Raw genomic sequence first — 139141 nt, 5'->3', positions numbered from 1 at the left:
TCCGTTACTGACGATGAGTTTAATTGCAGATTCTCTGCTGGATCGTTCACAGATTGCAGCTGGCTGTAAGGATTCACTTGATTGTGCGAAGCATTAATAGGCAATGGCTCTGGCCAGTGGATGCCAATGGATGATAATGGATGCCCAAATTACCATCCCAGCACGTGTTATCAATATTCCGCTCTATGGCCGCCGGTTGTTTGCTCAATTTGCTGGCATTATACTTAGCTTGTTTTATTGAACTCCTCTTCAAGTGCTACATGCTTGTACGTGTTCCTGCCCGGATGTATGGTCGTTTAGCTCCCTCTGATTCGATGCGTTTAATAATGATTCGACATCATCTACGCATCAGGGATTTTGGTTGAACTACGATTGCGGCGGCCATGAACGACGTCATTCCAGGTAGCGATGGAATGAGATGATGGTTCTAAGAATTCAAACAAAGTCTATCTGCTCCTCCATGGACTTGCCCTGCTGACACGCACACGTGGTCGCCCAACTAAACGTTGTCGTCATCCTTGGGTCGTTTATTTTGTCGTCTTCGGTCCGCAATACTGCCAGTTGACTAACGCCACCACTGATTCCAGCCAGCAGCATTCCATGTTTGTTTAATGGTATTCATAGAGCGCGAACGGAAATTAATGCCGGCATATCAGCCGAAGTTAAACGGCTGGTTCCTGTTAGTTGCTTTGTAGGTTTTCTTGGCCGTGGGGGCACCAAGATGCCAGCTATTCGGGATGCTCGATAGTTACGCAGAGCAAGCATCCGATCCTACGATCATGGGCTGCTGCTTGCCACTGGGTGAAAATGAGATAAAACAACAATCTTCCGTCAATTTGCTGCGACTTGGTCCGTGGCAACGTAATTGTCTTACGGCCACAACCATGTACAGCGAGCCGTTTTGGGGAAAGCAAGAGAAGAACCTAGCGACACTTGTCTCACTTTCTAGAGTTTGCGTAATTTGCATAAGCTATATCAGACAGGAGGCTGTCCTCGTATAGCCACTTGACAATGACACGTCATTGCTGCTGCTTGAGTCTCAACGGTTTCTAAAGGGTTGGTGGCGGCCTGTGGTGAGTAAGCGTGTCTCGCACTGGGAGCGAAGTCGAGCGCATGTCGAAAATTACCGTGATAATACAATTTCCGACCAACTGATTGTTGCATCCTACGCTCCTACTTGCCACACAGCTTTTACCTTTTCTCTTTATCTTTACGTGGACCCCATTCCTTACATGGATGTCTATATTTAGAAATACTCACCACTTTACCACAAACATTTTTCACTCATTTCATAAACTGTGAAATCAGAAAAGTTTCTGCGAAGGTGCCCTGTAGGTACCAGACAACAACGTTCCTCTTCAGTGGAAATACACATACACCCCAAAGGGAGACAACCGACACGTGCGAGTAATTGTTTCCGTGTAACGAGGATTAAATCTCTTTCATAACCGGGTATGACTGAAGTCTGGTTTATTTTTTACAACAACAAAAACCTTTTCCAGCAACTATCGCATTTCATGCTGAATCGGCCTCATTTTGAAACCATCCTACCTCAGCGGCCTGAAATTGTAGCTTGTAATATCGTTGTGGTTGAAAATTCGCCTTTGAAAACCCGTAAAACACGAATGCCACCATCAATCGAGCGAAAGCGGATTATTTTTGCGGTGTGTGCGTTAAATTTCGTCATCACAAGCTATTGGATGATGTTTCGTGAAATTGCTGCCCATCTGTTTCAGCCGATGTTCCCTCATTATCGGTTCCTTTTTTATTTACCGCTACGTTAATCACACAAGCTACTTCAATGTACAATCCAGTTTCGTTTTACGTCTACTTTTATTTAAATTAATTATGAAAATGTTGAGTAGTTGATCATATGTGTTGTGAAAAGAAATACCGAAGTTTATGGAACTATCCCACACAAGATTAGCACATTCGACTAATTCTCGTAGACCATTCACTAAATTTTTCACTTACTCCATCGGTCAAAGTTACGAATCAACATGAGACCGTGGAGAAATGACTATTGATTTCAAATGAAAGTGCAACGATGTGTCATTTTTTTTTTCTTTCAAGCCGGTGGTTAATTTCAGAATATCACAGATACCGTCTACTTCTGTACCACTTGTCATCTCCCCTCTTCTCTTTTCCTGGTGTGGCCAATCGAGGAAGGGTTGATGGTATGTCATTATTGTTACTGTTAAACCAGTAACGTTGTTCACTAACAGTTATTCCTTGAAAGGGAAAGGTCACGAGTTTGACGATGTCCTCCTCTGTGAAAGGAATATCAAATCACAATTGGTTTCTTCTTCTTTAGATGAGCTAACATCCGTTGTAGCATTGTGATTGAAACGTTGGTTCTGGAGTACTGGAGTGAAGTGTACCAACATCTTTACGATTTGTTGGTTCAGTTATCACTGAAGTTGATACTTCATCTATTTGTCAGCGCAACGAGAACGCCATCAAACGCAAGCAGTCCAAGATGTTGAACCCCTCAAAGTGACCAACATTAAAAGGGGCGAATAGGTCGCTGAAGCACTTGCAACAAATACCAATCCCTTCGATGCGAAGTGGATCGTTGGGTTTAAGTGGGAGGAAAACGTCCGAGCGATGCTGACGATGAATTTATCATCTTGCTATCATCATCGGACGAGGTCTTGCTATCATCATCTTGCTTATCGCAAGTTTCGTCTTTTCTATCATGTATCTATGTTGCGTCAGCTCGTTTCCGGAAGTCATAAAAGGAAGTATGTGAACAGTGCAACATAACTTCGGGTTTACGATCGAGTGACAACAAACTCATCTGAAGGAGTTCTCAACAGTAGTGCAATGTATCAGATGTTCGATGAAAGTTCACAAATGATCACAAATATGATGTAGAAATCTATAAACTTCGCAAAGAAAGCGTTTACATTGCGGGCTTTACGAAAGCAATTACAAACATGTTACGTGTTTTCTTTTATAACGACACCAGGATCTTTCGTTGATTTTATTCATGCTTACATATCGTTAGAAAATATGATAAACTCGCGAAGCGTTGAAAATAAATAATTATAAAACAAATGAAAAATTCACATTATGTTCCTTCCTTTCTTCCATTGATCGGTCACAGATGGTCACCTGAATCAAATATTTGCAATAGTTGCCATTAGTGTTACAGCATAGGTACGGAATACCTTGAAAAAATAAAGTTTTCTCCAAAAGCCTAAGGAACTCGCTACTAGTTAACCTTCAAAGAGCATCAAGAATGGCGGAGTCTCGACTGGATCTACCGTAATAAGGGTTTTGCTTTCGAGAGCTCTGTTTCGTTTCGTGGACCCTACTGATTCCATTGACCGCAAAGGCGAAAAGGAGAAGACCGATTGTGTTTCTTAAGGTCTTCTTCGGCCACCTACAAAGCCACCTTGGCTGCTAAACTTTTCGCATAAATCTCATTCGCAATGAAACGCACTGGACCCAACAATTATTGGAAGAAGTATGCGTTCGTTTATAATTCTTTCGCTTCGTTTTCATGATCCATTCATGAGATTGTCTTTTTATGTGTTTTGTTATTGGCGAGCGAAGACCACCCACAGTGACAACAGCAACAGCGTGTCCTGCTTGAGTTGCATAGTTTCGGGCAGTTTTTGGAATGTTTAAGGCAGGGTGTGGTGAAGGAGTAAGGCAAGGTTGATGGTGGCCCGGTCATGACAGTGAGAGGGTAAACGCTTTGCTATAAAACTGCTTCTAACTGGTTGTTCTGTCCAGTTGGAGGTCTCTGGGGTAACTAAGGCCAATGGTACGCCCATTCTCGCCCTCGGATATCATGAGGAAACGAGGAACGAGGTCCTGGAATGCATGTTTTGCCATCTCACTCTGTTTCTATGTGGCATTTTCCTCTAACTGCTCGTAACATGCTGACCGTCGGCGTCGTCATAGAAGTTGCGTTCAAAGCAGTGGTCTGGGAGCGAATGGGTGCCATGATTACGCTCGAACAGCGTGACACTATGCTGGGTTCAACAATCTAGATCATTTATCCGGGTGGACTGTTCCCTTAGAAGGACCTCCATGTTGTGCAATGATGGCGCAACATTATTCGCGTGACCTAATGATATTGTTGGTTTTCGCGACACCATCGGTAATGTTACGACGTTATTCGCGATGCATGTGGAAGCATGAACCGTGCTGGCCATTACATCTACATCCACGAAGCGAGGATAACGAAAACGCTATCCAAAGGTATAAACATGTTGTTATAAAAAGATAACCGAAGCAGCCGTTGTGCGTCAAATTCATGGACTAATTTTAGATGCTGGATACATAATCTACGCCGACATGATAAGGTAGCGATAATTTTATGCAAAGGCGCTTTTCATACCTTATTGGTTTCCGCTGATAAACATAAACACCAGCATGGTTGCTACGACGATCGACTTGTCAGTGATGAAAATCTGATAAGAGCTATTGTTCAGGGGAAGCCCCAGGTCTGTCTCAGAGCCCGGAAAATAAAGGAAAGTTATGCCACGTGCAAAATGAAAGGATGTTGTCTATGTATGCGTCCTACGTTACAAAACGCTTTCCCGGATCACATTGTTTGCTTGAGGCGGTCATTCCACTAGTTTTGAGTACGCTTTAGTTTAAAGCGTCAGGCGTGAGAATGAAAAACAAATAACTAGAAGGCCTTGGCATGAATCTGGCCCTCATTTCTGTTGTTGTTATTGGTTTGACATAGGACAGTTCTCTGCATTCAGGATGAATGCCTTCCTTTTGGATGATGATAGAGCGGGAATAAGATTCACCCAAGACGAAACCATCCTCAAACGTAAACAAACACTTCGTTCAAACGATTCGGGATCTCGCAGGAAGATCGTGAGATGAAGCTTCGTACTGAGTGTAACTCGCTGCCGCTCACTGACGAGACTTATCACATTTCTATCCAAAGGAAGAGCGATGAAAATGAGTACTCTGGAGGTTCTCTCTTCGCGTCCTCTCTCAATCAGCTGTAGTGTCACGAGAGCATGCCCCAATGTGGTCTGTGTGTCGACAGGATCATGGAGCAGCTCAGTTGACCAGTGTCAACCATTTGCAGAGGTTCCGTTTAAAGTGATTTCCCGAAAGAGTGCTTCTTGTGACGTGACAACTCAATCCAAAAGAAATTAGTGTACTCTAGGTGGTGAGCTTTTGTCGACTCAACATCTGTGTTAGGGAAAGCCTCACAGTCTGGCAAACAAATTTTCGCTAATTACCCTATCGTTAGTTTTGTTATTAAGTATGAAAGAATGAAAAGAAGATGAGTGGTACAGTAGTGTGTGTCAGCCTCCGAATGGTAAATGAAAAGTAAACCATATCGTGCAGAAACGTCTTGCCACCTTCTTCACTTTAACATATTCGTCGTTGTGATTCTTAAGCTTGGCTCAAAATAATTTTAAAGGCGTTTATGAGTGAACCAACGAGCAAATCTGAAACTAATTGGTGCCTTTCGTAACACAAGCAACCGTTTTAATCGACGGGAAAGTGATCAGAATCATTTAGCATTCTGTTCGGGAGGCGATTAATCGAAGGGAAGACGGTAATAGTCTGTCGCGGTTTGAGATGATTATTTTGTTTTGGAAATGGAAACCGTTTGTGGTGTTGATGCAGGTGTGTTCGTATTTGGTTTTAATCCGTTCCGAACCAAGTGGGTATATGGTATGACCTACAGAGATGCCGATCAGAAATTCATAGCACCGCAGTGTGACCAACTGTCACGGAATAAGGATACCAACGACCGCATTGTCGCCATGTGAATGTCATTAAGGCGGCACCCAAGCAACGATGTCATCGCATCCGACCATTAGAATATCTCTTCCAATGCCTAAATGTTCAGCAGAAGTCTGGTGATGCTGCGAATTGAAGATACAGAGGAAGGGAAAGTGAGTTATGTTGAAGCGGAAATGCAGAGCATCGTTGCTCACTTCTCATGCTTGTATGGTTGAAGTGTTTGTATTTGCAGCATACATGTTGGTGCATCCGGTTTGGTCTCAGCTGTTGTGTAGGATTTGTGAAATCCTCGTTTCACTTATTTTCATTCGTTTCTTTTCTTTTTTGTATATTCTTGCAGTTGGTGGAGTGACTCGTGTGTGCGACGCTGTAGGAATGTGTGCAAATGTGTCTGTGTTTCGTGTACTCCATTCCAGATGAGGCTCTTCAGTGCTTTTGAAGAGGGATATGATATTCCCTGGTGAAGTGACGCCCTGGTGAGTTGGTGTGGTAGTAGTGCCCACGTTAATCCAATTGGATCCAATTTAAGCCACCGTTACTGTCAGATGCAGGAGGAAAGGTGACGAAAAGAAGGAAAAATAGTTTGATGTGAATTCAAAAGTGAAATTTAAGTACAAAAAAATGGTTATTTGCAAAGGAATATCCACCCTAGCGTAAACCGTGTACGAGTGATGGTGTAGGTGTCATGCCGAGAGAAGTACCTGGCACTTCCACAAAGCATTGGATTGCCGACGCCGATGCTGTCAACGTTAATCTGCGACACGAGTGAGTGGTTCTCGGTGGGCGATTGTTCGTGGTTCGTTGGTCTACCACCATATCTGCTCCGGTAATTGACAATCGGCGTTGTGGTCAATGGACCGGAGCCCCGGGCGACCAAGGTAAGGCAGTACGATACGCACATTGAAAGCCTTGACTTCCGGTTGGCGTGGAATGGATATTGAAAGCTACAAAGAGCTGACAGAAAAGATTATCATAACCTCTACGAGAAGAAAGCATTAGGTAGGTAAAAGCAATCTAGAAAATGATTGTAGCAATCTATAATATTTAATATGTAAGTATGAATTCGAGAATAAATAAAGCAATGTTGTCTTTCTCAAGACAGGTGGCTTGCATACAGCGCATTCCAGCAGGGGTCAAAGGTGGATAGCTCATATTTGAAAATTTGTTGTTTATTTTTTCTTCTTAAAATTATTTGAACTTGTCATCTTGTCTACAAGTTTTCTTTTTTCGAGGAAATAGGTCCTGCCTTCTCACAGACAGGAAATCTGTTACTACCGGCTAGAGGCTTTCGCTCTCCCTAGGGTACATATGAAGGTTTCCCGCCCCACATATAAAAAATCTTCTTTTTAAGCTTTTTTATTATTTTCAAAAGTAAATTGAAGAAAAAAGAAAAAGTAACAACACTAAAGAACAAATGGCAGAAACCTTAACATGTAACTTCCTATCTTATTTTATTAATCCAAAATTAAAATCACAAAATTAAAACTGGACACAAACTCTATGCAAATTACCTCAGTAATTGAATTGCACGGCCAAGATTAATAAATGCACAAAAGGGTTCATGTAATAACGATAAGACATTCTAGATTTAACAGAAAATTATCCTGAAATTTGAATTGCCAGCAGTTATACCAATAACCATTTTAATTGCCTTAATTACCCTCGCACTAACGGAAATTGTACTCGTTCTATGAAACGCTGCCGGGAATTGAAATACACAGTGGTACTACTCAAAACGCGCGGTGTATGGGGAGTGGTGGAACGTAGTTTCATTGTTTTAATTGGTCGTATGAATAATTTACGAAACCGTAGTGAAGGCAGCGGAATGAAGGGCTGGAACCAGCTTAATGACTGCTTCAGGTTTCGTACATGACCCACGCTGCTGAACTGATGCTGGTGATTCCGATTTTGGTTTTATACTCTGCATGACTATTTTCTTCATTCTCTGCTGCTCCCTTTTTTAAATAATCCGGATGGAAATTACTCAAGCTATTGGCTTTCCGCAATGGATTTTACGGATCACATACTTATCGGACCACAGCGAAGATGATGAGAAGCGTACTGGAGAGAGTGTGAACAACGAAACAGCTACCCTCGAACGAAAGGATCATAAATATTTATTGGCAATTTAGATCCAACGCTTAGAACGGCGCAAGGGCGTGTGCATGAAATAGACTTACCGATCGGTACGGGATGGAGTCATAAAATCAGGATTAATGTTTCGCAGAGTCGCGAACTGGAATATGCCGTCGTTACGATACTGGACTGTTAAAAATTTGTCTTCCATGGGTTAGGAATTCCGTTTCAAATGCAATAATGATGGACTAACTATCTTCTCTAAAGTACCCTAATGCTTCAGTGGATGATACCGGCATTATAAATTTGATGATTTTATTTCTTTTATGAAGCACAAGTAATAGTCTCATAATAATAAAGACTGGTGCTTTTTGATAGGGTATTTAGGAATTCCGGGTAATTCCGATTTGATGAACACTCGATGGTGATACATTGGATGAACAGTTGAGAAGATAGAATGGTTTTTGAACTTATAATGCTCGCTGGATACCTTACCATCGTGTAGGTTATGTGGGTCAGTTTTACGATATGAACGAACACATAGTGGCTGGTTTGAAAATAAATGTGCTGGTAATCTGGAGCTGGATAATTCAATTGGCTATAGAACCGTAAAAGCCGTTCGTAAAAGCAATAAACGAAGCCGATCTGATTTGAGTATCGTGAACGTTTAAAAGACACACCAGGGGCATTCATCATTGAAAGCGACCAAGCGCCTCCATTTTTTAAAGGTTCCAGACGCCTCCATGGTTCAAGGCAACCAGGTGCACTCGTCCATTATCATCACATCGACATTGCCTTTGACTCCGAAGAGTTCATGATAACAAAGCCATAATCATTCCCTCCCCCACACCCTTACCCCGCCCGGGGGAGCATTGATCATCAATTTCATTCAACGTGTACGTTGCACGCGAGCTTTCTTATTGGCCACAGTGCAATCGAATGCCGGCAGTTTCTGCGAGCCACGTTTATCGTTCACTTTTATGATTACGAGTTGTGAAGGTGATAGCGGAAGTATTCTCTGTGGCGAAGGTGTGCTTGAAATTGACGAAGCGATCAGCAGACGATGTCTTCCTTCTTTTCCACCCTGCGTGAAGCGATGTAATGGAACGAGCTCCACGATTCACTTCACGGTTCACTTCGAGTGTTGTTTGTTGAAGGAAAGGAAACGAATGGTGCGTCCATGAAGCATGAGCCCACTTTTGATGTGTATGATGCTCGGTTCGGTTTGTGTTCGAGCATCAATTGAGACGCGTTGCGTTTATTCTTTTTCATTTGTTCTGGAGTGCTAGATGGAGAAATATTATTGTTTCGTTTGATGATGGTTCTTGCCAAGTTGTGTTGGTTCGACATAAAAATGCCGACCTGTGTTGGGCTCGGATGCGAGTGGAACTGCTCTTGTATGTTCGAGTTTCGCAGCCATTGTGTAACATGAACGCGCATTTGACGTCACATTTGGCAGCAGCTGAAACATTTCATCAACATAAGCCCCTGTAATAAAACAGCAAAAGGAATGGCAGGTAATCATGCTGAAGGATAAGGAAAAAGACGAAGAACGAGAAGGTGCGTGACAGTAAATGGTTTTTCTGCTCGGCGTTTCTGTACTTGCATGGCGTTTCTGTCCTTGGTGACACTTGACAGCATTGGTGTTGTCGTGGTCGTTAATATTAAAAGCATGTTTATGAATTGCGTTAGCAGTAAAGCATAACATTCCGTGTCCGGTTGCACGACGACCTGAAACTCGATTTATTCGGTCGCCCGGATCTACTTTTCATCCGATTACACTTGAGTCCTAGGAGCTTCTGGTTCTTGTTTTGAAGGACATTCCGAATGGGGTCTCTTGGGACGTCACACAAGGCAGAAACGAAAAAAGCGGTGCGATTTTGGGACTCATCTGCTCGGTAGTGTGGAAACTAGACAAGAATTTCCACCTGATCACCTGAAACCTTGAGGTTGGAACAGTAACGAAGCTTGACTTGTTACTCTTACGCTTAATGCCAATCGATAATAGTACACCGGGGCATCATGACCTTCAAGTGTAAATAGGTCCTTGTGATGATTCGAAGGGACAACAACCTGCTTCGCGCTTCACATTTCGACTCAAATCGAAGAATGTGGTTCACTCCTTCCTCTTATCACCTTGTCTCTCGCTGCTCCGTACCTCATGCAAGGGGGGTCCCTATGAGGTTTCGTAGAACGCCGTTTCAAGCATGTTGGCACGACGTTGCGGTTTACCCAGAACATTAGCACCGCATCGGCGAACACAACTCGCGGTGCGCACCAAAATGTTCGTCAAATGGTGCAGAAGATGTAAAGATACCGGATCGGTACCAGTTCACATTCTGGTTCCGGCCTGGAACCTCATCATCTTCTACTCTCTTCACATCACTCCGGTGTAAAGGTGCAGTGGCAGATGCTAGAAGGTATTGGTATGGACCAGCACTTCAAGGGATGCCAAGCATTCCACAAGGACAAATACCTACCAGTTCATGGTACAGTTCCTCTTTTACGAGCTGCTCGGTATGTCGTAAAACCATGACATTGAATTTTTTGGATTTCCTGTGACCATTCTCGCGGTAGAGATGCCCGTTTATGCGTTAGGGCAGAAGCTATGGTCGTGCATAGTCACATTCAAGGGGAAGCCCTAGAACAGGCTTCCTCTGGAATGTTTTTAATCATTGGTAAACGTTTGTTAGGTTGATTAAACGCAATCAACGTTCCATTAAACCTTAATTTAATCGCATCGAGTGTGGACTGGAATGCGGATCCCACAATGTTTACTAAAGTTATTCCAAGATGGTTTACCAAATTTTCAATCTAATTTATTGTTGGTTTGATTAGAAGAATCTTTAATCCACACTCCTCATTCGAGGAGCCACAAAAAATAGAAGGTTTTACTATTGCTTTCGTGCCAAGATATGACGGTTGCTTATTTCTGAAACTCATTAATAGGCTTTGGTCAACGACGTTTGACTTGCTGCCGTTCATTAAACAGATTGTTCGGCTGATTATCGCGTTGATTAAAGCCACCAAAATCGTTTGAGAATGAAGCCAGCTGTCGATCCAAGACGGTAAGGTGATAAGACGATTAGGCAGGGAAGGTGGCAATGACTTAACCCAATCAGAGCCCTTCTCCACTACGAGAGAGGTGGATGTAATTATTTTCTGATTTAGAAACCACCTCACAAAGATGATGATGATGATGACGATGATGGTGATGATGCTGGATGATTGGATAGCTTCGAGCTCATCGACCGAGGATCGACCGAAGGCAATAAAACTTTTGAAATTGTAATGAAATGAGCAACCGAAAGCTTCCGATGTTCAAGATCTCAAGGACTGGTATTCCGTCTTACCATCTTTCCAGCTCAGCAGGAGTACCAGGTGTGAAACTTGGCGCATTGTGGTGTGGTCTCGTAATTGAATTCGTTGGAACGGACCGTAGTCCAGTACAAGAAATGCTCTTAATCCACAATACCTAAGAAGCAGAACACTTCTTTACGTCTTTCCTGGAGCCTAGAGGGCCGTTTGAAGCATCCATAAGAGGAAAAGTCTCGCTTTCGTTCGACGGGAATTCTGATTCATAGTAAAATTTTAACAATGAGGAGAGCCATTGTGCTTGGCGAAATGTTGCAGGAACTACAACTCAATTTGTTGCTTTCTTTTAATAAAACGTGTTTTTGGTTCAAGACCAGGCACAAAAATTGGAAGCACAATAGTTCCAGCTGCAATTCATCTGGTTACGCTTGCATTCCCTCACTATATTGCCATCTGTTACGTGACTATGATGAAAATGAAGTCATCGTACGCAGCAGAATGCTACGTGGAATAAGCAGCACGGATTTGCTTCGCGCAGGTGGAAAACATTTTCCATCAAAGCTCCTTCTTGAGAACTACTGTTATGCGCCATTCACTTCAAGTGCCAACCTCACTTTACTCTTCAGCGTGAAGGTATAATTAAAAAGCACGAATAGGTTGGATAAGGTTAATCCACCGAAAGAGAGACTCACACAACAGACTTATTCCTCTTCAGGCACAGAAAGCAAGTGCCCTCAGAATGGACAAATTATACATAAACATTATGCTTCACCGTCAACGGGCCTTCAAACCGAGCCAATGCCGTGGCCAATGCTAGCCAAACCAAGCATGATTAGGATACTACAGGATGCGGTAAAGAAATTATGCTTGAGCAGCAGCTGGGGAAGGCATCTTCCGAGGACTGTTGCTCATTGAGCCACGCAACAGTAGGGTGGTTGAGATCGCTTCGCATAATCGGATTTGCGGTGAGTGAGAAGAAATAGTTGGAATGGAAGGGATGAGTTTTTTCTTCTTTATTCCTTTACCATCGTACTTGATACATGAAGCCAGCACTGTGGTGGTACTTGGTGGTCCACAGAAGGGGATGAAGGTTGGTTGTTGAGAAAAGTGATTAAGGGAAATTAAATTTTGACTCAGCAAATATACCAACTCGTGCAGTTGCTACTGTTGTTGCTGTATTATCAAATGGCCCCTTCCTAGCAACAATATCGCAGTCTATATAGAGATGCTTGAGTAAAGCATTTCCGGGACTTGAGAAGCTTTGATATTATGAAAAGATGTTCGCTACGCAATCACTGGCTCTTTGAAGAACGCTCAGAATGATTTTTTGTTGCAAAATCTCATCACTTCTAGATACAAACGGTCAACATTGGTCTGCTTGCTCAAACAGATTTTTACGAAGGATAGGCGCTCTTTGGCCAATATTTATGATTTCATAAAACCTTGTGGAGTTTGTCGATGGTTTGCAAAGAAAACAGAAACTGAACAACTTTGAAAGGATCCCTTTTTCATGTTGAACTTTAGATAATGATTGTACCTTTTTAGTAAAACAAAACGTGGAACGCGGAAGAAACTTTTCCACGATTCGTCCAAACATTCAGGCACCTAGTGCATAAAAACTCTTTCGACGCAGCTGCGAAAGGAAACGGCGAGAAACGGAAAGAGGGAAAACCAAGAATGGTTAAACGGTCATAATTGCGAGAACAAATTCATAACCAAGGACAAGCAACCCCTGGGTCTCAGTTTTCACAACTAGGAAAAGCAAATGAAATGGCCCGTAATGCCAATTTACCTTCCAACCAAAAAGAAATAAAGAAGTTGCTGCCTTTTCGTCTTCTTTTTTTATCTGAGCAAACAGGTCACTTTGATAAAGGTGGTTGGTACGATCAGGAAATATTGAAGTTTGTGAAACTGTTTGAGTTGATTGCAGCAAAACTGCGTGGCTGTTCCATCGGTTTTAAAGTGGTAGCATCTAAACTAATTCTTTTGCTAATGCGAAGACTTTATACTTCATATACTATACATCTTCAAGATCACAATTTTCTTGATAACAATGTGTTTTTGTTTCTGTATCCACTTAAGATAGTTCATAGGCCATGGACATTCATGAGGAAATGAGTCTACCATCATTGAAGAGATACTTAAATTTGATTGCACTAGTAAGTAAACTGCTGTCCAGAAACTCACTTCCACAACCCCGGTATCGCTAACATTTTCCGATTTTCTTCTTTCGGAACAGGCATCACCAATGCGATGATCACGTTATCGGTGGCCAAGCCATAAAATGCATCATAAATTCCTTTAATATCTTCTCCAAAATGAATCATAACGCTCAAACGTCCGCCGGAAGTCTTGATTCGCGCTCGTGTGTCACGTTCAATGTATGTAAGAACCAGTGATCATCAGTCGGCATAATATGTTTCGAGTAGAGCTGCCCATTGAGTTCGTTATGGTTCTGGAGTCTAGTCGAAGCAAAAACAATGCGAAATTGATAAAAACATGCAAAGGCATTGCTGTGTGGAGTGCAAAATGTAATGCTAGCAAATTAAACTGCAGAGTTCGCGTATAAAGAGGAAACATTCCCCGTGTAGACCGAGAAATTGTGACAGAGTGAGAAGCTTCTGGGCGTTTGTTTTCCATTTGGCTGAACATGAGCTATGGGCATTTGCTTCCATGCATTTAGCGATTACCGTTTCGACATCCTCCCGTTTGCCAATGCTGTAATACCACAGACAGCAACGGGCACAAGTGCACGGCTGAGCAACGAAACAGAATCTCGCGAAACTTAAAATGGTAATCCATTTATCCTTGGCTCGTTTGCGAACGAAAATGGTGTGTTCATTGGGGATTTGGGATTTTAAGAAATTTTGTAAATTCTTCAAAGTGCGCTCCAAGCCTCAGACTATCGCAGAGCTTCTTAAGCGAACGGGAATTCGAGAAAAAGCGCTACTGAATATTTAATGGCATTCATGTATTAGGAATATTGCGCGAATGTTCCCACCATTTGTCTCATTTGGATGCGTTTGCGTTCACTTTGAGGCAAAGGCGAATGGAGGAAACAAGACAAAAAGTCCGGCGATTCCCGAAGGACTGTAAATTGCTCTGCAGCATCTTTGCTTGCGGTTGCCTTTGCTCTGCCGTTATTGTTCCAGCGCAATGACTTTTCCTTCTGGAGTTCAAAACTCTGTTGTTGGCTGGTGACTGTTGGTTGACTACGAGATGGTGAGACGTCTGTGGAAAGGAAAACTTTTCCTCCAAACACTGAAGCAGTAGTTAATGGCAAATGGCTTGCTGCTGCTGCTTGTAAATATGACCAGGCACAAGTCTGTTCTTGTTTAAGACCGGCACCAGTTGGCGTCTGCCATGGTTCTAGACCCATGGACTGCAACGCGTCTGCTGCTCTAGTGGTGAACCGCTAAGCCCAATACTCCTATCATTCCATTACAGCAGCGTAATGCATTTAATGAAAATTGTTTTGCGTGAGGCTCTTGATGGCTTGGAGAGAAGGTTCGATGCACTGTATTGCTGATGGTTTGAGTTCGAAATCTTTCAAAAGGTCCAGAAACGCGCCGTAAGCTTTCGGACTTAAAACAACTGAAAACATCGTGTAATGGATGACATTATTCGCTGTAACACATTGTCTCTTTTGTGACAACGATCCTTTACGTTTAACAATGGTCATTCTAGAACATCTGTTGTTTTGATAAAATGCGCTTTAATGCTCTCAACCAGGCCGCTCTCAGCATCACGCGTGACGGGCAACGTTAAATTGAATTATTCACCCGCATCTGTCGCATCCGTCATACGGGACCAGCGTGTTCTATAAATCTTATTCTTTCTTTAGGATATGCTCGAGCATACCTCCTTGGCAGAAGGTGTATTTATCATTTGTGTCACATTGTACCACCGCCTTGAACCACGCTTCCCAAGTAGAAAAATGCGTTTGTAGAATGGTTGTACCCAAACTTACTCCTGGATAGCGCTCAAGTTGCTCGCATCTTAGACATCAAGAACAACTCACGACGCAACGGTACAAACACAGCCCTAGGAAGGAAACTATAATACGAGCAGGAAATTGAAATGACACATTAACATTCTGTTTAATGAAGCTAAGCGGAAGCATCCAGCACAACCCTGCTACCACTGCTCTGAACGACCTTCTATAAGCTCGTACGCTTAACGTTGATTATGAAGTTTTTTAAAGAAATATTTTCAAAAGAGATACGGAAGATGTTGGAAGATAATGCGCTAGCGTATGGGTAGCTTACGTTCATTTCTTTTGTATCTCATGTGAAGTTGCTTTTGATGAAGAAAAGAAGGAACCGGACCATCTTCTCTGCTTAGCAAATGTCCTCTCGAGTTTTTCGAAGAGAGTGAAGCAAACGTATGCAGAGTTGGCAAGTAAAAGAAACCTACCCCTACGGATTAGAGTACTTTGCCTGGGACTAATTAAATCCGTTCCATGAGCATCGCATTTCATGTGACCTGGATTCCCTAGCGCACATGTAGATTTCTGGAGTTGGTACCGCATGCAATTTGGTACATTTTTCACCATTTTTATGTCCTGTTGTGACAACAGTGAGATGCTGAAAAGCCACTTGCGAACGCCGATAGCGTGACTACACCAGAATCGACACAATCCGTCCTCTTCTGGTCACGGTTCAGCTTGAAACGAGAGACGATTTGAATTCACCGGCTTGTGTTTCACTCATAGACTATATTTTAAGCCAAAGAGTGTTTTTTTCGGCGAATTCCGTTGCTGCTCTGCCATTGTGTGTCGCCCTTATGCTCGGGCTGTGTCTTTCTTCCTCCAAAAACGGTGGTAAACGGTTATGCCAGATTGTACCGCTGTCTCCTGGGTCATCTTTTGGGGCTCCGGTGACTTTCGTTTTGGGACCGCATTCGGGATTTCTTGGCGTACCAATACGCCAATCTATTTTTCATCCACAACGAACAGACCACTCTTGCTACTCCAGCAACAAAAGAGGGAAGGATGAGGAAATGCGTGAAGTAAAGTTTATGGTCTCCAGCGGATCCTGACCTGCCTCAATTCTTTTTCCAACAAAATTCAACCGATTGCAATCGTTTCACAGAGATAACCCCAACACGCAAATCCCATTGGACCTTGCTGAAGAGAATATGGTGACTACCCAAGCGGTGCTTTGGTGTATGACCGAATGCCCTATCCGGCATCAAATTCGTGTGATGTGTGTTGGTGTGAGAATCTTCTTTTATGGCACCTAGCGAAGCGGCGTCGGAAGCTCTTCTCCATTGCGGTATTGACGTCTATATGATTTCACGAGAGGCATGACGATATGAAGAAGAGAATGTGAAAGAGCATACTAGTAAAAATGGAGGCTAACGACGCACTGCATGCAACATGCCATTGGTGCGACAGTGAAGTCCTTCGTTTTTCATTGAAGAAATGAACTTTTCAACCATCTTGCGCCCACACATAGAAAGCAAACATACATGATAGAATAGGAAGAATGAAGCTTGGGAAGGGGACTAATTAAGGACAGATTTATGTCGTACGTCGACAAACTTTTCTTTATTAAGCTTTTCTTTTGATGGACTGCGCGTAATCGTTGGAGGATGATAAAATGGAGCGAGGACATTCAAAGTTTTTCGTACGCAAGAGGATGTTCAGTTATGAGGAATTGAAAAGCTTTTGCAGCAGTGCTTCTGCTAATTCCTAGAGCTAATTAGGTTTCTTTCTCGGTTTTAATCCATTTTATATGACGGTGTGTTCGTAAAAGCATCGACGCCAACACAGGCTCGCATCGCTAGCCGATTTTCGATTCGTTGTAACATATCGGATCAGCACGTGACTTGTGATGGTGGAAAGAAGCTGCGTTTAATTTTCATCCCAGAGCTAGAATTCAAATGAAATTATGCCTTTCTTTCAAAAGATTAGAGAGGAACGCTTTGTTATTTGAATAAAGGCACACTCGATATTAGATGAGTGATGCCAAATGAGCAAGAGTGTGTATTAGATTACAGAGAGGATGTACAAGTCGTGGTAGATACACATCTTGACCTTCACTCGGAGAAAAGGTGCATCCGAATCGAGAATTATCAGAAAACATCTCAACGAGTAACGAAGGAAAACGAATTACCCGTTACACTATCGGCTCTTGGTGTCGCAGTCTTGCAGTCATACCACAGAAAGCACTCAGCACAACATAATCAGTGACAATGCTTTATTGGAAACAGGACCACCCGCAGGCCAGACAGTGCCATTAAATCATGTCTTCCAGCGAGCAGGCCCTCGGATTGCTTTTCGTTCGAAATGAAATGTCTCGTCGGTAAACACTCAACGCAGGCCGCACTAAGACTCCGATATCCAACAAGGTGCTCGCTGATTTACTACAACAGCAGCTCCGTTCATCGTGTCCGTTTTATTTATGCTGCTGCCATGTTGTGAGCGGAGGTTTCGGATTTTTCCTTCATTCAGTAGACGCACAGGACGTCTGGAGTACGCAAGGTGGCAATGGGGGTGGTTTGACCCCGGCAGCTATAATTCCCACTGGCTATCATCGGTGGCTACGTCCGCTTGGAGCGTTCCGATAAATAGCCGGACATAATTTATTCGGAAATTCACCTGAAACCAGTGTGGCCATCAGAGCAGGCCAGACCAGATCTGACCAGGCCGTGGGGGTTTTCCGGTTTTTATGGCTTTCCCTCTCCAACGAGGTGGTGAAGCAAGCTCCAACATTCAACGAGCGACGCTCAATCAGAAACGCTAGAAGCAAGATCATTGGGTGAAATGCATCGTCACAGTACCGGCGCTATCGGATGCCTCGGAATGCCGCTATGGTGTGGTTACGGTGCAACTGACCCACGACTGCTATCGTTGTATAGTTCTGTGTTGAGTAGGTTTCCAATATCACTTTGGTGCTGAACGGGATCGCTTTATCTATTGTTTGGGTAGAGTACCTTCGTTGATTAATGGAAAAAGTATGATTGTTGCATTATCATAACGAGGAACATGGAGTGGAAATAGAAGAACCATTTCTTATCAAGTGTTTTAGTTCATGACAGACAAGAATCGAGGTTGATTTCTTGATCTTGGCCATGTCCTAGAGTTATTTTTTCTTCATTTAAAATACTACATGATGCGACAGGACTAGACAGAACCTGTTTAAATGTTGAATAACTGCACCATTTTTCAGTCAACTTTGGAAAATGAACCAAATTTATTTAGTTTATACAATCCCATTTATTGAATATTCATTCAGAAAATAATGTTGATCAAATGACCACATCGACAAACGACCGCATTCAACAAACGGACCTTTTTTTAGCGTTGCGCATGGCAGTTGACAACATTTGGGAAGTAACACCAGCAATTTCTGATAGTTGCCTTCAGTTCCTAAAAAGTGTTTGGTTTGTTAGCGTACACCTTGCTTTTCAAATAGCCCCACAACAAAAATCGAGCGTCGTCAAATCCTGTTTCAAGGCACACGGTCGGGAAAACAAAGAAAACAATCAAGAATAGAAATGTTTCATATCCAACAGTCTAAGCCGTTCGAGTGTCTTCCGGAAGGTTGGAAAGAAACAGACATCCCTTTTGACGTAGTCACTGCTGACGACATTTAACGAAATGCGGTGTTGGGAATGCATAGTATGGTACCCACGGATATGTGATTTGTGAATACGAGCTATTACGCGGAGGGAGCTTTGAACATGAAAATCCTCAATTCTGTATTTCCACTGGTCAATGTAAAATATTCAAAACGTGAAATAAAAGAACAAGGATACAATCATGTGAAGGTGCTACACTGAAGAACTCTGAAGAATGCTAAAACTACCTCTTACATCTCGGTTGATTTTATTTTAGAATCCTCACATACTTCGCTAAGGGCTTACCGCGTTTTCCGTTTCGAATGCAAGGAACGCACAAAACGCGCTGTGGCGCGATAATGTTATTATTCATTGTCTGAATCTGTTCCGAGAGCTTGTTTCCCGAGCAAAGTTTCCAACAATCGTTGCAAATTTATATTTTGCAAATTTATTTGACCAGTCTATCGTGTGCGGAATGCAACATCCTGCAATGTCAAAATATTTGCCGTTCATCGTTGTGTTCAGCATCCGCCAACCGTTACAACGAATAACGCACTCCTTTTCCTTTTCTTCAGGGTTACCAACGAGTCCGTTCACGGCACCGATCATGTAATGCAAATGCTGCTGATTGCTAGCAGCATTTCCGTGCGTTATACTACCACCAACCTGTAACTGGAAGATTTGAAATTGTAATTTATTCCGTAGTCCATGCTCCATGAGCGTCGGAAGATTTTCGCTTTTCCTCGCAAGCGGATCGATATCCTTGCGACTATATGAAAAGGTGCTGGAAAGGAAAGCAACGTAGTGCAACTGAAATTTCATATAAAACGGAAGATGATTGTTATTCAACGGAGGATGATTGTAAGAAATGAAGGAAAAGTAGCTGCAAAACGCATGCTGTGTTGTTCAGAATTTGCAATTGCAGCCCGAGTAAGAGAAGAGAAGTGATAGTCCTCGGAGTAAGAGCACACTTTCTTAAATTCATCAACCGTTCAAGATGCTGCAGATCATCGTAGCATGCAGATTACTTTCATGCCGAATACGGTGACGACAACGATTATGATGATATTCAAACCATCCACCGGAAAGCCTCACAAAAGGGATTATGAATGACCGTTGGGAGCAGCAGATGCAATCCAGCATCTCCGATTGCTTCGAATCCGTATCCGCACGGAGTATTAACCATCCAGGTCGGAGTACGAAACCGGTTACAGGGATGAGTACAGAGTTCCGCTTCAGTCCTGCAACTTCGTCATTTGCATTAACATATTTCGTTCATGTCGGTCTTATGGCTGCGCCTGTAAGAAGAAGGAGAAGTGAAAGCCTAGATTGCAGGATGCAAACAGCCTTCCTGACAGTTTGCTGCCTTCCGATGACGCTATCACGACCATTACGATTTCCATTTTCCTCTGCATTAAACCTCAGGTCAGTCACCATCTGGCTAACCAAACGGGTTTCTGCTGTTGCTAGTGGATGGATACCGCTACACCTCCGATCGAGAATCCAGTTGATTCACTCGGATATGCATAGCACCATCTGCTCAGGCGAGGAGTTGGAAGACAGACAGACGTTGTTGCTCTGTTGCATATGCTGCATCCATGCATCGAAGCAATGGCTATTCTGTTTGAAGTCCAAGTCTGGGTTGAGTGAGCTCAGTCCTACATGTTTTCACTGACAAGGATAATAAATGCGGATGTATTACATGCGGTCGTCATCCAATCACAAACATTATCTAGACAACCTCTGGTCGATTCAACGAGCAAGTTCATTCAAAGATATTTCATTTAACTCCACTCCGTTACTGATTTGTGTTGTAACCAGCTACAGGTTACAAATCGATGAATTTCACCTTCACAATTGTCTAGCACCGCAGTGTTCATAATTCAAAGAAGGAAGCAATGAGTTTTCCAGCGGGAATACAATCTCGACGTATTGATTTACAGTTCTCCGTGTCACATCTATCCAAATGGAATTAAAGTGAAAGCAATTCCTAGTATTCCTGTTCTCTTCACTCTTTCTCCCAAAAAGGCACTCACTCTGCGGGATCTCATTCGTTTTTCTAATGTTGAAGTAGTCGGACCATCCCAAGATCCCGGCAGATGCTCGTAGAGGATCGGACGGACCATTACTGAAGTGAAAAGCTGGTCCGTTGGTTACTGGAGTTCATGGCTGATGGCGGACTTCCATTTCAACGCACAGCGTACCGTAAAGCGAAGCGTAAATCTTGACTTTCTCCACGCGGCGTCTCGAAGCTCACTTGATATACGTTTGTCCCAGGAGTACCGGGGAGCAGCGATGTGGTTCAAGAGGCATTTAACAGGGAGAAGAAGGAAATCGATTCGAAATCCGAGTCGTGGTATGTGGCCTCATTCTTACTCGGAATGGTGCCCTGGTAGGTGTTATAGGCCAACGACCGTTCACTCGTGTCAGATGAGCCTTCCGCGGTGATTGTTGCAGCTAGGCTAAACCACAAGCACTTCGTCACGAGTCGTTGGATCGCGCGCCGAGTAATGGATGGTAGGTTCGACGGAGGAATCCATCATCTGTGGCGGTATCAGCTGGAACACTCTCCACGGAACGGTGTAATTGATATCGTCCTATTTGACTTACTGGAACTATTGCCATGATCGAATTCCAAGTCACATAGGGCCGCGCTCCTTAGGGCACTGCAACAGCGAGAGGAACTAGCAATGTCTATACTCCTTGCCGTCTTGAGCGTTGGCATTTTAGAAATGCTGAAGAGGTCTGTCGTCATCACCGCGAGTGACAGAAAGTGATGCGCGGTCTACCACCAGTCGAAACTTTTTTCTCTGTTGGTTCAGTTTTCCTTAATCTTTGTTTTCGTTTTGCAGGGCAAGCAGACTTTCTGTCATGCCGTGGTCGAATTGACAAAATGGACATTACGGTCTAGTATTATAGGCCTGTCGCTCTCAAGCCATCAGCCTGTCGGTCTGAAGCTCTGTTGAATGACGCTAATCGTGACAGCAAACGGTAGCGAACAGTAGCAGGATCGGCACTCTGCCATCCCAGCATTTCTTCAAACATTTCTTTGAGCGTCGACAACAATCTGACTCGGAAGATAAATGACCACCGCCCACTAGTACGGTCAGCAGCATGACTGTAGCCGTCATCCATTGAGACAACAAACCATAAGACAGAGGAGTGTGCGTGGCACATCATCGGCCTCACGCCCCCAGCCATCGGAGTGCTCACGGAGTAAATTCATATTCGTTCAGAGAGGTTTTTGATTTGACCATTCCCCAAGAGGAGTTGAGATTTTGTGGCGATGGTGAGCGGTAACGTTGTTTCCATTGTCTTCCAATTCTCAGAATGATTTCGAGAGTGCTTATTGCGTCTTAAGTGCATACCGTCGTGATATGTTGTACCATTATTGTGTAGCTGAAATCTATTTTTCCAAAATGTCAAGCCGAAACCATTTTTTTGTTGAGGAGTTTCAAAATCATCTGGAATCATTAATTGTTCACGAGAGATGAACGAGCTATTCGTAATCGTAGTCTGATCGGACATTTACACAATTAGCAAATAATGAAATGAATACTTGAATTGAAACTTCACATCGAAACCAATTCGCAATTAACATTCGCTCCATGGAGCATTCTACTTCCGTGTTTATTCGAAGCACTGCCATGTTGAGGCCAATAGTGAATTCATTCCGAGCACCGTGGCGCAGACGTAAATTACAAATTTAATTACAACCCCGTTGAGTTTGATAGCAAATCACTTGCTGCGATCCGCTGGAAAAGACCCGAACGAACATTTTCGGTCTTTTCACTACTAAATTGAAATCATGGTACTCGTATTAAATGAGCTGCGATTCTTGTGTGCCGAATGGGAGGGACAATCCTTGGTGCAATCCGGGTATTTCGAAATGAATTCCTCTACCCAGGGGTTCGTTTTGGACTTTTGGCGTAAGAATTGGAATGGCTTTCCTACGAATTCATCAGAGTTGAATTAATGTTGGTTACATGGGCAGACGATGCAATTAACAATTTTGCTTCAAAACGCCATCATTAAAAGCAGCGACGCTCTAGATATGCTGTTGCTGCCGTCGAAATATGACTCCAGCGTGACCGGTGTTCTTCACGAATCGTTTTGAATTTGGGAGGCAGCTGGCTTATGCCTGTATTGATGCTGATGCTACACAGTATGTTGCTGCCTTAGTGACCAAGAAACACAGGGGAGATTATGAAGGATATCCCTGGAATCGGTAAAAGCGTCAACCTTCTACACTATAGTACCATCCATACCATCGTTGCTGTAAACGACAATTTTTCGGGCGCCATAATTGCCATAAACGGTTACTAGCGAACCAACCACTTATTGTAATTAATTCCTTTAGTACTTCGTTTCGCTATTTACGCCTTTTCCTTCTCCTCATTCACCTCTGATTCCTCGGAAGTCTTGTTGGTCGAGGATTAGCACCGAGGAGGGAATGTCCGAGTTTTATGAAAGATAATATTGTGACGGAATTTCATTACCGGAGACAGTTTAACGGCAAACGCGTGTTGGTCCATTAATGGTCCTTCTTGGGGCCGGTTCCGGTTACGTGAAACCGGACGATGGACTGTGACTGGCACCTGCAAACTCACACGGACAGACATTTTAGAAATCTGTATTCTTACACCATCAGTGACTAGCTAGCGTCAGTGGAAAAAAGGTTTCGTTCGGTTGGTTTCAACAAGCCAATCTACCACAACCACTATAAGTACCGAAGAGCTAGGCCGTGATATCAACTCTATTCCGTCCAGTCATAATAGAGTTGATTCGAAATGTTGGTCGCTTCGGAAGAACGGCAGTTGATTTCTTTAGCAAAAGTCGAATGGACAAGCCACTATGTAACTCTCACTTCTTCGATTTTTCTCAGCCAGTTGATTATTCCAACGAATGAGCAGTTGTACGTGTCATGAATATTGACTTCTCTTTGAATAGCGTGTCGGTTGTTGCTCAGCATCCGTTGAATCTTGCTTGATTGGTAGCATTCCTGTAGAGCTGGATATATTTAGTTGATCTGTTAAGATAGTTTTGTAAAATACTTCTTCTACAAGAAAAGTGTCAATTCGTTTGCATCACAACAATATTCGACCCTAAATTACCCTAAGGCAACGCGCTGTATGGAGATAAGAGATGGAAGGTAAGAGCATTAGATGACAGCTTCTCTCCATTGCTGAAGACGACAAAGTTCAGTTTACCAGACTCAGCAGTGCTTAACTGAACTCGAGAGGTATTCGCATCATGTTTCTCACTCTGGTATTTACGCGATTCCTGTTTAGTGAAAGCAGTCGAAGAAACCCAAAGGCATTCAATGTTCAATACCCCAACATTTAAACCGAAGCCCCAACAAATAAGCGAAGTGATGGTACGTTATCTGAAGATTTGAGGTTTGATTTATGTTGATTTTTCATTAGGCTTTTGAAAAGTTTTATTTAAGTTCATCTTGTTGCACAATCACTGAGCGTAAAATCAAAATCGCAAATTATGCCCTATGCTGCTCATAGGGTGGAGTCCCATCCTACTATTAAACTATTGGTCTCAGTCTTTAAAAAGCGAGGCAATGGTTAAAGCTGTTCTCGAAGGAGATTCGTTGCTCGTTTGACTGGTCTATCTGGTTGAAAACTTGGACAACAACAAGGCATCTTCTATGGAACGCCGAGAAGAAAGCACCGAAAACATGATGGACATGTTTGGGAGTGCCGGAGGCGGTGGCAATATCGTCCCAAGAATCTAACAAACTCGGGGACGGATGAACGATCCGGTACATCTCTCTTGTCGGTTTTTCGGCTACCAACACAAGTCCTCGAGCGACAGGCTGGCGGTTCGTAGCGATAATGAAACCAGAGAATCAACTAAAACGCGGAAGAAGGAAAAGGTAGCGAGAGTTGGTGGGAGATAAAATTTAAAACTGTACTAATTGACTATCGCACGAGTGTCATTTACGCGACAGCAAATTGATTATAGAAATAAATCGCTTCTGGTGGTTGGAATGCGGTGGCTGTTCAAACACATTTAAAACACTTTTGGTGCTCTAGCCAGAGGGTTCTGATTTCTGAAATGCTGAGCGCATGGAAAATGGTACTTTGCGACATTGTAGACAATTTGAAGAAAAAAGGCTCTACTTTGGTTTTTGGCTTAAGCCGTGTTTCGGATGAATGTAAAAACCACTACGCTCATATTACATGATTTCTCATTTTCTATAGATAATCAAGCATGAATACAATCTAACGGCAACATCTCTCATCGAGTATGATATGCAAAATAAATAAATCTGAATTAGAATATAACCCACCATTTGGATGGGTTGTAGTAGCAAATGATTTTATAGTAATATCAAAAGCTTTTAAAGGTTATAACATTGACGTTTATTTGAGATAATGAAGATCTGAGAAGCCTGAATTGATTGTTTAGTGCTAATAATTCGTGTCTACTAAAATATAATACTTATGTTATGTGGATTTATGACTTCTCATTCAAGTGGGGATTTCTTTTAAAATAGTTTTAAACATACTATTTCAATTAAAGTTAAAGTAAAGTTAGAGTGAATGCTACTGAACCCTTTAATACTAACAAGTACAAGCCACAGTGTGATGGTAAACTAAAAGAAAATACAATGTTTCTGCAAGGTTCAGTTAGAATGTACTCATGTATGACTAGAAAGCCAGTTCAAACATGGCCAATACACATTCAGTTCATGCAATTCATGTGATTATCTACAGGTGGCGTCACACATCTGCCTTATTTCAGATGCAGATGTAGTTTGTCTGTTCGGATTGACAAATGTCCACGAGCAAAGATGGTAACTTGTCGCACTATTCGTTCTACGCCGGGATTCTACCATTACCGATAAGACTCGAATGACACCTTGGATTGAATCAATACGTCTTTTTATTGCCGGTCGAAGACCTCACGGAAATCTCAGCGCGACGGTCTAGGCAAAAATAATTCATTAAGATTGGCACTTTCGTAGTACTTGTGAGTGATGTCGGGTTTCTCTGCCACAAAAATAATTGAACAACATCGCTCGAGCGGAAGAGAGTATTCCGGGAAGTTACAGGACTTGTGCATGTGTCTGGCGAAATATTGATGGTTTCCCGTTTTTCTATCCCTTCAACCGCACACCATCGGCAAGTTTCGGAAACCTTCATTACTCACGTCGCTGGAATAACTCATGTGAATATAGGAGAAACAACCCATCCGTACGCCGTACGCCATCGTTTCTTATGCTATTAGAACTAATGAGGAAGTGGGTGTTATAGCACTTGGAGTAAATTATGCAACGCATGTTGGGAATGAGCCATTTGTGATCTCTAGTTGGAATAGTTCATGCTGCGATTCTACATCACACCATTGAGCGCTCGTGTGTTCCATCTTTTGCGGCATTCCAGAATGGTTCAAAGGTCGGTAAATAATATGCAGGGGCAATGTTGCTGAAAGCGGACAGCGGATGTCGTGGTTTACATCTCATACACGAGGATGGACCATTTATGAATGTGGCTTCTTGTTAATCGACTGTCGTACATGCATCCAGACAAATGCTTATTCATGATCTATTTCACAATGGTGTTGAAGTTGATATCAATAACAAGTGTTCAAGATGGGATGTATGTGGCGGTTCTAGTAGGTGTAACTTGTGCGTGAATGTTGGAACAGTAAAACCAGCCATTGCACGTACACTGAATGAGAGAAGCGATTTCAAAATTGCTCATCGGCGCATGTGTTTAGCTCTAGTTCTAAATTCATCGATCAGCAAATGCAGCATTCGAAGAAACCAATGTTAGTCGAATTAGTCATGAAGTGCACAGGACAATGAAGAATAGTTCGCACTTCTCTCTGTTGTAGTATTAAATCATCTTAGTCTCGTATAATAAATATGCTTAGATTGAAGCTGCTGTAATATCGTAAAGTTATTGATATTGTATTAAAATTATATGCTGAGCATTGCTTTGTCTCTAGATGATATGCCGATGAAATTTCTCGTTCCTAAGGTATTGACCCAAACATCACTGCTGGGCTATATTTTCTACGGTCTTATCGTAGCCTATATCGGGCCATTAATGGTTAACCTGGATGCAGTTTAAAGGACCATGAATGTTATTAATGGTTAGATTGTATCGTGCATTCAAAGCCCATGCTTCATAGTTTGTGACGATGGTCGCTGAAAGACCGGGAGCTGCCCAGAATTCGTGTTATTGTTGTGTTTATGAACAGTGGTTGCGGCGTTCGCCCAAACAAATCATGCTAGAAGCTCTTTTAATGCCGAAATTTATGAGGCACATCTTATGCCAGCCGATACACCGAGAAGCACTTTCTTTATGCATTTTTTGTTTTTATCTATGCCAAAAGATGAGAACAGATAGAAGAAGTTTGGAAGTGTCCGGTCGATCGATGATGGGCGTGTTATCGATTGTTTTGCCGCGTTTACGAGCCTGCTATTGAGTACAACCGTTGCGCATCTCGAGGTTCATCGGATCATTGACTAGACTAACACTCTTGCTAAAGCTTACTTGTCGAATAGATCTTTATATTGTCCAAATAATTTAAACTAAAAAAACAGATCAGCTGTAAACTAAAAAACAGATTTTGATTTACTAACTAATGGGTATGTTTTTGTTTTACTGTGATTAAATTTAAATGAATAACTTTGAGCGCACTCATCTCCCTACGTCGTTGTTACTCTGGCCGTTTGGCACCTGGGGCGGAGTTCAATGGGATCAAAATATTTACTCATGCGATGGATTAAGGAGACTGTTTTTCAAGGCGATCGATTCAATTGAAAGGAGGGTATAACCTACAAACAGAGAGCGAAAACACATCTGCCATTTCAGAAACGTATCGCAAGGGTGGTTGCTGGAACCATTTGGGCTAAAACAAAGTAAGGCCATCTAAGCCTTTTCCACGGTTCCGAAATCAACAAACAGATTCTATTGCTGCTGGCTTTGTTTGCGTTGGCAGTGAAGCCGGAAAAGAGACTTTTTCGCTTCAGGTTGTAGCCTCGAAAGTGACTAACCATTAACCAGCAAGAAGGCTTCCGTTGGTTGCGTTTCTTCGTGTCCTCGTTTCCGTCGTTTCCGATTTCAGTGATTTTATTGTTGGGTCCATTTGAGCCAGGAGGCGTTTCGTCGAGAGTTAATCGGCATAGTTGTTGGCGAACAGTCGCCCCTATAGCAGAAGGCACATACCAGTATGTAAGGACATAAATCATGTTTCCAAACCATCAAAGCGCTGATGTGCACTGACACAGGCCACACAACCAAACCAAAGTTGTCTTATCATCTTTCTATCATCGTGGGCCAAGGTTGATAGTCAAGGATTGTTTCCTGATGGTCTTTTGTCTAATTGCCACACCACGGTAATCGAGATTTCGTATCTTACCGTCACTTCTCCGAGCTCCTGCGTTGGCATGATTTTCCGGATACCCGATTATCACATTCCACGCCCATAACATACACAGATATGTATGAATGGATCAGAAAACTCACTTATGGGAGTTCTACTCTCGGTTTATTGATCGACGATATCATGGGCACATGGTGTCTGAGATGAATCGAATGTCCTTACGGTCGTTGACAAATCGAGAATAATGGGAATTGTTGAGAGGTGGAGGTGTTCACGGAATGTAATGGTGGTTGGATGTAACGGATTGAAATTTATTCGTGGGTTAAATTGAAAACATAAATAGATTTATCTAAGCTTGTATGTGTGTTGCGCGCGTTCCCCTTCCGCTATCAGCGATTGATTTAACAATCGTGTGTAGGCGATGTGGCGGGTCTTTTCGAACATGGTAACATAATCAAATCCAGCTACGGATGAGTTTCAATAGTTAAATGGGAACGGAATAACAGCTCTCCGATTCTATATTCGATTTGGCAGCTGAGTTTTGCCGACTTTCGGGGAAAATATGAGATTAACTTCGTTTTGATTTTTCTTACGAACTGTGGCAAGGTTGTTCAAAGCGCATATCATCCTGATACATGGGAGTTGGAGCGGTCTCAGGGAATATCGAGTCATCTTTATTATGGGTCATAGTTTCATCTTCAAGATTGTACAACTACAGAATAAGCAGTCTCCTCTTTAATTCGAATCCTCATTTAATTATGAATAGGAATAGCTTAAAATCTTTTTTCGATGGGATGATTCTTACTCGTGCGACCGAACCATGCGGTTCGATGCTATGATATGATGTCGCTTTTTATTGGATACCACCTTCCTACTGGAGCAATCATTTGTTTATACATTAGGTTGTGTGTTATATTTCTGTCAAATTAATTAGCCTCGCTACCCGTGCTCTGACTAATGCTGTAGCTAGTCGAAGCACCAGCCCCGAATGATCTTGCAGACTGCTTTAGCTTGCAACATTGCTTGGAAGTTTGGCGAGATACATAATTTTTCAACGAAATTTTCATAAAACCCCGTGCACCTTCTTAGTTGTACTTTCGGGGAAACCTGTGTTGAAGGCATTAGGAGCTTCTTGCTTCTACTTTGGACAAATACTACTAATGCTACTCTGTGATGGTGCTGCTGGTGCTTTTTGTGCAAAGAAGTGTTGCGAATGAACACTTTTAACCTTCTTAACCTTCACTTCTTCACCTTTTCTTCTTGACCCTTTAAAGCAGCGCTCAATAAGCAAAAAGTTTTACTTAGCTCAAGCATGTTATCCATTGGTGAAAGGTATGTGCAGTTGTTCGGCAATATCGAAGTCTCACGATGAGACGAGCGTGTTCTGTTCCTATCGCGAAAGAGGATCGAAGAAAAGTTTTTACTCAGCAGCTTCGGAAGTTGGCTTCGATCTTCGTTTCTTTCATTCACTGACAGCACCATCACACGTTTTGAATAAATCACACGAACTGAGGTTAAGACTTGAAAGTTGTAGAAGTATGAAGAGTAATGATTTTCAGGCTTGCAACAATCCTTCTACTGAATCAGTGGATCAGTTCACGTTTCGCTAGATTAAACTTTGGTTTGTAATTTAACTCTGAAAAATGTATTTTATATCATTTTAACTTTTCTTCTCATACACGAGGGTGAGTCAAATATAAACGGGCTCTATGCTAGCAAATTTATCTTATTTTTAAATGCATGAAAGGTATTTTTTTTTTATTTTTCTGCATAATCTCCTGATCCCGAAACACATTTTTCCCAGCGGATATGCAGTTTTTAGATTCTTTGCAGTTTGAAAGATGTTGGTCGTGTTTGCAGCCAATTGCGCAAATTAGGTTTCATACTCAGCATTATCCTTGAATCTTTTGCCTCCCACAGTTTCCTTGAGAGAGTTAAACACATGAAAGACACAGAGTGACTTGTTAGGACTGTAGGGATCATGTTGCAATGTTTGTCACCTCAGTTACTTCTATTTTTCCCTCGCTATGCCTACAAGTGTGAGTAGGTGAGTCATGGAGAAAGAACCACCTCCCTTATCAGTAAGACCCATATTTGGCGGCGATATGCCCGTCGGACTTCACTTAAAACATTACAAGAATCAGTCGCAATAATTGTCCTGTAGTGATAAAACATCTGTCACTTTCAATTAGCCGTCTAAATGATCGCTTTAGATCGCGATGTTGTGCGCTTTAGGCTGGTGCGAGGTCTGCGGTTACGGCTCTCTTTTTCAACATAATTAGAAACCTCCACTTTTTTTAAGCTATGCAAACATTCTGGCTAGCGAGAGCATCACTTCCCGGAACTAGGCAGTCGATTTCCTCAGAATTTCTCTCATGCTACGGCGAGAAACTTGTTTACAATACGTTGCACAAATAACTCATGTTTCGAAAGAGGCGTACTTTTCCCACTCTTGAAAAATTTATGAGATAACATAAAATACGGAAACGTTCTATATTCAACGCGGGAACGGAGGACAAAAACTCTTGTTTATATTTGATTCGCTTTCGGGGGTTTTGATCATATTCATGTACATCTTTCCACCAGTTTTTGAATAATTCATAACTTACCTCATGAAATCAATTTTATTTAAAATACTAAAAACCAAAAAATTACGTAAAAATATGTTGATAACTCTCCGAAACTGTATAACAAATGGTAAACCTGGTCGTATCATGTGCCAACCCAATAGTTTTAAGCGGATGATCGTGTTAATGAGTTTCTAGTGTTAATGTGAAAATAACAAACATCATAGCAACCGTCGTGGGAATGGCATGTGACCAAGTCATGAGAACACGTACGTACCATGTTCTGGATAAGCACGGCAGCGGCGTACAATCATTCTGAGGGCATCACTAATCATCGAATCGAGAATATTTGAAAAATGCTCTAACGACGAACTGGGAATGTGGTTAACAACTATCACCGTTACCCACACCCACTAGGCTTACTCTTTCAGTTGCGCATGTGACATTGGTCGATACTCATTGCTATGTTATGGGACACACGGTTGCATCCACATTATAAACTGTTGGTGGGAGTTGGTCGGTAATAAATCATTCAACAGTCATTTCAACGAGAAATCAAGGAAAAGGTACAGATGCAGATGCTACAGACGAGTGACGAGTGAAAGGGATTCATTTCAGCCTGCTATATACCAGATAGCGTTTCACTAAGGAAAATCCTCCCGGAAGTATTTGCTCTACCTTAGAAAGTAAAGCTATCCGGAAGGTGAAGGTTAATGCCAGGGGGAAATTGCTATCTATGCGTCACTGAAGCAAACTAATATGTCGTTGGGGAGTTTCACTTGTTTTGCTTAATTTTTATTTTTTCTAATCGCGCACAGACTTTGTATTGTTTGCCCCTGGTTAAAGCTTCGTGATAATACTTTGGATGTTGAGATTATTGAGCAACAGTCAAATACTACAGCATCAAATAAAAAATACTGCATAACTGATAAAAGGATATCAGTAAAACAACAGAGCTAAACGCGTTTTCTTTTACTTACTCTCTTTTTAGAAATGGCTCAACAGTTCAACCAACATGTAATCAATGTTTTACTTATTTTCATCGTGTATCTGAATCAAGGTAAGCAGCAAATACGAAACACGTGTGACGCACAACCTAATCTCAAATTTACTTCGCAAATACCAAGTACGACAATTTTCATGTACCAAAAACTTATCAATTTCATTATACAGTCGTCATAGAGTCCATTGTGGGTCCGTTTGGGGAGTAAATCAAATGTCAAAGGCCATGTATATTTTTCTGAACCGAAAGGCATTTCACTACTTCGAACGGTCAACATGTAGGTAATTACGATTTGGAAGGGATTTCAATAGAAAAGCTCGATTCTACCGCTTCTGCTTCTGTCTCAGAATTCGATGACCTACCTACCAACGGATACAGAAAAAAGGGAAAGGTTGGGGTCACCATGATCAACATTAGCGTATCATGAAAGATTCATGTTGCTGATGCCATGCGTGAACCCAGACCGGCCGAAGGTCGAAGAGCAAGTCAGCCTGCAGGCGAATGTTTGCGTTTGAAATGGTTTTTCAATCAGTGTTTTCCAGCAGTGGATAAGCCCTTATCGCCTTCTGCTTCCCGCGATTCGCTTTTGTTTTTATGTTGGAATATGATCCTTTTGGCTGTGAGATTCTCTTCCAATGTTCGCTCGTCGAAAGCATTAGGTTCGCACCAACTTTTGGCTTTTCAACCAACCGCAACGATGGAAATTGATAAAATGTTGCTTTTTTGGGACGGTAATCTATTTATGCTCCATCCCTCAAGCTTTCACTATGTCGTTATCTTTTGAAGCGATTAGAAAAAAAGAGGAAAAAAGTGAATTGAGTACGTAACTGAACAAGAATCTCCAAAACCAACGCTCCAACCACTGCCTGCGGACTTGTAACTGAGTGTCATGTGAATGGAGAACACAATCCACTCACAAGACAATCTCGGGCGTAGTCATGTTTTGCTGGAACCATGGCCCCTTGGGGTCCGTGTGTCTAGGGATCCTTGGTTGAAAATTCTAAAATGTCCCACATTTTGATTTATTAGCTCTCTTATTCGTTATGTCTTTTTCTCTTTGCATTTCTCTCTTTTTCCTACATTGAAAAGGGAAAAGAATGTTCAGACAACTGAGTCATAGCATCGAAGGCCGGCAGCAAGTCTGAACGATGGTCCCAACGGATGGTTTCGGGTTGGTTACGAGTAATCTGACAAACAAGGCCTCCATTGTATAGTAAAAGAAGAGAGGGATTGGGGTTTGAAATTGGTCTGCAAAAATTGAATAAATGTTATTGGTTAGCATACCATCGCGAAGCATACCAGATACTTCTTATTTCTTCTTCCCTTTTTGTTGCAATACTAAATTAATGACGCACTAAAATATATGTTTGCATAACCGCTGGGTATTGAATTGGCTGCGTGATGCGTAATTGTATTAAATACGAGTTCCCATGGGTTTATGCTCGCAGGTTAAAGGTTGTTGGTACAGAAATTACTCGTCCCATTCGTCAATGTCAATCAACGTCTCCACAACAGCGCTGGATGCCCACGCGGAAGCGTTCCGCGATACTGTACGCGTGGCATAGGGATACGCCTCTGCACTGGGCTCAGAATCGAATTAACTAGAACACCTACCTTGATGGGATGGGGTTGTTGCTCATTAACAGATTCGACCTTTCCATTCCTTTTCTCGAATCATACCATTGAAGCCTCATTTACTTGAGGGAATATGTTCGTTGGTCCTACTTCTGGAATATTTTAGTCTTCAAAAGAAGATATATTGTAAAGTATGCTCTACTAACATCTTTTATCTTGGAAATGTGTGCCTCTGTTGTTATAATTTCCAACATGAGTTGAACCGAACGGCTCTAGTAAATATGAAGAACGAGCTCAAAAGAAACGAATCGAACGCTGGACCAGCAAGCGAATGATATATCCGTCTATTTTAGGCTTCCAAGCGGACACATTCGTTATGTAGCTAACCATAGGCATTGAAGCAGTATACCAAGCGGCTACGACTATCTATTGGGCTCTTGAACCAACAGATAACATATGCTATCCATTTGTTACCATGACCAAATTCACATTCGAATGAGTTCGATGATTGTTTTTCATTTCTCATAACTTGGCATGAAACAACGCATACACTTAAGGGGATTTTCATCATTCCAATTACACCAAATCAGTCGTCTGGGAGATCTGCCTCCGTTCTGGCAGCCTTTCCACTGTAAAACCTACATCACAAAACAAAACCATTCGTGGAAAGAACCGGCCGCACTTGACTTTAACCATAACGTCGATGTGTTCGGCTCGACTTTATCCAGTCGTCAATGTTTTTTTATAAAACCAGCTTCAAGCCGAAAAGTAACATGCTGAATCACTGCGATGAAGTCAAAAGTATACAAAGGGATACATGAGGGTTGTCGTCTGCATGAGACAAGTTATTCGATTCCGTGAACGGATACCGAATGCAGACGAACGGACAATGAATGGAAATGGCAGAAACCACGATAAGCGGCCAGATAGAGATTATTTTCTGTGCAAGGAGTAGCTTTCGCAGTTGTTCCCGATTTGTTGAGCTTAGGACCAGATCGGCAGCGTACAGATTGTGAAAGGAGATTCCGGAATGAATTTTATTTTCGGGAAAAATCAAAACAAATACAGAGGATAATGTTGCGACCACTAGACTTTGTTCTTCCGCTTCCCTTTTTCAGCGATTGCTATTCGACATCCGGTTGATTACAATAATTGTGATCGTTCAAATTCAATTTTCAAATAATGATTCGCTCAAATCAAGTTGCGACCTTAAAGTTACTTAAAATAGTATCCATTAGTCTATTTAGCTAGCCTCTTTTTGCATTTCTACACACATGCAAGTAACCGAGCATTCGTTTTTGTGATAGAAGAGGATGCTTCTCACTAAAATGTCGACGTTCACTTCGCGGGCGTTGCGAGATTTCTGATCATTCATTTAAAATGTAAAAGAGATAAAAGCAATAAGATAGCCAAGAACTGCAAGCTCGCATTTCGAAATTGAAATCCACCATCCTCGCGATGTTGCCTCATTGTATTAGATGACCGTTTGATGATTCCAGTGGCATGAGCATATGCGCCGCTTACAACATGGTGTCGGAATGGTGCTCCTGTCAATTCAACAGTCCAAGTTGACTCATGTTAAAGCATAGATTCAACTGGTATTTTGTCTACCCTCGCTTGACAATGCATTTCAAATGATACAGCGCAATGGCAGCAGCTTGGCACACACGAGGAAAGGGAAATTACTGGAATATTTGCCATCAATTGAGCTGTAGCCGTGAGCGCCAATAATTGTGAAAATGAAAAATCCCCGGGCCACACGACGTGCACGCGAAATCGCAAATAAATAACGTGTAATGCTGTAATTGAAATGAAAATACTCAATTTACTCCACAGTGGAAGAGTGTATCGCTAGGAACTAGTAAAAAAGGCAACAGTACTCACAGTGGTAGGATTATTTAATCATAACATTCCCAGCGGGCTTGGCAGCTTTTTGATCCAGAAGAAATCAAAGTAAAACAAAAAACATTTGATGCATACATATTGCCCACATTATATTGTGTGAAGCATTGTTAGAATACAAAATGGTATATGAGGAGATGTTTGATATCGACTAGTCCATATCGATCGAGTATTTGATATCGGTATATCGTAGAATAAGCTTTTTTATGGGGGATGAGAATGCGACATTTCAAATTATAATTATTTTTTAAATAATTGTGTGTGCAGGAATGTGGCCTGATGGAATTGTGGCCATTCCGTACGATAAACATGTTGTAGGTATTCGAAATGATTGACTCATCGAATCTAGAGTCAATTTCAAGGAAGAAAACAATGCAGTTAACGCTTGTGTTGCGAAAGTAGGGTGGCCGCTGAAGTCAGAGGCTACCTGACACAGAAAAACTGAGCAGCGAATGGAATATTACCGGTCAGATCAAAAGGAATGAAAAGAGAGAGGTTTCAAACATTAGCAATTGTTGTTATGTTTTTAATTGCACAAAAGTCGTAGCCAAAAGATCCTTTGCTAAACACGGCCCATTTTCTCTATGTTCAGTTAGGGGCAACAGTTTGAATGGACAAAGTGGTTGGAACTAACACTTATCTCATAAACGCTCGGTAGCTAATTTAACGATGATCTTCGCCCGAGCACAAAATATTCATGAGCATCGCTGAAATATGCGAGAAACATATTCTAAAGGCGCCACGGATCGGTGAGTTTTGTTGCGATTCGCTTGAATATAGCCTAAAGGCAACAAAGAATAGCTTCATACAAACGAATCTATCTCAAGACCCTTAGATACTTTGATGGGTCTTCAGTAATCTGATTCAAATTTGACCCTACACTGGACTGGATGCGGATAGCTACTAACAAGCGATCCGGTAGAAAAACCGGAGATGAAATGCCGGTTGCTTTGCGGACCGAACTACTTTCTACGGCAAGGTAAAGGTTATTTAATGCTGCATCTACGAAGGTTTTGGTGCAGACCGAGTTTATTCCGAAATTTGTTATCTCTTTTGAGTGTTTCGGATCGTACGAATAGAATGAATGAAAAGGGACCTAAATGTTCCAGTTAAACCCTTCCAAACGAGTGGAGCTCTCCAGTATCAGTACGGTACTCTATCATTCGATTGCTGCAAGGGTTTCATTGCTCTAATGCTAGCAATGATCCGGCTATTTCGCATCATTTCGGTTCTCATTCAAATTTCATGTTAGTTGAATGTTGCCAAAGTGTTGAGCTTTTTCAAAAACAGAAAAATCTCCTTTCTTCACCACCAATTCCGCATCAAATAGAAAGAAATCAGCAGTCATCATCAGAAGTCAATCGTTCTGAATCGAAAGCTCTGAGAAGCTCAACGGTTTTTTGCTATCCATTAAAGGAACGATTTTATTTTGCGTTTTGCGTCAGAAAGCGAATTAACCATCATTTGATTGGTAGGTAAATCTCTTCCTTTACAACTGATTCATCACATCGTAGGCCTCATCGTCGGCGGTGAGCCGTTCAATTGTTAACTGAGTACGAAGCTAACTGAACAGGACTACCAAGAAACCACTGCCTACAGTGGTGGAAAGATATCATTAATTAGATGCTTATATTATAGCAAATACAAATACAAATCCTACCCATTATAATTCACGCCCAAATTGATCTGAAAGGAGCGCGTGCATGAATCGAAGCAAGGAATTAATTTTGGAATTGTATGCCTCCTAAATGCCTCCTAGACCCTGAGGCAGATAAATGGCATTTTTATCTGTTCACGGATTTTGCCTTTTTCTACCCGATGCTCATGGTGCCTCATTCGGATCGTTTAGCATCGGTCGTTCCATTGGAGCATGTTATGCGAACACAAGACAAACCCTTCGGCCAAGAATGCTGGTAGATTCTCGCAGCGTTTGACATTGATAGCGGGATTATGTTGTTCTGTTCTAATTTGATGGAAACATGAATTCAGTTGGGCTATTTCGAATATCAATTGATTTTTGAATAATTTTGTTAGCATTTAGACGCAACATATTAAGACTGTAATAAGGAATCTGTGAGCTCAAGGGTTAGGAAAACATAATAACCTTCAGCGAACTCACTGAATGTATCAGCATAGCTTATGCAAGTGAGTGAGGGAGGGCATAAATAATAGAAATCATGAACTCAGCCTCAAATCAAATAGCGGCGAGATTCAAGCAAACAATAATTCTCTGATACATAATTCATCTTTAGCCGTTACCCACAGAACCGGTGTCGCAGGTGTTCCAATCAAAACGCCGTGATAGCCTTCAACAATTGAAATCCAGCTCCTCACATAAAATATTATTCCCGTCTATCACATAAAATTTAGATGCTTTCGTCAGTGTGCGAGCACGAGACGGATATTTTTTTGGGGTTTGGCCGAACGCATCCCAGCTACTAATCGACAACAATCAATATTTTAATTAAAATCCCAATTTGGTAGTCCGACAGCATTATGGCTATGCTCTGGAGAAGAGTATTTCCAATTCTATTTTGCTAATTAACCGCATATCGATTCCATCTGTTGTCTGGTTCGATCGGGGATTTTCGATACGGTTTGCATTTTTGAAAGACTATCGTGAGGCCAATCAATGAAATTCAACATTGGTTTTTAAATTCAAATATTTCTTTGGGAAAGCGATCATTTGCAGCTATCCTATTTTGTCCGAAAAATCCGATTTGTCGTTTTGAGCTTTTTTACTTTGCGTCATCATTCTACTTAATCGAAATGAATACAGGATTGTCTGTTGTCACATAATGAATTCGTGAATCATTTTTAATAAATTTTTGTTCCGCAGAACTACTTTAACTTCATACTATTTTTGAGCACACCAAGCGCTTTGTTCTTCAATTTGTCATGTATAGTTGGATTCAATAAATAAAAAGTGCCCTCCTCAATAAATAAATAAAAAAGAAGTCCTTGCCACATTTGTTTCATGCATTAAGGACGATTCCTATTCATTATTCTCCTTTCGATGTACCACAGCATTTATTTCTTTAGCAATGGTTTATCTCCATTACATGCTACAAACGGCTCAATCAATGCTTTATTGAATCACTGCTCTCGTCGACCACATAAAAAAAAGTGGACCCAGATACTATGAGAGATTCATGAGCCAGCATTCAACGTTAGCGAAGGGTTTAATTTGATTCAGTTGTGGTTTTCCCGTACCCGGAGATAGCTTATTATTGGTCTTCCGTATGTTTCCTTTCCTTTTTCATCCACCACTACCACCAGAAGCGTGCATTAAGGATCTGTGGAAGGGATGCTAGATGAATTCCAGGCGATAAATTAATTCTCGCCTTCAACGTGTGACAACACTCACGCATAAACATGGCATGCGGTACTGAGGAATACCATAGACCGGCCACGGAGACTCGATAGCAGAGAGGTGTAAGCGTAAATGAAATGTCTTTCATATCCGTACGAATCGGGCATTCACTGTTGCCTGAAGATACTGCCATAATACAACATCTGGAAGTAAGCATGATTTATCAACCTTCGAGTGCTACCAAGAGAGAGAGATTGTCGCTTCCGATTCAGGGAAGTAATTAATGAGGAGAAATGGCTTACGGGTCTCTCCGATGCCTTCATGTTATGAAAGGATGAGTGTCCTGTAGGAATGGGAAAAAGGATGAGCAAAGTGGTTGTTTACGCTTCTGATTAGAAGATTAGCCTCCAAGCTGCTCGTTGGTCTGTCGATCGGATTGAAGCTCGATGGTGTACTAGAACTCTTTTGTTGGAGGTGTCTAAGGACTGGAGTGTCTGCAAATTCAATTAAATGTCCTCGGTTCACGAAGAAGAATCGAAACATTGCCATGCTTTGCTACAGACTTCTTTCTGCTCGTCTTGGATCTTAATACATGTTTTATTTGCGAACGAACGAAGGAAACGATTCATCTACCATCAGCATTCACTCCGATCCATCGGTACCTCTATGTGACGGTCCGTACTGAACATTTGTTATTCTAATATTATTCTTCATCTCTCTCTCTCTCTCTCTCTCTCTCTCTCTCTCTCTCTGTCTCTCTCTCTCTGTCTCTCTCTCACTCTCTCTGTCTCTCTACCTCTCTCTTTCTCTCTCTCTCTCTCTTTCTTTCTCTCTCTCTCTCTCTCTCTCTCTCTCTCTCTCTCTCTCATTCTCCCTTCTCAGGATTAAGTAAATCATTTCAGAGCTTCTCGGAAGAACAGTTCTTGTCGGAGCTGAGTGATGATCGAGCACCGATGGATGATCGAAAGCCAACACGACGACCATCGTCACAACACCGCAGTCGTCCACCGTACCTCGGCATCTACGGTAGTTCCGGTAAAATTGGCCAACAGTTTCATCCCAGTGCAGCGGAGATGAGCGAGAACGAGAGTTTCGACTCGGACGAGAGCAATCGGCTTAGGACACCACTTGACCGAGGTCCATACTTCGATCTGTCCTCTTCGAAGAACATTACGGCGCTCGTCGGCAAGACGGCGTACCTCAATTGTCGCGTCAAAAATCTGGGCAACAAAACGGTAAGTTACCACCGCGGATATCCGGCCATCCTGTGGTCACGGGACCTTCGTTCGGTACTTATGACGACGAGGAAATTGGGTTAATCAAGGGAGGAATAAGATAACAAATGATGGTACACTGCAACCGGGACTAATGACTTCCGGTGAAGGGAACAGAGGGATTCGCGAGGGATGAAATTGCAGTTCAGTTGGTTCGGGAGGATCCCTCATCCGGTTAATCTCAATTTAGCAGAGAAAAGATGTGTTGGTCCCGTCTAACGGTTTCGCTTTATCTTAAAGGTTTCCTGGGTACGGCACCGAGACATCCATTTATTGACCGTCGGTAGATTCACCTACACATCCGACCAACGGTTCCAGGCTGTACATAATCCCGTGCACGATGACTGGTCGCTTCAGGTAAGTCCTTTCGCCGTCCAGGGCTCTCCATTTTCCAGCATTTTGCCAGCGTTCTACACTCCATACATTACCACATACTACCACATTGCAAGTCATCGATCATTTTTCGGAAGTGGAAATGTTCTCAGCTTCAGCAACAGCTTCACATTGCCACTGGAGTTTTTTGTGTTGTTTTAGTTTCTTCTTAGCCGCTTCTCCATCATCCGTGCTATCTAACGTCCGCTTTGTGTACGTTGTACTTTCAGATTCGATATCCTCAGAAGCGAGATACAGGAATGTACGAGTGCCAGATCTCGACGACGCCCCCGGTCGGCCATTCGATGTATCTCTCCGTTGTCGGTAAGTGAGGGATGGACAGTGAACCACAAAAAATTAGTCTGATGTCCATTCATTACTTCCGTCACCAACTCTTCTAGTGACACTTTTTCTCTCTTTCTTTTTCTCTTTCTCTCTATGCAAATACTATAGAGCCCATCACTACGATTATAGGCATACCGGACCTGTACATCAACACTGGTTCAACTGTAAATCTTACCTGCATAGTACGGAACTCACCCGAACCCCCCTCAACCATCATGTGGACACACAACAACCAGGTGAGTGTGAGGTCCTTCCTTTACTTCCGCTTTGTGTTTTGGCATATTTCTGGTTTGTGGGTGTTTTGCGATGTCCTTGTACGTCCAGGCGCAAGTGTTGCTGCTTTTGCAAGGTTTATGTGGTTGATTAGTTTTTTGCAAAACATATGCTCGCACATAGTTCTCCAGATTGAGGTGGTGCTCATGATATGCTGTTCATGTCCTGGATTGATATTGCATCACAGAGGAACATGGAAGAAGATGCATTCCACTACGCAGCAGAGGATTTGAAAAATGTTTGGACGTTTTTTAAAAGGAATTACATGGATTGAACCATTGCTTTTATGATTTCAGAATCAGGAGTTATTTCTCTTTTAAAAACATCGTTTCATGCTGAAAGGGACTTACATGTCTTCATTTTGTTCAACGATCTTTTGGTGTATGTTTTTATTACGTTTTTATGAAGCATTCTAAACTAAACTGTGTTTCCACACTTTATATACCCAGAGTCATTTCTTTGCCAGATTATTTGTTGCTTAATTTTGTTTGAACGGCACAATTATTTGTAATGGGAATACTCTGTCCAGAGGAGGCTGATTGTTTGAATTTATAGCTACCGATACTTTGAAGGTTCTGGCTAATAGATAGTTATCATAATTCTTCTGTGCTTTTTCACATGAAAGAGCACTTTGCAATGTCAAAATCATTATTTCGTCATCTGCTTACTTTTCTATTTAAAGCATCAATGCAGTGACGCATTTTTCTCATAAGTTTTTTCCATATTCCCCCCGGTTTTTGGCAAAGGAACAGACCGGGTGGATAGTGCAATTGACATCTCTCGCAAATTCCGGCAGTTGCAGAGAGTACGATAGAAAATGGGAAAAGGTGCGCGATGAAAATGCAAACCGTGCCCAGCATGCGGCTACTCGCTATGCATCAGAGAACAGCTGACAATATTGGAGTTACCAGTTTGAAAAATGGACCGTGGGATGCACGATCTGACGAAGGATGCACGGCCCATCGAACTGGTGCACGATGTGTACGATGCGATGGGGCAGCGACTCTTTCTCATAATCTTCGCTCTGTGCAACAACGCCCGTTGGTCTGCTTTTCAGCGCACAACTCACAACTGATAGGAGGTTGCATAACGTCAACCATTTTTTTTTTGGTCTGGTGCTTCCTTGCGTTCGGTGTATGCGATGCAGATGTGCTTAAAGTTATCTGAGCAGCTGGGAAAACATTCTGCAGCATCAGGACCGACCACCGTGTGCATGGTGAAGGGTTGAATTGGAAGAATCCATAGCAACGTGATATCAATATCAATTTTTTCGTTTTCGATCTCGACACTAACCGAATGCCAATCCATCGGTGAATTTGCGTATGTGCTTGCATAACTCATGCCATAACTGTACGATGCATAATGTTTCACTAAAAATAGAACGAGCAAGATTTAATTAGTGAAGACGCTGATTACCACTCCACGCTATATCGTTGCTATCGATGTTGACAACAACGATATAGGTGAAACTAAGGGTAGGAAAGGTTTTCGTTTCTTCCTTAAATTATAAGAGTGTAAAAATCTATTAAAATTTCTTCGCACTCTCATGAGCTCATCTCTTCTTTTCATAAGGACAACCATAGCACGGGAGAATAAATCGTTTTGCCAAATGCCGACCTCCTATAAATTTTGCTCGACAAATCTTTGCTGACAATGACGGTCGGCAAACTGGTGTACTTCCACTCAGCAACAAATAGCTTAATCGTGGCGAAAGCCACGATTGATTGATGGATGGACTGAAAAGAGCAGTGGCATATGTAACGTTGCGGTCACCGTCGAACGGCATTGATGTGGCCTGACTTTAAACCATTTCAATCGCAAAACATCTACCTGAAAGAGCAATGTTGATCGCTACCATATTTAATTTGCATTAAATTGAAATATTTTCTACCCGATTGACTAAATTCTGATTGGTGGTACGACATTATCTGATAATGATAATAGTTGATGGGCTTTGCAAATACTATCTCTAATCAAAACTGCTTCCGTTGAATACTTTATTTTCTGATTCTTATGTATGTCGCTATCGGATGTAGTCGCTGTGCGGCGCAGAAAAAGGCTTCTTTTATTTAAACATATATAAGGATGGACGAGCCGTATGTTTGAAGGTCACTTATTAGTCGTTGTGTATCTCGGTTCCCTCAAATGTTACTTATACACTCAGAAGAGTTGAGTTGATAAAATATTGTACCGATAAAACGTTAAAAGAAACATTGAATGTTTTTGTTTTGCCATTAACCGCATTTATTAATCTATTTTTAAGTTGTGGCAGGTTTCAGTTCTTCCAGCCATGTCTGATATAATGTTACAAGATCGGTTGTTGCATTATACATATTTAAGATTCATCAACTTATTCAATCGTCAACTCATTTCAGGAGATCAACTACGACTCGCCGCGGGGTGGTGTTTCCGTCATCACGGAAAAGGGAGAGACAACGACCTCCTATCTGCTCATTCAGCGTGCTTGGACGACAGACACCGGCAAGTACGTCTGTTCACCATCGAACGCTGATCCCGCGACGATCAATGTACACATTTTGAATGGTGAGAATTTCTTTTTCTTCACTTTCCTGTAATGCGTTCAACGCTCTACTCTTCCTTTTTATACACAAATGCCACCAGGTGAACATCCTGCTGCCATGCAGCACGACGGCCAGTTGGCGATAGGCGGTTCCATCAACGTGTTCGTCCTCTGCTTAATCATCATTTTTCTTGGATGCCGATGAAAATGCAAGCAGCTGATCATTACATGACATCACGGAACCGCAGAGCATCGACGAGAACATCGAACAGATCAAAGAGAGACAGTGACATTTAATCTAATCAAACCGAATGTCAAATGATGATGACCAATAATGAGTGAGTGAGTGAATGCATGTGTGTGTGAATGTGTACGTGTGATAGAATAAATTAATAAGCACTCCCAACAATGAATTCGAAAAGCCAACGTTTTACTGTTGGGGAAATGGGTTGTTTGATCGAATAAAGGTGAGTGAGAAATGGTTCGTTAGCGGTTCAAATTTTTTAACAAACTTTCAAATCAGTCTGGATTGTGAATTTGGTTTATTGGTTTTTCAACCTTTCTCTGGCCAATGTGAATGAAAAGCTATATGCAGTGGGTAAATAGAAAGTAAATTATTTAATTATGCGGTTTCAATTGATTCAATTAGATATGCTCCGAGAGAATTTTAAATAGTTTTGGCATGAGGTGTGGAGTTTGGTTCCACCCATAATTGCTTTTGGGTGGGAATCAATGGAATTCATTTAAATTTGATGTACCAGAGGTCGACAGAGCTTATAACAGTTTTTATTGTGTACGATCCCTGGCCAATCGAACATTATTTTTTAAATGAATGCAAATAAATAAAATCATTTTAATGATGTGCACGGCAATCCGAGTTTTACTTTAATTATCGTTCCGAAGGTATGCTGTATCATCGCTTCAAACAATACAGTTGTCATAGCACGAGGGGGTAAGCTTAGACCAATATTGTTTATTCACAATCAAATTGAGGCAAACGATTTCATTGTGGTTGCCATTTTTATTCTAAAATAAATATTTTCACAGCTAAATATAATATGGCAATGTGCCATGACACTGCTATGAAACCACATTCTGCGGTAAAAATATAAATAATTTATAATGGAGCGTTCTAAAAATGAGTAGGATTTGGACCTCTATGCAATATGTCATTGTTAGCAAAGTTAAATTTATCAAAAGTGAAAATGAAAACTGGTCAACACGTAGACCTGACCTGAATCCTTCTTACTTCAAATGAATTCAAAATTTCATTTTTTTTGTAATAGTGGTAACAACCACAGACTGCCATGCTCGTTGGAAAAAATCTTATTAAAATATGGTTAAAATGTTCATTTCGCGGGATTCAAGCGTTTCAGGATATTATTTCATATCAACTTTTCAAACGGCCCTCAATAATACATTTTGTGGATTCATTTGGATTAACAGCTCTATGAATAATTACATTGCTCCGATAGCTTGCAAATGGTATTATAACGGTGGCAAACGATAACATCGATAATACACGGGATTGAGGAGAACAACGAAGAAAAGCGCAAACCACAAACTCCAATTCGCACCCAATTGTGCCATCCTAATCCTTTTATATCCTTTAGCTGCCATATGGTACAGATGGCTCCAACTTCAACGAAACTCCTATCGCTAGTTATGCAATATGTCAATATGCATGTTTGTGCCAAGCAGAACTGCCAAGCGCATCTATCCAATATTCTGGTCGATAAGACGGATCCTTTCGAGTTTTCGCAATTCAACGTTTTAATGCCATAGGGGAAGCTGATCGCAGAAGAGCAGCGACGGTTTTTCCGTTTAACAGGCTATAATCCATTTAATTACAACCAGTTACAATCGCCAGAGTATAGCCCTTGTAGCGTACACTACCCCGATCCGCTTTTGTTGTTATTATAGACCAACTGTTGATTGTTTGTGTGTTTGTTGTATTTCCGATTAACCAAACAAATTATGACAACAGTTTGAAGGCTACATTTTAATTGGAAAAGTTAAATAAAAAATGAATATAAATGAATGAATTACGTTCCAACCATTTTCAATAGATTGTCTTCATGTGCATCGCTTCTGGATCAAGATGCTTTGGTGAGCGCTTGTGGCTCGAATATAACTGGACCTGAACGAATTTGGCTGCTTTTCGCGGCTGTTATAATTGAGAAGCCGGAGTTGCTTTTCAGCAAACACAGAAGTGGCGAAATTGATAACATTAATGTCCGAAAAGTTCCTCACCAGGTTTGGACCTTATTTGACATTAAATGGCTAAGAAGTTTTAGAAATGCATCTCTAATTTCCTTGAAAAGCCGCCGTTTTCCACTTTCATGCGCAATGAATGGGCTTTTTCCACTTTCATTTGGCTGTATCTTCCATTCCACTCATAACGACTTGGTGTTTCACTCGCTTTAATTGCAAAAACACGAAATGATTGATTACTTACTCAGTTAACATAAGTGCAACACACTTGGTAAGAAGATAGTATACATACTAGATACTACAAATACTAGAATTTTACTTTACTTACAAGCTGCCAATTACATGGTATCGTGCAGCTTTGTAATGCTAAAATGTGTCAACGGTATTGGAGTAAAAGTGCTGACATTCGGTACATTGCATACTTGGTGTTTGAAGTCGACCATTAACAAGCTCCCCAAAACAACCCTTTGACACGGCACATGTTGATAGGATGCACTGGCTTCTGAGCAGAGAAAGGTTTATGCTGCCAAAGTAGCAATATTGCTGTCCCTTGACTTCGGTAGTTCATCTTGAACGATGCTGATCGATGAAATCTGGTGAGATAAACAAATCGACCCCGTTACTTTCCCTCATCTCCTGGGGTTAGCTGATGGGGCCAAAGAGGTTTAGACATAGGCTCTGTCGCCATAGCATAAACCAAATCCCTAAGTGTAGATACCTTTCTTGTGAAACATCAGTTCTTGCGAAAGGACGATGGAACATGAGCTCCGGTTCATGGTTCTATCAAAGGACAATATTGGAAAGCGTTGATTACCGTTTGATGAAGGTTCGTATCGTCCAGGCGTGTGTGTGTTCGTGTTGTTTTGAAGATAGACAGCATGGGATTGTCAAAATTACACCTTCGCTCGCTCTAAACGCTCTTTCAACTCTCTTTCCCTTCCTTCATTATTCTTTGTCCATCATCAGCGCCTCTACGGTACGGATTCTAAAGACTGAAGAAGATTCACACCCCATCGAGGTATGTCTAAATAGATTAACAATCCTCTAAGCACACTACCCATCGACCGTTGAATAGAGACTACGAGAGCGGTTGGCGTGAACCCGAATATTCCTTGTTATGTATAGATATCTCTCTGATGTCACCTTTCATGGTAGAACGATCGTTGAGCGGTACTTAGATTGTGGACAAGGGTGAGGACATGGAACAAATTGTATATTCTCTTTGATTTGCTCATCTTACGCTACACCGACGGAAACGGTCCCGTGGGGCATACTTGGGTTCAGGTTAACCTGCCTATTCTGGAATCTTTCCCTGATCCCACGTGAGGTACATCCCCTTCTAATACGGTCACAGTAACTCGTAGAGCCAACACCAACACCAGAAAACACCATAAGTGTTTCGACGTAGATCCTCTGCATTGGACTCCCATACCCTGGTCTGCTTTCTTCGATCCACTTGGGTCATGGAATGACAAAAACGAGCAGCCATCTTACGACTATGTCTATCTCTCCTCTGCATGTTGTTTAAACTTTTTTTTAGCTCGCACTAACACTGTTGGGTATATGACGCTTCGGTTAGCCGGGCGCCTCAAAGGACGATTTGCTTTTCATCAATTTTCCACCTTCAACCGCATTACTTCCCTTCAATATTTACCGTTCGTCGCTTTGGTTTCAGCTCGTATGGGGTGTAAAACACTGCTTGAACAAGACAGTGAATAATTCTAGATAATACCATACGGGTGTGAGAATTTTGATGACGAATTTGTTTTGTAACAAATTGAACACTGAACTGGAAAATTCATGAAAAGATTTATTGATGATGGTAAAACTAAGGCTTGGCTACGCTAGAGATTGAAACCTGACCATTGCTGGCTTGAGTTGCGGAGGATTCCCCGCGCCCTGGAGCTCTAACCAGCAGGGTACTCATAGTAAGTTTGATCGATTAGAGAGGAAATTAATAAAGCCTTTAAGCTGCTGATAGCTCGATCCTCGATTTTCAAACCGACATGCTGCATTGTTATGCGATTAGAAGGGTGCTACCATCCGGTCTGCTTAATGGAAATCCCTGTGCATTCCTGGTACGATAGTCCGCAGCTGTTTTGCCTGATGTACCGTTTGTAAGCTTTCCGGCGCGTCAACAAATATCTAGCTAGATTATGGTTCTTCGCCGGGGTCGATGGTGGTTATGCTGCTGAGGGATGTGAATGTAAACACTGCACTGCTCCGGTCTTCTGCATACACTTTTGGCAGACTATAGGGATTTAGACAGATGGGTAGGGATTTTGCTTTTCACAATTTCCATTCCAGGGGTTTGGATTGTGCTTGCTGGTTCACGATCCGTTTGCCGATTTTACTCTTGTAGCGAACCAAGGTTATCAGTCAAGCTGCATTGTGGGATGGTACACAGGGAGGTAGCATTAGCTTTGCAAAGCATAAGTCCATCCGGAACTACTTCCGCAAACAGGGTCTTACCAAGCTGGAGTAGCCCCTAATCCAACCGTACCTATTTTTGGTGTAGGTTGTGTCATTAGAGGATTTGTGGAAGCCAATGAGGAGATGGGAAATTTGTGTAAAAACTGTTGTGTGGATGGGCCTATGGGAGAAGTTAAAATAACGATTTGGGGGTCTTTTTACAATACCCTGATAGCGCCTTCATTCTCCAGCTAGTCAACTGAGCTGTACTGTACACACTGCACTTGGATGGCTTGGTGCAGCGTTACTGCAGACGAAAATTGAAACTTATTGAACGAATTCGCCGCAAAACCACAATTGCCTTCTGTCTACAGATACCATGCCATGGCAGCAAAACTCCATGCTGGAAAGTTCAACTCTGCTTCAGGAACGAGTGCAGGCACCTTTTCTTAGTTGGTTAGACACTAACAACCGCAAAACGTTCCGGAGTAACGCCATGTAGCATGGTCCACAATATCCCTGGTCATGGCTTTGCGGGATCTCGGAGGCCGATCAATTTAACCTTTCGTACAGACATCATTCGGTCAAAATACCATCAGGGTAATATTGCTTTCTTGGGTCCGGCGATGGTGCTGTGGTTATAAATTGAAATGTAATGAAAATAGAAGATGATGTGCCTGACCGTTCCAACATGTATCTTTGCAGCACCTTTGGAGCGATTTCGATTCCATAAGCATATTTATTTTGATTTCCTCAAGGATCGGAAGCATTGTAAAAATGTAAACAAGTGAATGAGAACCACAAAGAAGTATCTGATGACCGTCCATGTTCAGTCGTGAAACAAGCAAACAAGCTGAATCAAGTTCATGTTTGATTCCATTCCCTAATCAAACACAATTCACAGTAGCACAGACAATAGTACCATAGATAAGAGATATCGTACTGGAACTCCCTGATATTAAATGTTATTAGAATGAAAGTTCATTACAATTTCCTATTTGGCGCACAAGACGCTCTTGAAGCGCATTAAAAGTTTAAATGTTGCAAATTTTAAATCGTCCCTAGCGGACTACACCTTCGTCGTGCTCGGTTGTGGCATCGGAAGCCAGTTCCTGCCTTTGCGAGTCACCGATGCTCACGCCTCATGCTCTTAGGACTTTCTGCGAGCTCGAACTTCAGTTTTAAAGCGTGCTTATCAAAATGGTGACGGTAGTTTATTATTTTACTCGTTGGAACTGTAAGCCTATTATCGTAATAACAGGAAATAAAATTAGCAACTATTCCCAGAAAGCACAAAATCCTTGTGAGACAACGGACCGTGAATGTATCCGAATGAGGGCAAGGAGACGAATGGCGAATGCAAACGCTTTGGCAAACAGTACAATGTCGTTATTCTATTTACATTTGCGTTGTCCTTCTTTTGCTCTCAGTCTGCTCTCGGAACACTGCGACTCATTCGTTGGCCATGCAAAAACGATAACTAGAACATCCGGCACTGGACGTGTTTTGAAAATTGTGGATCCTTTTTTGAGTAAGGTTTCGTTTCAGAGCCGTCACCATTGTGATGTTGAGTAGAGCCCACTTTTCGAACACAGCGTAAAATAAACTACTGACAACGAAATGGATGACAGTCATGATCCAGCTTCCGGTTTGGAAATTTGAAAAGAGCTTCCGACAGGCTATCTACATTCGCTTAGCTACAGGATTCCTGGTTTTGAGATGAAATGGAATTATGATTTCTCGCAATGCCAGTACAGGACGTTTTAGTGATGCAGCACCTCTAAGCGATGATGTCAACGTAAATGGATTTCATTGCTTGGTGAACATTATCCAGCGTTTCTATATTTGTTTTGGCACACGAAGCTCCGGAACACGACATGTACAGAGTAATAGGGGCCAGCGAGATGATTGCTGATGTTAATTATTTTATTTTATATTCCGAAATGATCTGTCCATTTCATGTCACATGCAATGGGTAGCCAGTGCCCGGAATACCATGGTGGCCCGAAGCTTCTCCCTCCATATTTAGCGAGATCCTGAATTAGAGCTTTTCGTTGTGACTCATGTGTTGACAATACCCTTGTCGTCGACTCATAGCACCCCTTTCAACCATTCTGGCTGTCGAGGTCTTTATGAAATTATTTAATTTCCACCCAACGATAATAATGCGCATTGTTCAGCGACGCACTGACCGCATAGCGATGCTGGAGGTTGGGATGATGTTCGTGTTAGGGTTGGTTTTCTAATTAGTATTTCAATTTTGCCCATCTTGTATGCTTCTACGTATTTTGCCGCTTGTACAGGGACATTGTGTTTGAACCACAAGTGTCTGGTTGGAGCGAGTGTTCGAGGCGGTGTTATGTGAAATGGTTGTCATATGCAAATTAGTTTCTGGCTGGCGTTGGCATGATGTTAATGTTTTTGCTGAATTAGCCATACGTGTCTGTCGGTGAACAATTTTAGGACCCTACTCTTTGCAGCCTTGGGTTTCTGCGAACAGAGTGAAATTGACATGTAGGATGTTAAGCAGATAATTATTTTCCTTATTAGCAAATTTAAGGATTACAGTGTTACATGCTGCATTGGTAAAGGGATTAATAGAAAAGATTGTAATGTCTTAACTATACGCCGTCTGTTTAAGAAGATAAATTGTGAAATATCTGCTCCTAAGCGAACGGATCTTACTTCTACGAGAAGAGACTATTGGGTGTTGCCGCACAACCAATGTACACTAGCTGAAACCAACTAAAAGAGTCTAGATAGCCACAAGAAAAGGACTGGCATAGCTACAAGGCGGATATGGTAATGACAGTATTTGAATTCATGTTGATTAAATCGTTAGAGTCTTGTTGCTGCGATTGAAAGAGTTTTTCTCATGAAATTGTGGTTCGTTTGCAATCCTGCGCAAGAGAGTTGGAGAAAGTAAAGTAAATCATCATCATAATTTTGCAGCACTTCCTTTATTAATCAATTTACTAGATATTACTATTTATTATCTTGTTATTCTGCTACACTTGAGAGGCTATTTATTTAACAAAACAAACAGCTTGACCACCGATGGACCTCCCATTCGCTTCGAGGTGAATGATTTGTATGAAAAGTTCAATTATCAGCGCGGATGTTATAGAAGCAATCGTTTCATCTTAATTAAATCAAAACCCCTGCGGAACTTCGAATGTGTCTAAGGATTGGAGCCGTAAGAATCCTTAGGGAAGCGTTTGGCGCGATGGCACTGGTCTCCACATTCGTGTCATACAAAAATCCAATTTATTTCAACTTTCCAAATTTTCTATCTCAGGAAGGAAGTCACACATACATTTCCCACACATACATACACAGTGTCATATTAGGAGGACAATGCAGGAAACAGAACGAGCAACCAAGCAACAGTGAGTTCCGTTCGATCCGGTTTGGGAAAAGGTGAATACGAATGCATCGCAGCAAAATGGATTGTGAAATACTTCATCCTCACGGAACACTAATTCGACACAAAACCATCATCCTCACCTATCGTCCTTCCGCATTTCTTGTTGTCGATCGATTGTCAGGCGTCCTTTCGAAACACATCGCTGGTTCTTCGCTTCCAAAAGGTTTGGCGAACTTCTCGAGACAGGCTCGTTATCAGACAAAAGGAAAAGCTGTGTAGCTGGCGCAAGTGCATCTTGTTTTCATGGCGTTTTGTGGAATTAAATACGTTGTTTATTGTTTCTGTCACACGTTCCGGATGCTTTGCCAGAGGCGTGAATTGTTATTTGATTGCGAGCGGATGTTGCACTAACACACACTTTGGGCTCATTGCGCCTGCCAGCTGTTCGGTGAGCCGTAATCGTGTCAAGGAATCGAATGGAATGTGCTTTCTTTTGCCGATCATTGAGAGCCAAGAGACCGGTAGAGGGACGGTTACTCTGAAAACGACATTTAATCGCCGAGCGAGTGAGATTCGGATCGATACTACTGCTGTTGTGCTTGGGAATGTGAAGAAACGCAATAAACGATTATGGCGATCGAAGGAGCGAATGGAGAAGAGGCATGAGTCGATGAGGTCTGAAAACTTTTGAACTCTTGCGAATTCGAACGAGAGCCGGTAGTTGTAGTGTGCTTTCGTAAGGATTCTCAACAATGTTGATGGAACAATACAATATTAAACCGTTCGACGTGCCAAGGTGTGACAATTCAATCGGTTTATTCTCGGATAAACCTGTCGAAGCCATTACTAAGCATTTTCATTTATGTTGCATCGGTAGTCGGTCTAAGTAAGGATTGTTTCAAACACTCAACGCTTGGTTCACTTGGAAATGACAGGATTTCTAGGAAACCGTTTACCATGACCTACCCACGGTATGGCTTAACTAATGCTTCGGGATTGAGTTTTAATTATTTCTTTTCCTTCGTTAATTCCAGCAACTACTAGTCGACGTTGCGACCCAGTTTCATATTGTACTACTGCTGCTACCGAGTTCCGATTGTATCCAACATCTGATGCCCGCAGGGGAAGATAAAGTAATCAGCAAAACTAACCTTGTCGCAAGGAAGAGCAAACAAGGGAGGTTGCATTTTTGGCAAATCTTGCAACTTGTGTGGAACTACTCCTTGGTGTGTTGGCAGTTTCTACATGAAGAAGGAGTGAAAATCCTACATGAAGACTGGTTTTCGTAACTTTTGCGAGTGAAATGCAACGTGAGTTTGTTTATGTTCTTCCCTACTCGGAATGCCTACGGGAAATGAATCACATGGCGCAGTTGTATATTTGATTCACGTTCGCTAACGATAGTAATGGTTTTAACATGGTCTAGCGCAACATGACGCTAGGGTTTTTGTTTGTAACATGAAGTTTTAATTAGAAATTTCTGGAAAAGAGCGTGCTGAATGGTACATTGGAGGACGTGATTTCAAGTTAGTTTCTCGTTCCGCCTGTAGTATGATGGAAAATAGGAAAATCATGTGGAACCGGCCGTACTATTTGTGCCGTAGTGAAATCGTTGATTGTAATAAATGATAATCAGAGGTCGGTGCTTTTGCAACATCATTCAATATGTGTTATCCGATAACATTGCTAAAGTTGTTTGATGATGCGTAAATTGAGTCACGAGAAAAGTATTGTAGTTGTTAAATAATTGCTCGTTTTCGTGATATTCATCATTACATCAAACTGAACATACAAACAGTTTGGTTCGTGGAATGGATATTGGGGAGCATTGTTATGATTTTCTCGATGCAAAAATACAGGAGCATTTAATCGCTGGGAAAATGATACTCATGCAAATGAACGATCGATAATTAAATGTATGTTGGAAAAGGATGGCAATGGTGCTGTGTTATTTTCAAAACATGAGCCAGCAAACGGTATTTACTTGGGATTATGGACTTGGTCTTCAGGTCTCGTAACAGTCTGATCTTTTCGGAAAGCATAAAAGCATAACAAAAATGCATGAATTCTTGGTGTGCACAAGTGGTAGTCAGAGCAGTAAGATGTGAGCGTTTAATGCGAGCGTTTATGTCCAGCAGATTGGTCCAGCAAAACGACTCTTCGATTTAAGAAAGAATGGTTCGTATCCCCTCACGACACTTATTTGTTTGTTAAATCCGTTAAACTTAGATAAATTTTACGCTTGTGACAGAGATGATGAAGCTCATCCCAGGCGTTGTTGCGTTGGATTCAACGAATCATTGTAACTCGAAGGCATATTTAAGCCATCGCAATCAAACGTCCATTGAGGTCGTTAATAATGCAAAAGGAAAACTATTCCTCGAGTTGGTAATTCGGTATGCAGCACTTTGATACGAAATTGCTCTGTGAAGAGTCCAATTCTATTAGGGTACTTTCGTTAGTCATTATGTTATTGCAAGCTAATTGCTAATCTCTAGTGGTGTTTTCCAGCTGTGGCTGACACAGAACATCTGGTAGCGAAGGCTTTCAAAAGGACAACGTCCCACACTAAACTTTGTTTTTCTATGCAACACCGCAACCAATGTTTTACTATGCAAATCCCTAAGCACCCTTGCTCAGTCTCGGATAGTCTAATCTCCCCAACATCAACGATGGTATTGGTAGAGCAGCGATATGCGGATCCCGTCCTCCGCTTTGAACAAACTGTGTAAAAACAAACTTTTTGCCTCTCGAACGGCCATTCTCTGCGTAGAGACTTCGATGTTATTTCCGACATGACCTTGCTTTCAAACAGTAAATTGCTGGCGTCTGTGTATCCGTCGTTGCAAAAGAGTATGGGAAAATTCACGGAAGAAACATCAGCAACATCACTCACGATTATTTCTGATTTAAGTTTTTCGTGAGAATTGTTCAATCTTTTTTTGGCACAAAACTCGAAGTTTGATTAGTGCGAGCTGTTTCAGACAGAGATGGTGCCCTCAATGCCAGCGGTCACGTACGTGCTCGAGCCGTTAATCAATTAAAGTTAATCAATTACCCCTAAAAAGTACTTGGATTGATGCTCTACAGCACATCCACGATCCTCGTGGGCTAGATTAAAGAGCACATGGGCTGCATCATCCATGCACGATTCGAATCATTCTCGGAAATAAAGTGGGTTCGAAAATGTGTTTGATCGTGTGTGAGTGCTTGGGGAATTTTACCTGGGCCCAAATCCCTTGGTTTTCCACGAATTTAGCAGATAACACTTTTTCTAACCAGGATATGTTCAGTTCATACAGTAACACCCAAGGTTGCTTACTCCGGCGAGAGCTAAAGGGAAGCTAGTTAGTGTCGTGCCTGGAATCTGGAAAGGTTCAAAATTCTTTTCTTGGCTGCTTACGTTTGATTACGGTCCACGGATAAAGAAAATCAGGAGAGTAGAAATGGCGATGTGATTAAGGGACAAATTGTATTGATGGACCTAGACTTCTTGAAAGATGTTAACGAGCCCGAGTATCATTGAACCACAACTCCGCGAATTCCGAGGCGGTGAGTCAAGGATTGGTGATTTAATTCTGATGAACTAATTCATTGTCCACACGTCTTGAACCGCACTTTCACCCAACGTCTTCCAAGTTCCAACGGCTTAGATAGTTTTGCTTTTGTCTTTTTAATTTATCGCGACATAGATTGGACTAGCTGCCTGTAATAAATTGAAAGTCTGTTATGCTGTTTTGTGATATTTTAACATAAGATTAGAGGCTTTCCAAAGGAATATTTAAGCAATGATCAGGCCTATTCATTGGTAGACCCAGGAATGAGCGAAGCATCTGCAAAGGCAACCCTTGTCAACAGTTCTAATGTCTGGTAGCAGAATGCACAGGAATTGAGGGAATGCGAATAAATTCAGAATCAGGCTTTTTTGCCGCATTTCCTTAGTTTAGGTTTAGAGAAAGCATTAGGTTAAGTTCGAGCAATGGTTCTTTGCAAACGGATGGTGAAATTGGTTTGGCTTGCATCTTTACTGGATGATATGTTCAGTGTTCGATATACTAAAAATACACTAATTTAAACGTTTTCACATTGCGGTGAAATGGTTATGTTTCCACAAGTAATATTTTTGTTTATTCATATCAGAATAAAGCCTTCAGTTTTTTTAGTATGTAATTCTGTAAAATTTTTCTGTAAAAAAAATTAAAATATTCTCTTGAGCGTGGATTTCGTCAATGGCTTGGTTTGAAAACGTAACTGCTGTTCTTACCGATAGATTCAGAAGTACAATATTCGTAAAGTTGCTGGAGAATCAATTATTTGATTCTTCGAATTTCCTGGCCAAACAAACACAGAAAACAACAGCATCCCATTCAACCGTTTCTTGGCACAATACTCTACCGGAAAGTCCAAAGTATGCGCCGGGCAAACTTCATCAGAATTCTCCATTGCTTTGAATTGATGATGAATTGATTGGTTTAGCAATGCTAACATAGATGAACATCCTCGAATACCGCATCAGAGGAACTCTTCATTTGGGGTCTTGCAGGTCGTTCCATGAGTTTAGTATTTTTCTATCTTGGGTGACAATAATCCTTTAACGGTTGTACCAGCTGCCAGGTATCTACTTCGTTTGTCAGGTAGGAAAGATGGTGTCTCAAACAGCTTTTCTTCAATGCAATAACTAATTACTCGGCACCGGTAACGACAGTACGGTTGAAGTTGTTAAAACCTACCTCAGTATGAAGAATGTCTCCGATGAGCTATCGAAACGAAATCCCTACGGTCCAGCTTCGGTCTCTTAGTTAGCATAGAAGAAAGAGGTTATGAAGGTAAATGAATGCTATAAATTATCTTTCAAATGACTCGGCATCACACAGAACCTGCATCGTTCCATTCATTAAACTTGGTTGGTCTCGGTCTGAAGGGGACTATTCTAACCGCACAACAACCGAATGGTATATAAAAAGACACCAACATAGCACCTAGTGGAGGTTATGAGTTGAAGAGGAAAATGACTCTTTACTATTTGGTGTAGAAAGGAATAGATTGTGTATACCAACGCTCCATGTGATTAATTACGTTGTGGAAATTAGTGAAATAGATTTTCATATTTTACCCACCCGTTCAGCATTAATCATAACGGATTCATCCTCATTGCATGGACCTTCCCTGTGAAACGGTTTGTTTTATGGTGTCTCTTAAAGCTGTCACGTTTCAGTATTTTACGTTTTCGGATTGTTCCATACTTTAGGACATACGGATCGCATACGGTCGTAGAATCGGTTTTGGTTTCTTATGAAATTTTTGAACGAATTCAAGATATTTCTGTCGCTGACATTGTTCCAAGGCAATGATTTTGCTTTTTCTTTCATTTTTGTTTTAATCAAATGTTTACCAGAAACCTATCAATGCATACAATATTATTTTTCCTCATTCGAATGAACCATGAATAAAGAAATGGAACGGACTTTATTGCTCCGCCATTAGAAAATCGTTTGTGGAATCAATAGCAGAACTCACGATCGTATTTATCATTCCCACCCTGCCACAAACTTTGCCATTCCATCAAGGTATTGAATTGTTTTAACAAACTCATTTCCATTGCTCTTTGCGGTTATGCTTCCTCGATGGATTGTTGGTGCTTGCGGTGGCCAACAACCATCTTAGCAAGCTGAATGCCGGGACGGTATTGTTGATGGAGAACTTTCATTTCCTCTTTAGTGTCTCGGGCGTTGCCAAGGTAACACCGCATCGCCGTGATTCAATCTTAGCAACGCAATCCGAATGTACAAATGACGCAATCACCCGAAAGCTCTCGCTGTCCAACTAGGAGTACCGCGTATGCAAATGGCGCAAAGTGGTGTGTTTGAACCTTCATAAACTCGGGGATCACTTCGAGGCTTCGGGGCCTTTCTGGTTATCGATGGAAATTTAATGCAGAAATCAATCACCAATATTGTTTTTATTGGTTTGGGAAATCCAAACTAGGTTGGCGAACTTTGTGCCCGAACCTTTAACCAGAGCGAGAACAAACGACGAGGATGAAGTTCGCAATTGGAGGCTGGTTGAAAACAAAGCTAATGGTTCATTTCCTGGTGCCTGCTGGTTTGCAAAGAGCAGAAAATAAAAAATCGCGAAATAAGGGAAAAGCAACGCTAGCGACAGCATACAGCTAGCAGCTGGTGCTCGGAAGACCGGTAGCCAGGACAATTTATTTTTCGTTCCATCTTATGCTTCCGACATCAGTGTGCCTACCTTTTGCTCACTGACTCGATGCTGAATGTCACGTTCAAGGATGAGATCAATTTGTTTTCGCTTTTGTAGCTCTGTTGGTCCCGAATGTCGCACAATCTGCGCCTTTGACCAGTGCATTAGATGGCGCATCTGCAGAAAGACGGTGACTGGGAAATTGGACCAATTTGTTTCCAGAGAAGAAAGAAACTTTGATTCGCAAGGAAATAGTACGATCTTCTCAATTTGTTTGCTGATGTCTCAATAATAGCTATCTTAAGCAGTGACACCGCTATGAACGAGTATACGAACGAGGACATCCGCGAAATACTAATGCGTGTAAAGTCGATGCTATAATGAACATCTTTCATTGTTTGATTGGTTTTGCTGGTCGAATGTAAGTATTTTTGAAGCATTGTTAACTGATTGGAAAAAAAATGCTGATCGTTGTAGACGTATGATTTTTCTGGACTATCGTTGTACTGGAAGGACATTCAGATTGCAATTGATTTACATACTGTCTTGATATTTTCTATAGTACTGGTCAAAAGTCCTTTATAATTTAACTTTCTAATGTGTATTATTATACTCTTCCGCTATTGTACCTCCTAACGATATATCATTCTTGGAAGAAAATCGTTGCTGCAAACCTAATTAGCTACTAGCTTCTGGCGTTTGGAGTCAAAAACCGAGCCTCAAAATTATGCTCAATAGGAAACACTCCATGACATCATTTGATTCTTCCTTTCCGGAATTAGTTTCGCGGAAAAATGTTACTTTTGCTTCGACTAGCTGCTGCCAATTTATAGCAAAACGCAAGTTGAGTCAGCCATCTGGAGGAATGGCCCTGCTTTTAATTGGTGCGCTTGGCGTACTGCAAGGAACTTGTTTAAAGGGCTTGTGACAGCGGGCAAAGGCGGAAATGCTTAACTTCAACGCGTCTCATTGACTTTTGTTACTGGAGTCCATGACAAAACACGCTCAAGGCATGGAGCTTTCACAAGATGCTCATTAGACGTAATGGTTACGCAATGGTCGGCATGGCAGGGAAATGACATCTCATCTTCCGGTCTGTTCTTCCACCGTCATTTGGTTTCCTGACAAAGGTTTTCGTGAGTTCTTAGCGCTGGTTGGTTGTCGATCTTCGTTAGATGTCCAACCAATGCTTCCGTCACCAGACCACAGCCGGAATAACCGTCTGTCCGGTTGATTCATCTGCAGATTGTATGTCAACCGTGACCGTTTTACATTTCATCGACTGTTCCAGTGGTAGTCGCAGCATTTCTGCTCTCTATGCTGTACGCATTGCGACAACTGCTAATGGTCGCACAAATGCTGGTTGTAGAACACTTCCGGTTGGTTTGAAGCGAGGGCGTCCGAATCGGAAGGTCTTACACAGTATTTGTTGGTCCGTACCGATTTTGCTTAGCTTGCCAGTGGCAATGATATTGTCTGCAAAATGGTGCTTTGTACAAGTGCACCAAATGTTAAATAACTTTTCTGCACACTTAATTTTAAAGCATAGAGTAGCGGCCCTTCTCATGGTTGGTTTTAGTGGTGGTTATTCAAGTATAGTAAGTTAAGTCACTTTTGCTTCGCATGGCAATAATATGAATAATTTTATTCATACTCTAGGGGTATTCTTTATTTCCAAATGTGGTTGTATAACATCTATTGTTACATCGAAGCTGATGACATACGGTGCACAAACATTTCCTGTTATATTTCGAAGTGGGAAAAGAAAACGTGTTAATCTGAACAATTAGTAGTTATCTCGTACATACGATTAAGGTAATGAATTGAGCATCCCAATCCGTAGCGAATAAAATAGGATTCTGCAAAAAGAGGAAAAAATGCTGTATCACCGCCGATGCGGTGAACAGCAAGAATTATTCCTGTGTTACTCGAGAGTTATCAACTCCCGTTGCTGTGTCTTATCGCCTTATTGTCTAAGGCTGCACATCAATACATAACAGTCAGCCATGACACATTCTTCAAAGTTATCAAGGTCACTATAGGCAACAATGTTAAGTTCCAACCAGTTTACAAACCAGTTATGCTAGCTTTGATTCATTATTTGATTAATGACGCTAACGCATTGTTTTGCTACTTGAACTTGATAGCGATTGCAAAAAACGACGACAAGGTCTAGTCACATGTGTTAGTTCGCTGCTTCAATGCGTGCTCGAACCGGTTGATGTTGATAACGGCGGCACCGTTAACACTTCAACCAAAATGTATTGATTGTTTTTAACCAACTGTAAATGATAGTCTATCACCGTGACAAGGAATTCCACAACGTCACGCTACACAGTGTAAAAGCAAAATGTAATGTCGATTACGCGTATGTTCAAAGGGTTATGGGTCCGTAGTCCGTATAATAGCTGGCAAAAACTAGAGTGTAAACGCTGTTTGCAAATGAAAGTGCTTGTTATGTGTTCTTTTTGTGGTTTGTATCGATGGTGTGTATTCATTGTGAGTGTTTTTATTCCCTTTTCCGGTGCAAATGTATCCTAATACTGTGTGAAAGATGGAAAAAAGAAGAACGGATTTCGTGAAAAACTGTTTATAAATAATGCTATTAATATATAGGCCCGCCATATGAAACGTAAGTGATTTGTAATTACACTTTGTTTTTACACTAGGTTGAATACTTTATGTGGCCCACGCTAATCAGTTGCTCTTGAAAGGCCCAAATGAGTGAAATTTTTCGTAAGGCTGGTTGGTGCATCAGCTACATTTGTGGGAATATTATGATTATAAAATGCTTTTTCTCGGGGTTTTTCGTATTCGTCTACTTCTTTACTTCCGTTCGTTTCGGTACTTCCAGATCTAGTTGCTAGTAATGTTTCATGTACCACCCGATCCGTTTCAAAACATTGGAAGCATTTGGAACGGGATCTACTGGACCAGGTAATGCAAGGAAATGTAATAGTGGTCCCTCTGTAAGTTTAACTTCGTTTATGATTTACAGGCTTGTCGCGAACGCCAATGCTATTAAAGGTGACTTTAAGCCTTGTCGAAAAAAAAAAATGCGACAATATTCACAAACACAATCTTACGTTACCTTATGGATTGGATAGCATCCAAACTTTGATAATAATGCAAGGGAACACAATTTGGTAGTGATAAGAACAAAGAACACAACAATAGGGAAGGATTTGATAAATCTCTCTTTTGTTTGTGGCGAAACTCCATTGATGATGGACCAGCTCTTTTAGGTGAGTATCAGCATGATAAGCAGTTATGATTGCATAAACAAACTGTCGTATATTAACTGGCTCAAAACGGAAATGTAAGCAGCTGTTCATTGAAAAAGCTGATTGTTGAGTACAACATGTTTGCTTCATCACATAATAATACAAACTAGTTCCAGCACTTCATTAAAATTGATTGTAGTACATAAAATAATTTGAAGCAAATTCCTGGATTTTGTTCCCCCACCAAACACATTCACAGACATGAATGTTTGAGGCCAGCGTAACCAGGCGAAGAACCGTTTGGAAGGAGCCTCCGTGATTATGCAGCAGTCAGTGGTTGCGACGCAGAACAAAATTATGGTTGTTCGTTCGCGTTTAACATAATTACAACGCCAGAGCAGCAAACCTGAGCAGTTGTCGGAGCACAGAAACCAGATAGAATGCGCCAACAAATCAATTTATTCTATTAATATGACAGTCCGTGCGTTTTATAGAAGAAAATACGAAGTCACGTGCTCACGTCACGGATCGTTTGTAGATTGCAACTAGCTAAAGGTATTCACACGTTGTTTGCGAAAAGCACCAATCGACGACGGTTTTGGCACGTGATGCTAATGGATGCCCAAATTACCATACTAGCACGTGTTATTAATATTCCGCTCCTTGGGCTCTGGTTGTTTGCTTAATTTCCTGGCTTAATGCTCATCGTGCCCTATTAAACTCCTCTTCAAGGGCCACGTGTTTTGTCCGTGTACATGCCCGAATGTATGGTATTTTAGCTCGCCTTAATTCGATACGATTATTAATGATTCTACATCATCAGCGCATCAGAGATGTTCGACTGCTATGGCCGTAAACAATGCCATTCCGGGGAAGGAAGCGTCGCGAACGAATGAGACGATGAATCCATGAAATCAAACAGAATTTCTCGGCCTCTGTTTGGTCTTGCCATGCACGCATCTCGCATCCCCAGGGGCCGTCGTCATTCACCGCCTACTTTAGCGCCTTGGGCTCGCAGTACTGCAAGTGGACCAACGTCTCCACTGATTCCGGGTACCTAGTATCCAGCGGTAGCATGCCATGTTTGTGGAATGGTAATGTGGGCGCGAACGGAAATTAATGTCGGCATGTTGGCTCAAGCGACGTGGGTGGTTCCGGTTAGTTGCTTTGTTGGTTGCCATAGCCGTGGGAGTGGCAGGTTTCCGGCTACTCGGGAGCCTCGATAGTTACAGACACGAAACATCTGAACAGACGACCATGAGCTGCTGTTTGCCACCGAGTGAAAATGAGATAAAACAACAATCTCCCGTCAATTTGCTGCGGTTGTCTGCGAGACAACATAATTGCTTTACGGCCACAACCATGTACAGCGTGTCGTTTTGGGGAAGGGCAGCAGAGGGAAGAGAATCTAGCGACACTTGTCTCACAGTCTAGAGCTTGCGTCATTTGCATAAGCTAGATCAAACAAGAGGCTGTCTTCGCATAACAAGAGATTCCTTGGGCTCCACTTGACAATGACTCGTCAATGCTGCGACCGATGTCTCGGCGGTGTCTAGAAGGTTGCTGGAGCAAGCGAATATTGCACTGAGAGTGAAGACGGGCGCATGTCGAGAATTACCATTTGTTGCAAATGTGCAACTTTATTCAACTTTTCAAAATTCAATCTTAAATCGCACAAATCTCCGAAGTAACGATTAGTGTGTACTTCGCGCGTTTCTTCTGTACTGGTCCCTGCAATCCTTCTGCCGGCGGATGATCGTGCGGCCGTTGCCCGTCCGCGGACTTTGACCCCCTGGGTGAACACTCGATCCAGGTGTGCTTAGTTCACCCGAACACAGCCCGGACCGAGTGTCACTTCATCCGCCGGCAGCGCCCTCTATTTGTGATCGCTGGCGTCACTTATTTGTGACATTGTCCCCCTTGTGAAGTGCCTGGTTCGGCACTTTACTCTAGTCACCAGCGATCACGCTATCTCCTACCTGTCACTCCGTTATCTTATCTGTATCTAGCGTTATCTTATCTGTAACGCTGTTCTGTCACTTAAGTTTGATGTTTTCCTTCCGCACGTGCGGTTCGCTGCTCCGGTAGGTAATATATTTTCTTCTAACCTAACTATCTGTGCCTTCTATCCTAGGCTTCACGTCCAACACGGCAATCTTGGTTGCTGGACGTTCGTAAATCTGCCCATTTGGTGCCCGTATGGTTACGCGCCGGACTTGGCCGTCTCGCGCTAGTACCACGGCCGCCACCGTCCCTCTCGGCCAGTGGTTGCGCGGTAAGTTTTCGTCCGCAATGACGACCACGTCTCCCACCGCTATCGGTCGCGCGGAAGATATTCCCGGACCCACTTTCCCCAGAATACGTCGGCCAACCTCTGCGACGTCAGCCACGATGTCTTCAGTGTTGCTGCCTTGTTGTCGAACGGGAGATGCGGCTTGTCCCCGTTGAAGCTGCCAAGTAGGAAGTGGTTGGGCGTCAGCGGGGGTTCCGAGTCGAAGTCGATCGGGACGTCAGTCAATGGTCGCGAATTAACCGTGTACTCCATCTCTGCCAGGGCCGTTTGCAGGACTTCGTCGGTCGGCAGTCGAGGAAGTCGCATCTCCAGCAGCGCCTTCTTCACCGACCCGATCAGGCGCTCCCAGGATCCGCCAAAGTGTGGTGCGCCAGGTGGGTTGAACACCCAGCGGAGGTTCGGCGCCGTATCTTCCATCAATCGGCTGCTATCAACCTCCTTTAGTGCATCTTTCAACTCGCGGGATGCACCAATGAAGTTTGTGCCACAGTCGCTGATCAGCTCGATCGGTTTGCCTCGTCGAGCGATAAACCGCCGTATCGCTAGGATGCAGGATGTCGTGTTCAGTGTGTGTTTCTCTGTTCGTCTCCCAACTGCAACGGTCAACGGACCGAAATAGTCGATCCCGGTGTAGGAGAAGGGGGGTCGGAAGGCAGCAAGACGTTGTTCGGGGATGTTTCCCATCAATGGGGGTTCGGGTCGCACGTCGCGGTTCTTGCATCTCTGACATTGTTTGCGTACGCGGTTGAACTCAACCCGCAGTCGGGGAATATGATAGTGCGACCGCAACGCATTGATCGCCGTCTGGTGTCCCTGGTGGTAGTAGCGTCTGTGGGTGTCGTCGATGATGAGGTCGGTCACGAGGTGTTCCCTGGGCAGGATGATTGGCCTTTTCGTCGCCTCGTCGACCCATGGGCAGTTTGCGAGCCTACCACAGGTACCCTGTAGTTCAAGCCGTGGTATTGATATGAACGGCAATGGTGCGACGCGCGTCTTTGACCCTATGAGCGCGCACTTGATGAAGTCACCGGCTACGAATCGGAAGTAGGCCACCGCTGCCATACCATTCTCGCTTGCGTGGCAGAATACGTGGAGCTGTGCTGTCGCGTTTTCTCTGTAGAGTGTACTATGGTAACATCTGGGTACGCTGACGTGGTGTAGTTCGGGCAATAGCTGGATCCAGGCGCTCCACTTCTTGGTTAAGTCGTCATTGAGCTCTTGGTCCCATTCAAGCTTGGTGCGCCAGATCTCCTGCAACAATACTGATAGCAAATCTTCTTCGTGCTTAGGCGACCTTCGGTAGGTGAACACATCCGCACTCGTGTCCCACCACATTCCTAGGACCTTCGACGTGTTACGGCCTGCGCTCGGATTGTGAACTGGAGTCGCTTCATTAGGCGAGGTTGGGTGCTCTTCCCCTCTCAGAAGATGGCTCAGCACACGTTCCGAGTTCGAGAGCCAGTTGGTGATCTCAAATCCACCTTGCGTGTGGATGTATTTTACTTCATCGCATAGTTCGATGGCTTCCTCTTCGGTGTCAACGCTCACTAGCATGTCGTCGACATAATGTAATGTCTTAATGCAGTCCACCGCCTTTGGGTACTGCTCTGAAAATCGGTCGGCGTTTGTGTTTTTTACATACTGCGCAGCACTAGGCGAGTGGGGCCCGTGTGGGATCCAACCGAGCCTTGTCTTGAATGCAGCTGGTTCCCCAGCTCTTCCTTCGACGCAGTCGAGAGGGTGTCCTAGGTGGCAGTTGTCCATCCCGATCAATAGCTTCGGTCGAACATTATCGTAGGAGGCGATTGAACGGCCTTGTAGGTGTTTATAGCGTTTGGCCAACTCGACCGATGACACCGACTGCGGGGGCAGGTCCAGCTGCGACAGGGTGTACACCTTCTGGAGCACGTACTGCTGAGCCGTTGGTTCGACGCCTGATATGCCAAGCAATAACTCCACAGAGTCCGGTTCCTCGCGGCTTCGGTCGTCTGTCCACTTTAGGCACATTGGGCGGGGCTGGCCCTCAGCACCGAGTTCCGCAGCCAGCGTTTTGTCAATGAACGTAGCTGACGAACCGTCGTCCAGGAACGCGTATGTCTCGACGCTTTTGCCCTTTGCTGTGATGATCACTGGCACATAGCGGAGTAGCACTTGCTGGCCGTCGATCTGATGAGCGTTGCAGACGGCTCTGGTCGGTTCTAGCTTCCCGTCTTCGCATGGTTGGTCGTCTAGCTGGCGCATGTTGCGTGTGCTGGTGGTTGGCTCCTGCCCTTTGGCGTTGTGAAGATAGCGGTGGTGTGCGAACGTGCACCCATCTATTCCGCACCGTACTGGGGAGCATTTTCGCCCTGTATGCCGCATTAGACACATCTTGCAGAGCTGGTGGTTTCTGACTGCCGTCCACCGCTCGTTGATGCTCATCTCTCGAAATCGCTTGCATACGGGTGGCACGCAATCTCTGTCTGTGCATATCACGCACTTGCTGCCTGTCGCTACCTGCTCTAGTGGTGTGTGAGTGTTTACGAAGTGCTTGGGTCGGTGGTTGGATTCCTTCTGTCGGCCGTCGTGGTTTGGTTCCTCGTTAGTCGGTAGCGTTACCGAACTCGCCGCAGAAACAAGGCTCTCCAGCCAAACGCCAAAGTCGGCTAATGTCGTTCGTTGCTGGGCTTGTTTGTGGAAAGCCCAATCTAACTTTATGGTGGGCGGGAGCTTGTCCACCAGTTCTTGTAAGAGAGCGACGTTGCACATGTAGTCGTCGAGACCGGCCGCATCGATCGTGGCACACATGTTTTGGACTGCCACCCCGAAGTCGATGAGTGTCTGGAAGTTCAGCATGGTGGGGCGTGGCAGTCGACGAATTTTAGAAATCATGTTGTGCACGATCACCTCGGGCCGACCAAACAGCGTTCGCAGCGTTGATATTGCTCCTTCTAGGTTAGAGGGATGAAGTAAGCGATTCCTCACCGCCTCTAGAGCCTTCCCTTTCAGCGCCTTCTGTAGCCGGAGTAAGTTCTCCTCTGCGCTGTACCCGCATATCGCGGTGGAATTTTCATAACTCGTGATGAAGATCGGCCACTCCTCAGCCAGTCCTGAAAATGGTGGCAGATCTTTGGAGACCCCTTGCCTTGCTGATATTTGGCTTTGGTTCAGCAAGGTTTGGGGCCACGCATGTTGATAAGTCTGGTGTGCCGCGGGGTTTTCTTCGTACGACCGCTGGTACATTAGGGATGGACCCGGGATGGACGTCGTCGGGTACGTCTGCGATACCGGCGGCGGCTGCATGTACGATGGACCCGGGATGGACGTCGTCGGGTACGTCTGCGATACCGGCGGCGGCTGCATGTACGCTGCCGCTGGTGTCTGCGACAGCATGATTGGTGTCGCATGATGTGTCGACGTGGTGACATGGCGATTGCCACCATTTCCCGTGAACAGACTGGAGCCATTTTGGAGGTTCGGGGCGCCATGCTGTTCTGGTCCGCGGTGTTCGCCATGCTGCTCTGGTCCGCGGTGTTCGCCATGCTGCTCTGGTCCGCGGTGTTCGCCATGCGTCCGGTCGTTGGCTCGTTCCATCGCCAGGAGCCGGTCGTTCACTTGGGCGAGCCTCAAGGACATGTCCGCGAGCAGGCTCTCGATGGCGCTCCGCTCGTGGTGCGTCCCTCTGTTCGCCGCAGCCCCTCCGTGTTCCGGTGATGCGAAGAGGGCAGCCGTGGAATTTGCCAGGGGGGTCGGCGAAGTTCGCGATGCAGCCTCGGCGGGTGCGGCATTTTCTCCTGGCTGGCTCATCTCGTTTGCACACTTCACGCGCTCACTAATCCGCGACGGCGTTACTGGTCGCAGCTTCCCAAGCTTCTCACTAAAGTTGGTTTAACCTTTCAACCTTCTTCACGGCACTTTGCGAGGCGCAGTTCCTCGCAACACGATTCGCGCGCACGCGACGAAGATAACCACAAAGTTCGATAAAGTTTCGGTTCGCGGTGAGGCGCAGTTCCTCACGACACGATTCACAAGTTCACTAACGTTGGTTTAACCTTTCGACCCTCTTCGCGGCACTTTGCGAGGCGCAGTTCCTCGCAACACGATTCGCGTGCACGGGATGAAAGTCACCACCAGGTCAAACTCAAACGACACTTTGCGAGGCGCAGTTCCTCGCAATATCGCTTTTCAAAGCAAACTTTTTTCTAAATCCACTCGTGTGGTGATCAAAATTACGCGGAAACGTCGACGTAGCTAATAATCGTTACAATGTTGCAAATGTGCAACTTTATTCAACTTTTCAAAATTCAATCTTAAATCGCACAAATCTCCGAAGTAACGATTAGTGTGTACTTCGCGCGTTTCTTCTGTACTGGTCCCTGCAATCCTTCTGCCGGCGGATGATCGTGCGGCCGTTGCCCGTCCGCGGACTTTGACCCCCTGGGTGAACACTCGATCCAGGTGTGCTTAGTTCACCCGAACACAGCCCGGACCGAGTGTCACTTCATCCGCCGGCAGCGCCCTCTATTTGTGATCGCTGGCGTCACTTATTTGTGACACCATTATAATTCAATTTCCGACCAATTGATTGTTGCAACGTACACTTCCGTTTCCTACACAACTCAAAGTCCTCCTTTGGCGAAGTCCTCCGATCCTTATCATCGTTCCGACTCCATTCCTCGGCAGTACGTTTGTATTTGAACATACTTAGTACTTTGTCGCTGAAAGCCTCTATCTGCCTCTTGCTGCCCACTGCATCTTGCAAACAAAAAATTATTATTAAAGGTAAATAAGAAACATTATATAAAATCCACATATTGAAGGTGCATATAATGTTTTGTTCTATTCAATTGCCTAACAAATAACGACGATCGTTATACGTTATCTACATCTTTTCAAGGAATTAGAATTAATCATGCCATCCATGTCACCTACTATTGTGCTGATAACATGAATGCATGGCCACTATCATCATTACCAATTGGTAGTATTTACAATGGAACGTCTGGCAGCGAATTGGCGGATGTGGATTGCGCTCTTTCCGTTGTTCCTTTAAATTCCACTCATTATCGCTGCTATGGTTGACCGACATTAACCCCTTCCCTCTTCTCTGCTTTCGGTATGTAACCACTTGAAAGTTACGCGAATTTTATAATCATTATAATCATCACATTGGGGTTAACCTCTGGTGGAGGTTGAAAATTTAAAGCACGAACATGGTTTCTTGTCAGAGTCAAACACTAGCTGTTCTGTTGAGAAGATGAATTATACATTTATAGCCGTGGCCACACGGGGCGAAAATTTGCGCGCAAATTTGCACATTAATGCCAAAATGTTTTCGCTTCGTGTGGCAGGGGTAAAAACCCGAAAATTTATGCCGAAATGTCAAACGTATTGTTTTCATCTGTGTTTTGGCCGCTGAAGTAGATTTCCGAATAAATTTTGCAGTTTTTAACGATTTTGTTGCTGTTGCTGTTATATTTATATTAAAAATGCAAAAACAATACGAAAAGAACCTACATTTTCGTAAATAAAGCGTTCGATAGCGTCAAGGGTTCAGCGAAAAAGTCCGCGGACGTATAAAAGTTTGACAGCGTGTAAGGGTTAAGCGAAACCGTTTTGGCATTAATTTTTTCGTTTGCGCTAGGGTTTTCGCCCCGTGTGGCCACGGCTTATGAGTCATCATGAGGACCGTTACGAAAAAAAAAAAAGCTTTAACTTTTATGAACTATATGCAACATACATGGACGCTTACCTTGTTATGCGATGAAAGAGTTTCAATGGAATTGCTGGTTAAACGGCGTACTTCATTAAACAAAATTTACCTTGATGATGGTTTGTCATGAACATTATTGATCTCTTTTATTTTAAATCAGTTTTTATCGGACAAACACTCTTGGTGCTGTTCATGATTTAATGCTCGCAGTCTCACTCATCGCGTCATTGATCTTTCGTTGGCCAGAGATAGTAAAAACATGGCTTGAGCTTCTTCCGTGTTTTCCAATCAGGCAACCTCTAACAGCATTACGCTCTCTTGTCGCATAAATCTCTTCATAAATCAATCATCAAGTTTTTTTACACTTCTTTGAGCCCCACCGTACAGTGATGACATGTGATGATCGGCTGCTTGCATTTTCATCGGTATCTGAGGAAAAAGCTTATCAAGCAGAGGACGAACACGTTGATGGGATCCCCTATCCGCAACTGGCCGTCGTGCTGCATGGCAGCAGGATGTTCACCTGGTGGCATTGGTGTATAAAAAGGAAGAGTAGAGCGTTGAAGCGCATTGCAGGAAATGAATGAAAGGAACTTCTCACCATTCAAGATGTGTACATTGATCGTCGCGGGATCAGCGTTCGATGGTGAACAGACGTACTTGCCGGTGTCTGTTGTCCAAGCACGCTGAATGAGCAGATAGGAGGTCGTTGTCTCTCCCTTTTCCGTGATGACAGAGACACCACCCCGCGGCGAGTCGTAGTTGATCTCCTGCAACGCATTGAGATACTTATTTAGTGGAAAGATTGAACTAAAAGAATGACTAGAATTGAGAAGAAAACCAATTTCAACAAAAGAAAACCATTATTAGTGAGTATCACAAAGTGTTAACTATTTGAGTAAAAGAAGTTGAATCGTAAAGACCTTGAAAAGTTCAATCGTAAAAAGTAGCGAGACCAAGGGCAATGTATGTTAATATTTCATTAACCAACATTAAAGTTCTGTTTGTGATTTGTACATCGATAGGGAATCTCCCAATAACAAAACCAAAATCCTCGAAATCGCGGCCTACCTATACAAATAAACGCTGTATTCTTCTGAAAGTGGTTTTTACACGGTACAGTACGAGCAGTGATGTATTTATTTTATTTTCGTTCAAATGCACATCGCATCAACATTCTGGCAATTGCTCACACTATCGTCCTATCTTTTTATCTAAAATGTATCTTTCCGGTGTGCTCTTCATGCTCCAGCCTGCAGCATTGCCATTTTTTCTGGATCGTTGCTTTGTAGTGGTTTCATGCCAGGTTTTCTGCTCCAAATGTATTCCAACATCCGGCAAACCAGTTTCTATATTCCCTACGCCTCCATTAATTCAAGCCAACCAAACAGTATGTATCAAGCTCTGTGTTGCTGACACTAATACTAATACACAACTTGTCGGCTGTCAGCAAAATAAAAAAAAGTGAAAAACATATCGAGCAACATTCATTGAAGCAATTTTATGTTTGGATTTTTTTATCGCAAAGATGAGATAAAAACCATTCACCAAGAGAGAAAGAGAGAGAAGATATACGTTGATGTTACGTTGCTTCTATTACGTTGATATGCATTGGTATGACTATATTAAAGAGATTGTCCTGCTCTTTGCTCAAGTACATGAATACTCTTATTAGCATCATTCGCCGAGGAATTTTGATTTGCTTCGGATAATCTAAAAAATATGGTATCGTTGTATCAATTGAGTCCACCAAGAGGATAATAAAAGAATAATGGTATAGACCTCATTACATATCCTCCTCTAAAGAACCCGACAAAAACATTGTGCGAATGAGACGAGACGAGCGAAGGAAGTTATTTCCTTTGTGCACTCCCATGGTGCAACGAAGAGATGGATTCTAAAAATTTGATATTGATCATAATGCATAACTCTTTGTCGTGGAAACACATTCAAACTCACAAAAGGCCAATCCTTGTGATTGGAGGTGAGAGCGAAAATGAAAAATTTATATTGAAATCACGGTAACATGAATTCCTCCGGTTTCCTTTCATCCATTTCATCTGATCTCGTGCACTGCTCTGATTTGTTGGTCACTTCCGGTGATGCAGAATGTTTTTATCGTTGCCAAATTCACTATCAGTTCACCATCTGCATCAGATATACAATATGTAGAGACGAAACAAAACAAAAAAAAATCGATATTATACTACCCTCTAACAGCTGCAAGCAATGGTTTCGTGAAAAGCAGACCAACCAACTATGCTGCACGGATTGTGAAAAGTGCTACTCTGTCATGTGTGCATTCTGCAACGATATCGTCCGGGCATCCTTCGCCAGAACGTGCATTAAAGGGCCGATTTTTCAAACGACCAATCCTATTACCGTCAGCTGGTTTCTGATTCATACAACTGGTAGTTTTTATGGAGCATGTTGCCCACGCCTTGCGTCATGATCACACACTTTTCATCATGTTTTTTCACGCTCTCGGTACCAATCGGCATTGGTTAGGCGTGTTAATTAAATTCTCGAGCCAGCATTTTCCTCTTCCAAAAACCGTAGAAAAAATTGCAAAAAGTGATGCGGAAAAAAGATTGGCATGACGTGCTACGCAGCATTAATCGTTTATACAGAAATGCAAGGGGATGTTGAAATGGTTTTGAACAGAGCGAACACTGTGACCACAGTTATACAGAGTTTGTTGCATTTAAGAGTGCAAAAGTAAACTTTAATTTTGATAGTTCCATCCCTCTAAAAAACGGAAGAAAAGTAAATATCTCACCTGGTTGTTGTGTGTCCACATGATGGTTGAGGGGGGTTCGGGTGAGTTCCGAACTATGCAGGTAAGATTTACAGTTGAACCAGTGTTGATGTACAGGTCCGGTATGCCTATAATCGTAGTGATGGGCTCTATTGTATTTGAAAAGGGAAAGAGAGAAAGAGAGAGAGAAAGAGTGTCACTAGAAGTGGTGGTGACGGAAGTAATGGATGGACATCAGACTAAATTTTTGTGGTTCGCGGTCCATCCCTCACTTACCGACAACGGAGAGATACATCGAATGGCCAACCGGAGGCGTCGTCGAGATCTGGCACTCATACATTCCCGTATCTCGCTTCTGAGGATATCGAATCTGAAAGTACAACGTACACACGTAGTGGACGTTAGATAGCACGGATGATGGAGAAGCGGTTAAGAAGAAACTAAAACAAAACGTAAAGCTTCAGTGGCCATGCGAAGTTGTTGCTGAAGCTGAGAACATTTCCACTTCCGAAAAAATGATCGATGAGTTGCAATGTGGTAGTATGTGGTAAAGTATGGAGTATAGAGCGCTGGCATAATGCTGGAAAATGGAGAGCCCTGGACGGCGAAAGGACATACCTGAAGCGACCAGTCATCGTGCACGGGATTATGTACAGCCTGGAACCGTTGGTCGGATGTGTAGGTGAATCTACCGACGGTCAATAAATGGATGTCTCGGTGCCGTACCCAGGAAACCTTTGGAAAAAGCGATACCGTTAGACGGGACCAACAAATCCTTTCCTTGGTAAATTGAGATTAACAGGATGAGGGATCCTCCCGAACCAACTGAACTGCAACTTCATCCCTCGCGAAACTGTCCCCTTCACCGGAAGTCATTAGTCCCGGTTGCAGTGTACCATCATTCGTTATCTTGTTTCTCCCTTGATTAACCCAATTTCCTTGTCGTCATAAATAAGGAACGAAGGTCCCGTGACCACAGGATGGCCGGATATCCGCGGTGGTAACTTACCGTTTTGTTGCCAAGATTTTTGACACGACAATTGAGGTACGCCGTCTTGCCGACGAGCGCCGTAATGTTCTTCGAAGAGGACAGATCGAAGTATGGACCTCGGTCGAGTGGTGTCCTAAGCCGATTGCTCTCGTCCGAGTCGAAACTCTCGTTCTCGCTCATCTCCGCTGCACTGGGATGATACTGTTGGCCAATTTTACCGGAACTACCGTAGATGCCGAGGTACGGTGGACGACTCCGGTGTTGTGACGATGGTCGTCGTGTTGGCCTTCGATCATCCATCGGTGCTCGATCAACACTCAGCTCCGACAAGAACTGTTCTTCCGAGAAGCTTTGGAATGATTTACTTAGCCCTGAGAAGGGAGAAATAGAGAGAGAGAGAGAGTGAGAGAGAAAGAGAGAGAGAGAGAGAGAGAGAGAGAGAGAGAGAGAGAGAGAGAGAGAGAGAGATTAAAAATAATATTAGAATAACAAATATTCAGTACGGACTGTCACATAGAGGTACCGATGGATCAGAATGAATGCTGATGGTAGATGAAACGTTTGCTTCGTTCGTTCCCAAATAACACATATGTTAAGATTCAATACGAGCAGAAATAAGTCTGAAGCAAAGCATGGCTTCCAACATTATTTTACACAAGCCACAATGTTTCGATTCTTCTTCGTGAACCGAGGACATTTAATTGAATTTGCAGACACTCCAGTCCTTAGACACCTCCAACTAAAGAGTTCTAGTACACCATCGAGCTTCAATCCGATCGACAGACCAACGAGCAGATTGGAGATTAATCTTCTAATCAGAAGCGTAAACAACCACTTTGCTCATCCTTTTTCCCATTCCTACAGGACACTCATCCTTTCATAACATGAAGGCATCGAAGGGACTCTTCGAGCCATTTCTCCTCATTAATTACTTCCCTGAATCGGAAGCGACAATCTCTCTCTTGGTACCACTCGAAGGTTGATAAAGCATGCTTACTTCCAGATGTTGTACTATGGCAGTATCTTCAGGCAACAGTGAATGCACGATTCGTGTGGATATGAAAGACACTTCATTTACGCTTACACCTCTCTGCTATCGAGTCTCCGTGGCCGATCTATGGTATTCCTTAGCACCGCATGCCATGTTTATGCGTGAGTGTTGTCACACGTTGAAGGCGAGAATTAATTTATCGCCTGGAATTCATCTAGCATCCCTTCCACAGATCCTTAATGCACGCTTCTGGTGGTAGTGGTGGATGAAAAAGGAAAGGAAACATGCTCCGTCACAGACGGAAGACCAATAATAAGCTATCTCCGGGTACGGAAAAACCACAGCTGAGTCAAAGTAAACGCTGTGTTATCGTTGGATGCTGGTGGACAAGACTCATAAATCACACGTAGTATCTGAATCCTTATTTGGACGACGTTGTTGTTGGGGTTGACGATGGCAGAGATTCAATAAAGCATTGATTGTGCCGCATGTGTGGAAAGTGGGTGAAATAGGGATTAGCCGTTGCTCAAACATTCGTGCGGTTTCTGGATGGAATAGAGGATGGGGGATTGGTGGTTGGCTTAATGCGGGAAGCAACTGAGTTAAAGAGTCCTATGATTCGTTCCTTCTAGGTTCCAGCTGTATTTCGAGGTTCTCTAATGTAGTTTTAATTGGAAATTATTATGTGGAAGCGAAATGTTTTTCTATATGATTCTTTAATTAAGTCTGTGGCTGCATCAGAATCATGATTTATTTTGCAATAAGAGGTTTGATGACACCAAGACATAAAACAAAAACAAAAATGGAGAAAAACTGCTGAAATTACTGCTAAAGATCGCTTTCACAATGAAACATTTACTATTTAAAGCTACCGTGACCGGTAAAAGTAGTTCTCCATCTCCAGTTTATATTAACGAATATAAATTCGACACGTTCAGTCAAATCGTGCAAGTGTTATGTTTTCAGGTTGACTAAATGGTAGGTTTAGACGCCGTTGTGTTATGCAATAGGGCAGTGACACACAGATGGTCGTCACGATAGGTTTCCAAAAACCCAAACCAAATCGAAAATCCCTTTTTGAATCAGACCACAGATGGATTCGATATGGGGTTAATTAGTGAAACAGATTTTCAATTCCCCATCTCCAGTGCAGAACCGTGACAGTGTCAAACTTCCATAAAAGGGCTTTGATTGAAATGATGATTGTTGTCGATGATATGGAGAGTTCGCAGGTGGAATGCGTTCGATTCGAATCACGACGGTGCTTTTCTCGCTACCGGACGATGGCGAGAGGATTTTATGTGAAAATGAAGCCAGATCCCAACTGCTGGCATCCTGCTGAACGATGTGGCTTCGTAGTATTTCTGGATATCAATTTTTGTAGCTTATCATGATGTGATTGGAACAGCTGCGGTGCTTAACGGCTGATGATAAATTATTTATGTGACGAACAGCGATTGCTAGAGTTTCGACTGTCATTCGATTGGAGACTGATTCTATGATTTCAATTATCGATGCTCTTCTATACTGCTATGTGCGTGCTCTTCTATGCTGACTTGCATAACCGATGTTGACACGTGCGTTGAGTTCGTAGAAGCATTTTGTGTTTTAAAAGCCCACAACCACTGTGGGGTCCTAACATGTTGAGTCTAAATGCTATCAAAATTATTTAGGATGCGAATGATATTTGGAACACATTCCAATTGAATACATGTTTCCATCAAATAATAAAAGAATTCTATGAAAATGTCATTCCAAGAATCGACCTCAATTATCATCAACAATATGATCCTTTTGTCGGAACATAGCTTCTCTATTTCTCACTATTTTGGATGACGGGCATTTCCTTTATTTTCCAGGTAGACTTCGTGACAGAATGGAATGCACGAGCGAATTCAAATGAAGGTAAGCGAGACGTCTCATTCGCACTGGACTACCCATTCCATAATCTTTCTTTTAAATCGATAGGCGATACAATTTGTTCCAAAAATATCTTCCGTCCTGCATTTTCCTTAGCCTCATTCCCCTTCATTTCGATCTTTTGATCAAAATTCCCTAGCGGCATCTCTTAACTTAAGGGATGAGGATCTGGTGTTCACGATTCTCCTCTGTACGTCCGTGGGATGTGGCGAAGTGTTAATGTCAATCGATTGCTACCGATAAACCTTCCAAGGGTGTTCGGCGAGTTGCGTGAGAAAACATTGATGAACGAATTTCCGCGTATCGGATGCTCGTTTTGCGGGGGCTTTAGGAGAAAGGAAAGAAACACGAAACCGTTTTCAATTCAGCTCTCTAATCGCACATTGCTCGCCTCATTTCCGATTTGCCTGTTTGGAAATTTGAATTTAAATGGATATTTTATGTTTTTTTCCGTCTTCTTATTACGTCCGTCGCTTCTTGAAGTACGGGAATGGATGAAAATGTAAAATATGAAAGAAAACAGAAACATTCCCTCATTTGAATTGGAATAAATGTGTCATTGGTGCGTGGACAGCGGAAGCATCGCAATTCTTAGCGCCCAAATTATGAGTGTTTTGGAGCAGCATATCGATTTGCCAGAGACGCAATCGGGTACGCAGCAGTGGGGGCCTTACGGTGCAATGTCCTCTTATCGCGTTCCAAATTATGGAGGTGATTCCATCGCTTATCGCTTAGGTATTATAATTACAAACCCATTGCCTTGTAACTTTCGATATTGATTTTCTCCTCCCATTACAACAAGGACCGTTGAGTCGAACAGAGATCGAAATATCCACGATTGGTAACGAAACGTTTGATCTACCCGCGGGAAGGATCCGGAGGGGATACGACTCCACATTTAATTTATTTCTTTCGATTCCGCTTCATGGTCCATTTGAACCAGCTTAGGTGTGAATTATGAGGCGCTGATGAAAGCATCTAATTAGCGTTATCTAGGGCCACTATAATGAGCTTTTCTTGGAAGCCTTCAGGCAAAATGTTTCATTTTGGGCCCCTGGGACTAGGTGTAAATCGAACATTTGCCATTTCAGGAATCGGTAAATAATTTATTGAAATGGTTCATTGTAGACGATGAGTCAACAGGTATGACCTGGTCTTAGAGCTACTTATCGTCATTACTCCATGATTCATTTCGTTTTCGCACAGTTTTGCTTTTTGAGGGTAGGAAATGCAAAGGAAAATCGTTCCCATATAGGACGGTAAAATACCTGACAAGTCTCTTTTAGCAATTCCATGTCGAGCTGTTGACTTATTGAGCGGTTGGTTTCATTTTATTTCAAGCGAAATCGTTGGTGAAGAGCGACAACGTTTTATCTTTTTTGGGATAGCAACTTGAGCTAGAACTACTTTCAAATTATTCTGCGAAATAAATAAAATCCGAAACGATCTGGCCAAATCAATGTTATTTGTACGTTAGAGCGCGAAATGTCCATCGGTACAGTTCACCCTATTCTGATTCTCATTGGGGCGCTCCACTCACTTAAAAGGATTTGGTTGGAATCTTTTGCTCCATTTTTCGCATTTTCCAGAACACACCAGAATAAAATCGGTCGAGTTCAAAACACTGTTAGATGCGGGATTAAATAACCTTTACCCCACCATGAAAAGTTCACTGCTTCGTAAAGCGGTCGGCAATTCATCTCCAATTTCTTTGCCGAATCGCCTATTAACAGCATTCCGTCTCTTCAGACTCTTCAATGTGTCTAAGCGCTATGAATTAGACTGGGATCAGTTTGTACGAAGCTATTCTTTACATTTTTGTTTTTCGTGGGCAACAGAATTGAATCGAATATCACAGACCAATAACAACTTTAGAATATGCTTTCTACATTGCGATGAGCGATGCTCATGAATATTCGTGACGTAGGTGAGGCGCTTGGTTAATTTGCAATGCAAACATTTAAAGGATACGTGTTGGATTGGTTGGTTTGTTGATAATGTAAAAAGGTGCTGGTAATGTACTTACCATAGTCCAACCGAACGCAATCGGGATTGAAATTGGCAATAGGTTCTATTCCTAATAGACGTAGGGTGTCGGTACACGCTAGGAGCAAAGCACCTGTATCTTGGCCAGAAAAAGAACCATAGTTTCTCACCATAAGACTATTTGGTTGAATATGCGGAATGTATCCGAATGTGCTCCGGACTATTTAACGAATGGCGAGATATCCGTGATTTACTTTAAGCGCCTTCGAGTTTGAAGATGGCATTGTGATGTTCTTGTGCAACTTAAATGATCGTTCTTTCATCAAACAAGAGAAAAAAATAAACATTAACTAAGAAAAAATATCACGTCCTACATGACGATGTATCCTCGTTTGCTCGATCGGAATTTACAATAAAATGCAATTCCAGGGGCAACCTCCATTGTTCAGTGCGTATAATAGGCACAATTCAATCAGACCACAGCTGGTGCAAATATTTATTCAAAAATTAATTACAAATTGCCATTGTGTACTCCTGCTTCAACTGTTATCCTAAGAGATCGGATCGGCCCATAATGAAACAACCCTTCATACCATTTTGTAACTGTGGTAACAACTCTACAATACTTCACGCTACGTTATGAGCTCTTTATACGTGCGCCGGTGTGAACTTTTATTTTGAATTCTTCTGGATCATAAAGCTCATGCCATTCCCGCTGGGCATGTAATGTTTAAATCGAGAGTACACGGTGAGTAATGTTGCTTTTCGAATTCGCTCCTGGCGATACATTTTCTGGAAATGGAACCTTTTTATTTGAATAACAGCATATCACATTATTTATTTGCAATTTTGTGGGCTTGGCGAATGCCCCGGGACATTTCACTTCCGCCAATAACGTCGCACACCGTCAAAGCTCAATTCATGTGAAATATTCTCCAAATAACCGTGTTTCTCATGTGTGAATGCAATATGAAATGCCATAGATTCTCTGCTAAGCTGAGTCAGAATGGATTCTTGCTCTGTTCCTGGAAAGGTTACAGTGTTTCATTTTCGGTTAAAGTGTAAAGCATAATCATGGCAATCCATCTGTGGAACCGTTTCTTTCCGAACGATAGAGGATGTTGACAGAATGAAAGCATCCCGTCGATTAAAAAGGTTGAACATGATTGCCCAAAACCATAAACGCTTCAAATGCCATTGACAGGAGCACCATTCTGACACCATGTTGGCAGCGTCGCATATGCTCATGCCACTGGAATCGTCAAATTCGAGCGCGATGAGAAAACATCCGGCTTCGTGTGGATGGTGGAATTCAATTTCACGTTCTTGCGGTTCGTTACTTCTTCTTGCACGCTTGCTTGCTATATTCTGACTGGCTGGATGGAACACATAAAAGACAACGGAACAGTCGGTCCACGAGGGATAAACATTGACACCGATAACGCAAAAGATGCGAACGTCGACACTTTTATGTATGTTGAAACGCAAAAGTGAGGATAGATACCGACATTACTGGTATGCGATGCTGCATATCGTTCATGGTTAAATGCAAATTTAATGAGACAATTATTGTAATGTCCGGATGCCGAATAGCAATCGCTGCACAAAGGGAAAGGCCAGGAAACGCCTATTTGTAACATTGTTCTACATGTTTGTTGGGATTTTTCCAAAAATACAATTCGTTTTGAAATCTCATTCGACAATCTGCGTGCAATCGATTCTTTTCTTTGAAGCCTCTGGTCGACAGTTGAATCACAACAAGCCAGGGACAACTGCGAAAGCTGCTCCAAGGACCACGCAAAAAATGGATCTCGTCTATCTCTGGACGCTTATCTTGGTTGCTGCCATGCTCATGCAATGTGCGTTCGTCCGCACTGGGCATCGAAGTCCGTTCACGGAATCGTATCACTTTTCTCATGCAGACGTCAGCTGTCGTGTGTCCTTTGTGTTCTTTTGGCTTCCTCACAGTGATTCAGCATGTTGCTTTTCGGGTTGGCTTGGTGCTGGTTCTTGGTAAACATTGAGAAACGGTTCCTAGTGCTGTGATCCAACAGCGACAGCCGCTTTACGTCGACGTCGATACCAAAACATCGACGGTACGGTAAAAGGCAAATGCGTTCCGTTGTTTCCCGGTAAGTTTTTATTTCGTGGTGTAGGTATTGTAGGAAAAAAAAAGTATCAGACCAGAGGCGCAGACATCTGGCAGACATTCGGTGTACTTGGAATGGGCCGATTCCCAGCATGTGTATGCTGTACGATGCTTAGTTATGAGCAATGTCGAGCAACTCGAACAGCCGAGTTGTTCAATCTCGATCATTGGGCAACGTAGGATGTCAATGGAATGTAAATTGAATGCGCTAGCATATCAAATGTTGTCTGTTTGGTCAGCATACTCACAAAATGTCGCAAACGCCCCTTATTGTTTCCCAGATCCATGGACTTGCTGCGATGCCGATTTGCATTAAGCATTTGACACTTAAAATTGTTTAGCGCAAAAACTACGAATCGTTTCCTTTTGATAGGACCAAGTAGCTAATCTTCTGTATTGATATATACAAAAGCGTTTTGGACCATGCCATGATGGAAACTATGTTGATGTAAGCGCACATTCCCACATTGATACAACATCTTGTATGCCTTAGTTCGGGATTTCTGGTAATTTGGGTGCGTTGTTCCTCCAATCCAAACTTCAATTCCTCTCTTCTTTTACCATACAATCGAGGCTTTGTTTGTCAGATCACTCGTTAGCAACACGAAACCATCCGTTGGGACCATCGTTCAGACTTGCTACCGGCCTTCGATGCTATGACTCAGTTGTCTGAACATTGTTTTCCCTTTTCAATGTTTTCAAAAAGAGAGAAAGGCAAGGAGAGATAGCAATAACGAATAAGAGAGCTAATAAATCAAAATGTGGGACATTTTAGAATTTTCAACCAAGGATCCCTAGACACACGGACCCCAAGGGGCCATGGTTCCAGCAAAACATGACTACGCCCGAGGTTGTCTTGTGGGTGGATTGTGTTCTCCATTCACATGACACTCAGTTACAAGTCCGCAGGCAGTGGTTGGATCGTTGGTTTTGGAGATTCTTGTTCAGTTACGTACTCAGTTCACTTTTTTCCTCTTTTTTTCTAATCGCTTCAAAAGAAAACGACATAGTGAAAGGTTGAGGGCTGGAGCATAAATAGATTACCGTCCCAAAAAAGCAACATTTTATCAATTTCCATCGTTGCGGTTGGTTGAAAAGCCAAAATTTGGTGCGAACCTAATGCTTTCGACGAGCATTTCGAGAACATTCGAAGAGAATCTTACAGCCAAAAGGATCATGTTCCAACATAAAAACAAAAGCGAATCGCGGGAAGCAGAAGGCGATAAGGGCTTATCCACTGCTGGAAAACACTGATTGAAAAACCATTTCAAACGCAAACATTCGCCTGCAGGCTGACTTGCTCTTCGACCTTCGGCCGGTCTGGGTTCACGCATGGCATCAGCAACATGAATTTTTCATGATACGCTAATGTTGATCATGGTGACCCCAACCTTTCCCTTTTTTGTATCCGTTGCTAGGTAGGTCATCGAATTCTGAGACCGAAGCAGAAGCGGTAGAATCGAGCTTTTCTATTGAAATCCCTTTCAAATCGTAATTACCTACATGTTGACCGTTCGAAGTAGTGAAATGCCTTTCGGTTCAGAAAAATATACATGGCCTTTGACATTTGGTTTACTCCCCAAACGGACCCACAATTAACTGTATGACGACTGTATAATGAAATTGATAAGTTGTTGGAACATGAAAATTGTCGTACTTGGTATTTGCGAAGTAAATTTGAGATTAGGTTGTGCGTCAAGTGTGTCTCTTACTTGATACTTACCTTGATTCAAATACACGATGAAAATAAGTAAAACATTGATTACATTTTGGTTGAACTGTTGAGCCATTTCTGAAAAGAGAGTAAGTAAAAGAAAACGTCTTACTGAAAACCTTTTACCAGTTATGCAGTATTCTTTATTTGATGCTGTAGTATTTGACTGTTGCTCAATAATTGCAACATCCAAAGTATTATCACGAAGCTTTGGCCAGGTGCAAACAACACAGAGTCTGTGCGCGATTAGAAAAAAATAAAAATGAAGCAAAACAAGTGACAACGACACATTAGTTTGCTTCAGTGACGCATAGATAGCAATTTCCCCCAGGCATCAACCTTCACCTTTCGGATAGCTTTACTTTCTAAGGTAGAGCAAATACTTCCGGGAGGATTTTCCTTAGTGAAACGCTATCTGCTATATAGCAGGCTGAAATGAATCCTTTCACTCGTCACTCGTCTGTAGCATCTGCATCTGTACTCTTTCCATGATTCCTCGCTGAAATGACTGTTGAATGATTTATTACTGACCTACTCTATCCAGCAGCAGTATGTTGGTTTAGAATCTGGGTGAAACTGTGTGTGACGTAGCATAGCAATGGAGAGGATAATGCCTTTAAGGCAAAGCTTAGTGCCCACAGTTTGGGATTCCCGGTTCTTGGTTGGAGCAATTTTCATATTTTCTCGATTCGATGAGCTCTGCCAACGACTGGTCACCGCGAACGAGCAAACCCTGGGGACGAACCGCACATGCTGGTATGAGTTAGTGACACACCACGGCGGCCACTGTGGTGTTTGCACGTTTCACATTCTCACCGGAAACTCATTAATGGTGAGCTGGATCATGGCGTCGCAATGCACACCAAACACGTTGGTCTGCGTGAAACCATGTGAGCAAAGGATGTCACACGTTGCGACACGTTACTGTTTGTGATGCAATTTCGGATCGATGTGTTATGCTTTTCGATGGGGTGATCACTTGCTATCTTTCAACTCGGTAACAGCAAGTATCGGGTCCGTCAATCAGCGGGTGGCATAAGAACGTAAACGACGCTTTGGCAACCGCCAATTAACGGTTAGTGGCCAATGTTGGCCAGGCTTCATTTGGGAATGGAAGGCAATCACGTTGCTTGACGGAAAATAACGCTCTGAATGTTTGGGAGCTTTTGATCGGTTTTATGCAACACACAACGCTACGGTTTAGTTAAGTTCTACTACAAACTGGTGCTCGAAATCCTACATAGGTGTAATGTTTATGATACGATTAAACATAAATAGTAAATTTCATTAAACAGGATTTATGTTACTACAAATGAGCATGGACTATTTTATGTCGTTCATATTTAAGATTTCTTTGTTTTGTAAACAGTATGTTTTGTGAAAAATTTAGCAGATTTACAAACTAGACCAAATCGCATGATATTAGTTTGGTAATTTACATTGTATTAGTTTCGGAACATATCAACAATTAGCAAAAGGGCAATTAGCTAAGTTATCACTTTCAAATCCTGTATTCTTGGAATTTGCCAGATGAACGACTGCAATTGTGTGAATATTGATTCTGAACCAAAACCAATGCTTATTAAATGTTGTTTTTACTGTTGATGCGATACACACTAGCATTACGTATTCTTTCCGCATTTCAAATTACACTAGAAGCTAGAACGCTGAAAACTGTTACCGTCTTTCCAGGAAAAGAAGCCCAGATCCGCAAAAAATGCATTAATTCTGACACGGATTCTAAAATTCTTAACATGTATGTGAAGAAACTCGTGAAAAATGATAAAATTTTCAACTCATCGTATCTCATTTCTTGTGGTTTGTTCAATGAATGATGGCGGATACAACGAATACGGGAAACAAACATTGCAAAAAACTTCCGAAGGTGAATGAAAACTTCTGTCCAATCTTCTTTCGCGGTTGGGTTGGATATGATACTCGTCTAGAGGCTTTGGCGTAACTGAGCAAATTCACATACCTGCCCCGCCATCGCACGCTTGTACGAAGCGAATCTTTTCGGAAACAGCCAAAGCTAACCTTAATTCTCCCCGATCGACGGTCGCTTGAGATAATATTGGTTTAGAAAACCGAACGATATTTGCATAAGCATTTAATACTATTCAGCATCCGATCAATTGAACAGGAACTTCAATACCTTAGTAGTTTCGGAAAAGATTGTCTAGCAAATATCGTTGTTCGATTAAATTTCACCACTAACGCTAGTAGGGTATACATTGGTGGGTTGTAGGCATGTGGTAAACTAGCAAAGAATGAAGATGGAAAGAAAATGAGCTTAAACAAGGAATACCAGTGAACCGACAAGATAGAAGCGAAAACCCTCGAAATGTAAACATTCCGACAGGACGGCGCATTACGATCTAACCGCATATGGCTTGCAAGATTCGAATTTAAATTGAAAAAGGAAATTGAAAATTCTATTGGCGAAAGCCCCAAAGTAATCGAAGTAAATTTGAATAAAACCGCGCGATAAACCGGATCCGACCTTCAACAGCCTGGATAGAAATGCAAGTGATTGTAGCAGCTGACATAATGTTTATTAGCGCAAGTTAAACGAAGAAGAAAACCAAAAAAAATCGAACAGCAAGTGGGTGGCACAAAAAAGCTCCATTTTAGTAATCGCTTACTCCTACTAATATACAATTGTCTTTATAGCTTTCATGCAACTAATGAAGTTGGAATCAGACGTATTGTACACCTATTCAATTAAATTATAAGACCTTGAAGAATTACAGTGGAACCAAGCGAAGGAATGATTATTAGCATGAATTTTGTCTAATGTGTGTTTCATATGTCTAAAATTGTTTGATAATCCTTAAGACCCTTCTAGCTCTGCTGATATGTTTGATAGAATGATCACAGTGGACTTATAGTCATATTGTTACTAAGACCGCTGCAAACGAAGTCCAAACCGGTGGGATACTGTTACCTTCCATATTTCAGATAAAAAATCATCCGTAACTGGTGTTGATTATGTTAATATGTTCAAACAGACACGCCACATCGCCTACACACGATTGTTAAACCAATCGCTGATAGCGGAAGGGGAACGCGCGCAACACACATACAAGCTTAGATAAATCTATTTGTCTTTTCAATTTTCCCCACGAATAAATTTCAATCCGTTACATCCAACCACCATTACATTCCGTGAACACCTCCACCTCTCAACAATTCCCATTATTCTCGATTTGTCACCGACCGTGAGGACATTCGATTCATCTCAGACAACATGTGCCCATGCTATGGTCGATCAAAAAACCGAGAGTAGAACTCCCTGAAGTGAGTTTTCTGATCCATTCATACATATCTGTGTATGTTATGGGCGTGGAATGTGATAATCGGGTATCCGGAAAATCATGCCAACGCAGGAGCTCCGAGAAGTGACGGTAAGATACGAAATCTCGACTAGCGTGGTGTGGCAATCAGACAAAAGACCAACAGGAAACAATCCTTGACTATCAACCTTGGCCCACGATGATAGAAAGATGATAAGACAACTTTGGTTTGGTTGTGTGGCCTGTGTCAGTGCACATCAGCGCTTTGATGGTTTGGAAACATGATTTATGTCCTTATATACTGGTATGTGCCTTCTGCCATAGGGGCGACTGTTCGCCAACAACTATGCCGATTAACTCTTGACGAAACGCCCCCTGGCTTGAATGGACTCAACAATAAAATCACTGAAATCGGAAACGACGAAAACGAGGACACGAAGGAACGCAACCAACGGAAGCCTTCTTGCTGGTTAATGGTTAGTCACTTTCGAGGCTACAACCTGAAGCGAAAAAGTCTCTTTTCCGGCTTCACTGCCAACGCAAACAAAGCCAGCAGCAATAGAATCTGTTTGTTGATTTCGGAACCGTGGAAAAGGCTTAGATGGCCTTACTTTGTTTTAGCCCAAGTGGTTCCAGCAACCACCCTTGCGATATGTTTCTGAAATGGCAGATGTGTTTTCGCTCTCTGTTTGTATTTTATACCCTCCTTTCAATTGAATCGATCGCTTTGAAAAACAGTCTCTTAATCCATAGCGTGGGTAAATATTTCGATCCCATTGAACTCCACCTCAGGTGCCAAACGGCCAGAGGAACAACGACGTAGGGAGATGAGTGCGCTCAAAGTTATTCATTTAAATTTAATCACAGTAAAACAAAAACATACCCATTAGTTAGTAAATCAAAATCTGTTTCTTAGTTTACAGCTGATCTTTTCTTTTAGTTTAAATTATTTGGACAATATAAAGATCTATTCGAAAAGTAAGCTTTAGCAAGCGTGTTAGTCTAGTCAATGATACGATGAACCTCGAGATGCGCAACGGTTGTACTCAATAGCAGGCTCGCAAACGCGGCAAAACAATCGATAACACGCCCATCATCGATGGATCGGACTCTTCCAAACTTCTTCTATCTATTCTTATCTTTTGGCATAGATAAAAACAAAAATTGTACGAAGAAATGCTTTTCGGTATATCGGCTGGCATAAGATGTGCCTCATAAATTTCGGCATTAAAAGAGTTTCTAGCATGATTTGTTTGTGCCAACGCCGCCACCACTGTTCATAAACACAACGATAACACGAATGGCCGAACTTTCGGACGGAAGCGACCGTCGAAACCTTGTTTCTGGGAAGCTCCCGGTCTTTCAGCGACCATCGTCACAAACTATGAAGCATGGGCTTTGAATGCACGATACAATCTAACCAGTAATAACTTTCGTGGTCCTTTAAACTGCATCCAGGTTAACCCATTTAATGCCCGATATAGGCTACGGTAAGACCGTAGAAAATATAGCCCAGCAGTGATGTTTGGCTCAATACCTTAGGAACGAGAAATTTCATCGGCATATCATCTAGAGACAAAGCAATGCTCAGCATATAATTTTAATATAATATCAATAACTTTACGATATTACAGCAGCTTCAATCTAAGCATATTTATTATACAAGACTAAGATGATTTAATACTACAACTGAGAGAAGTGCTAACTATTCTTCATTGTCCTGTGCACTTCATGACTAATTCGACTAACATTGGTTTCTTCGAATGCTGCATTTGCTGATCGATGAATTTAGAACTAGAGCTAAACACATGCGCCGATGAGCAATTTTGAAATCGCTTCTCTCATTCAGTGTACGTGCCATGGCGGGTTTTACTGTTCCAACATTCACGCACAAGTTACACCTACTAGAACCGCCACATACATCCCATCTTGAACAATTGTTATTGATATCAACTTCAACACCATTGTGAAATAGATCATGAATAAGCATTTGTCTGGATGCATGTACGACAGTCGATTAACAAGAAGCCACATTCATAAATCGTCCATCCTCGTGTATGAGATGTAAACCACGACATCCGCTGTCCGCTTTCAGCAACATTGCTCCTGCATATTATTTACCGACTTCTGAACCATTCTGAAATGCCGCAAAAGATGGAACACACGAGCGCTCAATGGTGTGATGTAGAATCGCAGCATGAACTACTCCAACTAGAGATCACAAATGGCTCATTCCCAACATGCGTTGCATAATTTACTCCAAGTGGTGTAACACCCACTTCCTCATTAGTTCTAATAGCATAAGAAACGATGGCGTACGGCGTACGGATGGGTTGTTTCTCCTACATATTCACATGAGTTATTCCAGCGACGTGAGTAATGAAGGTTACCGAAACTTGTCGATGGTGTGCGGTTGAAGGGATAGAAAAACGGGAAACCATCAATATTTCGCCAGACACATGCACAAGGCCTGTAACTTCCCGGAATACTCTCTTCCGCTCGAGCGATGTTGTTCAATCAATGTTGTGGCACAGAAACCTGACATCACTCACAAGTACTACGAAAGTGCCAATCTTAATGAATTAGTTTTGCCTAAACCGTACTGCCGATATCACCGTGAGGTCTTCGATCGCTAACAGAAAGACGTATTGATTCAATCCAAGGTGTCATCGAGTCTTATCGGTAATGGTTGAATCCCGGCGTAGAACGAATAGTGCGACAAGTTACCATCTTTGCTCGTGGACATTTGTCAATCCGAACAGACAAACTACATCTGCATCTGAAATAAGGCAGATGTGTGACGTCACCTTTAGATTATCACATGAATTGCATGAACTGAATGTGTATTGGCCATGTTTTATACTGGCTTTCTAGCCATACACGAGTTCATTCTTACTGAACCCAACCTTGCAGAAACATTGTATTTTCTTCTAGTTTACCATCACACTGTGGCTTGTATTTGTCAGTATTAAAGGATTCAGTAGCATTCACTCTAACTTTAATCTAACTCTGATTGAAATAATATGTTTAAACTGTTTTAAAAGAAATCCTCACTTGAATGAGAAGTCATAAATCCACATAAAATAAGTATTATATTTTAGTAGAGGGTTACGATATTTCAGCTACAAACACACGAATTATTAGCACTAAACAATCAATTCAGGCTTCTCAGATCTTCATTGTCTCAAAGAGACGTCAATGTTATAACCTTTAAAAGCTTGTTTTATTACTATAAAATCATTTGCTACTACAGCCTATCCAAATGGTGGGTTATATTATAATACAGATTTATTTATTTTGCATGTCATACTCGATGAGAGATGTTGCCGTTAGATTGTATTCATGCTTGATTATCTATAGAAAATGAGAAATCAAGTAATATGAGCGTAATGGTTTTTACATTCATCCGAAACACGGCTTAAGCCAAAACCAAAGTAGAGCATTTCGGCTTCAAATTGTCTACAATGTCGCAAAGTACCATTTTCCATGCGCTCAACCTTTTTAGAAATCAGAACCCTCTGGCTAGAGCACCAAAAGTATTTTGAATGTGTTTGAACAGCCACCGCATTCCAACCACCAGAAGCGATTTATTTCTATAATCAATTTGCTGTCGCGTAAATGAAACTCGTGCGATAGTCAATTAGTACAGTTTTAAATTTTATCTCCCGCCAACTCTCGCTACCTTTTCCTTCTTCCGCGTTTTAGTTGATTCTCTAGTTTCATTATCGCTACGAACGGCCAGCCTGTCGCTCGAGGACTTGTGTTGATAGCCGAAAAACCGACAAGAGAGATGGACCGGATCGTTCATCCGTCCCTGAGTTTGTTAGATTCTTGGGACGATATTGCCACAGCCTCCGGCACTCCCAAACATGTCCATCATGTTTTCGGTGCTTTCTTCTCGGAGTTCCGTAGAAGATGCCGTGTTGTTGTCCAAGTTTTCAACCAGATAGACCAGTCAAACGAGCAACGAACCTCCTTCGCGGACAGCTTTAACCATTGCCTCGCTTTTTAAAGATTGAGACCAATAGTTTTAAAGTAGGATGGGAGTCCATCCTATGAGCAGCATAGGGCATAATTTGCGATTTTGATTTTATGCTCAGTGATTGTGCAACAAGATGAACCTAAATAAAACTTTTCAAATACCTAATGGAAAATCAACATAAATCAAACCTCACATCTTCAGAGATAACGTACCATCACTTCGCTTATGGTTTATGTGTTACGGTATTGACCATTGAATGCCTTTTGGTTTCCTCGACAGCTTTCATTAAACAGGAATCGCGTAAATACCAGAGCAAGAAACATGATGCGAATACCTCTCGAGTTCTGTTAAGCACTGCTGAGTCTGGTAAACTGAACTTTGTCGTCGTCAGCAATGGAGAGAAGCTGTCATCTAATGCTCTTACCTTCCATCTATTATCTCCAGATAGCGCGTTGCCGGTAACATTCGCTGATTTCATCACACTTCCAGTGATCACATGGAATTAGATTCGAGATAGTTCAGGTACGAGCATGCAACATTATGATCAGCAAGTTGTGACAAAGTCAACGACATGCGGTTGTGGTTAAAGTAGTTGAACAAGTGGCCCATACATGTGTTGAGGAAGCAAAAGATATGAGTATATGATCAGGAAAGATAGTATACAAAGTACTTTTTTGGAATTACGCAGAGTCGAGTTTTATACACTTCCCCAACCGACGTAGTGTATTGCGAGAATACTGTTTCAGTGTTTTGAAATTTCTTTTAGTCGTAATAGTTAGACAAAGATTGGGTTCATTTTGACCGAATTTAGGGTCGAATATTGTTGTGATGCAAACGAATTGACACTTTTCATGTAGAAGAAGTATTTTACAAAACTATCTTAACAGATCAACTAAATATATCCAGCTCTACAGGAATGCTACCAATCAAGCAAGATTCAACGGATGCTGAGCAACAACCGACACGCTATTCAAAGAGAAGTCAATATTCATGACACGTACAACTGCTCATTCGTTGGAATAATCAACTGGCTGAGAAAAATCGAAGAACTGAGAGTTACATTGAGGCCTGTTCATTCGACTTTTGCTAAAGAAATCAACTTCCGTTCTTCCGAAGCGACCAACATTTCGAATCAACTCCATTATGACTGGACGGAATAGAGTTGATATCACGGCCTAGCTCTTCGGTACTTATAGTGGTTGTGGTAGATTGGCTTGATGAAATCAACCGAACGAAACCTTTTTTCCACTGACGCTAGCTAGTCACTGATGGTGTAAGAATACGGATTTCTAAAATGTCTGTCCGTGTGAGTTTGCAAGTGCCAGTCACAGTCCATCGTCCGGTTTCACGTAACCGGAACCGGACCCAAGAAGGACCATTAATGGACCAACACGCGTTTGCCGTTAAACTGTCGCCGGTAATGAAATTCCGTCGCAATATTATCTTTCATAAAACTCGGACATTCCCTCCTCGGTGCTAATCCTCGACCAACAAGACTTCCGAGGAATCAGATGTGAATGAGGAGATGGAAAAGGTGTAAATAGCGAAACGAAGTACTAAAGGAATTAATTACAATAAGTGGTTGGTTCGCTAGTAACCGTTTATGGCAATTATGGCGCCCGAAAAGTTATCGTTTTTAGCAACGATGGTACTATAGTGTAGAAGGTTGACGCTTTTACCGTTTCCTGGGATATCCTTCATAATCTCCCCCGTGTTTCTTGGTCACTAAGGCAGCAACATACTGTGTAGCATCAGCATCAATACCAGCATAAGCCAGCCGCCTCCCAAATTCAAAACGACTCATGAAGAACACCGGCCACGCTGGATTCATAACTCGACGGCAGCAACAGCATATCTAGAGCGTCGCTGCTGTTAATGATGGCGTTTTGAAGCAAAAATGTTAATTGCATCGTCTGCCCATGTAACCAACATTAATTCAACTCTGATGAATTCGTAGGAAAGCCAATCCAATTCTTACGCCAAAAGTCCAAAAAGAACCCCTGGGTAGAGGATTTCATTTCGAAATACCCGGATTGCACCAAGGATTGTCCCTCCCATTCGGCACACAAGAATCGCAGCTCATTTAATACGAGTACCATGATTTCAATTTAGTAGTGAAAAGACCGAAAATGTTCATTTGGGTCTTTTCCAGCGCATCGCAGCAAGTGATTTGCTATCACATTTAACGGGGTTGTAATTAAATTTGTAATTTACGTCTGCGCCACGGTGCTCGGAATGAATTCACTATTGGCCTCAACGTGGCAGTGCTTCGAATAAACACGGAAGTAGAATGCTCCATGGAGCGAATGTTAATTGCGAATTGGTTTCGATGTGGAGTTTCAAATTGAGTATTCATTTCATTATTTGCTAATTGTGTAAATGTCCGATCAGACTACGATTACGAATAGCTCGTTCATCTCTCGTGAATAATTAATGACTCCAGGTGATTTTGAACCTCCACAACAAAAAAAATGGTTTCGGCTTGACATTTTGACAAAATAGATTTTAGCTACACAATAATGGTACAACATATCACGACGGTATGCACTTAAGACGCAATAAGCACTCTCGAAATCTTTCTGAGAATTGGAAGACAATGGAAACAACGTTACCGCTCACCATCGCCACAAAATCTCAACTCCTCTTGGGGAATGGTCAAATCAAAAACCGCTCTGAACGAATATGAATTTACTCCGTGAGCACTCCGATGGCTGGGGGCGTGAAGCTGATGATGTGCCACGCACACTCGTCTGTCTTATGGTTTGTTGTCTCAATGGATGACGGCTACAGTCATGCTGCTGACCGTGGTAGTGGGCGGTGGTCATTTATCTTCCGAGTCAGATTGTTGTCGACGCTCGAAGAAATGTTTGAAGAAATGCTGGGATGGCAGAGTACTGTTCCTCCTACTGTTCGCTACTGTTGCTGTCACGATTAGCGTCATTCAACAGAGCTTCTGAGCGACAGGCTGATGGCTTGAGAGCGACAGGCCTATAATACTAGACCGTAATGTCCATTTTGTCAATTCGACCACGGTAGGACAGAATGTATACTCGCCCGGGAAAAAGAAAACAAAGATTACGGAAAACTGAACCAACAAAGAAAAAAGTTTCGACTGGTGGTAGACCGCGCATCACTTTCTGTCACTTGCGGTGATGACGACAGTTCTCTTCAGCCTTTCTAAAATGCCAACGCTCAAGACCCAAGGAGAATAGACATTCCTAGTTTCTCTCGGTGTTGCAGTGCCGTAAGGAGAGCTGCCCTATGTGACTTGGAATTCGATCATGGCAATCGTTCCAGTAAGTCAAATAGGACGATATCAATTACACCGTTCCGTGGAGAGTGTTCCAGCTGATACCGCCACAGATGATGGATTCTTCCGTCGAACTCACCATCCATTACTCGGCGCGCGATCCAACGACTCGTGACGAAGTGCTTGAGGTTTAGCCTGGCTGCAACAATCACCGCAGAAGGCCCTGGAACCACTTCGCAACTTGAAGTTCAAGCTTATCTGCCACGAGACATCGGTCGTTGGCCTATAACACCTACCAAGGCACCATTCCGAGGAAGAATGAGGCCACATACCACGACTCGGATTTCGAATCGATTTCCTTCTTCTCCCTGTTAAATGCCTCTTGAACCACATCACTGCTCCCCGGTACTCCTAGGACAAACGTATATCAAGTGAGCTTCGTGACGCCACGTGGAGAAAGTGAAGATTTACGCTTCGTCTTGTGGTGTGCTGTACGTTGAAATGGTAGTCCGCCATCAACCATGAACTCCAGGGCTGGACCCAGTATGTACGTTCTCCTCTGAGCATCATGCCGGGATTTTAGAATGATCCTACTGGTTCAACATTAGTTGCACGAATGAGATCGGCCAGAGTGAATGCGGTTTTGGGAGATAGAGCAAATAGAGTAGGAATACTAGGGATTGCCTTCAATTCAATTCCATTTGCAAAGATGTGCCACGGAGAACTGTAAATCAATACGTCGAGATTGTATTCCCGCTGGAAAACTCATTGCTTCCCTCATTGAATTATTGCCACCACGGTGCTAGACGGCATGGAAGGGGAATCCCATCCTGTAATCAGCAGCTGGTTACAACACAAATCAGTACCGGAGTGGAGTTGACTGAAATATCTTTGAATGAACTTGCTCGTTGGATCGACCACAGGTTGTCTAGAGAATGTTTTTGATTTGATGACGATAATATGTTATACATCTGCATTTATTCTCCTTGACATTGTAAACCTGCTCGGTTTACTAACGCAACCTAGCATACAAAATGATTGACTTTTAATGATGACCGCCATCTTCCAAAGTGCTGGGCAACAAACACGATGGCTATTGATTCGATGCGTAGATGCTGCATACGCAACCGAGCAGCAACGTCTGTCTGTCTGTCTTCCAGCTTCTCGCCTAAGCAGGTGACACTATGCATATCCGGGTGAATTTATGAAAAGCACCGGATTCTCGACAGGAGGTGTAGCACTGGCCATCCACTAGTAGCAGCAGAAACCATGTGTTCAGCTAGTTATATTGTGCCTGGCCTGAGGTTTGAAATGGGAATCGTAATGATCGTAATAGCGTCACCGGAAGGCAGCAAGTTGTCAGGAAGGCAATGTGAGCTATCAACTACCACCGTCCTGCTGGTGAGATCGATTCAGTCATATAAGTGACCTGAACGGGATATGTTAATGTATATAACAAGGACCGATCTGGACGGTCGATGCTCCATCTACAATGCGTTCTTGTCAGATCAGTCGGATTGCATCTACAGCACAAAATATTGTCATTCATAATCGCCCTGTGGCACGCTCCTGGTGACAATTTCAACACTATCATCGCCATAATCGTCAGAACCACTGTCATCGACGTGTTGATAACAATGCTCATGAGAGGGTGGCCAGGACCATCTCGAACGATTGATGAAGATGAAAAAATGTCGTCGCAAATACTCAAACACCGAGGATTTTCGTTGGGCTGCAATTGCAAAATTTGATCAACGTAGAATGCAGTAGTTGCAGTTTCTTTTCATTTATTTTTCAAACCTTTCATTCGTATTTTTTCAGTTCCAGTTACAGTATCATATCTATGTTCCTTGCAAAAAATGGTAATTTATTTGCCAAGAAAAGCGAATATTTCCCGGAGAATAAATTTCAATTTTGAATCGTCCAATCAACTAGCTAAAGTAGAACGAATGGAAATGCTAGTAACAATCGCCCGCATTTGAATAACATGATCGGTGGCGTGAACGGTCTCGCTGGTCACCAGTGAACGCACGATAAAAGGGCACTGCTGAATAATATTAAGGGAAACAGAATAGCAAGACTTCAGTAGATGTAACGGCTGTCGAATGCTGAACACAATGATGAAAGGCAAACAAATAAGCCGTGGCCGAATAAATTTGCAAAACACATAAATTTGCAACTCTGGATTATTGGAAGGGAAAGGGTCAAGCACCTTACGGAACAGGTTCAGATAATGAATAATAACATTATCGCACCACAGCGCGTTTCGGGCGTTCCGTGCATTCGAAACGGAAAACGCGGTAAGCTCTTAGTAAAGTATGAGTGAGGTTTCTAAAATTAGATCAACTGAGCTATAAAAGGTAGTTTTAGCATTCTTCAGAGTTGTCCGGTGTTACACTTTTACATGGTGGTATCTCTGTTTACTGTTATTTCACGTTACACTTTTATTTCACGCTTTGAGCACTTTACTTTGATCAGTGGAACCACAGGATTGAGCATTTTCATTTTCAAATTTCCCACCTGGTACGCAATAGCATGGAAATGAAATGCCTCGACCGGAAAATGGATTCCCAACCACCGTTTTTGGGCAAACAGGGACTGTCACACTAAAGTCAGATGGAGACTACTCGGTGGTACTGATGACCCAACTTTTTCAATCCGCTATCCGTTATGACAGTGCTACACGGAACAAATCATACATCGGTGGGTACAATGCTATGCATTCCTAACACCGCATATCGTTAAATGTCATCAGCAGTGACTACGTCAAAAGGGATGTCAGTTTCTTTCCAACCTTCCGGAAGACACTACAACGGCGTACACTGTTGGTTCTGAAACATTTCTATTTATGCTCTTTGGCTGTACACTTTGCTTTCATGTCCAATATTTTTGGCAGAAAATCTGCCATTTTATCCATGGAGCGAAATGCAAGGATTGGGTGCTGTATAGTGGACAGTTCGGAGTTGTAGAATTATTTGTCGCATAGTAAATAAAGTAAGGCAACCCGTGCTTGTATACGTAAAAAAAAAGAAAAATACAGGAGAAATTATACGTAGCCTGACTATTAATGATATTCCTAATGTAAAAAAGTTGTGTGCATAAACCGATTCTTTGAATAAGAAATTAATTCGAAGGATCGACCTCGATTCTTGTCTATCATGAACTAAGACCGCTAAGTGAGAAATGGTTCTTCCATTTTCGCTCCGAAGGCCTTCTTAAGATAATGTAACAATCACTCGGATTACATGTCACAGAGATATTCGGATTACATGTCACAGTATCACAGTGATATTGGAAACTTACTCAACACAGAGTCAAACAGAGCTAGTAGGTCAGTTGCACCATTGCCACACTATACCGCATTCCGTGACATTCGATAGTTCATGTACCGTGGCGATGCATATGACCCAATGATCTTGCTTCAGGCGTTACTGCTACCGCTCGTTGAATGTTGGAGCTCACTTCACCACCTCGTTGGAGAGGAAAAGCCATAAAAACTGGAAAATACCCCCACAGTCTTGTCAGGTCTGGTCTGGCCTGTTCTGATGGCCACACTGGTTTCAGGTGAATTTCCGAATAAATTATGTCTGGCTATTTATCGGGACGCTCCAAGCGGACGCAACCACCGATGATAGCCTCCGGGAATTATAGCTGCCGGGGTCAAACCACCACCATCGTCACCTTGCGTACGTCCAGACAAAAATCCGAAACCTCCGCTCACAACATGGCAGCAGCATAAATAAAACGGACACGATGAACGGAGCTGCTGTTGTAGTAAATCAGCGAGCAGCTTGTTGGATATGGGAGTCTCAGTGCGGCCTGCGTTGAGTGTTTACCGACGAGACATTTCATTTCGAACGAAAAGCAATCCGAGGGCCTGCTTGCTGGAAGACATGATTTAATGGCACTGTCTGGCCTGCGGGTGGTCCTGTTTCCAATAAAGCATTGTCACTGATCATGTTGTGCTGAGTGCTTTCTGTGGTATGACTGCATGACTGCAACACCAAGAGCCGATAATGTAACGGGTTTTCTTTCGTTACTCGTTGAGATGTTTCCGGATAATTCCCGATTCGGATGCAACTTTACCACTTGTACACATTCGCTGTCATCTAATACACACTCTTGCTCACTTGGCTCATCTAATATCGAGCGTGTCTTTATTCAAAAAAAGCTTGCCTCCCTTACTATAACGCTCATCTTTTGAAAGAAAGCCATAATTTCATTTGAATTCTAGCTCTTGGATGAAAATTAATCGCTGCTGCTTTCCAGCATCACAAGTCACGAGCTGATCCGATATGTTACAACGAATCGAAAATTGGCTAGCGGTGCGAGCCAGTGTTGGCGGCGATGCTTTTACGAACTCACCGTCATATAAAATGGATTAAAACCGAGAAAGAAACCTAATTAGCTCTAGGAATTAGCAGAAGCACTGCTGCAAAAGCTTTTCAATTCCTCATAACTGAACATCCTCTTGCGCACGAAAAACTTTGAATGTCCTCGCTCCATTTTATCATCCTCCAACGATTATGCGCAGTCCATCAAAAGAAGAGCTTTATAAAAAAAAGTTTGTCGACATACGACATAAATCTGTCCTGAATTATTCCCCTTCCCAAGCTTCTTTCCTCCTATTCTATCATGCATGGTTGCTTTCTATGTGTGGGCGCAAGATGGTTGAAAAGTTAATTTTCCAATGAAAAACGAAGGTCTTCACTGTCGCACCAATGGCGTGTTGCATGCAGTGCGTGGTTAACCTCCGTTTTTAGTAGCATGCTCTTTCTCATTCTCTTCTTCTTGTCGTCATACCTGTTGTGAAATCATGGAATCGTCAACACCGCGATGGAGAGAGAGCTTCCGACGCCGCTTCGCTAGGTGCCATAAAAGAAGATACTCACACCAACACACATCACATGGATTTGATGCCGGATAGGGCATCCGGTCATACACCAAAGCACCGCTTGGGTAGTCACCATATTCTCTCCAGCAAGGTCCAATGGGATTTGCGTGTTGGGGTTATCTCTGTGAAACGATTGAAATCGGTTGAATTTTGTTGGAAAAAGAATGGAGGCAGGTCAGGCCAATCCGCTGGAGACCATAAACTTTGCTTCACGCATTTCCGCATCCTTCCCTCTTTTGTTGCTGGAGTAGCAGGAGTCGTCTGTTCGTTGTGGATGAAAATTAGATTGGCGTATTGGTGCGCCAAGAGATCCCGAATGCGGTCCCAAAACGAAAGTCACCGGAGCCCCAAAAGATGACCCAGGAGACAGCGCCACAATCTGGCATAACCGTTTACCACCGTTTTTGGAGGAAGAAAGACACAGCCCGAGCAGACAGGCGACACACAATGGCAGAGCAGCAACGGAATTCGCCGCAACAAAAAGTCTTTGGCTCAAAATATGGTTTATGAGTGAAACACAAGCCGCTGGATTCAAATCGTCTCTCGTTTCAAGCTGAACCGTGACCGGAAGAGGACGGATGTACCAAATTGCATGCGGTACCAACTCCAGAAATCTACGTGTGCGCTAGGGGATCCAGGTCACATGAAATGCGATGCTCTTGGAACGGATTTAATTAGTCTCAGGCAACGTACTCTAATCCGTGGTGGTAGTAGATTTCTTTTACTTGCCAACTCTGCATACGTTTGCTTCACTCTCTTCGAAAAACTCGAGAGGACGTTTGCTACGCAGAGAAGATGGTCCGGTTCCTTCTTTTCTTCATCATAAGCAACTTCACATGAGATACAAAAGAAATGAACGTAAGTTACCCACACGCTAGCGCATTATCTTCAAACATCTTCCGTATCTCTTTTGAAATAATTTCTTTAAAAAACTTCATAATCAACGTTGAGCGTACGAGCTTATAGAAGGTCGTTCAGAGCAGTGGTAGCAGGTTTGTGCTGGATGCTTCCGCTTAGCTTCATCAAACAGAATGTTAATGTGTCATTTCAACTGCTACCTTCTGCTCGTATTATGGTTTCCCTCCTAGGGCTGTGTTTGTACCGTTGCGTCGTGAGTTGTTCTTGATGTTTAAGATGCGAGCAACTTGAGCGCTATCTAAGAGTAAGTTTGCGTACAACCATTCTACAAACGCATACTTCTACTTGGGAAGCGTGGTTCAAGGCGGTGGTACAATGTGACACAAATGATAAATACACCTTCTGCCAAGGAGGTTGGCTCGAGCATATCCTAAAGAAAGAATAAGATATATAGAACACGCTGGTCCCGTATGACGGATGCGACAGATGCGGGTGAATAATTCAATTTAACGTTGCCGGTCACGTGTGATGCTGAGAGCGGCCTGGTTGAGAGCATTAAAGCGCAACTTATCAAAACAACAGATGTTCTAGAATGGTCATTGTTAAACGTAAGTGATCGTTGTCACAAAAGAGACAATGTGTTACAACGAATGATATCATCCATTGCACAACGTTTTTAGTCGTTTTAAATCCGAAAGCATACGGCGCGTTTCTGGACCTTTTGGAAGATTTCGAACTCAAACCATCAGCAATACACTACATCGAACCTTCTCTCCAAGCCATCGAGAGCCTCACGCAAAACAATTTTCATTAAATGCATTACGCTGCTGTAAAGCAATCTAAACAGCGACGGAAAAGTGGAATCGAAGGCCAAACAATGGCATTCTTCCCGGAATGATAGGAGTATTAGGGCTTAGCTAACGGTTCAGCACTAGAGCAGCAGACGCGTTGCAGTCCATGGGTCTAGAATCATGACAGACGCCAACTGGTGCCGGTCTTAAACAAGAACAGACTTGTGCCTGGTCATATTTGCAAGCAGCAGCAGCAGCAAGCCATTTGCCATTAACTACTGCTTCAGTGTTTGGAGGAAAAGTTTTCCTTCTAACAGACGTCTCACCATCTCGTAGTCAACCAACAGTCACCAGCCAACAGCAGAGTTTTGAAGTCCAGAAGGGAAAGTCATTGCGCTGGAACAATAACGGCAGAGCAAAGGCAACCGCAAGCAAAGATGCTGCAGAGCAATTTACAGTCCTTCGGGAATCGCCGGACTTTTTGTCTTGTTTCCTCCATTAGCCTTTGCCTCAAAGTGAACGCAAACGCATCCAAATGAGACAAATGGTGGGAACATTCGCGCAATATTCCTAATACATGAATGCCATTAAATATTCAGTAGCGCTTTTTCCCGAATTTCCGTTCTCTTAAGAAGCTCTGCGATAGTCTGAGCCTTAGAGCGCACTTTGCAGAATTTACAAAAATTTTAAAATCCCAAATCCCCAATGAACACACCATTTTTGTTCGCAAACGAGCCAAGGATAAATGGATTACCATTTTAAGTTTCGCGAGATTCTGTTTCGTTGCTCAGCCGTGCACTTGTGCCCGTTGCTGTCTGTGGTATTACAGCATTGGCAAACGGGAGGATGTCGAAACGGTAATCGCTAAAAGCATGGAAGCAAATGCCCATAGCTCATGTCCAGCCAAATGGAAAACAAATGCCCAGAAGCTTCTCACTCTGTCACAATTTCTCGCTCTATACGGGGAATGTTTCTTCTTATACGCGAACGTTCCTCCACAGAGCAACGTCTTCTGCGAAGCCACAGCTACACCGAAGTTACAACCATGTCTTTCCATTTTTTATCGATTTCGCATTGTTTTTGCTTCGACTAGACTATAACTAGACCATAACGAACCATAACGAGCACCACTCGAAAGATATTTTACTGAATAGTACTGGTTCTCCCTTCCAATTGATGCGATTCACGGTCACGAATCCAAACTTCTGGTGGTCGTTGCATCGTTATGAATTATTCTAGTGAAGATAATGTAGGAATTTATGGTACATTTTATGGCGTGGCCACGGATTGGTCGAGCGAAGCACTAAAAGAGGACTTTTGACGATGCAATTGCTTTGGACATGTTTCCTCGGAAAGAAATTATCGGACCAAACTATAAGCAGTTGTAAAAGGCGTGCAAGTTCAGTTCTTCACGGGTTTTTATTGCATGGTTGTGTCAAGATTCCACCATAGCCATAGACTATTCAGTCTTTTTTCATATTGTTCTTTTATTATAACATTAATATTTTAATCTAAAAAACTACTGATTCATTGCCGCTTCGACCTGTCGCAAAAGTTGTTCACTGAATCCGTACATTCTGCGCGAGCCCTAGGCATTGAGTTGAAATAAACTTAAAGTCTGTTAGAAGTAATCACAGTGATAATTTCATCCAATATCTTTTAATCGAAGTGACGATTTTCCTCTGGTCCCGAGGGAGAGAAGAGCAGCAGCAACTGTTCTCATTCGGTGTAGCCAAATGTGATCAAAAAGGTCAATTACCTATTTAATGTTCCTAATCATACCCATTGAGACCCAGAGATTGATGCCTGTCTTTTGGTTTTGATTACTTGTAACTCGCAATAACGACCGGTCGAATGTTCTATGTATTATCACTTAGAGTTTAGTCATTCCCTTCTTTGGTTTCGGCGGATTGAAAATGTTGTTGAATGGTATTGGTGCTTGATCGAATTGTAAACAGTTTCTTACTCGAAAAAAAGATCCATTATCGGAAGTATAGCCTGAAAGAGGGTGCTTAGAGAAACTGTTTGTAACAAAAAAAAAATCGAATCAAGCTCTTTCGCCAATCAGCCAATGATCGCCGAGGGATAACATTTCATCATATCAAAGTATCAAAGAATCGATAAGCATTTCTTCTTCAAGATATTTATAGGATGTGATTATTTTCGTTGCTGTTCACCGTTACTGGTTTACCGCTTACTTTACTGGTCATGCACAACGGGAACGAAAAATATCTTCAGACATAAAACATAATTTCACATAATCGCTTTTCTTAACAACCAATCTTAAAGTTTACACATACGGCTCATCCGTCCTTATTTATTTATTTAAAAAAAAACAACCAATCTTTATACCACGGGGGTGAAGATAATTGGGAAATCCACTCCTTGAAACCTTATACATGAAAACGCATTCGGACCTTCTTCAACCATTTCAATTAGAAAAGTTTCAATGCCTTCGTTCGATTTCCATGATGAACACGAAGCATTCTGCACGAAGCTATCTCCAATTCTATCCGAAACGAGACCAGGTGTCTGGCTTTATGAGGAGAGGAATCTTCGATTCATTTACATAAGGCTTCCCAAGCACAAAAGCTCTTGACAAAAGATTACGGTAGGCAGTATTCAACGGTAAGTTAAACCAATTATCCCGAACCCAATTCAAATGACGCAAATCATCCTCATCCATCAGCATCATCATCATTGTCGTGAGCATCATCACCATTGTGAGGCGGCATGATAAATCAAGAAATAATTACTATCCTCGCTTTTATGGCGGGGAAAATCTCTGATTGGGTTAAGTCATTACCACCTTCGCTGGCAGCTCTCAGCACCTTTAGGCTTTGGATTCTCGTGAGGACCTCCAAGGCTGAATTCATTCTCAAACAATGTTGATACCATTAATTAACGCGACAATGTGGTGAACAATCTGTTTAACGAAAGGCAGCAAGTCAAACGTCGCTGTCCAAATGCTGTTTATGAGTTGTTGGAATAAGTATCTGTCATGTCTGGGCACGAACGTCTTAAAGAATTCCTGTCTTATCGTATTTTAGAACTCCTCGGATTAGGGTAAGCAGTCTTCTTACTGCATTAAAAAAATTCAAATCAATCCGGCATCTTGTGTAATACTTTAGTTTAGTAAACATTCTGGAATCTGAACGTCCACTTTACTCTCGTGCGATGAAATTAATGTTTGCTAGAACGTTGATAGGTTTTAATCTACCTAACCAACCTTTACCAAGGAATAAACGGTTAACTCTACCGCGAGAATGGTCTCAGGAAAACCGAGAAAATGTATGACATGATTCCATGACACACCGAACAGACCATAAAATGTTCTGGGTAAACCACAATCGCATGCCGACACATTTGAAACATAAGAGAGACAAAATGGCAAGAGTAAAGAGTGAACCACATTCTTCGATTTGAGTCGAAATATGAAGCGCGAAACAGGTTGTTGTACTTTTCCATCATCACAAGGGAGGCGACCTATTTTCGCTTGGGGGTGATGATACCTCGATGTTCTATTATCGATTGGCATTGAGCATGAAAGTAACAAAACAAGCTTTTTTTCTGTTCTAAATTTAAGCGTCAATGCTTAAACCAAAGAATAAGCATTTTCAGGTGGTCAGGTGGACATTCTTGTCTAGTTTCGCACTATCGGGCCGAAGAGCCACCATTCAGAGTGTCGAGACCATGACCATGTCAAAACGATAACGATAAGCTCCTAAGACTCAAGTGTAATCGAATGGCATGTAGATCCGAGGGACGGAATAAATCGAATTTCAAGCCGTCGTGCAACTAGACACGGAATGTTATGCTTTACTGGAAACGCAATTAATAAACACGCTTTTAATATTAACGACCACGACAACACCAATCCTGTCAAGTGTCACCAGCACACAACGCAAGGACAAAAACGCTGAGAAGAAAACCCATTTAGTGTCACGCACCTTCCCTTTTTTCGTCTTTTTTCTTATCCTTCAGCAGTGTTACCTGCAATTCCTTTTGCTGTTTTATTACAGGGGCTCATGTTGACGAAACGCCTCAGCTCCTGTCAAATATGACGTCAAATGCCCGTTCATGTTACAAAATGGCCAGGAACCTCGAACATATAAGGTTGCGACACATTTTTCTCGCGACCAGAACATTTTACGTATCGGCAATTTCATTTCTAACCAACACTAATCGGCAAGAACCATCATCAAACAAAACAATAATATTTTTCCATCCATCAGTCAAAGAGAAATGAAAATGAATGAACAAAATGCGTCTCAATTGATGCTCGAACACGAACGGAATCGAATATCTTAAGCGCCAAAAGTGGACTCCCGCTTCGTGGCAACAAAATTTGTTTCCTTCTCTACAACAAACATCGCTCGAAGGGAATTGGCGAGGTTGTCCATTACATCGCTGCACGCAGGGTGGAAAAGAATTAAGACATCGTCTGTGGATTGCTTCGCCAAATACAAACATACCTTCCGCTGCTGGGAACGCTTCCGCTATCACCTTCACAGCTCGTAATCATAAAAATCGACGATAAACGTGGCCCACAAAATTCCCGGCATCCGATTGCACTGCGACTCATAGGAAAAGTATCGTGCAAGAAATGGATGTTCACTACGCCCTAGAGAAAATATTATGGAGCTGTGATCATGGTGTACTGCAGGGAATGTGTGCGATGAACATGTCAATGACAATGCCGGCATGATGATAATGGAAAACACTCGCTGGTGGTGGCGGCTTCAAGTTGCTCTTAGCCATGGATGTGTCTGGGACTTCTTAAGCGATGGAGGCACCTGGTGTGTCTCTCACGCATTTGCAATATGCTGATATCTGGTTGGTTTTACTATCTCACCATCCGCTTGATGGAAATAATGGTTTCGTTCAACCTTAACTCATTTTCTGTAATGTGTTTAACGAAAGATTTTACATTAAATTAAATGAAATAAATTGGATTAGGTAGCAGCAGGTGTCCTTTTTAAGATATCCACTCAGACATCAAACAACCTGCTCAACTCTCTTACCAGTTGCTATGCGTTCGTTTGTATCGGTAGCACAACCAAGTGTTGAAAGTAAAACTCTCTTCTTCGACGGATACAAATTGGCGTTACAACAAGTGACGATTATTTATTCAAGAATCATTCTGTTTTCTGCATCCTCAACGGAAGGGAGCATTTGTCGATATCAGAAGCAACAGGAAATGAAGCAAGAATTCTTCTCGCGTTCGCCGAAGGCTTTTTTGCAGTATGTTGTAGAATCAAGAAATCACAAACAAAAATCACTATCCATTGATATTATGTGATTCCGTGGCTTATTGAAACTCAGATTATGCCGCAAGGAAAACTTTGTAATTTATCCTTGATGCCATTGTTTCCCGCTGAAGCATACGAAAAATTTTAGATCTAGCATATAATTTATATCTATCTTAATAGAAATTTTATATCTAACTTAACTTTTAACGTTTATGAAGAAAGGTATGGCAATGTGCCTATGACCGGAGGGGCTTGGTCACGTATATTAAATGTATAATTAAAAATTAAGTTATGTAATTGTAGATACTTAAAAAACACATTTCCTAGAAGGTTATCTATCTGAGATGCATACACTAATACTATCTAACAATATTTGACTATCTACTCGTAAATTCATCTTACAAGCAATATGCAATTTGAAAGCTTTTACCTACCTTCTGCTATCCTTCCATACAGTTTATTATGATCTAACTTTGTATAGCCCCTCTCGGCGAACAAAGTGTTTTTCAATAAAATGAAAATAAAATAAATAAATCTTTTCAATCCGCCCGCCGCTGCTATCAATATCCCTTCCACGCCGAATGTCAAGGCTTTCAGTGTGCGTGTCGTTCAGCCTCAGGTCGTAGGTTGCCAGTGGCTGCGGTCGACTGACCGCAACGCAGATTGTCAATTACCGGAGCAGACTTGCAGGTGGACCACCGCAACACAAACCATCGCCATCGAGAACCACTCACTCATGTCGCAGATTAACGTTGGCAATATGTGCACTGGTAATCCAACACCATCTGGAAGTGCCAGGTACATCTCCCGGCGTGACACCGACACAATCACTTCAAATTTTTTTTTTTAATTTCAGTTTTACTTTTGAATTCTCGTCAGACTTATTTTTATTTTTCTTCTTCTTCCGTCACCTTTCCCCACACATCAAGCAATAACGAGAGTTAAAATTGGATCCAATTGGATTAACGCACCGTAAGCGCTACCTCACTAAGGAATACCATATCCCTCTTCAAAAGCACTGAAGAGTCCCATCTGGAATGGAGTACACGAAACACAAACACACTTGTACTCATTCCTACAGCATCGCATACACGAATCACTTCACCATCTGCAAGATTATACAAAAAAGAGGAGAAACGAATGAAAATAAGTGAAACGAGGATTTCACAAATCCTACACAACAGCTGAGACCGAACCGGATGCACCAACATGTATGCTGCAAACACAAACACTTCAACCATACAAGCATGAGAAGTGAGCAACGATGCTCTGCATTTCCGCTTCCACATAACTCACTTTCCCTTCCTCTGTATCTTCAATTCGCAGCATCACTTTCTGCTAAACATTTAGACATTGGAAGAGACATTCTAATGGTCGGATGCGATGACATCGTTGCTTGGGTGCCGGTTTAATGACATTCACATGGCGACAATGCGGTCGTTGGTATCCTTATTCCGTGACAGTTGGTCACACTGCGGTGCTATGAATTTCTGATCGGCATCTCTGTAGGTCATACCATATACCCACTTGGTTCGGAACGGATTAAGACCAAATACGAACACACCTGCTTCCTAAATCGAATCCGAGACCACAACATGCCCAAATACATGCCAATGGTTTCTAACGACAATCAACGGTTTCCATTTCTAAAAGATTACAATCACCTCAAACCGCCACGGACTATTACCCTCTTTCCTTCGATTAACCATCCTCGAGCTGAATGCTAAATGAATCTGAATCACTTTCCCGTCGATTAAATCGTTGGTTGTGTTACGAAAGGCATCAATTAGTTTCAGATTTGCACGTTGGTTCACTCATAAACGCCTTCAAAATGATTTTTAGCCAAGCTTAAGGATCACAACGACGAAGATGACGAAGTGAAGAAGGTGGCAAGATGATTCTGCACGATATGGTTTTCTTTTCATTTACCATTCGAAAGACTCACACACACTACGGTACCACTTATCTTCTTTTCATTCTTTCCTCCTTGATAACACAACCAACGAGAAGGTAATTAGCGAAAATGTGAAAATGTGAGGCTTTCCCTAACACAGATGTTGAGTCTCCAAAAGCTCACCACCTTGAGTAAATGAATTCCCTTTTGATTCCAGTTGTCACGTCACAAGAAGCATTCTTCCAGAAAATCACTTCAACGGAACCTCCGCAAATGGTTGTCACCGGTCAACTGAGCTGCTCCATGATCCTGTCGACATACAGACCACATGAATCGGGAAACTCACGCATTCTGGCATGCTCTCGTGACACTACAGCTGATTGAGAGAGGACGCGATGAGAGAACCTCCAGAGAACTCATTTTCATCGCTCTTCCTTTGGATAGAACACTCCCTAGCTGTTATAAATGTGATAAGTCTCATCAATGAGCAGCAGCGAGTTACACTCAGTACGAAGCTTCATCTCACAGTCTTCCCGAATCGGTTGAACGAAGTGTTTGTTTACGTTTGAGGACGGTTTCGTCTTGGGTGAATCTTATTCCGCTCTATCATCCTCCAAAAGGAAGGCATTCATCCTGAATGCAGGGAACTGTGTGTCAAACCAATAACAACAACTGAAATGAGGGCCAGATTCATGCCAAGGCCTTCCAGCTATTTGTTTTTCATTCTCACGCCTGATGCTTTAAACTAAAGCGTACCCAAAACTAGTGGAATGGCCGCCCTAGGCAAACAATGTGATCCGAAAAAGCGTTTTGTAACGTAGGATGCATACATAGACAACAACCTTTCATTTTGCACGTGGCATAACTTTCCTTTATTTTCCAGGCTCCGAGACAGACTTGGGGCTTCCCGTGAACAATAGCTCTTATCAGTTTTCCATCACTGACAGGACGATCGTCGTAGCAACCATGCTGGTGTTTATGCTTATCAGCGGAAACCAATAAGGTATGAAAAGCGCCTTTGCATAAAATTATCGCTACCTTATCATGTCGGCGTAGATTATGTATCCAGCATCTAAAATTAGTCCATGAATTTGATGCACAACGGCTGCTCCGGTTATCTTTTTATAACAACATGTTTATAACTATCGATAGCGTTTTCGTTATCCTCGCTTCGTGGATGGAGATGTAACAGCCAGCACGGTTCATGCTTCCACATGCATCGCGAATAACGTCGTAACATTACCGATGGTGTCGCGAAAACCAACAATATCATTAGGTCACGCGAATAATGCTGTGCCATCATTGCACGACATGGAGGTCCTTCCCAGGGAACAGTCCACCCGGATAAATGATCTAGATTGTTGAACCCTGCACAGTGTCACGCTGTTCGAGCGTAATCATGGCACTCATTCGCTCCCAGACCACTGCTTTGAACGCAACTTCTATGACGACGCCGACGGTCAGTATGTTACCAGCAGTTAGAGGAAAATGCCACATACAAACAGAGTGAGATAGCAAAACATGCATTCCGGGACCCCGTTCCTCGTTTCCTCATGATATCCGAGGGCGAGAATGGGCGTACCATTGGTCGTAGTTACCCCGGAGACCTTCAACTGGACAGAACAACCAGTTAGAAGCAGTTTTATAGCAAAGCGTTTACCCTCTCACTGTCGTGACCGGGCCACCATCAACCTTGCCTTACTCCTTCACCACACCCCGCCTTAAACATTCCAAAAACTGTCCGAAACTATGCAACTCAAGCAGGACACGCTGTTGCTGTTGTCACTGTGGGTGGTCTTCGCTCGCCAATAACAAAACACATAAAAAGACAATCTCATGAATGGCTCATGAAAACAAAGCGAAAGAATTATAAACGAATGCATACTTCTTCCAATAATTGTTGGGTCCAGTGCGTTTCATTGCGAATGAGATTTATGCGAAAAGTTTAGCAGCCGAGGTGGCTTTGTAGGTGGCCGAAGAAGACCTTAAGAAACACAATCGGTCTTCTCCTTTTCGCCTTTGCGGTCAAATGAATCAGTAGGGTCCACGAGACGAAACAGAGCTCTCGAAAGCAAAACCCTTTTTACGGTAGATCCAGTCGAGACTCCGCCATTCTTGGTGCTCTTTGAAGGTTAACTAATAGCGAGTCCCTTAGGCTCTTGGAGAAAACTTTATTTTTTTCAAGGTATTCCGTACCTATGCTGTAACACTAATCGCAACTATTGCAGACATGATAGAAAAGACGAAACTTGCGTTAAGCAAGATGATGATAGCAAGACCTCGTCCGATGATGATAGCAAGATGATAAATTCATCGTCAGCATCGCTCGGACGTTTTCCTCCCACTTAAACCCAACGATCCACTTCGCATCGAAGGGATTGCGATTTGTTGCGAGTGCTTCGGCGACCTTTTTGCCTGTTGGTCACTTTGAGGGGCTCAACATCTTGGACTGCTTGCGTTTGATGGCGTTTTCGTTGCGCTGACAAATAGATGGAGTATCAACTTCAGTGATAACTGAACCTACAAATGGTAAGGATGTTGGTACACTTCACTCCAGTAGTCCAGAACTAACGTTTCAATCACAATGCTACAACGGATGTTAGCTCATCGAAAGAAGAAGAAACCAATTGTGATTTGATATTCCTTTCACAGAGGAGGACATCAGCGAACTCGTGACCTTTCCTTTTCAAGGTATAAGTTTTGGTGAACAACGTTACTGGTTTAACAGTAACAATAATGACATTTCATTGTGCTTTGATTAGAAATCAAAAACCATTTCTATGCCGTTTCATTTTGAATTGTAACTTAGACTGATGTAGTAAGTGGAAAATGTAGTGAAAGCTCTACGTTAATTAATCGAATGTAGATATCCTGTTTGCAATAGTTCAAGAAACTTTGGTATTTCTTTTTATAATACATATGATCAGCTGCTTAACAGTTTCATAATTAATTTAAATAAAAGTAGACGTACAACGAAACAAGATTGTACATTGAAGTAGCTTGTGTGATTCACGTAGAGGTAAATAAAAAAGGAACCGATAATGAGGGAACATCGACTGAAACAGATGGGCAGCAATTTCACGAAACATCATCCAATAGCTTGCGATGGCGAAATTTAACGCACACACTGCAAAAATAATCCGCTTTCGCTCGATTGATGGTGGCATTCGTGTTTTACGGGTTTTCAAAGGCGAATTTTCAACCACAACGATATTACAAGCTACAATTTCAGGCCGCTGAGGTAGGATGGTTTGAAAATGAGGCCGATTCAGCATGAAATGCGATAGTAGCTGGAAAGGGTTTTTGTTATTGTAAAAAATATACTAGACTTCAGCCATACCCGGTTATGAAAGAGATTTAATGCTCGGTTATGAAAGAGATTTAACGGAAACAATTACTCGCACGTGTCGGTTTTCTCCCTTTAGGGTGTATGTGTATTTCCACTGAAGAGGAACGTTGTTGTCTGGTACCTACAGGGCACCTTCGCAGAAACTTTTCTGATTTCACAGTTTATGAAATGAGTGAAAAATGTTTGTGGTAAAGTGGTGAGTATTTCTAAATATAGACATCCATGTAAGGAATGGGGTCCACGTAAAGATAAAGAGAAAAGGTAAAAGCTGTGTGGCAAGTAGGAGCGTAGGATGCAACAATCAGTTGGTCGGAAATTGTATTATCACGGTAATTTTCGACATGCGCTCGACTTCGCTCCCAGTGCGAGACACGCTTACTCACCACAGGCCGCCACCAACCCTTTAGAAACCGTTGAGACTCTAGCAGCAGCAATGACGTGTCATTGTCAAGTGGCTATACGAGGACAGCCTCCTGTAGCTTATGCAAATGACGCAAGCTCTAGAAAGTGAGACAAGTGTCGCTAGGTCCTCCTCTTGCTTTCCCCAAAACTACTCGCTGTACATGGTTGTGGCCGTCAAACAATTACGTTGCAACGGACCAAGTCGCAGCAAATTGACGGAAGATTGTTGTTTTATCTCATTTCCCCCCGGTGGCAAAGCAGCAGCCAATGATCGTTGGATCGGATGCTTTGCGTAACTATCGAGCCGGCATTAATTTCCGTTCGCATTCTATTTACCTTTTAACAAACATGAAATGCTGATGGCTTTAATGAGTGGTGGCGTTAGTCAACTGGCAGTATTGCGGACCGAAGACGATAAATTAAACGACCCAGGGATGACGTCTAGCTGTGCGACCACGTGTGCGTGCCAGCAGGACAAGTCCATGGACGATCAGATAGATTTTTTTTTCTTTTGAACCACCGTCTCATTCCATCGCTACCCGGAATGACGTCGTTCAACCAAAATCCCTGATGCGTAGATGATGTCGAATCATTATTAATCGCATCGAATCAGAGGGAGCTAAACGACCATACATCCGGGCAGGAACACGTACAAACACGTGGCACTTCAAGAGGAGTTCAATAAAACAAGCTAAGTATAATGCCAGCAAATTGAGCAAACAACCGGCGGCCATAGAGCGGAATATTGATAACACGTGCTGGGATGGTAATTTGGGCATCCGTTGGCATCCATTGGCCTCCACTGGCCAGAGCCATTGCCTATTAATGCTTCGCACAATCAAGTGAATCCTTACAGTAAGCTGCAATCTGTGAACGATCCAGCAGAGAATCTGCAATTAAACTCATCGTCAGTAATGGAATGGCGCAAACAGCAGCGGGCACGATACGCGCTGGCTCCTTACATCAATTGCACGGATTATCCGATTAATTGGATTATACGATTTGGTGCCGGATTCTATTGGTTTGTTTTTAATTAAATCCGCTACGGCCGTGTGGTTTCGCGTGACGATATATTTCCGCGACTAATTGTATCGTCCGGACTTTCGCTATTTCCTGTGTCTTTGAATCTGTTCAAGATAATCCGCAGATCCAGAACACATTTTCAAAAAACTCAAGAAATCAATTTGCCAATCGTTAAATCTCTGGAGTAAGGAAGCAACAGGAAGGGAATAGAGATGAACGCGTGGTTATCCTGATAAACGAGAATGTTCAGTAAAGTTTTCATCAGCGGTTTTCATAGCAGAACATCTTGTAAATAACAAACGCAATAACGAAAACAATTTGCGGCACGGCCCTCAAATTATAACTGTTTGCTTTGAAGTTATTTTATTTTTGGAACTATCTTTGCATTTCTACAGTTCCGATTTGATCCAATCGATATATGATGAGATGCGGGTGTATCGAACGATAGAATAATCAGAGACAGACGAACGGTGACTAACTATTCCAACCAGATATCCTCCATCTTGCTTTGACCAGAATGCAGGCATACCATCTTCAATCGATACAGGTTCTTCGTCCAAATCCTCAACCTTTAAGCACAGTTCGGAGGAAGACAGAACGCTTTTAAAGGCACGCCGACAGTCTGTGTTGAACTTCAAATGAGATTCCTTAGTTTTGAAAGTCCGGTCAACTACAAACGAAACAAGTTCTCAAGGTATTCAAATTGTTTATACCATAGAGGCTATCGACCATACTATACTCACCTAAGACGAGCTGGTCAATCATTAATGGTGTGTGCGTTTGGTTTCTCCACATGCAAGCACGCGATTGTCCCAACTGCTCCTCATTCCTGGTGTCTTTCATTTTGATCAACGCAAGATTGTGTTTCTTCGACGTGTTATCAAACTCCGGATGAACTATCACTTCTCCCGCAATAAACTGGAGCCGTCCAGTTGACATACCTATTCGCAATTCTACTTCCGATGGAAGCTTCGAGGCATGTAAGCAGCTTGCAGCCGTCAGCACGATTCTGCTAGAGACGATCGTTCCAATGCAGACGCGTTCCTCACGTCCATTTCTCGACACAATCGGAACCTAACGACAGTAGAGCCGGATGACAAGCAATAAGTTCACGGGCATGCATAAAGTATTATACATACCACATGCGATAACGATGCACTACTGGTTTCGCCGCTTCCCTCTTCTTCGTCGCTACTTGTGTCTTGATTGCGTTCGCAAGAATCTATCTCCTCGGCCACACTGTTCGTTGCATATCGTATGTTTCGATGAGGACAGCACACCAGTGACCCTGTTTCACAGAACTTCACCTCACGGCCTCTCAGTCCGTCATGCGTCACTTTTGGGCAGTACATATAATTTACACAGACGCCTGGTAATCCGTTCGGCGCTGTACAGTTGTCTCCTTCCTCCAGTCCTTCGTGCAGAAATGTAACTGGTCGTCTTTTATAGACGATCTCGGTTTCTTTCGGAGGGTAAAGAACCGATTCTAGCCAATTCCTGTGATGCGCTGGACGAACGGCTACGGCCGATTCTCCGAATCCACAGTCCCTACCGAACAGGTTCAAGGCATTCACATACATTAAGCTACGTCCGTAACGAAACACCTCTCTCTGGAGTGGCCCTCCAAATGCCTGACTGCACGTGCTGGGTACTAGGAACGGTTCTGCTCCGAAACAAACGTGTTCTTGTGACAGTCCTCTCGGTAACTGTTCTCTATACTGTTTAGGCAATGAGCAGTTGGTTCCGTTCTGCTCCATGACTATACCCAGTACATCCACTATATTTGTTAAAGCTATATGAAAGGAATCGAGTTGTTAATGCGCTTCCATCTTATCCCAGATTTCTAAATGATACTTACAAGTACGATCGATTTCTGGTGCTGCTTCGGTATACAATACATTGAGTTCCAGAAGACCTCTTCCTGTGACCTCCATCTCAGGCTCAAGGTAGGTGTTCTTGGTCCATACACACGCAGGTGTAAAGTCGGCATTGAATTCGAAGGGTTCCTTCACCTTAAGCACTCCGATATCATTCCTAAACGAGCCCTCTATATACTCGGGATGCTTGTATCTATGAGTGATGAGGTTGGTTTTGTTCTCAGCAAACGTCACGTGCGTTGGTTCCATTCTGGAAATGGCAATAGGACGGTCTTTGTTACATATTTTTATTACAATGAGTATAGCTGGTCCTCTTACCCATTGGCCATTGTACATCGAGCAAGTGTTAGAACTGTGCTCTCATCGATGATGACACCGTAGCATTCGTTTGAACTATTTACCCTCAGACTCTCCCAATGGATCTCGACTAACTGCCTCGATGAATCGCTAAACAAATGCGCTTTGGTCATATCAAGCTGCTGTTGTGATCCAATCTTCTTCAACTGCACTCTTGGTTCGTATTCGCGTAGCTCCACGTACTTCCGCGCACACGCCTGTGGTTGTAGCAACCATTCTGAATGTTTAGGATTTACCAAAACGTTATCAATTATCAACTGGATTAATAAAGGTGTATGATGTAGCCATTATTGTCTAGCCGCAAGCTTTTACCATCTTCACCCCATTCTTTCAGCGTCGATTGTATCCATGAAATATATGGTGCAACTCTAGTGTAAATACCGGGAACACTTTGACCACAAGGTCTGCCGAACGAGGTCACAGCTACAATGAAAGGAGTGACTCGGGTATTGTGAAGAAGCTTCACCTGCAAAGGACCTCCAGAGTCACCCTGGATAAAGAGAAATGATCAGAATCATTCAGACACAAAGATCAAACGCTCGAGATATCATATTTACCCGACAGGTATCTTGTTTATCGTCTCCGGCGCACATTTGATTGCTATCTAAGCCATTAGGCAATCTGCGATTATTTTCAATGAAATTGCTACATCGATCTTTTTCAAAAGGGCTTAACGTCACCTTCAAGAGTGTAGGCGTTTGACCTTCGACTGTAAATCGTGAAGGAGTTTGTTAAATGGGGATACAACAGCAAACAGCTCCTTGTATGCTTTACCAAACCCGACTGCTCCCCAACCAGTAGCCTCTAAACTTGTGAAGCGGATCTCTTCAACGTTCCACAGGCATGCCGGAGCCACCGTGTCGTGTACTCTGTTGGGAAAACCTGTCTGTAGATGATTTCAAGTAATACGGAGTTCTTATCAGTTTACTTACACAACTTTTCGTTCCAGTAGCAATAGAGCAATGTCATGATACTCATACAAAAAACTATAACTCGGATTAGCAATGAACTTCGCTATTCTTATCTGCTGTGCGTACTGATCATCCGTATCATTAAAGAGATTGATATCCCCTAGTCTGACCACGTCTGGCTCCTGTCTGAGACATAAATAGAGAATATTTTTCCATGATATCTCCTACTTAAACATTTTAATTATCTACCTTTGGGCGCAGTGAGCTGCTGTTAAGACGAATCTTTCCGAGATTAGTGATCCTCCACAATTCCATAATACAGTTTTGTCCGGTTGAGTCCAACCGATGGCTGCCATGTGTGCAAACTCCCGCAGATAAGCGGGAACACCGAAGGTTGGCTTGTTTATTGATTTTTTTCCAAACTCGTAGTACCGAAAGTGGCAGTCTACCAAAGAGAGGGTTATAGTTTGTTATACGAAATCAGTAAAACTTTATAAATGACATACCGTCAAGACTCTTTGGTTCATTTGGCACAATCATATGCTCCGCCTCTGGACTATCATCAGAGGGCGCCAGCAATTTTTGGCCTTCAACTGTAAGAACTGTAAGAAGTGTACAATTTTTAAAAGCACGTTTGACGTTATACAAACCAACTCTATACTGACCAATTGTTAGGACCAAAGCTAACAAGATCGTAGTCGCAACGCCACAGAACGAAGATGCCATCTCTATCAGCACTAGAACGACTCTGAGATGAGTCGCAGACACTATAAAAAGATAATGGATCGATGAACGCTACCATTTATAACACTGCACATACACAATCGAATGGAATCAGGCACATATGCAGCATCTCAATGTATACATAATCATTACAAATGCAAGGTCTCTCTTCAAAAACTGTTCGCTGAGCAAACATCCACACTGAGCTTGGGGCTTTTCCAAGGCCTTCCAGGGTGCTCATAAAACGATTTGTAATTGAAGAGTTACATCTTGCTATAAAATATGAAAGTGATTATGCATTTGTCAGTATATTTTGAATCCATAATCACGTATCTAATTGTTATAAAGTGTGCTGCCTATTGTAAAATGATAAAGCTTGGAACAGTTATTATTTGGCCGCTTTTGTTTAATCATTGCAGCGCGCCTAGTGGTCACTTTGCCATTCCGTTGACAGCGTTTTAATCAGTAGTATGTTTATTTAGTGGTTAAATTTTTGTCAAAATTGATCTATGCCTTCAAAATATATCGCCGATGGAACGCAAAGGGAGAAAAAAAAGTTTGCACACTCACTGTAAAAATTGAATTCGGCTGGAGAAAAACCCACGAAAGTTTTGAAATTTTCAAACTCAACTCAAAATACCATATGTAAACTTTAGGAGGCTACTTTTACCTTGATTCTAGGAAAATAAAACAGCCGAAAAAGTGTAACGAATGCCCGATTCTGCAAACAACATTGAATCAACACTCCTGGGATCTCTCAGCGTGATTCCACCAAGAAAAACTCACGACAGTCGACATAACAGTTCGGGAAATATTTTTAAAAGAAATTTTAAGGTCATAAAAGCTAGAAAATAGCCAAATAGGATGCTAGAGCACAGCTTTATTGCCCAAATCCGTGCAGGAAAGCTGTAAGAACAAGTGTTTGCAACACTTGTTTGTTTGGTTGAACATGCATTTTGATGGAATGCGTTTCGAAAAATACCGGGCAAAAAATTTACTTTGCCAATCACTGAGGGAGTGGTTTAGAAAGGGTTTGATTTATTTACAGGGCTATTGAAAAGCGGTACATCGCGTAAAAATGAAAAACAAAGCATCAATTTAGTGAAGGAACCGTTAATCGTTACGATTGCGTAGAACTGAAAATACCAAAAGAACATGTCATGAAACAAAGCGTCTCAATCCACAAAGCTCGAACTGCAGTTAAAACTGATACGCCAACTGATATAGTGGAAAAATCAACTCCGTTTAACGTTCGCTCCATACCGCTCAAACGAGCAATGGAACATTAAACCGTTCTACACATTAATAGACCACCATAATCACACTACCACGAGTTTTAATCGTCAGGAAAGTCCGCGGTTCCGGCCAATCATGAATAAGCACATGCCTTTAGCCGCGAACGGTGTATTGAAAATCATCCTAATTTGGAAATTCCATTACTGTGTTGATTCGCAATTAGGTCTCGTGTGTTAGGAAGGATGAAAGGTGACTATGAAGCATCATAAGGAACGCCATGTGTTTTCGGATACATACAATTTGGTAAAGAACATAAGCAGCTGAAAGTGCTCTAGTATAGTGATGATTATTTTCATTTCGGAGTTTCCTTTATCATCTTCTCTATTTCATTTCCATGATAAGATTATGTTTAAATGGTTCGGAGCCGGAGCGTTGAATCAAGTAGAATCAGTAAGTAAGAACGCAAGTAGAACCAGTTAGAGTAATCGGGATGATAGATAACTTCGTTCCGCTCCACAATTGATGCCACCTCCGACATTCCTAACCGACGGCTTACGGCTTACGAACGGCGACGACCGTTGGCTTACTGCACTGGTTCAACAAACATTGGCACCCGGTTACGACAGTCGTGCGGCTGATAATTGTACCGCGACAGTTCCAACGCACCTGACCGTCCGAAGTTTTTGTACCTAGTTATACCTGAGTGTGAAGAATCCGGCATTCATGTAAGTTTGCAAGAAGCTAGGTAAGTTGAACGTACAACTGAATATCTGCTTCATACCATGTGTAGATTATCATCCTGGACAGGCCCGTTACTGTACATCATTGTCGCTGTACGCTCGCGTTCCTCGCGATACATTCCAGCGCAGTCGTCCAGCTCTCTCCCAGCTGCAGATGTTTTATTCACGATGTTCTCATACGGACAGCATACGATCAATGGTCTACAACCGGAACCTCAGGGGGTGTTTGTTTGGGTTGTACCAAGGGCGTTCTTACTGATTCATACTGATCGTACTTGTAGTACCTCATCTCACAGTCTAGTTGAAGGATACGATCGTATTTACAACATCTCCAGTGCACGTTCTGTTTTCAATCACTTACCATCAAGTGGTTCGCGAATGTTTAGCACCATAGCGTTGTCAATGATTTGCAAGCGATCCAAGGCCGCCGTAAGACTTCGATCGCCATGACCTGGGCGTGGAGATCATCGCTTTGCGTTAGTGGTCGCGCGATAGTGACAGTCACATCAATCTACTTACTAGGAGCATAGAATAGCAGGGCTGCTATCACAAGAACAGACTCACTGAAATGCATCTTGCACTTACGGGGTTCACACGGAGACTGGTAATCTGTGCTAAATGCTGATGCCGCTTGGTGCACCCAACATCGATCAGTGAGAGTGTAACCGGTTTGTAGACTGGCTTGAACTTGGCCTTGTCACGATCGCTGCTATTCGCCGAGAACACTGCGCGATAACGATTCAAGCGAAAAGCTCAGTTTGGAATGCGGCATCATTGTAAATAATTGTGATACAGCACACATCTATAATCAAAACATTATTAGGTTTCTTAGCAAAAAAACGGAAATCAGGACATAGAGCATGTTGCACAAGTCGGTAATGATCCGCTTCCATTCGTCATTCGCATAATGCATATGCATAATGCGATGTTAAGTTGGATGTAAAGAAACATTATTTACCATTTAGCTTACTTGTACAGAGCACCATTTTGCAGAGAATATCATTGTCACTGGCAAACTAAGCAGAATCGGTACGGACCAACAAATACTGTGTAACACCTTCCGATTCGGACGCCTTCGCTTCAAACCAACCGGAAGCGTTCTACAACCACTATTTGTGCTGCTGCGACTATTGTAAGTCGCAATGCGGAACGACCAGAATTGATAGCACTTGTGCAGTCGATGAAATGTAAAACGTTCACAGTTGACATACAATCTGCAGATGACGCAACCGGACAAAACAGCTCTTCATCATACCACTAAGCAATTCTCTTCGAGCTTACTCCGACCGTTCCGGTCACGGTCCAGTGACGGAAGCATTGGTTGAACATCTGACGAAGATCGACAACCGGCAACCGCTACGGACTCGCAGAAGACGACGAAACAACAGTCCGGAGAGTGAGATGTCATTCCACTGCAAAGCCGACCATTGCGTAACCATTGCGCTTAATGAGCATCAAGTGAAAGCTGTAAGCTTTGAGCGTGTTTTGTCATGGACTTCACCAGCAGCAGAACTCAAGGAGTCGCGTTGAAGTTAAGCATTTCCGCCTCTGCCCGAACTACTACCACTGACACTGGCTCCCAAACCTAGTTCCTTGAAGTACGCTACGCGTTCCAATTAAAAGCTGGCCTATTTGACCAGATGGCTAGCCCAAGTTTTGCTATAAATTGGCGGCTTCAGAACCCAGCAGCAGCAGCAGATAGTTGAACCAAAAGTCACTTTTGTCCGGAAAACTCATTAGAAAGGAAGAATGAAATGATGCCATGGAGTTTGCTTCGTGAGTCCTTTCGAGTATACTTTTAAACCTCGGTTTTTGAGTCCCCACGGGAAAAAAAACTGCTCTTCCGATGGATAGTGACTAATTATGCAGAATTCACATTCGAGAAACTCGTCGCCCGTAATTTGTAGCAACGATTTTCTCGTTAAAACGACTTTTTGCTAGACGGTTAGATAACAAGTCAGGTGGGATCCGTTGCCAGGGTACAATTCATTTATTTCATGAATGAAAGCCAAAAGTATCAGTATTAGGTTCTGTTTTGATTATTAGCTTAAACGAAATAAAACTATTGGTAGCTAATTGAAGTAAAGTTTCTCCGATTTATTATTTAATGAATATTTTAACGCGAATTACAAGGATTATTGCTGCATATTCGCATGTTTACAACGAATCGATTATGTTCAATTAGTAGTTGTTCAATCATATAAAAATTATTAATACATTTTTACATCCGCTTGGAAAACTCAAAACTCATCAAACTACGAAAGATGTAAATTATAGCATCGGCTGCAAACTATTAAACATTTCGAGGTTGTCCAATACTCGTTCATAGCGGTGCCATTTGAAGACGTTATTGAGACATCAGCATCTTACCATTTCCTTGTGAATCAAAGTTCTTTCTTCTCTGGAAACAAATTGGTCCAATTTCCCAGTTACCGTGAAGCACATAGCTCTCGATCATCACCCAGTCGTTCTACAGACGAGCCATTCATTGCACTGGTCAAAAGCACAGATTGGAAGCCATTCAGGGCCAACAGAGCTACAAAAGCGAAAACAAATTGATCTCATCCTTGAACGTGACATTCAGCATCGAGTCAGTGAGCGAATAGTAGGCACACTGATGTCGGAAGCATAAGATGGAACGAAAAATAAATTGTCTTGCTACCGGTCTTCCGAGCACCAGCTGCTGGCTGTATGCTGTTGCTTCCATTCTGTGGCCTTTTTCCCGATTTTTTATTTTCTGCTCTTTGCAAACCAACAGGCATCAGGAAACGGACCATTAGCTTTGTTTTCATTTTAACCAGCCTCCAATTGCGAACTTCTTTCTCGTATTCTTCGGCCACGCCACGGCCTTTCGGCCAAAGTTCGCCAACCTAGTTTTGATATCCCAAATCAACAAAAACAATATTGGTGATTGATTTCTGAATTAAATATCCATCGAAATCCAAAAAGATCCTGGAGCCTAGAAGTGATTCCCGAGTATTTGATGGTTCAAAAACACCAAATGGTGCAATTTGCATACGCGAAATTTCTAGTTGAGTTGAGAGAGCTTTCAAAGCATTGGCGGATTGTTTCATTCATTCCTGATTGTGTCATTCGTAGTGTTGATGAAAAATGTGATCGTAAGTTCTGCTATGGATTCAGGCCAATGATTTTCTCGAGTGATTCAAGCGGCGTGGCAACGATCCTTGTGCATTTCCGTTATCCATGGCTCGATGAAAAGCAGCGAAATAAACATTCAATGGATTGAAAAGTTCTTCTGCAAACATTTTATTAACACAAAAATGACAGAAAATGCATGGTTGCAATTGCGTTTGATCACTGTAACTAGTAAAAATCAAATGAAACACATAAAAAAAATAGAATAAAACAGTGACTTCTTGACAGTTTTTACGCTGATGATCAGTGATGGATTCCTAAAGCCGATTGTAGATCAAAGCAACGCAGTCGGTTTTTGGGGACATTTCATCATCCATTAGGTTGAATTCCTGAATGGCGTCGAGATGCTGACCGTTTGATATGACACCAGAAATACCCTTCTAGACTTGCATACTTCTGCATTTGGTTTCGTGCCAACGAAACGAGCATCAAAAGGTGATTAAAGTACCGGGTGAGCAGAACTCTCCAAGCGGGACCAAGACCTCTATACGCTCTCGAGGAGTCTCCATAGGGGGAGAATGAAAAAAGATTTGTAATCGATTTATCGATCCGCCGACTAGTAAAGAGTTGCGAAAATGTGTTGTGAAATGAACGAAGTGGAAGGTTGTAAAAAACAGCATTATTTATTTTCGCACACCACCTGGAATAAATATGGCTCGATGCTTTCGTTCTGACAGCAGTTCTCTTCTCGCTAAATGTTTCCTTTTCGAGCACGTCAGTAATGTTCGATGGCCTTAAAATTCAGGGCGTTCAAACGAGCAAAAAGGGAGCGTAGGATATTTACTGATCGATTGATTCAGGCAACGTGTGATTCTCTCGTCGACCGATCACTCGTGATCAGTGACCTTTCGCTGTCTTTACAAATCATAATACAACATATTGGAATATATGCCCAATGCCACATAGCCAATGTATTTCTACGGAACGCTCTCGTTGGATGCTTACAATTCCGATTTGATCCAATCGACATACGATGAAATTCGAGTGTACAGAATGATGGAAGGATCAAAGAATGATGATCGACGACTAACTATTCCTACCACATATCCTCCATCACGCTTTGACCAAAATGCTGGCATTCCATCGTCAATCGATACCGGTTCTTCGGCCAAATTCATAACCTTCAAGCACAGCTCGGATGATGACAGAACACGTCTAAAGGCCCGCCGACAGTCGGTACTGAACTTCACAATCGCTTGCATACTCTCCAGGGTCTCATCAGCTACAAATCGATCCAGATCGCGAGTGAGTCAGTTTGTTGATGGTTGTTACATTCAGTCAGTTTCTTACTCACCCAAAACGAGCTGCTCTATGATGAATGGTGTGTGCGTTGCATTTCGCCACAAACAAGCCCGTGACGCTCTAAAATCATCATCAACAATAATATTCTTTGTTTTGATTAGTGCCAGATTGTGCTCCTTCGTCGAGTTATCAAACTCCGGATGAACTATCATATCTTCCGGCATCATCCGTAACTGTATCTCTAGAGAAGGATGCTCGACTTTAACATAGTTTGGAAGTGTAGCAGCGTCTACGCAGCTGGCAGCCGTCAGCACGGTTCGGTTAGATATAATCGTTCCAATGCAGACGCGTTCTTCTTTACCGTGTTGCCAAACGATTGAAACCTTATTGCAGTAGAGCCGGAAGTTACTATATTAAGCTCCCGAAACAAATTCACTGGCATCCTCCAAGTGTTATACATACCACATGTGATAACGATGCACTTCTGATGTCGCCGCTTCCCTCTTCTTCGTCGCTACTTGTGTCTTGATTGCGTTCGCAAGAATCTATCTCCTCGGCATCACTGTTCGTTTCATATCGTATGTTTCGATGAGGACAGCACACCAGTGACCCTGTTTCACAGAACTTCACCTCACGGCCACTCAGACCATCATGCGTCACTTTTGGGCAGTACATATAATTTACACAGACGCCTGGTAATCCGTTCGGCGCTGTACAGTTGTCTCCTTCCTCCAGTCCTTCGTGCAGAAATGTAACTGGTCGTCTTTTATAGACGATCTCGGTTTCTTTCGGAGGGTAAAGAACCGATTCTAGCCAACTCCTGTGATGCGCTGGACGAACGGCTACGGCCGATTCTCCGAATCCACAGTCCCTACCGAACAGGTTCAAGGCATTCACATACATTAAGCTACGTCCGTAACGAAACACCTCTCTCTGGAGTGGCCCTCCAAATGCCTGACTGCACGTGCTGGGTACTAGGAACGGTTCTGCTCCGAAACAAACGTGTTCTTGTGACAGTCCACTCGGTACCTGTTCTCTATACTGTTTAGGCAATGAGCAGTTGGTTCCGTTCTGCTCCATGACTATACCCAGTACATCCACTATATTTGTTAAAGCTATATGAAAGGAATCGAGTTGTTAATGCGCTTCCATCTTATCCCAGATTTCTAAATGATACTTACAAGTACGATCGATTTCTGGTGCTGCTTCGGTATACAATACATTGAGTTCCAGAAGACCTCTTCCTGTGACCTCCATCTCAGGCTCAAGGTAGGTGTTCTTGGTCCATACACACGCAGGTGTAAAGTCGGCATTAAATTCGAAGTGTTCCTTCACCTTTAGCACTCCAATATCATTCCTAAATGTACTTTCCTCATAGTTTGGATGCTTGTATCTATGAGTGATGAGGTTGGTTTTGTTCTCAGCAAACGTCACGTGCGTTGGTTCCGTTCTGGAAATGGCAATAGGACGGTCTTTGTTACATATTTTTATTACAATGAGTATAGCTGGTCCTCTTACCCATTGGCCATTGTACAGCGAGCCAATGTTAGAACTGTGCTCTCATCAATAATGACACCGTAGCATTCGTTTGAGTTATTTACCCTCAGACTCTCCCAATGGATCTCGACTAATTGCCTCGATGAATCGCTAAACAAATGCGCTTTGGTTAGGTCAAGCTGCTCCTCCTTACTATCCTTCGTAAGCAGTACTCTTGGTTCGTATTCACGTAGGTTCACGTACTTCCGCGCACATGCTTGAGGCTCAAATATCCAATCTTTAATAACGGAGTTTTCCAATGGTGACATGGTCACTCATCAATAAAAAATCTAGATACTTAGATGTCTAGCTAAGCATTGAGCTGTTGGCATACCTGTACCATCTTCACCGTTTGCCTTCAGTACCGATTGTATCCACGGAATATAGGGAGCGACACGAACATACACCCCAGGTACTGAAAGGCCGCATGCACTACCGAACGATGTCACAGCTACAATGAAAGGAGTGACTCGGGTATTGTGAAGCAGCTTCACCAGCAAAGGACCTCCAGAGTCACCCTGTATAGCGTGAAATGATCAGAATGCGTCAGATGAACTAGTAAGATGATCTTCAAATCATATTTACTGGACAGGTATCCATCAAAGCATGTCCTGCACACATTTGATAATCATGCAACCCAGCGCGTAATCCTCGAATATTTCGATAATGTTCACTACACTCTTCTCGATCAACCGGCCGCAGCAGCACTTTCAATAGTGTCGGTGTTCGTGATTGGGCTGTAAAACAAAAAAATCCATTTTGTAACTGAAGTATAGGTCGTTTATACAGCTCCATGTTTGTATTACCAAACCCGGTATCTCCCCAGCCGGTTGCTTCCAGCGTGTTGAAGCGAATTTCATCATTGTTCCACAGACACGCCGGTGCTACCGTGTCATGCAGTCTATAAGAAAGATAAGGCTATTACTGATTCCTGAGTAGTGCATATAGCGGCATGACCCTGTACTGATACGCTTATCTGGCTTATGTGCAAGAAAAGGGTCGGCGATAACGAAGCTAAACGAAGTTAACAAAGTTAAATGACTCTCTTCCACACCTGGCTATGCTATAAATTGATTTTGTCTTTTTTACTGGGAGCTTTAGGAATAAAATTAAAGATAATTGATTGTGGAAATTCGTGTTCTCCCTGCTCAAGACCTCTACATACGTATCAGAATACTTACACAACTTTGCGTTCAAGTCGTAACAAAGCAATATCGTGATAACGAGCACTGAAGCGATGCTCCGGATGCCGAAAGATTTCTACTATTGTAATCTGTTGTGCGTACTGGTTATCTGAATCATTAAACAGATCTATATCTCCTAATCGGACCACATCCGGCGGCAGGTTACTGCAAACAACGCATGGACAGAAAGAACTTTCCATCATGACTCGTATGTTCTAACTAAGGCTTCTGGTTAAAACTTTTACTTCGCATCCTCTGTGCAATGTGCCGCCGTTAGGACGAAATTCTCCCAAATCAATGAGCCTCCGCAGTTCCACATTGTTGTTTTATCTGGTTGCGACCATCCGATGGCTGCCATGTGTGCAAACTCACGCAAGTAAGCAGGAATGCCGAATGCTGGCTTGTTGATTGATGATTTACCAAACTCATAATACCGGAAATGACAGTCTACCAAAGCGTGGATTAATAGTCGTTGCAGTAAATCATTGGAATCCAAAATTTAGTTGATCCATACCATTGAGAGACTCCTGATGATTTGGCAACACTATATTGGCAGGTTCATTTTCCGTGATATCGAAGGTCGAGTCCAATATTTGACCATGCACTGGTAGTTGAAGAAATGCGCTTAAACAATGGATTTTCTTTGTCTTTAAGAAAACTTTCTACGTACCAATTACACAGATCAGAAACAACCAGAAAAGCCAAATCGTACAAGTGAATGACGATGCCATTGCTAGAACCGCTAGAAATGCACTGAGATCAACCGGCCCCATAACCCGTTTATAATGTATTTATTATTCAATTACGGCTATCAGTAGATGAAGCAAGCAAGATGGCATCTGGCCCTCAATAAACACTTCCCCAAGGTTCATAACCAATACAGACTAATTTGCAGTATCTCTTCCTGTATGTTTATAAACACGTCAACGGTGCAACTACCGCGTGGATTACTTACTACCCATACTACTACTGTGTCCAAAAAGTAAGGTGACACGGTGTCCAAATTGCCCGCGTAAAAGGATATCTTTAGTTTTGTATTTTTTATATGTTGTCAGCACTGTTATTGACAACCATGGCAAGTTTCACGTCAAAATATTCACTAGTGTTTGAGATACGTATTTTTTTGTGAACTACTAAAAGTGCATTCTTCGTTTTTCTGCATGTCGCAAATTTTTAAACAAAGAATTTGAATTAAAAATATTTTTTCTGCTCCAAATATACCAATGCGAATGGTACAGAATGTCTTTAGTGACGATACTACGTCAATAAAAAATATTTACAGTTGGTGGAAAGACTTCCAGGAGGGTCGGGAACGTTTTGAAGAGGAAGAACGCTTTAGACGACCACCAACGACAATCGATGCAGTTCACGTCCAAAAAATCAAAGATTTGGTGTTGGAAAACCGTCGATTAACAACAAGAGACTTTGTTGATGATATTTGCATATCAAACATATCCGCTAATTACATTTGGAAGGATGTTTTTCATCTTAAGCGCGTCAGTGTTCGATCACGATAATGCACCATCTAACACTTCGTTGGTTTTCTGTGACTTTTTTGCCAATATTTTCACTCATATCGTTCCGATAAAACCGTATGCGCCTGATTTGGTTACATTTGGCTTCTGGCTATTAGACAAGCCCAAAATTTCGTTCCGGGGACACTGTTTTGACAAGATAGAGCAGATTCAAGCCGCTGCGAAAAAGGTGTTGAAGGCCATTCCTAAAGACGTCATTTTCGCGTGTTTAGAAAACTGGAAAATTCGTCGGCATAAGTGCATTGTGTCTGGGAGGGATTACATTGATGGCAAAAAAATTGATTTGGAAGAAAAATTAAAGAACTTTCAAAATACATCCAATGTCACCTTACTTTTTGGACACAGTAGTATATTATTATCATTAATAAACAGATGGATCGAATGGATGGGAATCGAATCACTCGATCGCAGCGAGCACTCGTTGCTTGCTACCGAGATTCGAGTTTGCCTAAAAACCGTATTGCGCTAATCGAGAGTTGTCGATAGATTTTGACAGCCAGTCAATCCGGATCCAACCCGGGGTCAAATTTCAAGCACGCTTCGTTTCAAGTGAAGCGACCCTGCCATCCTCCACCACCGACCTAGCCTTGTCATTGGTCGCTTCACCGATAAACCTCTAGCGTCACAATCATAACCATATATGGCAATAGCGACAGCAACACCACTAATTGATTAAATCCATTTGGGACACCCGAAATATGAATTTGCACGTGTTCATATACAATACAAAGACGAACGGTCGAGAACGTTGTAGAACATAAAATCCAAGGTCAAAGTCCAAAGTCAAAGATCAATAATTATGCTCGCGTCGGGGTTAAGCGTTGCAATAACCCTTGCGCAATCACAACCAGCGTAGTCCCACCATGCGCAATCAGGGCAAATCGTCAACAAAACATAACACCCGAATGACGTGACTCGATCACGCCCATCGTCTCCACATCACCGTGATCGAACCATGCGCGAGCGAAAGTGATGATCATAAATCATCTGGCTAATTACCAAATGCTCTTAGGACTAATTACCGTAACCTTGAGATTTAAACAATTTCCCACGCTCAACGTATTGGGTGACAATGTCGTACGGTTGCCGGACACGGGCGCCGAGCATCAGGGCAATGACATTATAGATGTACACAAATCAGAGTGGTTTAACCAACAGCGCGCCAGGAAACAAAGTAACTAAAAAGTTGCGCTATCAATAAGAATTTGCTAATCTCGCTGGACGCAAGAATGAGGTTAACAATGTATCTAATGCGATAATGACAAGAGGTGGAGAGGTAATTGGAGAAATGGGCGGGGAAGCATCATGGCTTGCGGTTTTTGGGTATAAATACCGCGAAATTTTAGAAATAAAAGAGAGTCGGTTTTGTAACGTGAAATCTATCGTGTCTCGCGTATTTTGTGCGCCAGCTCCTCCGAAATCATCGAATACCCGGTAAGGGTCGATTCATCTGGTGACAGCGGTGGGATTGAGAATCCCATATCGATGAGTACTTGCCCGGTGGGTGAGGAAAACGATATTGAAATTCAGTGAACTATCAAAAGTGTATCCTGTAACGTACATTGTGTAGAAATGTACTGCAATGTGAGTGAATCTTTCTTGTGAACTATTTCTTGTGAAATTCTTGTGAACTATTCAGTAGTGTGCATTGTGTAAAAATACTGCAATGTGAATGAATAGTGTATTGTGAAAAGTGTGAAACCTAAATTCATGATTTGGGAATATTGGTAAATTTTTTTTATATTCCCGATTTCCCGTGTGATTTTTTTTTTGTGAACATTCTGTGGTAGTGTGTGAACACGCTGTGAACAATATATACAGTGAAATAAGTAGTGTCCCAGAATCACGGAAAGTCAACCAATAATCGAGATGAGATTCCTGATCCTTCTGGTGGGGTAAGCGATAATATTTCCTATATAAAAATATATTGGAAAAAAAAGAGAAACAGATTTTTTTGAAAAAAACAGTAAGTAATGCATCCTATGAAATTACGTAGTCACAAAACCCAAGCAACACAAAACAACCCACAACAAAACACACAAAACAAAGCAGAAAAACCTTCAAATTGTGCCCATCCAGAAAAGCTTGATAAAGAAGTAAGTGTGCCATCGATTATCATAACATCTGATTTAACAGATCCAAATAACGAATTCATCCCCTTGACTAATTCCTCATTTGTCTCTTGCACATCAAACACATTGGGAGATTCATATATGGAAGAAACAAAAACACAAAAAAAGGAACCAAAAATGGAAAATAGATTTTCTTTTGATTCCGCTCTTCGGGCAGTGGCGGAATTTACCGGAACAGGTGGGCCACAGGAATTGGAAAGATTTATCTTCCAATTAGACAAGTTGGCGGCACTTATCCCCGAGGGTGAGTCGCATGACCAACTAATACAGGTAGTCATGGCAAAACTCACCGGAAAAGCAGTGAAGTGTTTTAGACGTCTTTGCGGAGATACGTGGCCCGAGGTGCGAAATCTCCTCAAAAAGGAATTTGGGGGATATCTTAAGTTGGAAAACGTAGCCCAGCAGGTGGAAGATTTGGAGCAAGGTCTCCATGAGCCCTTCAAAAGATACAAAGAAAGGGTAATGGAATTGTTGGTCCTATTAGAGGACAATATGAAGAATGGGGGAGAGGGATATCCTATGAGGGTATTTCGTTCGCATGCTATCGCTGGTCTAAGGGATCCTGCGTTGAAAACTGCGGCACGCATGCAACGGCAATTAGAGATTCGCGCTTTATTGGAATACCTAAATGAGGAAGATTTGGCTTTGGAAAATGAGGTGGGACTAGAAAAACGAAAGGCCAGGAATCATACATCACGGCAAGGAAATTACAGCAATCATAACCCTCGAAATCACAATTATGCAGAAAATAGAGAACGTTACCGAGGCGATGAGCATTATTATAATAACTCCGGCACACGCAGAACCAGGGAGGAGTTCCGCGGAGATACTAAACCTACCCCGAATTGAAACAATTACGCGCCGAGACACCAGCATCTAAACCAGACTCGCTATCAGGGCTATAACCACCAGCGAGAAGATAATCAGGAACAAAAACCCGGAGCAAGCTGCCATCGAAGAAGAGAATACGGGCAGGACGTTCCTGATTCCAACAATCAATACAATAAGTCATATCCTGCGAGGAACGAATATGGTCATATTCGAAAAAACTAATTCAGGGGAACTTATATAATCGTAGTGACGAAAGGGGTTCCCGGGAATTTATCAACACAAAAAGAAAATTTACAAAAACACCTGTCACGAAATCTCCACATACGGACATTCTAACAAACGCTCATGTAGGATATGTGAAGAAAAACTTGGACAACATTGGAGTAGGACTTATAGGGTTGAGATTGACAACGGTAAAGGGTAACGATATCGGATTTTTAGTTGATACTGGTGCCAGTGTCAATCTGTTAAGATGGAAAGATGCAATTCACATGGGGCTAAATGGTATAAACATGAAGGATACCATTAGGCTCGTTGGAATAAATGGCATATTAGTTACAACTCTCGGAGTGTGTATAATAGATTTGGATATTGAAGGGGTTAATTTCCCAACTAAGTTTCACCTAGTTGAAGAGCTCATAGTATCGGGATTATTGGGAGCCGAATTTCTTCGTAGTTTCACCGCTGAAATCAACTATAAAGATGGAACGGTAAAACTTCATCCCAGTCCAATTGATGGACAGCCGATAAGGGAGAAGGAATTAGAAATACCATTTAGTGCCTTACCATTAGATCGCAGGCCCAAAGAGGCTGAATTGATGCAATTGGAACCCGGTAAAAATTTTATTCATACCTTGACGAAAGGAGAACCTGTACACTATGAACGGGAGGATTCAGATGAATGGAACAGAGAAATTGACCTCGATTCAAATATAGACTATGATCCGGTAGAATACCGCCTTACCACGAAAATAAATGGTCCAGAACGCGGTAAGGAATTATTGGAAGCTCTGAAAATGCAACCCAAAGGGGAAGATATTGAACAGATTATAACACATTATAGTGATGTATTCTTCTTGGACGGAGATGAATTCACCTCCACTGGCGCAGCGGTACATGAAATTGAAACCACTAGCGAAACACCACTACACAAACGACAATACAGATTTGCTGAAATAACAAAAAAGCACGTAAAAGAGCAAATTGATGAAATGTTAGCTCAAGGTATTATCCGGCATAGCAACAGTCCCTGGAATGCCCCAGTACTATGTATTCCAAAGAAACCGGATGCAGATGGGAATAGACGATATAGAATCGTAGTCGATTTCCGAGAGTTAAACTTAATCACAAAACCATTTGTTTATCCCATCCCTTTAATTCCTGAAGTCTTAGACACTCTGGGTGACAGTAAATACTTTTCAACTTTAGATTTGAAATCCGGGTTTTATCAAATCCTAATTCATCCTAGAGACGCTCCAAAAACAGCATTTTCAACCCCAAACGGTCACTTCGAATTCACGCGAATGCCTATGGGATTGAAGAATAGTCCGTCTACATTTCAAAGATTAATGAACACGGTGCTTTATGAAATCCAAGACGTGCGAGCTGTAGTATATCTAGATGATGTCGTTATTTTCGCAAGAACAATTCAGGAGCATAACGAACATTTTGAGAAAGTTTTAGCAGGGTTACGTAAACATCATTTACGCTTAGAACCAAAGAAATGTCAGATTTTAAGACAAGAAATTCAATACCTCGGTCATCATATAGACAAACAGGGCATAAAACCTTTAAAAGAAAGTGTTAACAAAATTGTTAATTTAAAACCTCCGACTACGGTAAGACAGGTCAGATCTGTACTAGGTACAGTAAATTTTTACGCTAAATTTATTCCCGGTGTAGCAGGAATTCGAAAACCATTAAACGACCTGCTAAAGAAAAATGTCAAATTTGAATGGACTCAAGAATGTCAAAAAGCCTTTGAGCAAATTAAAGCAGCTTTGGTCAAAGAACCGCTGTTGGTAAGACCAAATTATACCGATACCTTTGTTCTCACAACCGATGCAAGTAACTATGCAATTGGTGCGGTGTTGTCAAATGAGACAACTGTAAGCAGACCCATCGCCTTTGCAAGTCGAGCATTAATAGGAGCCGAGGAGAGGTATCACACTATTGAAAAAGAATTATTGGCGATTGTTTGGGCCGCTTCATATTTTCGACATTACGTTTTCGGCCAACCGTTTATTGTGTATACGGATCATCGGCCTCTTGTTTCTCTTTGGCGTTTAAAGGAAACCTCGCCCACTTTAACTCGGTTACGCTTAAAATTGCAAGGAATCGAATGTGACATCCGGTATAAGCAAGGAAAAGAGAACGTAATAGCGGATTTCCTATCACGAATACGAGAGGAAGACCAGATCAAGGAATCAATAACGGAATGTGAACAACCACAGATAGTAGGAATAACTACCAGACAACAACGGAAAAAGGAAATGGAAAATCAGGAAAAGGATTTAGTAACCATAATTGATAAAAACTCCAACTTAACACCGGAAGATGATCACATTAACGACCTCATGAATCTTCCTATCAATGATAATAATTTTTCCGACTATCATAGAATTGATAGCGAATATGAAGAAATGGAGAGTCAGTTTCAGCAGGCGCAGATGAGCAACTCCCTTGACGTACGCAAAATCAATTTTAAATACAAATTTGAAAATAACGATTCTCAATATCGACTTGTGATATTGAATAGCAGAAGTGTAAGCAGTGAAATTTCTAGACTTTGGGACCCAGTACATGGAATTAAAGATTACATCTATAATAACGTAATACACATACCCACAGCAAAAATATTGGGCATAATCTTGGAAGGAAAAAGTAACTCAATAGTGAATAGCGAGATATTCATGAGGAGATTTCATCAATGTTTAATAAATTTGCAGAAAGTAGTTAGCAAGGAAACAGAGATACCCATTCTGTCGTTCCGTCGAATCAAACAAATGGAAGTCTTTGAGAGGATTCTGTTTTTGGGGAAAAAACATAATTTCCGTTTCTCACTTTACAACGCTACATCGGAGCGAATAGAAGTTGCTGCTGAAGACATACCTACATTACTAAGGGAATTTCATGATGCACCTCTGGGGGGACATGTTGGCGCAAAAAGAATGAGGAAAAAGCTCGCAGCCATATATCATTGGAAGAATATGAGGCGTGACATTGAAGATTATGTACGAAAATGCGAGTCTTGTCAGAAAAATAAAATCTGCAAGTACAATCGCATTCCCATGAAAATCACCACTACGGCTGCCGAACCGTTCGAAAAGGTCTTCATGGACATAGTCGTGCTCCCAGAAACGGCACGTGGGAACCGGTACGGGTTGGTGGTGCAAGACGACTTAACCCGATATTTGATAGTGGCAGCAATGCCGAACCAAGAAGCCTCCACGGTCGCACAAACGTTTGTGGACAATGTGATTTGCAGGCATAGCACGCCGGAAGAACTGGTTACCGATCAAGGTACTAATTTCATGAGCCAACTAATGAAAAGCGTATGCAAAATCTTACAGATCAAAAAGATTAATACGAGCGCCTACCATCCCCAGGCTAATCTGGTGGAGAGAGCCAATAGAGAGCTCAAAATTTACTTAAGACAATATGTAATGGGAGATCCCTATGTTTGGGACAATTTCCTTCCCATGTTTTGTTACGAGTACAATACTACCGTAAATTCATCGACCAAGTTCACACCCTATGAACTAGTGTATGGCTACAGTCCACGGCTCCCGTCATCATTCTATAAAAAAGAATTACAGGAGACCAATTATAATACCTACGCTCTAGAAATTAAGAATATGTTCAAACATATACATGAGATCGCGAGAACCAACCTCGTGCAATCGAAAGAACAACGTAAGGAAAAATACGATCGGGGCACGAATGAATGGATGCCAATGTGGGGCGACAAAGTGCTCGTCCAAGCTAACCCGATGGGGGTGGGGCAAAAATTACAGAGCACGTGGCGAGGTCCGTATACAGTAATAGACCTACCCAGCGAACAAACCGTTGTAATAAGAAACGGCAAGAAACATGAAAAGGTACACGTAAACAGATTAAAGAAATTTTGCGATTAATGTGGCCGCCCTTACCGTATAGTAGTGCATGCTAGTATGAGTAAACATCGCTTTCTTCATAATCGGGAAAACATAAAGAATTTACTTAATTTTAAGGAAAGATTATTATAAATTAACTCTAGGTGAACGTGACGGCAGGTAGCGCCATGTTGATCTGGTAGGGTAGGTTTTAAAGGATTGGTACAAATTTGATTGGTTAGAGATGCCCAAATGATAGCAAACACAGACTTTCGAACGTCTATGTACGCTATGTTCGAACATAGGGGTTATCTCCTAGCCTTTCATATTTTAATAAGGCAAGCATTCCAGGGGGGCCAAGATAGAGGACATCATAGTCCCAACAGAACAGAAAAGGATTGAAATTAGCATGGCATGAAGGTGTTGAACGTAAAACATTACGGGCAGTGGTCTCGCGCCGTAGTGTTGTAGACCAACGTTCGCAAACCACTTTCAAGTTATCCTTATTTTAAGCGAGTATCAGTAAGAAAAGGGAAGAGAAAGGGAATGCAATCCAGCATAAGACAATTTGATAAGAATAGATTGAAAAAAAAAAGAAAAAAAAGAGAAAAAAAAAGAAAAGAAAAAGAAAAGAAAAACCATTTCTGTTGCAGACCAACCTAATCAAAGGGAGGGAGTGCACCCCCTCATTCTTTTCATCGTTATCATTTCAGGCTAATGCTCCCGTGTATTCTAGCGATTGCCAAAATGCCAGCCAAACTATATACTGAAAATATGGGGGACAGTCTAGTGAAACAAGGCTATGTAGCTTTCGATGTCTACCTTCATTACGGAGAAATGGAGATGCAAATGGTTTATTTGAGCACCGCGATCGTACGCTATGAAACCCAGTGTAAAATATTAGCCCAGCGAATAGGCACTGGACATTGCAAACAAATGAATAATACACTGAGTTATGCGTACCAGGAAATATTAGACCGCAAAGAATATATTGGAGATTTTTTTCCAAAACGTTCTTCACGAGGAATATGGTCCTATCTTGGAGCAATGGATACGGACGACCGACGTCGAATTGATGAAAACATGGATGTGTTGCGTAAAAATGAAGAATCCCTGAAGTCCACTTTCTCACATCAAACTCATGTGATCGAAACAATGTACAAAGAAATAACCAAAGCCACTGTACAAGTGGAAGAGAATATGAAGAAATTGAACGACTGGACAAAATCTATCCACAATAAAACAGAATCCTGGATAAATTTTACAACCGATATAAAGAAAATGATTATCCTAGACCAAGATTTAAATGAAGCAGGGTTATGGATCACTCAAATGATAAGGCACATTGAAGAACAGCAGGAATTATACCTACGTATCTTGCTGCAAGAAACACTGACCGCCTCACAAATTCTTCAATTAGTTAATCCCAAATATTTGTGGACCCAACTGGAAGTACATTCACAAAATTTACCACCCCATGTTAGCTTTCCGCGTGGGCCACTTGGGCACATTGTACCAGAACTAATTCATGTCATCACTACTGAACACACCATTAGTCCTCAATCACGAGTACGAATCACCTTAAAGGTACCACTGGTAAGAAACACCGTTTACAGAACCTATCGTGGAATAATCAGCCCCGCAGTACATAATTCAACTATTACACTGGTAGATACTGACAAAAACATTATGCTATTAGATCCACGAACGGAAATGGGCTATATAATTACCGAGAACGAATGGCAGCATTGCAACAAGCTGGGTTCTTCACACATCTGTCAATTAAGAACTCCGCTACACAACTTGAAAACAGCTCCGGAATGTTTTGCTGAAGTTTATTTCCACAACAGCATTACAACATGCAAGATTAAAATCACCCGTACCCATCGAACAATATGGATCTCTACCCCTAAACCCAATGAATGGATATACATCGCCTCAGAACCTATTAAGGCCGAAATAACTGGAGCTAATGGAACTACCTTACTCACATTAGACGGAACTGGAGTTATAGTTATTCTCCCAGGAACCATGTTAACCACGGGTCAATCCATTTTGCTTTACTATGTACGAGAAAGAGACAACTCAACCCAAATTACTTCCCCGATCGAGATAAATATCACGAAATTTACACCCGAAGAATTGGCGTCGATAACAATTCCATCACTACCACCTGTTTTCACACCGTTTTTAACCCGAGAAACGCTACTACGAGAAGCAGTCGACATAGAAGACCTAAAGGCGACGCAAATGAATTTGAACAATCTCAAGTACGCGCCATTTAAACATATCTGGATCACTGGACCCGTTGCATTAGCATTAATTGTGGTATGTGCCGTACTTATGATATACCGGACTCTTGTTTCTTGTTGTTCCAATAAAGCTGACGTTATGGAAAACGAAAGCCGTTTCATCAACCGTAGATCAACACCGAATCCCAGGCCAGAATCCTCACAGCTCACAAGTGCCATATCAATAGTATAAACACGCCCGGAGACAGCATAAGAAACAACAGTATAGAAGAGAAGATAAATTAATTATAAACAAACAAAAGGTCTCCTAAAATAGGAGAAAGCCAACACACTCGAACCAAATCAAACACCCTGCAAACAAATTGTTGGTGACAAGGAAATCAGTTCCAGCATAACCACATCATGTTAGTGAAACTCCTGGTAATCATCCTCCTGGAGAAGCTTGTCCAGACTCTATTCCGCAGAGCAAGACGAGCCATCGATGAAACACTAGCCTGGCTAGATCGCCGTCAAGCCAGGCGATTTGAAGAGCTAGGAGCGGCGCCCTGGCGCGCGGTTTTCTTCGAGGCCTTCCTCCTTCCGGAGGAAGTTTTAAGGGAGTACTTCGGCGCGGTAATTGAAGAACCAGCCCCTGCAGCCAATCATGTCGCAGCCGAGGTCCAACCGGTGGCAGCTGAAGTCCAGTTAGCGGCAGCAGAATTACCTTGGCGGACGCAAGCCGATCCAACGGCAGCAGAATCACTTTGGCGGACGCAAGCCGATCCAACGGCAGCAGAATCACTTTGGCGGACGCAAGCCGATCCAACGGCAGCAGAATCAATTTGGTGGACGCAAGCTGTGTCAGCAACAGCAGAACCAACTTTTCCCACAGAACCGTTTTGTTTGTTTTTTTTACATAATAATGTTTGAATAATAATGATTTACATAATAATGTTTACCTTAACCTAAGAAGTAACGATCGAAGGAATGTAACCAAAAACAGAACTTAAATTGGAATCTTAATAACACCACTACCTAACACAGCACGTAGGAGGGAAGCTCATGACTAACACCGGGGTTCAAGTCCCCGCCCCTGTGCGAAGTAGATTAGCTTTTTTTAACATATATAATGACGGGCGAGCCGTATGTTTAAAGTAAATTAGTCAAAAAGGTAGAAAAAAAAAGAGTAGAAGAAGAACACTAACAAAAAAATGAATGATCTGAAAAAGGAGGAATAAGAATAATATAGGCCAAAGAAGCGCCAAGAATAACAATAATATAGGCCAAAGAAGCGCCAAGAATAAGAATAATATAGGCCAAAGCGCCAAGAATAAGAATAATATAGGCCAAAGAAGCGCCAAGAATAAGAACAATATAGGCCAAAGAAGTGCCAAGAATAAGATTAAAATAGGCCACGAAAGAGCCCAGAAAAGAATAAGATTAATACAGGCCGGAAAAGTGCCAATATAAAAGTATCAAATGGGCCCAGAGAGCCACATACAAAGTACGGGTATGGCCTTGTGGATGTTGCTCTAGCGCATCCCTGGGATTCCTAGAATTTCGAATACTCTAGGGGTAGGTTCAATTCCTACTACCGTTTAACGCAAAGTACAAGCAGATTAGGTTCTTCTTCCTAACGAATAACGAAAAAAAAGAAGCTAATGGAACTTTTTTTTTTATAAATTAATAATAACAACAACGCGTTGACAAGAATTAGGTTTGCGGCGCGCAAGCAAGCAATCAACGAATCTTATCATTAAAAATAAAGAGAAAGGAAAAATGTAACAAAGCAATTTAAAGTTAATTTAACCACCCTAGGGCCACCAAGAGCTAACCAGCTTGATGATCGACTTTTTAAGCCAATCATCAAGCACAAATAAGTGGGGGGGAATGAAGCGACCCTGCCATCCTCCACCACCGACCTAGCCTTGTCATTGGTCGCTTCACCGATAAACCTCTAGCGTCACAATCATAACCATATATGGCAATAGCGACAGCAACACCACTAATTGATTAAATCCATTTGGGACACCCGAAATATGAATTTGCACGTGTTCATATACAATACAAAGACGAACGGTCGAGAACGTTGTAGAACATAAAATCCAAGGTCAAAGTCCAAAGTCAAAGATCAATAATTATGCTCGCGTCGGGGTTAAGCGTTGCAATAACCCTTGCGCAATCACAACCAGCGTAGTCCCACCATGCGCAATCAGGGCAAATCGTCAACAAAACATAACACCCGAATGACGTGACTCGATCACGCCCATCGTCTCCACATCACCGTGATCGAACCATGCGCGAGCGAAAGTGATGATCATAAATCATCTGGCTAATTACCAAATGCTCTTAGGACTAATTACCGTAACCTTGAGATTTAAACAATTTCCCACGCTCAACGTATTGGGTGACAATGTCGTACGGTTGCCGGACACGGGCGCCGAGCATCAGGGCAATGACATTATAGATGTACACAAATCAGAGTGGTTTAACCAACAGCGCGCCAGGAAACAAAGTAACTAAAAAGTTGCGCTATCAATAAGAATTTGCTAATCTCGCTGGACGCAAGAATGAGGTTAACAATGTATCTAATGCGATAATGACAAGAGGTGGAGAGGTAATTGGAGAAATGGGCGGGGAAGCATCATGGCATGTTTTTGGGTATAAATACCGCGAAATTTTAGAAATAAAAGAGAGTCGGTTTTGTAACGTGAAATCTATCGTGTCTCGCGTATTTTGTGCGCCGGCTCCTCCGAAATCATCGAATACCCGGTAAGGGTCGATTCACAAGAAAAACTTTGTTAACATTGCGGAAAGTGCTTTAAAGTGCAGTTATACCAAATAGTTAATTATTTATGGGCCAATAGTCAATTAATTAAATGAAATTACTAACTTTGGCCACCCTCCAAATCGAACAAACGGTCAGCTCGTTCGTTCAACTTGACAGCCCGTTCGATCACCTTAGGGTCCTCGATGGCAACGAGCATCGTTGGATTCGAGCTCGATCTCTGCGGTACAGAACTTTGCGTTTCGAGTGAGGAACGACTCGTTGGGAGTAACAAAATAGAGCCCTAATTTTCACGATAGCTTGTCAATTCCAAGTAAACCTAGTGGTTGAAACAATTCTTATTTAAACCGACTACAGAAGCTACACAAATGAGAATGCTTAGTACTGGCTTCGAAAGGTTTATCCGACAATAAACCGATTGAATTGTCACACCTTGGCACGACATTGTTGAGAATCCTTACGAAAGCACACCACAACTACCGGCTCTCGTTCGAATTCGCAAGAGTTCAAATGTTTTCATGCCTCATCTGCTCATGCCTCTTCTCCATTTAAGCGTGTCCCACCTTCGATCGCCATCATCGTTTATTGCGTTTCTTCACATTCCCAAGCACAACAGCTGTAGTATCGATCCAAATCTCACTCGCTCGGCGATTAAATGTCGTTTCCAGAGTAACCGTCCTTCTAGCGGTCTCTTGGCTCTCAATGATCGGCAATAGAAAGCGCATTCGATTCGATTCCTAGATATGATTACGGCTCACCGAACAGCTGGCAGGCACAATGCGCCTAAAAGATGTGATTGTTAGTGCAACTTCCGCATATAATCAAAGCACACGCCTAGACAGGTTCCGGATCTGGAACTCAGCATGTGAACGAAACAATAAACAAAGCATTTAATTTCGCCAAGAACAGGATGCACCTGTACAAGTTATTAGCCGTGGCCACACGGGGCGAAAACTCTAGCGCAAACGAAAAAATTAATGCCAAAACGTTTACGCTTGCCGTTTACATGCTGTCAAACGATTATTGGTCCGTGGAGCGTAAAACCTAGCGTAAAAGCTTTTTGCAAACGGTAGGGCTCACAATATGTTCTTTTTGTGGTTTACATCGACAGTGAGTGATCATTGCTAGTGTATTCAATCCTTTTCTTCAAAAAAACGATTTTAATTTCCTCAACCCGGCCATGTAAACATATCGAAGCCGAAATGTTTTGGCATTAATTTTTTCGTTTGCGCTAGAGTTTTCGCCCCGTGTGGCCACGGCTATTGTCTTTTTTGTTGGAGAACGAGTCTGTCTCGAGAAGTTCGCGGAACAATTTGGAAGCGAAGCACCAGAAACTTGGTTTGAAAAGACTTTTGAAAATCTATCTACAACAAGAAATGCGGAAGGACGATAGGTGAGGATGATGGTTTAGTGTCGAATTAGTGTTCCGTGAGGACGAAGTATTTCACAATCCATTTTGCTGCGATGCATTCGTATTCACTTTTTCCCAAACCAGATCGAACGGAACTCACTGTTGCTTGACACTGTGTATGTATGTGTGGAAAAGGTATGTGTGACTTCGTTCCTTTCTCAGGAAGAACTGGATAGTTGAAATAAATTGGATTTTTGTATGGCACGAATGTGGAGACCAGTGCCATCGTATCATTTCGTTCCCGAGGGACTCTTACTGCACCAATCCTTGGGCACATTCGTTGGTCCTAAGGGGTTTTGGTTTAATTAAGATGAAATGATTGTTTGATGAACTGGTGGTTAGTATATAAAAGTACTGGAAGAAATTATGGGCACTATTGTGTTAATCGAATCACTCGATCGCAGCGAGCACTCGTTGCTTGCTACCGAGATTCGAGTTTGCCTAAAAACCGTATTGCGCTAATCGAGAGTTGTCGATAGATTTTGACAGCCAGTCAATCCGGATTCAACCCGGGGTCAAATTTCAAGCACGCTTTGTTTCAAGAAAAACTTTGTTAACATTGCGGAAAGTGCTTAAAAGTGCAGTTATACCAAATAGTTAATTATTTATGGGCCAATAGTCAATTAATTAAATGAAATTACTAACTTTGGCCACCCTCCAAATCGAACGAACCGTCAGCTTGTTCGTTCAACTTGACAGCCCGTTCGATCACCTTAGGGTCCTCGATGGCAACGAGCATCGCTCGATTCAAGCGCGATTTGTAAGGTACAGAACTTTGCGTTTCGAATGGGGAACGACTCGTTGGGATTAACAAAATAGAGCCCTATTATATGGCAAGAACCTATTGAACGTATCGTACGGAATAAAATATTATCAGCAAAATTCGAATTAACTGTAATTGCATCGAATGTAATACAGATCGTTCGATTTTGTAATTAGTTAACTAGGGTAACTTTTTTTCCTTGTTTGGCCTATTAAACAGTTGATTTCTTCTTTAGACTGTACAATCTTCACAATCCCTTGGCCAATTCAGCGTGTAACATCGTAATACTTCCATTTATT

General features: G+C 42.3%; 3 protein-coding genes across 3 annotated transcripts; 1 reads left to right on the top strand and 2 right to left on the bottom strand.

Annotated features, from left to right (window-relative positions):
- The first annotated feature begins 5260 nt into the window (after positions 1-5260).
- On the top strand, positions 5261-43991 carry LOC125948056 (zwei Ig domain protein zig-8-like). The gene is made up of 9 exons (XM_049673694.1): positions 5261-5302; positions 6077-6735; positions 31603-31671; positions 39287-39639; positions 39919-40035; positions 40281-40374; positions 40504-40631; positions 43044-43212; positions 43291-43991. Exons 3-9 carry the CDS (start codon positions 31605-31607, stop codon positions 43392-43394), a joined length of 1032 nt encoding a protein of 343 aa, XP_049529651.1. The 5' UTR covers positions 5261-5302; positions 6077-6735; positions 31603-31604; the 3' UTR covers positions 43395-43991.
- Positions 43992-68846: 24855 nt separating this feature from the next.
- On the bottom strand, positions 68847-103960 carry LOC125948057 (zwei Ig domain protein zig-8-like). Its single transcript, XM_049673695.1, has 8 exons — positions 103862-103960; positions 81114-81182; positions 72363-72715; positions 71972-72088; positions 71630-71723; positions 71375-71502; positions 69197-69365; positions 68847-69118 (listed from the first exon to the last, which is right to left on the bottom strand). Exons 2-8 carry the CDS (start codon positions 81178-81180, stop codon positions 69015-69017), a joined length of 1032 nt encoding a protein of 343 aa, XP_049529652.1. The 5' UTR covers positions 81181-81182; positions 103862-103960; the 3' UTR covers positions 68847-69014.
- A 6461-nt stretch (positions 103961-110421) lies between these two features.
- LOC125959399 (uncharacterized) lies at positions 110422-123822 on the bottom strand. The gene is given in 24 exon segments (XM_049692222.1): positions 110422-110765; positions 110839-111169; positions 111235-111887; positions 111954-112222; positions 112291-112546; positions 112642-112819; positions 112887-113038; positions 113104-113426; positions 113490-113685; positions 113747-113842; positions 113906-114007; positions 117221-117351; positions 120041-120317; positions 120390-120720; positions 120800-121452; positions 121519-121787; positions 121856-122111; positions 122208-122391; positions 122459-122610; positions 122680-122774; positions 123055-123222; positions 123303-123504; positions 123572-123661; positions 123728-123822. Coding segments are annotated over 24 exon segments (5706 nt in total). The 5' UTR covers positions 123789-123822; the 3' UTR covers positions 110422-110484.
- Positions 123823-139141: the final 15319 nt, after the last annotated feature.

Source organism: Anopheles darlingi, chromosome 2, assembly GCF_943734745.1.
Source record: "Anopheles darlingi chromosome 2, idAnoDarlMG_H_01, whole genome shotgun sequence".
In the NCBI taxonomy this organism is placed as follows: Eukaryota; Metazoa; Arthropoda; class Insecta; order Diptera; family Culicidae; genus Anopheles; species Anopheles darlingi.
This window is presented reverse-complemented; position numbering and strand designations above follow the sequence as displayed.

Excerpts from the sequence above, each read along its gene's own strand:
- LOC125948056 (XM_049673694.1), top strand. The coding sequence starts at position 31,605 with ATGGCTCAACAGTTCAACCAACATGTAATCAATGTTTTACTTATTTTC. Across the intron at positions 31,672-39,286 it reads CATCGTGTATCTGAATCAAG|GATTAAGTAAATCATTTCAG; the intron begins GTAAGCAGCAAA and ends CTCCCTTCTCAG. Across the intron at positions 40,036-40,280 it reads ACGATGACTGGTCGCTTCAG|ATTCGATATCCTCAGAAGCG; the intron begins GTAAGTCCTTTC and ends TTGTACTTTCAG.
- LOC125948057 (XM_049673695.1), bottom strand. The coding sequence starts at position 81,180 with ATGGCTCAACAGTTCAACCAAAATGTAATCAATGTTTTACTTATTTTC. Across the intron at positions 72,716-81,113 it reads CATCGTGTATTTGAATCAAG|GGCTAAGTAAATCATTCCAA; the intron begins GTAAGTATCAAG and ends CTCCCTTCTCAG. Across the intron at positions 71,724-71,971 it reads ACGATGACTGGTCGCTTCAG|ATTCGATATCCTCAGAAGCG; the intron begins GTATGTCCTTTC and ends TTGTACTTTCAG.